This window comes from Coptis chinensis, chromosome 7 (assembly GCF_015680905.1).
Source record: "Coptis chinensis isolate HL-2020 chromosome 7, ASM1568090v1, whole genome shotgun sequence".
NCBI classification, from domain to species: Eukaryota; Viridiplantae; Streptophyta; class Magnoliopsida; order Ranunculales; family Ranunculaceae; genus Coptis; species Coptis chinensis.
Window position 1 is genome coordinate 67419152 of NC_141462.1, and position 144179 is coordinate 67563330.

Consider the following 144179-nt stretch of genomic DNA (forward strand, 5'->3'; position numbering starts at 1 on the left):
ATCATCTTGTTGGGAACAAGCCAATCTATCTTCCCTTTGCCCCCAAAAATAAGCGAACATAACGAGCCCAAGAGTGGAAATTCCGCCCATTAAGAAGAAGCGGTAGTAATTTTCTTTGAAGAAGAGAAATTATTCAACAAGGAGACATCATCCGCATCTTTAGAGTCTTTATCCGTCATGATAAGGAATATAGTGCAAAAGAATAGTACCTTGATGTGAGAAAAAAAGTTATAATCATTTGAAACCTGCTTGGGAAAAAAATGTGATTTAACAGGAAACCTACCGAAAATCCGGTGATAAACTTAAAACCTACCTGGGAAAACAATAGGAGGTAAAGACAAGTCGCGCCGATCGGAAAGCAACGGATAGCGCAGTCGGCGAACACGCGTCGCCCGCCATGAATAAGGAAGGGGTGTAATTTAGGGTGGTGGCTAGGGTTTGATCTCTTACTTCTCTCTTCCCCTCAACAAGACATTTGGAAATACAGTGCAGAAAGGATCGACATCTTCACCGGCCGGTGGGAGTGGAAATGCACAGTGTAAGGACTAGACATTTTAACCCCGATGAGAGTCAACTCGAGACCTCTCGTAAAACCAAAGGCTCGATGCTATATAGAAAGAGAAACAAGAAAAAGTTGGTCTCAAAGTGAGACCCGATCCTCTATTTATAATAACAGAGTTACAACAGTACATAGGTTGGGCCCAAGTATATAGGCCCAATAGACTAATATTACAATAATAGTAATCAAATTTCTTTTGTACCTGCAATTTATATTATACACAAGTTTTTTTCATGTCATGTTCTCTGACAGTCTCGTTCTCTATCCCACTGCATTCTTTGGTTACTTGGGGTCAGGAATCAGGATAAGCACAGCATATAAACTTAATTGGATACAAGTCACATCTGAAACGTACATGGTGGTGCTGGGCATTGTTTTAACTATAAGCATATCTTGTCAATATATATTGTCAAATCACAGTAAATGATAGGAATAACATACCATGCATGGGTGCTTTAAAATGGATACATTGCACAGATTGCTCTCTTGATCATGTGAAAGCAGTATTCGCACATGCGATACATTCTTCCAACTCTCAAAAGCGGGTTTAGAAGATCCTCCTTCTCCACTCACCATGTGATTAGCAACCTAATCAATGTTGCAGTCACATTAGCAAATTACAGACAAAAAGTGTCAATGTACAATTCGATATCAATTTAGTTTTAATCGGTAGAGAAGATATATCGTGTGCAGGGAATTAACGAAGAAAGAAACTCTTGTCATAATTTTTGCACAAAGGTTATGTAATCATGTGCAAGATTGCAAGAACTTAAGTACATACTTATATTTTACGCTAGGACAAATCACCCAATTTGGAAAGATCACTCATAAATATAAAATATGGGACAAAAAACAATTTATTTAAAGCCAGATACAGAAAGCGTCTTTGAGGTCTGGCTTTGCAGTTAAAGCTACAAAAAATAGGTCAATGTTTGCAGACTTTTGCATTGAAGTATCGGTTAATCTGAAATTCCATACTTTAGTGTCAATTGAGTTAGGAAAGGAGATATTAGAAACATCACAGTGGAGTACTCTTGGATGCCATATGCATGCAAAAAAAATGTGGAATACAAAGGCTTAAGCTACAGTGACTGAATGGGCCTTCTACTACCAACACTGAAACTGGTTTGAGAATGTGAAATGGAGGTAATGGAACAACACTTGTAGATCATAACACATGGTTCTCTGGAACAACAATCCTTTGAGTCACTCCTTTGGATTTGGATATCCCCTCGTTGGACATCAAGCTCAATCATAACAACTTCAGCTATTATGGTGTAGTCTAACACGATCCCCAACGCCCCACACCTTCTAGCTTAAACCCCTCTAGCTTAGATGAGGCGAGTTGGTTCTAGCTTGCAGATTTCTTCATCTAATGATGATGTCAGGATTCATACTCCAGTTGGCAAAAGATTATACTCAAGGTGAGCGAACCAAAGTTGTGTGAAGACTAAGATCTACTAAATACATTAAAAACTGGATAGAGCTCTCTCACGCTGAGGTTAATCCCACCATTAGTATGATCAAGCAAGCGATGGATATGTGATGTAGAACATGAAGCATGGTTTTAGAAATTAGCATTATTGGATTTTAATATTAGTAGAATTAGAAATTGGTTTACTTAGGGAGTTTTATTTGAGTTAAACTAGAATCAGAATTAGTTTCCATTTGCAATTACTTGAAGTCCAAGAAACCATATCTATAAATATGTGTTTCTTATTGTTTTAGAAGCAACAATTATGATCAATTGAATTGAAGAATCACTATTCCAAGTTTATCATTCTTATTGTCTCTTTTCTTCTCCATAGTATTCATCTTCTTCTTAATCTATTGTTCTTATTATTCTAAGTTTCTTATTTTCGCTTCTTCACATCTTCTCCAATCAAGATCTCTTTCTTCAAAAATCAAACCATGTTCTTCATTAATATATCAAAGAACAGAAAAGTGAGACACCTTTGCTGATTACACTAAGGTGTGGGGCAATGATCATGGATGGACTTCTAGATGTGGGGCTTGTTCTAGATTCTTGCTTAAAAACTTGAGAATGTGCAAAACCCAAATGGATAATGAGAATAATAATTCTGCTTTTTTTACAAAACAAATGAAAGCCGAATTTATAGATATGGTTTCTTACTCTAAGCAATTGCAAATACCGATTGATTCTATATCTAATTGGACACAAAACTAGAAATAACTTGACTCTTAATTAAAATCTCTAGAACATTACTTAGTTAAGCATAGGTATCCTGTTCTACATCATCAGCTCTATAGTTTGTGTTGCTCCGTGCCCTCCCCCGTTAACAGGTGTGTGTGGGTGTGGGTGCATAAACCCCACCCCACCTTTTCAAAATAATAACAATAATAATAGTAATAATGGCATCAGAATATCACTTGCACCAAAAAAAATTAAAAAAACTACATAACAAGCAGTGGTTTAAAAGTCTATGTTTGAGTCAGATGCATGACTATAATCAAAGAGCTGAGTTAAGATACAAGAGGAATAATGCATTTGGCAACAAGCTCAGTTTATAGCAAATATGAATATAATAGTGTAAAAGACCAGTCTGACTCTATACAGATGCTGCTGTAAAAAAGAAAAACAGAAGATGCTGTAAAATCCTGTAATTTCTTTGCTTAACTTACCAAAACACAGAGACTATGCTCGTGAGCTAACTTCTTCAGCAAAAACCCAGTAGAAACCATCAAACAGTGTCCTGCATTTTTGTTAAACATAAATTTGGCTAACTAGACTATAACAAACCTTCAAGAAGTGCCAAAGTACCAAGTAAACACACAAAACCTATTAGAGTAGTATAGGTTAGACAATAGTATACTAGTAGTTTAGCTGGTTAGAAAATGTGTATCTTTTCTTTTCTATTCCTGATATATAGAAAAGGTGTTAAGATCTTAAAAAATGAGCAACCCACTATACAGAAAGAAACAACCTTATCTTGCTTCATTGGTGGTTCAGATTCTTATGTTGAGTAGTTAGTACCCTTCATTACAGAGATAGTTACAAATACGATAAAAATGACACATCAAACAATGGAATTTAGAAACACTTTTCGCCACCAAATGAAAAAGTTCTAGATGGAGAGTTCAAGATTGCAGATTAGGAAGCATTGCAGGATCAGAAAAATAAAAATGGATTCTTCATAGAATTTTGATTTGACTTGCCAAAAACATAACAAGAACAGGACCGACTTTAAGCTTAAAAAGAAGACCAGCCTGTGCTTACACAGACAAAAATCTTGACAAAAGAAGACCAAGAAGTACCAAAAGAAACAGTCAGAATACCCAGAATCCACTAAAGATTTGTTCCAAATCGTGTGTTAACACACAACAAATCAGGGTACCTATCCCCTAGCTTTTGAACCCGTTATCCCTCACAGGCTAATGTAAGAGAAGTCGTTCAGTAGTAACAAGAATTGAGAATAACATTATGAGCAACTTAGATATATAAGGAAGCTATCATGGAGCACCACATTGTGTGTGTTTTGGTATTGAGGAGGTTGAACTGTAATATACTTATGGCAGAAAAACTGAAAGATGCTTTGCACAGTTATTTTTTCTTTTTTGATCCATAAAAATTGAATTGATATATGTCTAAAAACAGTGCATCAGCACCTAAGGAATTAGTCAGGAATTAGTAACTAGGACCAGACCCAGATGCAGACACTCTTATACCGCAGAACGACCCCCACCCACAAAACCAGAAAGCAGCAAAGGACAGCCGAGAAAAAAACAAAGAGCAAACCAAAATACAAGGGAACAAAAAGCAAAAGATAGAACAGGCCAAAGGCACACCACCAAGCTGGAGACTGGAGTGCAATACCACCAGCAGTGAATCAGCAGCATGCCCTAACATCTGACCACCTTCCCCAACTACAGCCATCCTCAAAAAATACCAACCTATCATTCCATTCGTTGTCCCCACCCTCATCTTCCTCTAGATCACCTATTTCAAGGCCAAGACTATTCAAGTCACCAAGTCAAGTGTTGCTTCTTTGTCCTCACTATCAAAACTGTCAAACTCCATGCTATCCTCTGCCCAACCTCCCTTTTCACTTTTTTCTTCCTCCCCAAGTTCATTTTCATCCATCACCTTCAGTAACTTACTTTTTGTAGATGCGTCATCCTTCGTGAAATAGTTTTTATTACTATAAAATCCCTGATATTTACCCGATCAAAGAAAACAAAAGGCAAAGTAACTTACTTTTCATTTTCCAACAGTGATATTCCCCACCTCTACCCAAATTCAAAGCGTCTCTTCTTCCTTTGTTGCTGCCTTCTTACCTCGTTAATCTCTTCTTTCTTATTGTCTTCCTAAGCAATCTTAAAACAGTTGAACTCCCTTATATCCTCTATCTAACATCCCCTTTTTCGACTTTTTTCTTGCTCCCCTAAGTTCCTTCTCATCCATCATATTTAGTAACTTATTTTTCACTTTCTCGCATTGATAAGCACCTCCTCACAAATTCCAGTGTCTCTTCTTCCTTTGTTAATGCCTTCCTTTATATTTTCTTTCTTATTCTTTCTTCCTAAGCTATCTTCTCCACTTCCTCATCTTCAAAATACCGACCCTTCATTCCAATTTGTCTCTACAGCCACCCTATTTATCCACACCTCTTGCCTCCACCATTTCCCCAACCCAATTCCTATCCAGGGCCCACCATTTCCATTTCCATAGCCTTCATTCTAATCCTTCTTCCTCTGCTTTTCAAATCTTCTTTGGTACCTCTTGAGATTCACCTGATGCAAATCACCAACATCTTCTAACCCCATCTCATCCTTTCCTCCTCTTTAGCATACTCTCACTTTGCTTCCATCCTCTCTATCATTGTTGACGTGATGTGTAATTGGGGATATAATTGCGGCGTAAAGTGGTGTTCGCTTGATGCCCTTATTTATCTTTCTAAAAAAGAATCCTAAGAATACCCCAAGACCTTATATATTGTTGGGCTTTTAGCCCGACAAGGAATTTGGTATAACATTCCATATCTAAAGTGAAAATGGATGGTATGGGAGGGCCTTCATGGAGGTAAACATATTTCTTCCAATAATAGATGATATTCTAAAATATAATATTCATCAAGTGAGTGATGTTTTCTAAGACACAAGTCTTTTTGTTTTAAAGTAGAAATAATGTAGATCTATCAGCTTTTAAGCTTGTTTAATGAATCTACACTTTAATTGAAAAACAATTTAAAAAGACCTAAAATCACTACTTTTATTGAATCTCTCAATCACAAATCACACACACATAAACCCAACTCCCTAAACCTAACTACAAGCCCGCTATATTTAAAGTGCAAACCTAGAAAGTATAAACCATAGGAACACGACATGTGTCCAACTAACTAATGGACTCGAACCATGGGCTGGGCTCAACTAAGGGGCTCACTACCATAACATGTAGAACATAGGCGATACCTACGACACTTCGGCGAGACTGACTAATGTTACGCCTTGACTCTCCCGAAAAAAAAAAAAATCGGCCATCGAATTTCTAATCAAAAAACTTCAAGTAAAGAGAACTCGTCCTGGCTTTAGGGAAATCAGCCAATACCCCGGTGAAGGAATCCGACCATGAATTTTCCTTTGTAAGCAGCCTTTCTCCGCTTAAAATCGATGTTAACCCACAACATGCTTTTACACACGATTATGAAAACAATAACCAAAAGATGCACCAAAAAATTTCGGCACTAACGGCTCGTCTTGAAAGCTTGTAACTTCACCAATATATGTGACTTTCTTTTAAGGAAATCCAAATTAAATGTCCGAATGTATTGGTGGTGTTGGAATGTATTGGTTTCACGGGAATTTCAAATTTACAGAAATTTCAGATTTCAAGCAGGAAAAATAAAAGGGAGCAGTGACGGCTTCCAAAGAACCCCGTGGTGGGCATACAATTCTTGACAGTTTTAGTGTTAATTTCTTTGACGCTTTTGTTTCGTGGTGACGCTTTAAATAAAAAGCCATAAATGAAGGTTTAGTTCTTGACACTTTTTCTAATAAACTATGACGGTTAAGTAAAACATGTCATGCAAAGGGATCCAGTTATGACGTTTATAAATAAATTTTTGTCATATTAAGTTCGAGCTTTGATGTCGACTTCTCCGGAACCGTCATCAACTTTATGACACTTTTTGTTAACTTTTTATGGACTGGCTCAATGATTCTAAGTTGTTTTTAAAAGCGAAAAAAATGTCATTAAACATGTTTCATGATGGCTAAAAGCCGCTATCACAAGTCATTTTTTATAGTGACTACTAAGAGTAAAATTGTATGAAATGCTTGCTATGGATCGATATTAAGTTATGTTACTAAGTATACCATGATTAACAATAAGAATGACTTCCGACCTTCGAACTTTATTTCACTGTCACCAACTATGGAACTTGAAATTAATGCAATTGAACTTGAACAGTAGCCATGAAATCCAATGTCATATTAAACATTAGTGACACAAATTGTTCACAATTTAATACAATAAGGAATGAAAAAAAACATCTTTAGGTTATTAAACTAATAGCACAAACAATCATGGCGACAATATTAGACATACACACCACTATAAGCACTGAAATTTTTTGATAAAATTATTAGAATGGAATATCATGGGTCATAGTAATCCACAATAAAACATATAAATACCAAAACATTCTCTATAGATTTGAGGGTTCATGCATGTTAACTCTAATCGAACATTTTCACAACATACCCCATTTAAAGTAACAACATACAACCCCATTAAACCAGAAATCAAGATTAGACCAAGCCCTCCAAAATTTAAAAATTGATTGTAAAATGAAAAAAAACTTACCATTATGATCAATACCCTTGATGATACAGTACACGTGATATTATAACACCACGATATGGTCGTTCGTGCTCTCCGCTCCCTCAATTCGTGTTTTCACTTCTTAAAGTCAGTATTCTACCACTTGCTTTCCTTTCTTCAAACTGGAAGAAAGCAAGAGAAAAGGAATAGGCAACAGAGAGTTTTTTCTTTTTCTTTTTCTTTTTCAATAGAAGAATAGGCACTAGAGATAAGGTAGGAAGAGGGAGAAGAGAAGCCAGAACGGTGCAAGTCAATAAAGGTCGGTATCAAAGGCAAAACTAATTAGAGGTACTAAAATGACAACAATTAGAATGTGAATAGTCAAGAGTTTATTAAAACCACAAACCACAAAACAATTCAAATTACTGAAACATCAAAACCACAAACCAATTCAAAACAAAAATCATTCAAAATCGATTTAAGAAAATTGAAAGTAGAAAATCGAATAAATGGCAGAAAAGCAAACAATTGCAGATTAGATGTAACAAAATGCAAATGTACTTACTTCTACATCATAATGGAATCAAATTGAAGTCGAGATGGATTGGAATCTCGAGGAACAACATCTAAGAGTCCGGACATATTAAAGGATGCAAATTTGTGCAAAAAAAGAAAGAAATGGAGAGAAGATGAAGTGAGAGAGATGGAGAGGCAGGATTTATTACAATAGGATCTCTGTCTTCTTCTTTTTGGCTTGTAGATTTTTTAGGAAAGAGCAAATGAGGGAGAGTTAAGAGAGAGGGAGTGGAAGAGACAAAGGAGGTCGGGAGAAGTGTCGCGTACTCTCTCTCTCTACAATCTTTTCATTTTTTTGCTAATTATTTAAATTTATTGTATGTACAATTCAAAATGAGAGGCGTGGATTTGAATTTTTAATTAACCACCACATGAAATAACCAATTACTCCCATTCAAAGGTGTTGAGCAATACTTCAATTTAAGGACAAAATGGGTACATTAAATTTGCAAAAGGGTGAGAAAGATCAGAAGCAACCCTTCTAAATATTATATTATTTAAGAAAAATACCCGGATGAATTTAAGGATCCAGATTAGTTATAGGAGATACTACTAGTATAGTAGAGATGCTTATATTACCAATTTAAAGATGAACCAATTAACAGATCAAACGTTCGCGACATGTAATCGAAGTTTATTAGGAAACATACCATACGAATATATGAAGCGTAAGAGTCCCCCCGCGATTACACTCAAATGAACAATATATATCTATCACCTAGCACTACTATAGATAAGTACCAAATAGGATATATGCTGATGGAGAATAATATAACTATAGTTGAAAAGGTTACTAACCGGCATTTAGAGATCAAATTATATATTAGTAAACTTTGTTATGAATATTGATGAAGCAAGATATATAAGTAGGTGGTGGGGTGGAATTAGTCTTTGGTGGGGGCGGTAGTCCCGGGAGAGATAGTTGATGATTAGTGGAGATGAGTTGAGGTAAGATTTATCGGCGGTAGTTATTTGTCTTCTGGTGTCCTCTTGGCACCTTCCATGTGGATTGTTAGGATTCCATGCCATGACAACTCAAATCCACATCACATACCCTTTTACCAACTTATAAACAACCAAATCCTTCGGTCCCATTTCAGATAAGAATTCAAACCTGACAAAAACTTTACATAAAAAATCTGAAGAAATTTGATTCAATGAGGACAAACCAAGTTGTGTTTTAACATCAAACTCATATCCAAAACTGATTTTTTTTTATCAATTGTGAGTAGAAACTGAAGCCCTGACATTGACAAGCTATAGTAACATTAGTAAGCTTGTCTCGACTCATTTTGTGAAACTAGCTTTTAATCTGTTTCAAAGCCATCTTTGAAGCTGACTGCGATACGCATTGTATGCATGAGCTTCAACTAAGACAAAAACAATATGAGCTTATGTTTGTTCATGCTTAGCAACTTCAGTAAGTTATGTGATCGAGCTCCAGCATGTTTCGAAGGAGCCAAGCCTGAGTAGATTTGCAATCATTTATCGAACCAATTGAGATATGAGACTACTAAAAATGTTGAAACAGTTCTAAAAGGCACATTTTATGGACCATTCAAGGAGTAATAGGCTAATCTTACATTAGTAACAATTTTGTTCGATGTACTACCCAAGGAAAAAGAAACGACTATGTAAGCTTTTTGCTACAAAAGAGATAAAAATGTTTATAATAAATTCGAAGTTACTCCTCTTCTACACCAATGCCAATAATATGGTTGTACGAAATGTGCAAGATAAGTCTAGCTCTTGGAATCGCACATTATGAGCTTCAGTTTATGGCAGGAATGGTATTCACTCGAAATCCACTTGATCCATGTCTGGTTTCTAAAAATCTTATAACCGGATGACAAAATAAATTTCAACCTCCCACACGAAAAGCTTTTCGATCAGAGTATGATAATTCTAGATAGAGATATGTAAGGGACATCCCACGTGACAATGTACGTGCAAAAGACTCATATATAACGACTCCTTCAGTATAATGCGACCCCAAACATATGACACTCGTAGATGACTCCAAACACTCGCTATATCTGAAGACTCGCATGCTCAACAATCCCAGCGTCTCGTGACTCGACCCCCACCTCGTGATGTCATCACCCGCTAATGTCATCATTTATTAGTAACTCTTTGCACAGGTCCAGCCATCAACCATTTCATGTTTCTGCCTGTCAATTTTCCCTTTGAGAGCAACTCACCCTTGTGCAAAAGCCAGTCACCTTTTTGATGAAAAACTTTAAAATTTTGATTTTTCATTTTTATTAAATGATAGGTTTTAACCATTAGGGCATACTTTATGGGGTTTCATTTAGAGATATAAAGATAAGTTTTTGTACTTCTTTTTAACACCCTCTTGATGCATAATGCCAAGATCTCTCAAGTTACTATTAGAAACTTAGCCCTCACTGATACCAAATAAAATTCCACATATGTTGAATTGAAAATTCTTTTATATATCAAGTAGATTTGTTATAAATTAATTCTTCAAATTAGCGGAAATTAATTAACTATTGCAATCTAAATAATTATGGCAAACTAATGGCTCCTATATATGTAGTGAATATAGAGAAAAATAACTCAATTACATCCACAAGACAAATAATTTTAGGTCTAACAACGTGAACTAAAACCTCACACATGGTTCTTCTACATGTAACCTAACAATCCGTTATCAATCAAGAGTTTACGGTTATGGTGAATTAAGCCCTAACATAGTATAAACTCGCTAACCATAGGCCAAAACTTACTAACCTATCTCAACTGTTTATGCACCTCTTAGCACCCGCTTAGGAGTTTTTCAAAAGACCCGCTTCTTAGCACCAGATTCTTCTCCCAAATTCTTTCCTTATGCTTTGACCAAACTCTATACATTCCATAGAATATGGATCCACTTACTAAAAACTTAAATTTCAAGTACCCAAAATCCAAAACACTATTTCTTGTGCAAAATTGAAGTATATTCTTTCTTAATTTGCTCTAATTGCAACATGGATATTATAATTGAGGGACAATAATCTTTAGATAACCCAAAGTTCATTTACTCATATTCTCTAATTTAATTTTAAGTTATGTTGAATGAGAAATTCCAAGTCAATAAAAAAAATCACAATAAATTTCCACTGTAGCTGATAATTTTAGTGCACCATCCTCAAGATCGATCTTTATCAATGCAATACTGAATAGAAATATATTAAAACTTTGTGGCAAAATAAAATAGTGGAAAGCTAAGGAGATATCCTTTAGTAGCATGGAGTTATTCCTCGTCATCATGATATGATGTGTTCACGGTTTTAACTACTAGCATATCAATTATATTCTCCGGCCACATTTTAGTTTTCTCTGTTGAAAAATAGTGTATCTTGTACGAGTACCTTAGTGCATCCTTTCATAGGTGTACCTTCTTACTATGTCACTATCTATGAAAGAAAAATCATCTAATCTTATTTGATCTTTCTACACTTGCTTTTCTCTTGGGAATCATTTGTAAAGACCTGCAAGTGTGCAAAAAGGAGTACCTCATTGCTCGATGGGCACCCAAGGTTAATGCATTAATGTTGACAATAGTTCCATGTCTCCTCGAAGTTTGCAACATTAATGTAATATTCTGATACAATCAGTAGAATTAAGAGTCGTGCTATGGGGGTCATCCTTTATGTATCAGAAAATTGATGCCAAGTACCTTTAAAATTGTTATTAATAGAGAATGACTATTATCTACCATCACATGCATGTTGCTTGGTTAATGAAAAATATCTTGTTGAATGTGGAGGTTTGAAACATGAAAATGTTAGCGTGTCTTCATGGCCTTCCTAAAATTAAATAAAATATAGTTGCAGGTTAGAAACTAGCTTGTCCCCTTTTTGTCATGAAATTCTTTCTTTCTGTTTAATTTTTTTCCTACTATACCTGTGGTGTTAAGGTGCAGGCTGTTTGTTATTTCCTGTGAGTTTAGCTTGCTATTGTTTTTGTCGGGGAAGTCGGTTTGTATCTAGTTACGGGTGGAAATGTTGAATGCATGTAGTAGTATTTCAAATTTGCACTAGGTGGTTTCAACTCCTAAGTGATGTTGTTCTAAGTTAAAGTGTGCATGGTCAAAATATCATCCAAAGTGCATATACAAGTGCTGATCTTTTTTTCCTTTCATTCAGCCATATGCCCACAACCGCTGACTGACTATCTATCTCTAAGTCAGCAATGTTGACCAAAGCAATTCCAGTTTTTGCTCGGTTTATCTTCAATAGACATGCCCAAGCTATTCAATCAAATTGGTTTTCTATTTTATATTGCCTTGGAATCTAATCTTTCTCGCTTCTCCAATTATGTCAATTAGTCATGCATGGTAAACTTATTGTACGTATTAACGTGTCTTGATTATCAGCGTTTTTCTTCATTGGTCATGGAATTAAAATTGATCAGGTTTTATCTCTCTAAAATTGATTTCAATGGTCACTAGTACAAAAAAGGGATTTTATGACTGTTTTAAAATGTTATTTGTGACTGTTCTGTTTGAAACGGTCACAAATGGCAGAAAAGGGTTTTTGTGACTGTTTTAAAAAGTTTTTTGTGACTTGCATTTTCGAAACGATCACAAATAGTTTTTTTCTAAAGAAGGTGTATGTGTGTTGATAACTATTTGTGACTATTTCACTAAAATAGTTACATGTTCCCAGACATTATGTGAGTTGAGTCTTAGAAGACCAAATTCAAATTTTTTAGTCCCGCCCCACAACTACACTAAATAACTACTTCGAAGCCAACGTTCAGTCTCCCGGCCTACTTTCTTCAAACACTTGCAGGTTCGTGCCTCTAAGAAATGCTTTATAAAAAATGGAAAAAAATTGAAGAAAAAAGAAACAAACAAACAAGATGAATCGCACGATCTCTCGACTTCTTGTTCTTCACTTAGATTCATCGATTCTCTCTCAATTATGTTTCCATCTCTCTCAAATCTCGTTATTCTCTTTCATTCTCTCTCTCTCGATGTTTCTTTTGCCAATCGTAAGTACCGCTCCCCTTCCTTTCAATTACCTAGGGTTTGCTAATTAATTGTTTAGTAGCACTAACTTCTCTCTCATTTGTACTCCATTATGATGCAGGGGTTTGTTCGATCTCATTCAGTCTGAGTTCGGTTCAAGTTGCTGCAAAAGGTATGATTTTTACTTTTGCTTTGTGTATGTTCTTCGAGTGAAACTACTATGTTGTCGTTTGTTTGCAAAGGGGCACTAATATTAGGGTTCTAATTATGCACACATTTTTTTAGTTTTGTCATTTTTTTACTTTTATAATTTTAAAATTTGTAGTTCGTCGATCAACTAACTACAGTCTTGCAACTGAGACTTCTGTGTATGTCGATGTATTAACTACTTATTTTGATTCAATTGCCAATAATGATTTAAACTCCTTTCCCGCCTTACAAAAGGCACCTTCCTAAGCGGCACCACTGCTGCTGGGCAGGTCATGGGTGGACTTTGTAGTAGGCGAGGCCCACCCAGGCGTTGGCGTTTGCAGTATCTTATTCATTGTAATTTCAGTTTGTATTCTCTTGAAGCCTTTCCTTCTTATGTATGTTACTGATAAAATTGACTTGACTGGGTTTTAACTGTTTTAACCAGTTATTAACCTTCATTTACTTGGGCTATCTTTGATAGCTCTATTTGCGATGGCAAATGCAAATAAATGACACTATTCATTTGTTTGCCACTGTTTGATGTGTTTTTTGACCCATTGTAAATATTTTTGGATTTGCACAAGTTGTGCTTTGCCATGATTTTGATGGAAAAATTTACTCTTTGGGGGAGCTATGTAAATTTTGCGACAACAGATTTTCACACACAAATTTGCCATGGATTTGCCACCAACCAAAAACCAAAAACGTGAGCCCAAGAAGAACATCTCACCGCTCTCCTTTTCGCTTTTTTCATATCTTGGTGAAGAACAACAATGGAGTTGCCTCCAACTTGGTTGTCGATCTCTCTCCTTCTCTAGCTTCTTCTCATTCTCCTACAACATTAGCATAAAAAGTAAGCCTTGTACTACATATATTAGCTTTTAACTAGAAATTGCACCTTCTACTCTAGAAAAGAATCTCGTGTTCTAATAGAGAAGAAAAAATGGATGTCATCCTAACCGACTTGTCCTATACTTACCTTAGATTTACCAAATTGCTTCATTCTTTTATCACTCTTGTCATTTCCTTCCATTAGAGGGAAATAGTTAATCTGAAAATGAAGGCGGGAAAAGGGGTGGCGATGATAGAGAGAAATTGGGGGGGAGAAACTCTCTATTAAAATTTTCCAGCAAGCACCTCACCCAGATCAACTAACTAGAAGCAATTATCATGTGTGGGGAAACGTCCAAGAGAGAGAGCTGGGATTTGTTGGTGTTAATTTGCACGAGATGTTTTCAAAACCGAAGTTCAATTCCCATGGGAATTCCGGATTTGCTTTCAACTAGTGAGTAATCATTTACCCAAGGTTTAATTCTATATATAGCTAACTAATATTCAATGAATTATGTTATTTGATGGAGAGTAGTCTTTCTGTTTTTAACACCAATTTCTGATGGACTTTTGATTGGAGTTTTGGAATGATATTTACAATTAGAAACTATACGTACCAGTGTACTCGTATCCCTACGAACGACCATCACTGGGCACTACTATAAGAGCAACTCACTAATGAGGCGTTTGCTTGCTTGCCCATCTTGGGCATTCCCCCGCTTGCCTACTAGTGCTGCATTCTAGCATGCCCTCTATTGAGCAATAACACTACCCACTAATATAGCACCCAAGTTATATATAAAGAGGTCCGAGATATGTCAAGGATTTTTCCATATAAAGCTTTTGGAAAGATTTCATACAAAGAGGGAAATATCTCATCAACTAAGGAAAGGGTAACATATTCATTTTCCTATAAATACCCAACAATCCTTTCAAACAAAGAACTACGCTCATTTGAGAGACTTGATTCCGAGAACGATTTGGATAATGTAGGCAGCCATTGAAGGTACAGTCTCAACAATTCTACAACAATCTCCCTAACAAGATCGTTAGTGTGTTCGGCGAAGTTCTTACCCAAACATAATTGGTGTCGTCATGGGTTCTTATTAGCGGGCCCTCTTCCACGTTTTTTCTTCAAGCTCCATTAATGGCGACAACTACAAGATCTCAAGTAAACAACCAAGCAAGAACACAATAGTCCGATGGAAACAACTTAGCAAATCTTGAAGATCCAATCAATCAAGTTCCATCATACCAAAAGGTTTTACCTTTGCAGCTTCAAGTACCACGAAAGCTCAGATATAAACTTCCACGGTCTCACTAGCTAGCTAATATCTTCTCCTCATAATGGCACAATTTTGCGAGATGCAGATCTAAAAAATATGGAGACAGATGATAAAAACCTGACCCTGGAAGTGTTGTATCAAAGGCTCATAAAAACAATGAAACTTAACGACAATTTGTAGAAGCAACTAAACAAAGGGAGGCTAGTACAACTATCAAAGAAAACGCAAGAGAATTTCCACAAATGCTCTAAGATGTTATCAGATCTCACACCCTTATAGAAAAGAACACCGAAATCAACCATGGCGGAAAGCGGAATGAAGAAGTTAAGCAAACATTCAAATTTCAGCTATCAGCCGAAATAGATCTACTACTTTCAAGTTCCATCAACGGTTGTTACTCGATATTAGACAAGCAGGCAAACAAGACCTCATCAGTCTAACACAACAACTCGCTAGATCAAGAGACTCTATAAGCCAAAAGACTCAATATTAATTTGCATCCTCTACTGCCTTCATTAATGACCAGGCCACCACAATGCAGATCCAGACTTTTATAGTTTAAAGTTTCAATTTTTGCTTTTCTCTTTTTCTTCGTTTAAATTTTTGTTACTATTTATTTTTGTCCTTAGGCTTCAAAGAATGGAAAACATAAATGCACACAAGACAATACCATCGTTACGAGGAGACGGTACAATATTATCGATAAAGCAAAAGGAAACAACCACAAGATAGACAGTGACAATAACACTGCCATTTCTACAACACAATCAGATTTAGTGTAAACTATAGCGTATGGACTGAATACAAGACAACAAATAATAAGAACATAGGAAGACGACACCCTTTCGTAGGCACCAAAAATGGGCAACAGTAGTGAGCAACACTTCTGGGTACCAAAAATGGGTAGCACTAGTGAGCAACACTTCTGGGAAGCACTAGTGAGCAACACTTCTGGGCATCACTAGTGAGCAACACTTTTGGGCACCAAAAGTGGGCAGCACTAATGAGCAACACTTCTGGGCAACACTAGCGACAAGAAGAAGAAAATAACTTACCAAATCCTGAAGTTTCGATTAATCAGGCCGCGATAGATTAACTAGCCACACTAGATCTGCAAGCTCAACCTTCACATCTCCAAGTGCCACGACAACCCAGATCTAGACGTACAGGACCTCAGGCTCCAATAACTCATCCTCAAGATCTAGATACTAAAAATGCAAATGAAATAGATCCAGAAAATATAGAGACAGGAGATAAAGACATTACGTTAGAAATGATGCTGCAAATGTTCATAAGAGAAAATGAATGCAACAACTACTTGCAGAAGCAACTGAATAAAGGGAAACGAATACATAATAATAATGGCAAATTTCATCTATTGGAACCTATCTTTAAAATCATCCAAATCACTCAAGGTCAAGGCATTATCATCCCATTTGAGGAGGCGATCTAGATCTCAAAATAACAACGATGATAGGCGAGTAGCAAGGGTCATAACACAAGGCATGAAGAATAACAAAACACGTTGTCGTAGTCATCATACCTCCCATGAGATTCCAAGATCATCGCCCGCGTTGATCGCATCATATCAAGAGAAGATAAAAAAGGTGGACACATAAGAGGCGACATGTCGATGACAAGGCCATGACGTCAGACACGAATTGCAACATGACCTAAGACATGGTTTGAATATTAATGCAGCAAACTAATACAGAAGGTTTAACGAAGATCAGCCTAGAATGTGGCCACTTTGAAGAAACTACTCCCTAATTCGATAGCTTATCCCGTATTATCGGCATAGGTCTCGCAGTACAAGAAACCAATAAAATATAGAATTAAACAACAATTGGGGGCGACCACACCGTGAGATGCAGCTTAGCGAAGTTACTCCTCAAGTTAAAAATCAAGATGTCACAGGAGCAACATTCACAGACCATCAATCAAATATTATCAAGAAAACAATGAGCATTGCGAGTGTGGTGGAAACTCAATGGAAGGATCTTGCATACAAAATGCAGAACTGGGGGCAACTGTAAGAAATCGACGTCAAGAAGTTGTATAATCTGACGTAAAACATTAAAGAACCCTACAAAGACATGGTCAATAAATCATTCTTAAAGAAAACTGGAGACATATTGAGAAGTTGGTATTATAATAAGTTCATGTTTCACCAATACTTTATGTACAACACAAAACTTGGGGGCAACAAAGTTAAACACGATGGTTTGAATACAGAATGTTTACTGAAGACTAGCCTAGAATGTGACCGCATTGAATCAACTACTCCAAACTTCAATAATATAATTCGTATTATAGACTCAGATATCGCAATCCAAAGAACCAACGAACTCTAAAAGTAAGTAACAATTGGGGCAGCTACCACCGTGAGAGGCAAACATAACGGTTACTCCTCAAGTCGAAAAGTCAAGAAGCCGTAGAGGGAGCAACATTTACAGAACAACAAATCAAAGACATTATCAAGAAAATAATGAGCAATGCAAGTATGGATGAAACTCGATGGAAAGACCTTGCCGTAAACAAAGATGTTGTTGGACGATTTTCTCTGCCAATACAAAATGCAAAACATCATGAAGGGTTCAAACAACCATATCTTCCAAAGTTTGATGACGCGAGAGGTGACCTGAACGATCATGTCATGGAGTTTAAAAGTAGACTAATTCTCTGGCGTGGAGATGACCCCCTCTTATGCAAACTTTTTATGTCTACATTAAAAGGAGAAGCTTTCCGTTGGCTCTCTGGCCTCCTACCTCGTTCTATCAAGTCATTCCAAGAATTAGCAAATCAATTCACAGATCGGTTTAAGCATAATTGGGACCCCCCACAATCAAAGTCCAATTTGTTTACATGAACACATCGGTTTATTAACGCCGAAAAAAGATGTTAGAACAAAAGCCTCAAGAGATAAAGATTTTTTGAGTAAAGATTCAAGCGATGGTAAAGGCAAAATGTATAAAGCGTTGTGGAAGGTCAATAACAAAAATCGACTACAAAAGGTGAACACAGTTTGTGAAGAAATGAAGCTCACTCCATTCAATACCAAATATGTAACGATATATGAGAAGATTAAGGGACGTATTTACTTTTCCTCCGATGCCTTTACGAAAACACCAAGTCTAGACGTGACAAAAATCTTGGGTGTCACTTCCATAATGATTTTTGTCATGAAACTGAAGATTGCAAATCCCTCAGGAGAAAGATATAGAAGCTAGTTGAAAATGGGCAATTAGACGAGTTTTTACTTTCAAAGACTGTGAATCAAAGTTTAGCAATGACGGGCTACAATGTCATACTAGCTGGTCACACAAAAATCAATGACCTTTCATGACAAGTAGTTGATATGAAGGCTAAACTATACAAATCATATGCAAATTCAAAAGTCATGGAGTTTGCGTTTGCACCACCTCTCTCCATGCACTAAAAATTCATAGAGTTTGCGTTTTAAAACACCTTTCTCCATGCACTAAAAAAGTCATGGAGTTTGCATTTTCAACACCTCTCTCCATGCACCAAAAAGTCATAGAGTTTGTGTTTGTAATATCTTACTCCGCGCAACACCAAAATGTCGTAGAGTTTGCATTTTCAACACCTCTCTCCATGCTTCAAAAAGTCATAGAGTTTGCATTTGCAACACCTTACTCTGTGCATCACCAAGTCATGGAGTTTGCGTTTTCAACACCTCTCTCCACGCACCAAAAAGTCATGGAGTTTGCGTTTTCAACACCTCTCTCCACACACCAAAAAGTCATGGAGTTTGCATTTTTCAACACCTCTATCCATGCACCAAAAAGTTGTGGAGTTTCCGTTTTCAACACCTCTCTCTATGCAAAAAAAAAAAAAAAAAAAATTGTGGAGTTTGCGTTTTCAACACCTCTCTCCGCACACAAAAAAGTCACGGAGTTTGCGTTTGCCACACCTTACTCCGTGCATCACCGAGTAATGGAGTTTGCATTTGTAGCACCTCTCTCCACGCACAAACAAAAAAAATCATCAATAATATTATGTTTTATTCTTCGCCACAAGGAACGAATTCTATCCGACGAAGAGGGGGCGGTGTATGTACCAGTGTACTCGTGCCCCTACGAACGACCATCATTGGGCACTACTATAAGAGCAACTCACTAATGAGGCATGCTTGCTTGCCCACTACTATGGCATTCCCGCTTGCCTACTAATGAGGCGTGCTTGCTTGCCCGCTACTGTGGCATTCCCGCTTGCCTACTAGTGAGGCGTGCTTGCTTGCCCGCTACTGTGGTATTCCCGCTTGCCTACTAGTGTTGCATTCTGGCATGCCCTCTATTGGAGCAATGACATTCCCCACTAATATAGCACCCAAGTTATATATAGCAAGTCCGGAGATATGTCAAGGGATTTTTTACATATAAAGCTTTTGGAAAGATTTCATACAAAGAGGGAAATATCTCATCAACTAAGGAAAGGGTAACATATTAATTTTTCTATAAATACCCAACAATCATTTCAAACAAAGAACTACGTTCATTTGAGAGACTTGATTCCAGAGAACGATTGAAGGTACAGTTTCAACAATTCTACAACAATCTCCCTAACAAGATCATTAGTGTGTTCGGGTGAGTTCTTACCCAAACAAAAACTTTGTATAACTTGTTAGTAAATCATAACAGAGGTGGAGAGGAATAGTAAAACCAATTGATATTCACAGTTAATTTAATTGTTTGGGTCCATACGTATATAGATGGGATCTGTATTTTAATTATATGTCTTTGCTAATTGTTGTTTCGAAGTCTTCGCTAGAGATGATGAGTGAACGATTATCGATTATCGCTCATCTATTGAACTTTCTTTTATGTGGTAATGATAATCTCATTATCTAGTTTGCTTAGTAATTGGGCTATACTGTTGATCTTTCACCTCATTCTATTCTTCATAGAAATTTTGGTGTGTTTGCCTTGTTGTTAAGGTGGTGTTCATTAGGTGTAACTCGTTCGATAAGTTAACCCGTCAGAAATCAGGTTCTGCCCCAGTTTTGGAACCAACTTTTAACATAGTTAGGATGTGATTCAAACCCTTGTCGAAACATGAAAAAATAAGTTCTTTGTGTCTACTTTCCAGCCCAATTGGCCTCATCGTGAGGCCTATGGAAAAAGATTTTGTGTTTAGAAGTTTGGTCGCAGAAAACAGTGCGACAAAAATCAGTTTTTGCGCATTATGTTCGAGCCTACTTTACACATATTTAGAATGGGATTGAGAATTTTTATAAAGCGTAAGAAAGTAAGTTATGTGTGTTATATTTACAATGCAAAAAGCCTCATTGCTTTTGGATAACTGTAGAAAGAGTTGTGCATTCCCGAAGATAGTCCGTCAGAATTCTTGTTTGCTGAAAATTAGGATTTTTACCAAGTTCGCGCTATAATTACTCCTCGATAGGCTGGCATTGGGACTTCAAGTTCTACATGAAAAAGTAAGTATATATATCCTAATTTTCAAATAATCAAGTGGTGTATTATTTGGATGACTGTAGGAAACGTTATTGTATTGGTAAGGAGGCTAGAAAACCTACCGTGTTCTCTTTTTATGTGCAAGAACCTATTTTGGGAAATATTTCTAGTAATGAGCAAAAAGTTTCTTAAACTTTTCTTGGGTGTTTTGTATAGTGTTTGTAGCCTACATTTCGATGGTGGTTTTGTTTAGAACTGACATGAATCTTAAGATAGTTTTGGAGACCCGAAAGTATAGTAAAAATCCGTTTTTGAGCAATTCTGACTTATAGGTTTATTATGCATTAGTAGGGCTGAAACTTTATATATGATATTTTGAATATGAACGTTATCTAAAGTGAGAATAATAATTATTTTGAGCAAGGTTATGTATGCCAATTATGTTTTTGGTTAAGAGCTACGTAAGGCTCTAATCTTGGAAGATTAGATATTTGTGTGACTATCGTGGTTGTGGCTAGGGATATTTGTGTGTTATATTATAATGATTTTAGACTATGTAATTAAGTTTGAAATAATATATATGTTAGCTAGTTTATTAGTTTAAAATATGCTTTGCATGATGGTATTATCATATAACGATGTAGGAAAACATACTAACATTCTTACAGGTGTGGATTATCATATAACGATTTTGAACAAGGTAAATTTATTTTATTTGTTGGTTAACTTTGATAAAAAGACGCCTCACACTGTATAGAGGAACTAACAATCATGATGTAAATTTTACAATGTTTTTAGTAGATTTTAGACGTGCTAGAGAAACTAATGCCTTCCAAGGGAAGGAAATTAATAAATTGTCTCGAGGAGTAAGGGTTATTTAACTGTTCTGGCATTCGTCGAGGCGGTTAAGTATTTGGGTTAAGCAATGAGATATATATTGTTATGATTTTCAAGTTATGACATGATTAAAATTTATGAAATGTTGAAAATACAGAGGGAGCTCTGCCAAAAAATTTGTAGGATTTTCCTATCTTTGTATAGTTTGGGTTTTGCTTGGTTGGTCTGTTTCACGTCCCGAGTTTTGTAATGATTGTATATGCCACGTGCTTTTGGTATTCAGTCATTATGAAATTTAGGGTGTGACAATAACATAATGATGTCTCTTCCATTTATCATTTCCCTGAAAGAGGTAAGACATTATGGTGGAACTTTTATAACTATGATTTTAAAGATCGAAATGGTTTACTTCTTATTTATATGCATTTACATATGATGCTATTTATGCCCAAAAGGATTTGCAATGTAGTTTTAGACTCAACTTGTAGTTTTGCATTGTTTTGTAGTTGATAGGCATCAATTTCATATTTTTGCAAGGCCCTAGGCAACCAGATGGTAAACAATGTAGTATTCATGCAATGCGCTTCATGCGAGACATAATGAGCGATCCTTCTCCTTTGCCTTTGAAAGTAAATAAAATACCTCTCACATTTCAACTTAATTTATGCTTGGTATCTTTAACAACTGTGTTTTTAACTTTTTTTTTTTCTCTATTTTGCAAAATATTAACCTGGTTGTTTCTTATATTCCAGCTAAAAAAATCTTAGCCATAAAAAGGCCTTCACCGACAAGGAGATAAATGAAGTTCGAATGGATTTTGTTATGTTCATCCAAGAATATATTATGAACTATCCTCAAGACGAAGATGAACTATAAGGCGGAAGACATATATGTGGGTGACGAGATCAAGTTTTTTTTTACGAGATTAGGTTATTTTTTCATATTTATCGACTTTGATGAGATTAGGTTATTTTTTCATTTGGATTTGGATTTGGATTAGGCTGATTATATTTATATGAATTAGATTGGAAATGTATTATTTATTTAATTATGTTTTATGATTAAGTACAAATATATATTGGTTATCAAAGGGGATTGGAATGTACTGTTTCAATGAAATTAGCAATATATATGAGTGTTACTTGAAATTTAATGGATCATATTCAGGTATGTAGTTTATTCAGGTGCGTAGTTTATTGTAGGTCCCCAATTTTGTGCGTGTTCATATATATTCACGTTTATTTTTTTAATAAAAAAAATATACATATCACGGTTTTATCCAAATTGTCATAACTAATGGTACTTTTTATGACCGTTCAAAAGAATGAATGCATAACAATTCATTTCAAACTGTCACAAATGATATGATTTTTGTTACCATTTTTTATGGTAGAGATAGGCTAGTCTAGAACAAATATTTGTGATGGTTTTGGGGAAAACAAAATGACCCCCACTCCGTCACGGTTTTGGAAAAAAAATAGTGACAAAAGACTTTTTGTCACTGCTTTTAACAGTGATATAATGCCTTTTTTCTTGTAGTGGTTACCCAAGACACGCTGTTTGGAGATTAAATATTTAGGTGGGACTCACAAAAGACATCACATTTGGTCTACCACAGCCATTGCTTGTCTTATACATATTTGGAAGACAAGAAACCGAGTTATTTATGATGGTGGGAAGATTGAGAAGGGGCATGTCAAAATACATATCAAAAGGGTTATTCTAAGAGCACATGAGCTCTCTGGTAGCACCATGGACAACACCCCTTTTGAATTGGAAGCACTTCATGCCTTGGGACTGAGGAACAAACTGAGACAAGCACCAAGGATTCTTGAGTGTTATTAGACTGCTCCATCACCTGAATACTTAAAAATCAATGCGGATGGCTGTGCTCGAGCAACCCTGGTCTAACAGGTTGGGGAACACTATTCAGGAAGCATATAGGCAAAGTTGTTGGAGTTTATATTGGGGGAATAGGCTCAGATACAAACTATGTGGTTGAATAAAAAGTTATTATTAAAGGTATAACTAAGGCAATTGAGATAGGGTTCACGAAAGTATGGGTGGAGTCAAACTCCACGGCAGCAATTAAAGCATTCCAAACTAACTCAGTGCACTGGAAAGTTAGAGCATATTGGGAAAGGACTAAAGGGAAGGAAGATATAGTTCTAACAAGCACATGGAGGGAGGCAAATTTTGAAGCAAACTTGTGTACAAAGAAAGGAGCGACCCTAGCAAAAGGCCAGAAGCAATGGTTGGAGAATAGACCTAATTTTGTTTATAGGGTAAAGAATCAACACTCTACTTATTTCAGATTTATTTCTTAAAAATTTCATAAATGTATGTTGGAGTGGTCTACCCAGGGCCCTCACAAAATGTATACTGTTTTTTCTTTGCTATCTAATGCAATTACCTTTTAGCAAAAAAAAAACTGCTATTTCTTTCGTTACATAATGTATTCTTACTCGGTAGTTTTTTTGTAATCTGCTTGATTTTGCCTTTATCCTATGAGAGATGATTTAAGGTGTTTTCACGACCAAAAGGCTATTCAAGTTGTGGGGAAGAATTTACTCCATTTCTCGACTAGTTGTGTGATTGAAGAACTCTTAATCATCACTATTTCTAAGAAATAGAAAGTAGGGTTTTAATTTGTGGGGTGTCGATTTGGAGCTATTTCAATGGAAATAATTGGGGGTTTTACTATATTATAGTATGGAACTTATAGGGAAATCTTTAAGAACTATAAACTTTGTTTGGAAGGATGCATCTTAGCTTTGGAGCTGATTTCTTAAGGGAGCTTATTCGGTAACTCAAAAGCAAGTAAATATTTCTTTTATTTTTCCCGAATCTAATGAGGGATTGTCCAATGACTTTGAGAAGAAGGTTATATATATTTATCATTACTGTTTCACATGTCAAGAAAGATATATGTTCGGAATGATTGTTGATTATTTTACTTTAAGTTTGTATTAGTATTGAGTGCATAATTAATTTAAGTATATCGATCCATTGTTAATGGTGATGTGTTTCGTTATTGTCCTTTCGGACAATTACTTTAATTAGGATGTTTATTTAGTTGTTTTGGTGTTTGTATTGCTGGTTTCAATGGTGTGTTTGGTCTAGATATCATCATTTTAAACAATAATATCTTAACCGAAATGATTTGGTATTCGGTCACTAAATGTTATTGTTAGTGCTGTGCAATATGAGTTGTAATTCATTTTTATGGAAAGATGGTTTATCTATTGAGTTTCGATATTCGAGTTATTATATTGAATTGTTGAGATATAATACCGAACTATTGATTTGTTCTGTAGGTTTGTTGAGTTATAACGTCGATGTGCTATATTTTGGAAGAACGACGTATGGCTTGATCCCTGAAAGGGTACGTAGGCATCCACCTGGCACAACCGCTTCCGTAGGTAGAGATACCCACCTCGTAGAGTTCTTTGTTTCCGATGTTTGATCGTTGTTTTATTTCATAACTATATATGTTAAAGTGTATGTACTTAGTGTGATATGTTTAATATTTGGTCCTCACGTATTTTGCTTGGAAGAACTGATATTAAGTGATTCAGGTTTAATATTGTACGTATATAGTATGTCATTTGGTTACGAATAGACAGATGCAGGAATGGCACTGAGAGTAAGTTTTACTATAACTTAGATATTTATCGCTATGAGTGTCATTAATTCTAGTTGTGTTTGTGTCCACCCGGTTGCTATATTAGAGATATCTTTATCTGTTTAGTTTGTTTAACCAATATTAGTTTGATACTCAAGTGATCTAGCACTTGTCAAGACGTTTTAGTATCTTTCTCTTTTGTATCTCTTTTAGAAAGTTTTATAGTAAGTACTTATTATTAAGGGCGTAAACCTTTTGATAGTTATGGGACTTAGATGTATGTATGTTAATTGCACTATATAAGTCGTGTAATATGGTTTATGGGATCTTTGTATATTTATAATTTTATTCTTATTCGAGGATTGGTTACTTGACTTAACTGGCATTAGTTAAGATGGTTAAATGGCTGGTTTTATGAATCAGTATATCTTTTAGTAGTTGAATTTATGACTGAGGTATGAGGTTTTATATTTGGTTTGGATGTATTCTTATTAAATTTTCAGGTTATGACAGGTTATCATATTTATGAAATGTTGAAAATACAAAGGAGACTACCAAAATTTTCCAAAAAAGTCATGTAGTTTAAGTATATAATTGTTTGAGATTTGAAGCGTTACAAGCATGACAGCATCTAACATCTTGATATTGCACCTTGTTAGCTTCTTCCATCTTCTGATTCTAATAACGAAACAATCCACCTTGCATATTTATCAAAAAAAAGATGCATATTTATCAAAAAAAAAAAACAATCCACCTTGCATTTAATTATATATTACATACTCCACCAACTTATCATGTATTATTTTTACTCTTGAATAAGTATTATTTGAATAGAGAGATCTTATTTGGGATATGGTACAAGGTAGAGACTAGAGATTACTATATAGTACTAGTTGCAGTCATGCATCATGGTGAATATTGGAAGAACTGTTGATGGTGTTAGTGGTGGAGTTTTCTGATAGAATTTGTAAAATCTTTTGTGTGGTCTCAGCTTCTGACATCTGATCCTCTCTGTTGATCTTCTTGTACGCTTCAAAGAACTCTTTGTTCTCTTTCTCCAACTCCTTCCACACTATTGCATGGTTTTATGTACATATATGATATATTCACAGGTGCATGTATGCTTTCGTAAGGAGGAAGATGCAAGAAGTGACTTAGATTACATACCTGTACGAGTTATGATTGGCTTTATATTAGCGTGCTTAGAAAGAGCATCCATGCACTCATCTTCATTCATATGGAACATTAAACACTTCTCTATCAAGTGTTGCACCTGTATACACATGCATCATCACCAAATGTCAAACTCAAATCGTATTGACAAATCCATGCTTTATCTCATTATGCATATGCTTAATTATATTAGCTATTTAAAGAAGAAACAATTAACAGATCAAACGTTCAGACATGTAATCGAGTTTATTAGAAACATACCATATGAATATATGAAGCAGAAGAGTCCCTCATGATTAAATATGTTACGTACACCCTGATTACACTCAAATGAACACTATATATCTATCACCTAGCACTACTATAGATAAGTACCAAATAGGATATATGTTGATGGAGAACAATATAACTATAGTTGAAAAGGTTTCTACATGAATGTTTAGAGATCAAACTATATATTAGTAAACTATGTTATGAATATTGATGAAGCAAGATATATAAGTAGGTGGTGGAGGTGGAATTAGTGTTGGTGGGGGGCCAGGAGTGCCACATGAGAGATAGATGATGATTGGTGGAGATGAGTTGAGGTAAGATTTATTGATGGTAGTTATTTGTCTTACAGGTGTCCTCTTGGCACCTTCCACGTGGATTGCTAGGATTCCATGCCATGACAACTCAGCATCCACATCACATACCCTTTTACCAACTTATAAACAACCAAATCCTTCATCCACTCCGTATAAGAATTGGAAACCTGACAAAAACTTTACATAAAAAATCTGAAGAAATTTGATTCAACGAGGACAAACCAAGTTGTGTTTTAACATCAAACTCGTATAGAAAACTGATATTTTTTTTTATCAATTGAGTAGAAACTGAAGCCCTGACATTGACAAGCTATAGTAACATTAGTAAGCTTGTCTCAGCTCATTTGTGAAACCAGCTTTTTAATCTGTTTAGGCCATGCTGAGTTGCAGCCTGCTGATACGTACTGTATGCTTGAGCTTCAGCTAAGACAAAAATAATATGAGCTTATGTTTGTTCATGCTTAACAACTTCAGTAAGTTACGTGATCAAGCTCCAACATGTTTTGAATGAGCCAAGCCTGAGTAGATTTGCAATCATTTATCGAACCAATTGAGATATGAGACTACTGAAAATGTTGAAACAGTTCTAAAAAGGCACATTTTATGGACCATTCAAGGAGTAATAGGCGACCTTACGTTAGTAACAATTTTGTTCGATGTACTACCCGAGGAAAAGAAACGTAACTATGTAACCTTTTGCTACGTAAGAGATAAAAATGTTTATAATAAATCCGAAGTTCGCCTTTTCTACACCAATGCCAATAATATGGTTGTACGAAATGTGCAAGATAAGTCTAGCTCTTGGAACCGCACATTATGAGCTTCAGTTTATGGCAGGAATGGTATTCGCTCGAAATCCACTTGATCCATGTCTGGTTTCTAAGAATCCTATATCCGGCTGAAAAAATAAATTTCAACCTCCCACACGAAAAGCTTTTTTATCAGAGTATGATAATTCTATATAGGGATATGTAAGGGACATCTCATGTCATCATGTGACGATGTACGTGCACAAGAGTCATATATAACAACTCCTTCAGTATAATGCGGCCCCAAACATATGACACTCGTAGATGACTCCAAACACTCGCTATATCTGAAGACTCGCATGCTCAATAGTCCCAGCATCTCATGACTCGACCCCCACCTCGTGATGTCATCACCTGCTAATGTCATCATTACTAACTCTTTGCACAGGTCCAGCCATCCACCATTTCATGTTTCTGCCTGTCAATTTTCTCTTTGAGAGCAATTCACCCTTGTGCAAAGGCGAGTCACCTTTTTGATGAAAAACTTTAAAATTTTAATTTTTCTTTTTTTTATCAAATGATAGGTCTTAGCCATTAGGGCATACTTTATTGGGTTTCATTTAGAGATATAAAGATAAGTTTTTGTACTTCTTTTTAGCACCCTCTTGGTGCATCAATGTCAAGATCTCTCAAGTTACTATTAGAAACTTAACCCTCACCAATACCAAATAAAATACCACATAAGTTGAATTGAAAATTCTTTTATATATCAAGTAGATTTGTTATAAATTAATTCTTCAAATTAGTGGAAATTAATTAACTATTGCAATCTAAATAATTATGGCAAACTAATGGCTCCTATATATGTAGTGAATATAGAGAAAAATAACTCAATTACATCCACAAGACAAATAATTTTAGGTCTAACAACCTAGACTAAAACCTCACACAGGGTTCTTCTACGTGTAATCGAACAATCCGTTATCAATCAAGAGTTTACGGTTATGGTGAATTAAGCCCTAACATAGTATAAACTTGCTAACCATAGGCCAAAAACTTACTAACCTATCTCAACTGTTTACGCACCTCTTAGCACCGCTTAGGAGTTTTTCAAAAGACCCGCTTCTTAGCACCAAATTCTTCTCCCAAATCCTACCTACATTAATATCCATTCTCCCCCACCTCAGCCAAAATTTTAAAATAGTCCCCACTTAAAAAATAATTAATTATATAATTACCAAACTAACCTTAATATTGGTGTAATTTGTAATTTCTTAAAACACTTTTTGGTCTTTTCAAATATTTCGAGAAAAAAAAAACAAAACTCATGCATGATTCTACTGTTCGTGTTAGTAATACAAACCTAAAAATTGAAACCCCTTGGTCAAACTATAAAAATGACCATAGCAAAAAAACCATCGTCAATCCCACCCCTCATGGAAACCCTTTCCTCAAATTTTCATCTCTTTCCTTCAAAGCCGAAACCTTACTCTCATTGTCTCATGGAAAGGTAGTACGGTTGATATGAGCTGTTTCATATAGTTTTCACCTGATTTGAAGAATTTTCCTTTTCCTCCAATCTTCCTTTCAGCAACTTTAAGGTAATGATTTTATTTTAACAAACCTTCGCCAATCATCTGCCATTTATAAGAAGACCACAAGTAACCTAATTGAAGACTATCAAGTATGAATTGGCTAACATGTTTAGTTGCAAGTTGTATATGTTAATATGTTGATGATTCCTTCAAGCGTGTTTTCTCTAATGTGCATTCAACATATCTTACTCAATGTATGTGCTTGACAAAGATTGAAGAATGCATATTCTAAAGGATCTTCTGTTCTCTTAGTTTTTACCAAATCGTTTGCCTGTTAAAGGGAAAGAACAATTTATGTTCTTACTATTGATTAGAAAGTTGAAATCTAAGTCATGGAAGGCGATATTATAGTGTTTTCAGTTTTATTTGTAGTATGTCATACATATATATATTACTTGGGTTTCTATGTTTTCCTGTCATCAAAAAGAGTAATTAACACCCCTATTTGTTCTCTAATTCCAATTAATATGCTCATCACATTTTAATTTTAACCCATCCTATCTGCTATACTGTTTTAGTACTATAGAAATTAATTTTTTCAAGTTATTCTATCTGTTTGTGTCATTCCGTTAGGTGTAGTCTATGTTAGCATGTTATTTATATATCCTTGGCTAATATTTCATTGGTCCTCTGGAACAGGTGATGACTCTAAACGAATATGAGAAGATGCGGAAACCAGTACTCTCAACGAAAACTACTGAGGAAAAAACAGTTGACTCTAAGGGATTTGAATCTATGAAGCTTCTCAAGAAAGGAAATCATGAAATTTTTGTGAAGTTGGTATGCACTTTTTGTTTGGCCAGCCTTTGTCATTTTGTCACTTTCTGAGAACTTCATTGATATATGCTTGTTTACTACTACTTAGAGGTTTGAACTCTCTAAATTGATGCAAAAGCACTCAAAGTTCCTTACTCACGATCTTCGTTTCGTAGAGTTGGAATAAGGATTCGAACTAACCTAAAGTTTAGAACAACTACAAATTGGATGTTACAATAAAGGGAACTAAGGAGTAAGGTTATAATATTAATGCTAGGTTTTCCTTCCTACACAAACATTAAGAAAGACATTAAAGTTTGAAAACATGCACTTAATACCAAAATAGAGATTTGAAAAAAAAGGTGGAGAGTTAATCCTCCTCATGTGAAACTATCATTAGTTGTTGATTTGAAAAAGGTTATTTGATCCTTCCTAGACTCATAGACAAGCCCCTAATGCTAGTTAAAAGACGAATGTGAGTCTTTTAACGTCAGATCCTCAAGACGAATCCCAACCTGTGGGAGCAACGGGACGACGACGAAGTTTATCCTACTGAGCTGGTGTTAGACAATAATATACCTTATACCGGCTCATCTCGGATAAAAGATCAAGACCTAGACAGAAAGGAGTTTGACAGTTCATACACCACCCCATCCTTTTTAAGCCCGCCTTCTGAGCAAAAAGTACTACGACCATTACCTATTCGAGATGGGTGAGATTTGGACCAAATGATGAGTTGGAGTTCATGAGGAAGAGAATAGAAAAGGGAGGAGAAAGAAGGAGTTGAAATTTTTGGTACCCATTATTTTCCGGGAGGCACGCTTTGATCGATTATCGAAGACATTTATACTTTCGGTTAAAGTAGAGTTTATGTGGACTATGGTTCCGCGCGCTTGCAACCACACCACACACTCTAGGGATTTTTAAAAAGAAAATAGAAGAGGGCCCGCTACCCTAATGGCATACTTTTCCTATTTAAATACATGGAAAGAAGTACACCAAATGAATCTTTTAGTCCGTAGACTGGATCATTGAGAAGAGTCTCTTCGACATCCGGAGAGCGCAAACTCATGATAATGTTTAAAGCCGCCATTTACTTAAAATTAGCTACCTACATCATTTACGTTTTTCACGAGAGATAGCCCCATAAGGGGTGACAGCAGACATGAAAGGACCGGACCATCGAAGTTTCTAATTTTCCCGAAAAATGTGTAATCTTGAGTTGTACATCAAAACTTTTCAAACGACTTTGAACTATTTTCTCAATATGTGCTTGTCATGCACTCTTTTCATGTTGGCTTTATAGGATTTCGAGATCATAGGCATCACCTCAATTTCCTCAAGCTCATTTAACCGCAATTTTCTCTTTTTAACCACGCTTAGTGTTATAATTGAGGCTTTTGATGGCCCATAGAGCACGGTGCTCAAGTTCAACCGGCAGATGACAAGGTTTTCCAAAAACGAGGGCGATACGGAGACATCCCTATAGTGTCTTAAAAGCTCGCTCAGATGCCCACAAGGCATCGATAATCGTAGAGACCCGATCTTTCCTAGATGGATTGACAGTTTTTCCAAAATGGATTTGATTTCTCGATTAGAGACTTCTACTTGACCACCGATTTGAGGATGATACGGAGTTGCCACCTTGTGCGTGACTCCATATTTCTTTACTAATGATTCAAAAATTTTATTGCAGAAATGTTTTCCCCATCACTAATTATAGCTTTTGAACACCAAATCGAGAAAAAATTTTTCTTTTACTTAACAAAACGATCGTTTATGATCGTTAGCACGACATGCCAATGCCTCAATCCATTTTGACACATAGTCAACTGCTACAAGTATGTATAGGAAGCCATGAGAATTTGGAAATGGACCCATGAAGTCGATGCCCCATACATCAAAGATTTCCACAATTAGAATGGGATTTAAGGGCATCATATTGCGTTGAGTAATGCGTCCTAGCTGCTGGCAGCGATTGCATGCTTTGCAATGTTCATGTGCATCTTTAAACAGTGTTGGCCAATAGAATCCACATTGTAAGACCTTGGCCGCAGTTTTCTTACCACTAAAATGACCACCACAAGATTGTTCATGACAGAAGGATAACACATCATTGTGTTCCCAATCGGGAATGCAACGGCGGATTAGTTGGTCGGAACAATATTTGAAGAGGTAGGGATCATCCCAGAAATAAAATTTCACAGTGGATAAGAACTTTTTCCGGTCATTACGAGACCAAGATAAAGGGACTTCCTCGGTAACTAAGTAATTTACTATGTCGGGCGTAAGGGGACGAAAAAATAGAGTACAAGTGTTCATCCGGAAGGAATCACAAATAGGTTCATGTCGATCAACATCAATCGACAAGTCTTGATAAATGGTCTGCAACCACATTTTCGCTACCTTTTTATCTCTAATTTCGAGAGTAAACTCTTGCAAAAGGAGAATCCATCGGATCAACCTTTGTTTTGCATCTTTTTCGCTAATAGTTAACGGTGCCACATGGTCGATGTAGACAATAGTTGGAGAACCCACTAGGTAAGGATCGAAACTTATCTAACGATATACAACGGCGAAAACTCTTTCGGTGGTATATAGTTACGTTGAGCTTCATTAAGGGTTTTACTCGCATAGTAAATGACAACTGGTTATCTTCTCGGCGTTGCCCTAGTACAGCTCCTATAGCATAGTCGCCGCGCATCACATTAATTCAAAAGGTTTAGACCAATCGGTGGTTGAATTATGGGAGCGGTAGTTAATCGCGTTTTTAATATCTCAAAGGCTTGTTTTGCAACTGAAACTGAAATAAAAAAAAAGCATCTTTAAGCAGAGATTGGTTAAAGGTCTAGCAACCTTCGAAAATCTTGAATAAATCTCCTATAGAAACCCTCAAGTGTCCTAAGAATGCGAAATGTCTCGAACTATTTTTGGTATAGGAAGTGAAGCAATTTTTTCTATCTTAGCTTTGTCGACTTCGATTCCGTCCTTTGAAACGATGTGTCCTAAAACTATTCCTTTAGTAACCATGAAATGGCATTTTTCCCAATTAAGAACAAGGTTTTTCTCTTCACAACTTGTAAAGACCTTTTCAAGATTTGATAGACAGCTATCGAAAAGAATCTCCATAAATTGAGAAGTCGCCCATGAATACTTCCATAAACCGCTCAACCATATCACTGAAAAATATGAAGCATGCAGCGTTGGAAAGTACAAGGTGCATTGCAAAGACCGAAAGGCATTCGTCTATATGCAAATGTACCAAATGGACAGGTGAACGTTGTCTTTTCTTGATCGCCAGGTCTATGACTATCTGAAAATAACCTGAATAACCATCAAGAAAGCAGTTAATAGGCATGACCAGCTAAATGTTCGAGCATCCGATCGATGAATGGAAGTGGAAAGTGATCCTTACGAGTGACGGCATTAAGTTTGCGATAGTCAATGCATATTCGCCATTTTACTGGGATACGAGCGGAAATGCATTCATCTTTATCAGTTCGCACAACTGTAATGCCAGATTTCTTTGGAACTACGCGGTACGGGACTCACCCAAACACTATCGAGATAGGGTAAAATAATACCCGCATCTAGTAATTTTAACACTTCCTCTCGGACCACATCTTTCATGGTAGGGTTTAGGCGACGCTGTGGTTCACGCAACGTCTTAGCATTTTCTTCGAGGTGTATGCGATGGGTGCACACATTAGGTTCAATGCCTTTAATGTCATCGAGGGACCATCCAATAGCAGAACGATGTTGTTGAATGACATTAATTAAACGAGCTTCCTGATCGTCACTCAATTGTGAAGAAATAATAACTGGGTGACGACCATCGCATCAAGCTGTACGTATTTTAATTCCGAAGGAAGAGGTTTCAAATCAGGGGTGGAGTGGGTATTAAAGATTCTTGAGGAAGGTCATCATCCATGCAAGAAAACAGATTGATGATCATCCAAGTTACTTGACATCACCGCTGTAGGGTCAAATAATGGTACCGACTCTAATAACTCATTTACTTCTTGTGTATAATCATCGTCCTCAAACTTAGATTCGCTAAAGGAAAGAAATTGGTACACCTCATCTTCGTGAAAGAGTTTGTGAAATACTCTTTGCGAATGTTTGTCAACCTTGTTGACTTCACCATCAATGTCGCTCGGAAGTTGTTTCATCAACTTGAACACATTCACCTCGACCGAAAAGATTTCCAAAGGACATGGTCATGGAACCATCTCTATAGTTAATAAGAGCATTAGCAAAGTGGTGAGGAAACGGACGCCCTAAGATGATAGGAATGGAATCACATGCAACTTCAGATCCAAAATAACAAAGTCTACGGGATAGAAGAAATCTTGGACTTTTACAAGGACGCTTTTCCACAATTCATTTTGGATACTTTATGGAACGATCCGCTAACCTGTAGAGTCATGGTGGTAGGTTTGAGCTCATGAAGACCTAGTTGTTTAAATAAATAATATGGAAGTAAGTTCACACTAGCTCCTAGGTCTAGTAGTGCAAGAGTCCGTGGTATTTGTCACCTAAGGTGCATGGAACCGTTGGTCTACCGTGGTCCTTGTATTTTACTATACCATTATGTTCGGTGATGGAGGGAAACCGCTCAAATGAGGAACGCTTGTTGAGGAACATTAGTTCTCCTTTTGTGGTGCACATATCTTTCGAAATTTTGCATGTTTTGGTAATAGTTTTAAAGGCATCGAGAAAAGGTAAGTTGATTGTTAAATTTTGAAAAGTCTCTCGAATTTCAGAAAATTCTCATCGAGTTTATTCTTTGCCAAGCGTGCGAAACGGTGCCTTAGGGCTGAATTTGGCAAAAGGGTCTACTTGCTTGTTTCCTACATTCGGAGGTGTTGACTTTGTTGAATCTGGGAAATCTTCCGTAGGTTCATTATTAGAAATAGATTCCTTGGAACCCTCTTTTTCCTTTGGTTGATCATCTAGCATACGTATCTGATTGTCTACAATTTTTCCGGATCGTAGAGTAGTGATTGCATGCACCTCACCTTGGTTGGGGGTGCTTGTACCGTGGGCGATGGTGAGTTCAAAGGTCGTGTTTGTTTGGTTTAGGGTTTGGAACCGCTTGTGCAGAAACACGCTTTTCGACTCTTTTCTTTCGCCAATTCTTTGAAGATTGTTGGATAGACGCTAAAATTTGAGACCGCTGGTTCATGTAAGCCAAGAAAGTCTCATTTGTCCTATCCGTAATGGTTGGCGCAGGGTGTGCAACAGGTAGTAGTTCTCGATTATTGCTTAGAAGTTGTTGATTATAGTTGGGATTTGGATTAGTTGGAATAAGGCTGCGGTTGGTTTGATAATTAGCATTGGAATTATTTGGAAATTGACCTTGTTGGTATTGTTGATTATTTCCTTGGCGGTATGGAATAAAATTGTTGGTAGGCTTAACAGTTGGATTAGCGAAACCGGAGGAGCCCCATTTGTTGGTTATTTTGGCCAAGCTTAAATTGGATGTTGTCTCCACGGTGCATTGGGAATGTTGAATGCACATGCCTCCTCCGATTGTTGAGTAGGGGAAGCATATAACAAGGGACAATATGCATCGATGGTCGTCGACTAAGATAAAGGACACAAGGGGCGATCAACGCGTTCATGACCGGTTTTGGTAGTTGATCGCTTACTTGAACCGCAAGGGCATCTACTTTTTAGTTAGGGATTCTATCAAATTTTTATTTCGATCGGGTTTTACCTCAAAAATAGATGTGGCCTTTGTAACATTTTCCTTTGATGACCTAGACGACTTCGTTGTTACCCCAAAGTGTACCCTTTTTCGCTTGTTTTTCAAGAAAAGTATAAGCTTCAAGTAGCTCCTTTGTCCATGAAGCAACCGCCGCTTCATTATATCAAGAGTTTCTTTTTGATGATCGAAAAAAGACCATTAAAGAATGAACGAACAAGGGACAAATTTTTCCAGTTGGTGATAAGGACATTCTAACGTAAGATCGAGAAAAGCGACTCCATGCTTCGTAAAAGGATTCATGAGGATTTTGACGAAAAGAATTGAATTTTCTCAAGCATTTCGTTGTTTTCTTCGAGTGTAAAATTGAAGCATAAAAGCTTGAACTAGTTTATTCCATGTGTCTATGGATCGTGGTTGTTGTCCCCGCTAGCCAGATTGACGTTTTTCCGCTAAAGTAAATGGAAACAAATCGAAGCAAGAGTTGTTCCTTAGAGACCATTGGATGGTGAAATGTTGTTGCCACTTGTTGAAGCCGACGAAGATGATTGTAAGGTTTTTCGTGCTCCAAACCATGATATATAGGTAACAAACTGAAAACGTTTGGTGGGATAATGAAAATCACCGACAATGTCCTCAAGTTTGATGCGAGGAAGAAGGTCCTTCCCACAATGTCAAAGATAGAAATCCGAGAGGGGCTTCTCTGGCTGGTGGAGGATCGTCGGCCATAATGACGAAGTTGATGGCGACGAAGGATTGTGATGAAGGTAATTAGCAGTAGAAGAACAATTTTTAGGTGAAAACTTACGCAATTGCTTATCGTATTTTTTTTTATGATAGGTATGTTCAATTTCTTTAGTGGAACCAGACCTTAATCTCATGCAAGCATAAAATTAGATCTAACTTACAGAAGGAATTTAGTAGGACTCGAATTTTATTATTATCTTAAGCATTATAGTTTAACAACATATGCCTAAGCTGCTGCTAACGTAAAGCGATGAAGCTAGGAATACGCGGTGCATAAACCAACAACCAGTCACAAGAGAGAGATATGAGGAGACTTTCCATGCAAGCACGGTTCTAATTAAGTAACCTCAATCTTTCAAGTTTCCTAGACACCATTGGAATATGATTTAAGATTTATGGAATTAAAATTTATGCAAAGGCGGTATTAATTTTAATTTTTTTTTTTTTTAGAGATTTATGCAAGGGTTAAAATACAAACATGCAAATACGATCTACTCATACAATACTAGGTGCAGTAGCATGTGAAGATACTCTACTCATACGTATAGCTATACGAATAGGCAAGCTTGTGTCATCGATAAATATTTCCATACGTACAGGCAAATATACATCAGTAATACGTATATGTACGCTAATTTGTAAATCGATATTACGTAAACGATATAACAAAGAATAAATTTGAATCACTCATACGTATCTAAATACATTAGCATACGAATATAGTATACATACGCAGAATAGACGACAAAACTAAACATGCAAAGTATTATACCTAAACTAAAATACGACTCTTGTATTGTATAATAAATCGATTTCGACAATACTCATTGAGATTGCGAATGTCCTATAGAGAGCAGCTTTACCCCGTAGGGTTTAGAAACAACTTACCCAACTCAGATTTTAACCCTCGTTGGAATGTTCTCCTCTTTCTTGACAAAAGCGACTTATTAAACAACACCATTTTCTAAAATGATGATTTTGGAGGGGAAAACAGTTGATTCCGAGCAAAGCTGGGTGGAGACAGCGTGCGCGCAGTCGAGATCTTTTCGAATTGAGCTCACACGCGTGATTCAGATAACCGTAGCCAAAGTTATGGCCAAAATACCAAAACACATCCTAATTACTATGTATAACTCCTAAGTTATAGATGCTAACATGCAAATAATCACTCATTCGGTAATATATATGCTAAACATGTGACTTAGATATAGATATATAGATAACCATGCAAAACAGTTCCATTTGTATATATATATACATTAATATGTAATTCATGACCAGTTAACCGCATCTATATATTCACAGGCATATTCACATGATTCATGCATAATTCTAGGCTAATAATGTAAATAATAATCCATAAATTTTTCCTAATACTATATACATGGCATACATGCAGAAAAACATAAAAAAAAATTACAATAATATTGAAAATTTAGAACCTCAGAAGCTTCCCGCTTTTTAAGCCCTTGAACCTGAAACAAACGTTTCAATTAAATTAAATTGATTAATCCCAAAGGATTATCGAATTTTTCAGGTCTGGGGCGGATATTTAGGCCCCACACGACTCAATCTGACGCCATGCAGCGTGTCGGTTAATTCGAATGATTTCAATTTTGTACAAAGACTCTTATAATCGCTTTGAATTGTTGTTTCCCAGTCCTAACTTTTTGTACCGGAAGTGGAAAGAAAAATTTGTGTGAGCGAAATGTCTATTAAGAGGTAAAAATACTAATTTGAACCAAAAAAAAAAAAAATAAAAAAAAAAAAAGGAAAGGAAGGAAGGAAGAGAATGGGGGTTCCCCCTTGATGCAACTTCCGATCTGTAGCACAAGTTCTATGGCTTTTTCCCGGCAGCGGCGCCATTTGATATATGCTTGTTTACTACTACTTAGAGGTTTGAACTCTCTAAATTGATGCAAAAGCACTCAAAGTTCCTTACTCACGATCTTCGTTTCGTAGAGTTGGAATAAGGATTCGAACTAACCTAAAGTTTAGAACAACTACAAATTGGATGTTACAATAAAGGGAACTAAGGAGTAAGGTTATAATATTAATGCTAGGTTTTCCTTCCTACACAAACATTAAGAAAGACATTAAAATTTGAAAACATGCACTTAATACCAAAATAGAGATTTGAAAAAAAAAGGTGGAGAGTTAATCCTCCTCATGTGAAACTATCATTAGTTGTTGATTTGAAAAAGGTTATTTGATCCTTCCTAGACTCATAGACAAGCCCCTAATGGAAGTAAAGATTTGATCCCTAGCATGTATGGCTCACTTAAGAGCTCACACATGCTAGCAAGTGGAACTAAGCAATGACTTATCTCTAAGCTCATTGCTTTGATTCCTAACTAGACACTACACCAACTATCATTTTGGGATAGGGTGTAGAGCTAGTTGTTCTTCCTAACAACCTACCAAACCAACAAAAATTGATTTACCCTCACATGAGTTGGATTAACTCCCCAAAAAGGGAAGTTAGCTCATGATCCTTGGGACAATGATTTATAAACTAAAAAAAACAAAAGAGAGATAGAGAAAGGAAGAAGATAAACAATCAAACTCACTGATATATTTATTTTCTAGAAGAAAACAAGTGTTTTCTCCATTAAAACTATTACAAGCTTCTTACAAAAACTAAAAAACTTATGATTTTTTCACTAAGGAACTAAAATAATGCCATGTGAGGAAAATAAGTCAAGGGAGTAAATGGAGTGTCCCCACCCTTTGTCTAATTTCTTCTCCATTTGAGAGAAATCTCATTTCCTCCCACGTGAATCATCAAACCACATTAATTCATTTTTATCCACCACATTAAAACAAAGTGACACCTTGCCTTTTTTCATTATTAACACCTAATCTAATTTATTACATGCAATGTGTCAACTTTGCACCAATAATTTGTTATTTTTGTCTTGACATGCTCCATGATTGATGACTCATCCAATCTTGTGGCCCCGTATAGTGGGCCCATGTGCGATCGATGGCGGTCCCGTATTTTGGGCGGTTTACAACTTCCCCGCTATCGTAGAGTTCAAATACGATTGTCCGAGTAGCTCTCTTGTCGCATTAGTCCCGGTTCGAGAGGTAGGAGCTTTGGAAGTTTGATGCTTCGTATGCGACTTGGGAGAATTCATATATACGCCGTTCCTCGTGCTTTATTGCAGGTTTAACCAATATTTCCATGTTTACTGCAAATACCTGCAAAAGTATGAAAACATATTTATTTCATGATTATTAAACACATAATTAACCAAATTTATATGTCTCAATCGGGTTTCATAATACACTTTTGGGTGCTTATCATTCATCAATCAGGGTTGGTTTCTAATGGAATAGTGGTTTACAAGGTTCTGAAAAAGATGGTGCAAAGCGGAAAGAGGATGCCAATTCTAAAGCTGATAAAGTGAAAAAGGTATCGCAGGCACAAAATGTTCTTAAGTTTATCTACCCCAGACCTAAACGAGGAAGGGGTCGTGGTGAGAATCAATTAAGAACTCATGGTGATAATCAAGGTAGAGGTCATGGTGAGAATCAAGGAAGGGATAATGGTGACAATAACGGCAGGGGAACTGCTAATAATCAAGAAAGGTTTAATGGTGAGAATCAATACAGAGGTCGTATTGGGAACCAGTGTATATTCATGTACGTGTCTAAAGTCTAAACCCGTTCATATGTTTTAGAAGTATAGAGTGTATATTGATGTATGTGTCTAAAGTCTAAACCTGTTCATACATTTTATAAGTATAGTTTGTAGGCATTATCCTTACAAGAGCTTATATGGCATGTACTTTAGTTGATCATGGAGCGTCAACAGTACCATGGAATGTTTTTTTTTTTTTAATTAGTACCTTAATATGTTTTTTATATCATTCATTTAGTGCACATATAATGCAAACGAGGCAACTACTTGAAAGAACGAAGGAAGGAGTTACAATTTCTTGAGAAGGTTTGATTTTCTCATGCCATTGTTAGAAAATTTATATTGAAGATTGGTACATTTATCCACCTCTAAGTTAAGCATTGGGTTTGTTATTAATCTACGAAGGTAATGAACTAATGATATTGGTTTGTGATTGGAATTCATTGTTGAATTGTTTAGATATTAGACAAAGCACAAAGAAGCTTTTATTTGCACATTAGGTTAGTTGGGACTTACCTTACAGAAGAGCGTGTAATTATATGGGTAAACTAAGTTGTACTAATTTGATTGATGTCAAAGAGAATGATATGAATGCAGTTCTATATTTTTTATCATTTTCTCTAGGGTATTTATTTGATTTTATGATTTTTTTTGTTGGTTTATCACTGTGAGAACTGATATTCGATATGTTAGTTGTTTGAACAAGCACAAGAATTATCATGGATCGTGAGACTATGCAAGTTCAAAGGTTTTGGTTTCATTGAATACGCATCTCATGAGAATGCACAGAGTGTTATACAGACCATGTACTAACAAGAACATCATAGCTGAAAGATAAGGGTAAATTTTGCAACAGATCGGTCAGGAGGACTACACAATTGCAGCGGAGACTATGGTGGTGGTGGTGGAAGTGGTGGCAACAGTGGAGGTGGTGTCTATGGTAGTAGAAGCAGTTTTGATGGAAGTGCTATTGCTGGTGGTTATGGTGGAAGCGGTGGAGAGTATGGTGTCACTGTTGGAGGTGGCAATGATAACTTTTTAAGTGGTGGCCGGGGTGCAAGTGGCAGCAGCTATGGTAGTAGCACTGTTTCTGGAGGACACAGTCAGAATCATCCTTTAGATGATGAGCTTGGGACTTTACTGACAAGTGGCCGGGGATGATAAATCTCTTTCTTTATAAGATTTGAATGTTGCACCAAGTAGAGTGAACATAAGTGTGTTGAGGATATTAGGTGGTCGTCATCCTTTCGATCTATCTTAGTTAATGCTCAGTCATGTTTTGATTTTTATGTCGGTTTTAATGTGAGAATGTTTTGGTTAATTGGTCATATGTCATGCGTACCAGATTTGATATATGAATATGTCAATTCATAGTTAGGGTTGGTGCGCGTTGGCTAGCCTTCAAAGGTGCTAATAAACCATGGAAGTTGACGTGTTTGATTTGCTACCGGAAACTGTATTGATCAAATTTCAGTAAAAAAAAGTTACACACCTATATGAATATGTTCACTCTTTTGCCATTCCAAGTGAATTAACCTTATTATTACGTGTTAGTATAGCAATACTTCAGTCAATTGTGTGATGTAATCTCAAAACCCAATTCCGCCCCTGATATCGAAACTTTGGAATGTAACTTATATTATATATATGGCCAAAATAGGCAAGCATAATAATTTGGTATATCGGATGTACAAATTACAATGCACATGACAATTGTGAACTTTTCTTGCTGAAATAGCATATAGGCCGGTCTGCCCTATGTGCGACCAATGTCTATTTTTTATGTCTTATATTATATTTCAGAAAATGATGTTTCACTTATAGTTTTCTTCTATATGTATGTGTGGATTCAAAACTATTGTTTTTAATGACAATATATTTCTATTACATTAATTTTAAAGTGTAATCTGCCCTATTTTCTATTATTGATTCAAGTAGATAAATGACTAAATTTTATAATGCCTTCACATGCTAGGAAAGTTGGCCGAGTTACCCATTGATTTTGCTCTTTGTGGCTTAAATAGTAGTTTCCAACGAATAGTAATAACATATATATCAAGGAATAGTAATAACATATATATCAAGGTTAGAACAACATATATCAAAGAATATATTTAAGTCAAAAATGCAGAGGTGAAACATATTACACCAAAATCATGTTGAATATAATAGATATGGTTAGATTCAGATTAATGGCCTATTTAGCTTAATCATAGAGATTGTTTTGGGCATAGGCTTAATCATAGAGATGATTGCATCGTCCTGATTGCCTTTTTATTTGACAACTATTTTATACATATTTTTTTTTCCCCATCTGCATGGGCTTAGTACGAGAAAACTTAGGATATTTTTACCAACTTAAGCTAATACATAAAAGTGAACCCATTTTCTAAGGTTGAAGTCAGTAAATTAGGTGTATAAATATCTTATGTAAGAGAGGATGTAAATAGTTCTATTGTTCTTACTTATCTAATCTTAACACCTACTTTATCTAATACATAAAAGCATGTCCTATATGGCTATATCCATCTGAAAGTCGTTGACCCAACCACATAAAAAGTTGAAATACAAATTAATAGGGTTTAAATTAACAGGTCTATCCGTACAAACTATTGCAAAAAAAAAAAAAATGCCCACAAATAATAGACCCAACATAAAGACATAAAGTAACATACCTTAAATTAACATGCCTGGCCATAGGCCAGGCTACATGGCTAGTTCTTTCCATATGCTTTGACCAAACTCTATACATTCCATAGAATATGGATCCACTTACTAAAGACTTAAATTTCAAGTACCCAAAATCCAAAACACTATTTCTTATGCAAAATTGAAGTATGTTCTTTCTTAATTTGCTCTAATTTCAACATGGATATTATAACTGAGGGACAGTAATCTTTAGATAACCTAAAGTTCATTTACTCATATTCTCTAATTTAATTTTAAGTTGTGTTGAATGAGAAATTCCAAGTCAATAAAAAAATCACAATAAATTTCCGCTGTAGCTGATAATTTTAGTGCACCATCCTCATGATCGATCTTTATCAATGCAATACTGAATAGAAATATATTAAAATTTTGTGGCAAGATAACATAGTGGAAAGCTAAGGAGATATCCTTTAGTAGCATGGAGTTATTCCTCGTCATCATGATATGATGTGTTCACGGTTTTAACTACTAGCATATCAATTATATTCTCCACATTTTAGTTTTCTCGTTGAAAACAACGATTGTATCTTGTACGACTACCTTAGTGCATCCTTTCATAGGTGTACCTTCTTACTATGTCACTATCTATGAAAGAAAAATCATCTAATCTTATTTGATCTTTCTACAATTGCTTTTCTCTTGGGAATCATATGTAAAGACCTGCAAGCGTGCAAAAAAGGAGTACCTCATTGCTCGATGGGCGCCCAAGGTTAATGCATTAATATAATGTTGACAATAGTTCCATGTCTCTGAGTTTGCAACATGAGTAGTGTAATATTATGATACAATCAGTAGAATTAAGTGCGTGCTATGGGGGTCATCCTTTGTGTATCAGAAAATTGATGCCAAGTACCTTTAATTTGTTATTACTAGAGAATGACTATTATCTACCATCACATGCATGTTGCTTGGTTACTGAAAAATATCTTGTTGAATGTGGAGGTTTGAAACATGAAGATTGTGAGGGAGTGATATTCTCATTCAGGAATATCAAGCACGTGTCCAGCATAGCGAAAATACCATACCGACCTCTGACCTCGTTCCCGAACTGCCTTCAGAGCGACCTACATCATTAGCTCACACACCCGAGCTACGAGATCGGTCCAGAACAGATCAACTCGGACATCCTCACGCAGAGCATTCTATCTCGTGACACAGCCTATCTTCTAGAAGCAATCTTTGCCAAAGCCGTACTTGCACATTCCATTACTCAAATTACGAACCACTATAACCACTCCCCATCATTACAAATTTCCTACCAACACTATTCATACACTCCTTCTCAATCTTAACCATACACTTGTGCTTGTCAGTACACGTGTTGGAAAGATTTCCACGTTCATCAGCTATAAATATCCCGACTTGAACTAGATCAGACCTGATTCTACTCTCCCCCAGAAAAGAGAGATAGATACGTAGGCAGTTCGCTCAAAACGAACTCGATCTTTCTCATCAAATATCCCCTTCTCCTCCACTTAATCACCAGTTGTAAAGCTTAGGCTAAATAACGCCTTGACAAAGGATGTGTGTCATCATGGCCTTCCTAAAATTAAATAAAGTATAGTTGTAGGTTAGAAACTAGCTTGTCGTGTTGTTGTCATGAAATTCTTGTTCTTTCTGTTTAATTTTTTCCTATTGTACCTGTGGTGTTAAGGTGCGGTGTTTGTTATTTCTGTGAGTTTAGCCTCGCTATTGTTTTTGTCGAAGTCGATTTGTATGTAGTTACGGGTGGAAATGTTGAATGCATGTAGTAGTATTTCAGATTTGCACTAGGTGGTTTCAACTCCTAAGTGATGCTATTCTAAGTTAAAGTGTGCATGGTCAAAATATCGTCCCAAAGGTGCATATCTGATCTTTGATCTTTTTCCTTTCATTCACCACATGCCCACAACCGTTGACGACTATCTATCTCTAAGTCATTAATGTTGACCAAAGCAATTCCAGTTTCTGCTCGGGTTTATCTTCGTAAACATGCCCAAGCTATTCGAATCAAATTGGTTTTCTATTTTATATTGCCTTGGAATCTAATCTTTCTCGTTCTCCACTTATGTCAATTAGTCATGCATGGTAAACTTATTGAACGGACACGTGTCTTGATTCTCGGCGTTTTCTTCATTGATCATGGAATTAAAATTGATCAGGTTTTATCTCTCTAAAATTGATTTCAAGAGTTACCCAAGACACATTTGTTTGGAAATTAAATGTTTAGGTGGGACTCACAAAAGACATATGGTCTCACTTTGACCATTGCTTGTCTTGTAGATATTTGGAAAACAAGAAACCGAATTCTTTATGATGGTGGGAAGGTTGAGAAGGGACAGTCGAGAATACATATCAAAAAGGCTATTCTAAGACCACATGAGCTCTCTGGTGGCACCATGGACAACACCCCTCTGGAATTGGAAGCACTTCATGCCTTGGGACTGAGGAACAAACTGAGCCGAGTACCAATGATTCTTAAGTGTTATTGGATTGCTCCATCACCTGAATACTTAAAAATCAATGCGGATGGCTGTGCTCGAGGCAACCCTGGTCTGACAGGTTGGGGAACACTTTTCAGAAAACATACAGGCGAAGTTGTTGGAGTTTACATTGGGGGAATAGGCTCAGATACAAACTATGTGGCTGAATCAAAAGCTATTGTTAAAGGTATAACTAAGGCAATTGAAATAGGGTTCACGAAAGTATGGGTGGAGTCGGATTCCATGGCATCAATTAAAGCATTCCAAACTAACTCAGTGCACTGAAAAGTGAGAGCGGATTGGGAAAGGACTAAAGGAAAGGTAGATATAGTTCTAACAAGCACATGGAGGGAGGCAAATTTCGAAGCAGACTTGTGTGCAAAGAAAGAAGCGACCCTAGCAAAAGGCCATAAGCAATGGTTGGAGAATAGACTTAATTTTGTTTATAGGGTAGAGAATCAACACTACTTATTTTAGATTTATTTCTTAAAAATTTCAGAAATATATGTTGGTGTGGTCTACCCAGTGCCCTCACAAAATATATAATGTTTTTTCTTTGCCATCTTAATGCAATTACCTTTTAGCAAAAAAAAAAAAAAAAATTTCTTTCGTTACATAATGTATTCTTACTCGGTAGTTTTTTTGTAATCTGCTTGATTTTGCCTTTATCCTATGAGAGATGATTTAAGGTGTTTTCACGACCAAAAGGCTATTCAAGTTGCTCCAATAGCCTATTTTTCTCTCGAACATATAGGATGACGTTACTTTGCTTTTCACTTTAAACTTCTGTAAGTAGTTTTTTCTCCTAATTAAGATGATAATTGAGTTAGTTATATTCGTTTACATAAGATGCCGAATATACATTTAAGTTCGTCCAGAACCATACAGATCATTTATTTTGAAAATGCCTACTTCGCCCAAAATAGGCAAGATACGTTTGGTGATATCGGAAAAAGACAAATGGAAATAGGGCCGAAAAGATAATAACTTGGTGATTAAGATACTTAGGCTAATGAATTCTCTTCTTTATCACCTTCGATGAGTTGCATAAGTGGGCAGAAATTCAGTCCGGTCATCAACACCAAAAGTCATTGAGCAAGATGTGGCAGGCAAGAATGCCTATCCCTCACGAGGCGTAGTTACGTTGAACAAGGTAAAGGAGAGAGGTCCAAGTTCAAGGACACGCCGTTTAGATTCATGAAGTTGATGTGCTATTATTGTTGCACATTTAGATGATTACACGGGTTTTGGATGATCGGACTTGAGAAATGTTGTATCAAGAAAGAAAGAAAGTATTTAGAGCTCTTTTGCACACAAGGTATTTTATTGATAACAAATTAAAAAATGTTACCGCAAAGAAAGAAAAGAGCATGTTAGATACAACAATGGAGTTCTGGATCGAAGACCTAATCAAATCTATAATATGTCCTATATGGGCATTCTATAGTTGTGATGTAGGGTGATATTGTAATACTCCATGTGGGTCACCAAGGGCCATAGTATGTAGATCATTTCTTTGTTGCAAATGGACACAAAAATTTGCTTCCCTCAAGGTATGAGAGATGCATCAGTATTCAAGCTTCTGAACTGCGCTATTCCACCTAGCTAACAAAAACCATGGGAGTCACTCTTGAAGGCAAAAGCAGCAGAATTGAGTCACTCTCTATCCATAATCGCTTCCAATTCTTCTCCCCGACCCACTTCACTGAAGAACAATAGTTGTGCATTCAAAGATCATAGTTGGTGGTGACTCCTAAACCATGAGCTAAAATGCGCCCAATATCTCTGCATTAGGACCTCAAAGATGGCCTTTGCTCCTCCCGATTACCAGGGTTGCCTAATGCATGCACCGTCTGCATGTGTTTGCTTTTACAAAGCCATGAAGTGGAGGATTCCATGAAACTTCTATTATGCTACCTAATCATCTAATTCTTCCCTTGATGTTAATGAAGTGCGGGGATAGTTAGGTCATGTTGGGAGTTAAGCATTGTGCTCAGAAAAGCAATCCCGCTGTTTGGATTCCCTTAATAACTTCTTTCTTCATGTGTCAAGTATTCAACTTCATATCATCAAAGAAAATTTTATTTCTTGTCTTCCAAATTTGTGTCACAAGTTGAACTGCTGCTGCATTCCAAAGTTCATTCCTTATAGGACTGAGTAATTTTGCCGCTCTCATTACATTTTGAAGGTCCAAGCTAGTAAGAGTGATCTTGAAAAGGTCAGCTAACCAAGACCATAGTAACTTAGCAGTATCACACTCCCATGGCATGTGGATGACACTCTCTTTCTCCTTGTTACACAATCTGCAATTGGAAGCAAGATGTACCCCTTTCTTTTTGACACTATCATGAATCATCACTGGTAACTGCCTTTTGAAGCATTCCCCATTTGACCTGCTACTCTCGGGTGAGTATGTTGTGTGCTTAGACCAGACCCATCTGTGCGAGCTGACCTTAGACCCTTTTTTTCTAACAACTTCAAATGTTTCTTTGACTGTAAAGACCGCGTTCTCATTTGAGAATATGGATATCTCTGAGTTCGACTGATCTATCGATGGATAGCAGTATATCTTCTTTTCCTCCTCTTCCTTCCCATCCAACTTCACTTCCTCAGCCTCCTTGTGCTGGTCCTTCCCCCTCAGCAGATGCTACACCGTCTGAGCGACTTATCTCCTCAGTGGTAGCACCTTCCTCAGCTAGAATTCCACCAGTTGTTTCAGTGCCTTTTGCATCATCATGAAGTAGCTTATTCCTTCAAAATAGAGCGTCTACTCTTAAAAAAAACACTAAGGCCTTTACAAGAAGTGAATGGTGTTACTCAGGTACCGATGGATTTGATTATGCAAGGATGTAATGAATGGAGTGACTACGTGGTGGGATTCTTTATAGAATAGCGCCTCTCATTCCCATATGTGAAAAACGTCTTTCAACAACGATGGAAAGAGAAAGGGTCATTTGAGATTATTGAGGATAAAGATATGTTCTACTTCAAATTCTCAAGCAATGAAGCTCGTCAAGCAGTTTTAAAGGAAGGTCCAATTTTTATTGGTGGTCATTGCTTTATCATAAGTCCATGGACTCGAGGTGTTGAAAAACAGCGAGCAATGGTAACAACAATCCCTATGTGGGTTAAATGTTACAACGTCCCTAAGGAGTTATGGACTGATGATGGTTTGGGGTTAAGTAGCTAGCAAGGTGGGGATTCCTTTCAGCCGATGAAGCTACAAAGCAAAAGAAGCGAAATCGATTATGCTCGACTATGTATCGAGGTAAATGTTTCGCCAAGCTTCGATTCATTTACAATTGAACTAGCACCGGGAGATGAACGAATCATCTCATTTGAGTACCCTTGAATCCCAAAAGATGTGAGAAGTGTCAAAAGTTTGGGCATGAAAGTATGAAACTGAAAATGTTTGGGTGATGCAAATTCAAGGAGGTTGAATACCACTAACAAAAAAGTGGAAGAATAAGTAGACTCAATCTTGTACAATCTTTCGGATTTGATGCTAACAATGTAACCGGTTCACGGAAAGGAAGGCGTAATGAAAGAATGACTCCTAATGCCAATGTAAGCTATGAGAATGTTATAAGGAATACTGTAACGTATGTTGGCAATGAAAGTGGAGAAGGTGTGAATAGAAAAATATTGAGAGTTAGGAGTCGTCCTAGTGCCCTCTCTGAAGGTGTAGGAACATGTTGCATAAGAAATGATAGAGGGAAAAAGATCAGGGAGCAGCCCACTGGTACAACTGCCTAACATGAACCAAATAGCCAGAGTAGTGGTGCTCAGGGGAATGGAACAGAGGTTGAAGAGCTTAATACTGGTGTACATGAGACTGGAACCGATCCTTCCATTGGACTTCAGCTGGTACTTTATGTGCCTGCTGAGATAACAACTCCTATAGTAAATATGATTGGTGAAACTATGGATATTCCTCATGTGAACACTTTTTCGCAAAGAGGAACTTCAAGTAACCAGAGAGATAAGAGTAATATGGTTACACCAATCCGAGTCGGCTTAGAGATATTTCGATTAACCAACTGCCATGTAGTAGAAAACGAAACATGTATGAAGGGCTAGTTGTTGGAAATGAGGATGAAGATGATGATCTCTCAGAAAATGAGACTGAGTTTTTTACGGATGCAATATCCCCAACACTTGTTTTGCAAAAGAGCTCATCAAGGTATGTAGCGACTTCTAAGGATCAAAATCAATGGACTACTATGAAGACAAAAAGAAGCAAGCAGATCCAAGAGCGTGATTCAGGAGAAGTAGAGCCTACGCTGGCAATGATGAAGAAAGTAAAGTCGTTACTGAAAAACAAAAAAATGAGAAATCTTGAGGACTACACCAAAAAAAAATTGGATGATACTTTGGGACTCACTTATGTGTGTTGTGTTTGCGAAGGTTTCTTTTGCAACTATGAGAAAGTGCAGACTCATCTTAGGAAAGATCATCCTAAGATTGTTAAAGAAATCATGACTAGGAAGTAAGTTCGATTGTCAAAGACTCTACTTTCTTAGGTTTGATTGTAGGACGATTAGTATGTTATTATGTATGTTAGGCTTGAAGCCTGTCGGTATAGAGTCTTTGTGTTCCTCCTTTTAATGATATGATCTAACTCTTAGGGAGGCTTGTAAGGTTTAACCTTTTGCAATAATAACAGGTGGGGGTCTGTTTTAACCCCAGCTTAATTTTTTTTTTTTAAAAACCGTGTTCTTGGCTGGTTTCCATATCCTTGTATCATGCGCTTCACCTGTCGGAGGTGGTAGTGCACTAACATCAATGCCAGCTCTACCAAAGACTGCGGAAACTTGAGCTGGTATATCCCAGTTGTTGGCAGTGATAATGTCAGAGACTCGAGATGAAAAATCTTTCCAGTTGACCCCGAAAATCTTGTCTGCTACTGTAGTGCCTGCCCAATCATCTTGCCATAGCTTTATCTACTTTCCCAACAATCCAACTCAAATGAGGGGCCATTTCATGAAGAGTCCATCTGAGACCAGGCCACACCGAGGATTTCTTGTTCTCCCATTTCAGCGTGATACCTTTCCTAATAGAAGGATCCCCAGACCATATGAAATTCCTTAATACAGCTTCACATTCTTTTAGAGTGCCATTTGTAAAGTGACATGTTATAAACTGGGAGGCTGTGTTCAGTATAGATTGTGCAAGACCACTCTACCTTGAAAATAGAGCATTCGACCTGCCCACCCACTAGCTCTTTTTTTTTTTTTTTGTTTTTTCAACTTTCTCAACTAGAACTTGGATGTGAGCTCTTCAGCTCTTTTAGCTTTGCCTTTGAAGATCGGAGCACCCAAATATTTCTCAGGCAAGTGTACTTCTTGGAAACCAAAAAAGACTTCCATGCACTCTCTGCTTCTTAGCTTCAGTCACAGCACCGAAGAAGAGCTTGCTCTTTGAAGAGTTAAAAAACTGCCCTGCTGAAAATTGATAGGAAGTAAGGCTGTAAGGGGCCTCTTTAAGAGTTTGAGACCTCTAATTAATATCTCCATTTGCGAAGATGAAGATGTTATCAGCAAATAAGAAGTTGGTAGAATTGTTTCGCATGAGCTTATGGATATTGTATAGGAAATTAGTAAGCATATTTGTCCAACTGTTGTAATCCCAATTTGATGGAGGATGTATCATCCTTTTGTTCTCTCTAGTAACTGTTGCATGTCTGTTGAATCCTGTTCCTGTTTAAGCTGCTGTTGGTTATACGTATAGTATGTGCTTAAGACCGCCACACGCTGAACTTCTGCAATTGACTCGAACTGTCCGGCTTTTAGTAAGCTGTTAATGGTTGTAAACTCGTACAGATGACTTCAGAAATTCAGTTGAACAAAGAAAAACGTAGTAAAGTAATAGCTAACTAGTAAACTGGTGCTGCATTTGGATATATAAATTGCAGTCTGAATGAGTTACCGATATGAATCGTCTTCTAGATGGTCGATCTGTTCAGTGACTTCTAGCCTGGATTCGCTTCTACAATATTGTCATACCTAGATTTTAGATACTAACTACTATATACTATATTATATGTTATAATACCAATTTGAAGTTCGAATGTGCATAACTTTTGGGATCATTACTGTATTTCACTATATATACTGCCACTGTTACCAACAACTGACTTAATTGTGTTATATGGGCCTTCCAAATCAAGTGTACAATGCGTATTTAATACCTGTAGTGTATACAAGTAGGGACGTAGCTTTCTACTATCTAATCTAATATAAATGTTGGGCTTCACCATATGCATGAGTGCATGACCGCTCTTTTCATTGGTGGCCTGACCTGGAGCAGTGGTGATGAATGTGAGAATTATTTCTCAAGTTTTATAGCAGCCTATAACAAGATACAAAGTAGGACATAACCATAAAGAGTATCTCCTTTTAAAAAAGCTGCTATCGGGGTTGGGATTGTCTAGGAGCTGCTCAGGACTCCACAATAACAATAATTAATGGAGTTGAAACAATTCATCAGGAGGACTCATTTTGTGTTTGTATTTTGTAATGGGAACTGTGTCGACCCCCACCTAAGTGGCAAATGTCTATTGGTAGGAGTCTCCACTTTATTCATTTAATTAACCGGGCTAAAGCCCAATTTGCAATATCATATATTAATGTACAGGCCCATTAACTCATGTGTCTAGGACTGAACCCTAGTTAGCCACATGGCTTGCCACTTACGTACATTAATTTATGTCTAGATTCGTTTCATATCAAAGAAATAATCATCAATTAAGAGTTAGGTTCAATTACAATTACTTGAGCTACAAGAAATCTCTACTCTACAGATATAAATATCAAACTATTTTTCATACAGAACTACGTTCTTGAGACTTGATCCCATCGATAATTTGGATACGTAGGCAACCGAAAGGTACAGTCTCATCATTCTCCGATCACCATCACTTTTCTAACTACTTTTCTAACGTTCTTCATCTCTTTCATCACCACTTAGTGTTTTGATCATATTTGGTCGAAACAGGAACAATTGCAAACACAGATAGAAAAGGCAGACACATAAGTTAGTCCTTTGGTTATTATGGGATGATGTGTATACAGTTGATGTTTTATACAAGGGTGCTTGTATAATTGTACTGTCCTCCAATATGTCTGTGAACACATCGGGTGTTAAATTTAGGCTAAATGAATAAACACGATCTAATTTAACACCCTGTAGTATATATAGCACTTGCATTTGCATTGGAATGTGTCCTAAGGTTTGAAGTGCTAGATCGAGGTGCTAATATAGCTTTTGTACCCCACAAAAACTATGGAGCACACCAACCCAATGCAACAGAAGCGAACAACCTTTATCAAACGCGATAGAAGCAACAACCCACAACTACAATGTATGAAATCAACTAAATAACTCCTAAACAATGTAGTCAACAATGTAAACTACTCACCAATTCAAGCAAACAACCAAGAGAAGAGAGACAAAGATTTACGTGGTTTAGCTTGCGCCTAATCTACAACCAAATAAAGAAATTTCCAATAGAGAGAATATTTAAAAGAGTACAATAAGCTCTCACCTTGATTCTAAAGAATCCCCAAAGTTTCCCATGAAGAAATTCACAAATCTCTCTTTTTCTCTCCTCACAACAATGTTCTCTCAACTCTACAACTTTGAATGGTGTAGACAACTACCAAATAGTTTGGGCATAAACAAATGAAGAGAAGACTAAGTCTTTCTTCTTCCAAAGCTCTATCAAGAGAGGCACCAAATCTCAAACCCTAGCAACCAATTTTGCCTCACACTTTTTCTCTTATAAACCCTAACTTTGTTTTAAAGTGTAGCTTAAATTTTGGTGGGTTAATTTCGGCAAATGGTTGCCAAAATATCAAGGCCCATTAGGCCTATCCCAACAATTATCCACCTTGGCGAGAATTTCTCAAATTCGAGCAAACCAATCCGTTACACCAAACCAAACTGACCAAAGCGCTACACCCAACCAACCAACAAACATCAAAGAGAGAACCAACCAATCCAACCATCAATGTCCTTAAGGACCCAATAATGACTGCACCACAAAGTGGTTACCTACGTACCCGGTAAATGAATCAAGCCTTCGTAGTTCTTCCATACCCCCCAAAAAAGGGGTCAATCAACAATCATGTCCATATCAATGCTCGGAAGGGCGTGAGTCCCTCAAGGGATCACCAACAAACTTCAACACAAAGGGGTCAAAAGTACCAAATATCATCTCCACTTCCATGTCAACTAGAGAAGTTCTAATACCACCTCTCGGATCATGAGATGTTTTAATTCCATCTCTAGGATTTGGAGATATTCCAATACCCCGAAATCTCGTATGGTTTCCAACAAGAACAAATGGCTTTGCAGCTACAGTATACTCATGGACTTGAGTATTTTCAACAACAATAGTGGCTTATTTTCTTTCACTAGCTGCTTACCCAACCAATTTCTCATAACAAGGAGCGACATCAATCTCCACCTCTTTCGATATCTTTTCCACATCCGAATCAAAATTCCCAAATGAAACAATCTTCTATTTATTTCCAAAGCCACAATTTTTTCTCCTAGTAGTATTTCCAACAACTGAACAACAAGGAGAATTATCTCCACCTGCCCCAACCACACTTCTATTTAGGAAGTATAAGCTCTCTCGTTATGTACCTCTTATTACCACACGTCACTGGCAACAACCTTTAGAGTTCCGTCAGATAAAATAATTTTCAACCCACAAAACTCTAAAACACCTAATAAGATGAGATTATTTTTCAAATCAGGAATATACCTGACATCAACCAAATTTCTAATTATTCCATCTTCTAACTTCAACCGAATTGTTCCAACTCCACCAATTTTGCAGACATGGCCATTTCCTAACAAAACATCACCATTATCTAACTCCTGAAAGTTAGCAAACCAATCCCTATTGGGACACATATGGTAGGAGCAACCCAAATCCAAAATCTAAAATCCACTATGACGTGGAGCAACCAATAGAAGATGTAACCGACAACAACAAATTTTCAACCACAATCTCATCTTTACAACAACGTGCATGATTCAACTTTTTCTTCAATTTGGGGCACTTATTTTTCCAATGTCTCCAACGAAAACAATATGCACATTCATTCTTCACAAGAGCTCTTCTACTTCTCGACGACTTCCGCCTAGAACCAATCAAACTACCAGTGTTCAAATAGAGTCGGTCATCTACGGTCCTTCCAATGTACTTGTCATCCAATGTCTTGAACATATCCTTCGTAAAGGTTTCTGAAATGACATAGTACTTCCATTCATTTGTGAGATAATACCGGATAACATCACAAGCTTTCATGTTCAACATCTCCCAAACGTCTACTTTCATATCTCTTGGCTTATTGTCAAGAGTATCATCCAAACTATTTACGGCCAACAAATCAACAACCTCCATTTCACATATCAAAGTCGATGTTTCCATCTAAACTCTCGATATCAACCATCACAACAAGAGTCCCAACCATAGAATTTGACATATTTGTCACATTCTCAATTTCCATAACGCCTAAAACACCAACAACCAAAGAAAAACACTCTCGAAAATTTCTTCAAACACTACCAATGCAGAAACAACCAATGAAACCAAAATATTTGATTTCAACCAAATTTCCGGCCACCACAAACAACCACCAATTATGCCAAGGTAGAACCTTTGGCTCTGATACCAATTTGTTGTACCCCAAAAACTATGGAGCACACCAACCCAATACAACGGAAGCGAACAACTTTTATCAAACGTGGTAGAAGCAACAACCCACAATTACGCGTTGTATGAAATCAACTAAATAACTCCAAAATAATGTAGTAAATAATATAAACTACTCACCAATTCAAACAAACAACCAAGAGAAGAGAGACAAAGATTTACGTGGTTTAGCTTGCGCCTAATCCACAACCAAATAAAGAAATTTTCAATAGAGAAAATATTTAAAAGAGTACAATAAGCTCTCACCTTGATTCCAAAGAATCCCCAAAATTTCCCAAAAAGAAACTCACAAATCTTTTTTTTTCTCTCCTCACAACAATGTTCTCTCAACTCTACAACTTTGAATGGTGTAGACAACTACCAAAGAGTTTGGGCATAAACAAATGAAGAGAAGACTAAGTCTTTCTTCTTCCAAAGCTCTCTCAAGAGAGGCACCAAATTCCAAGCCTTAGCAACCAATTTTGTTTCACACTTTTTCTCTTATAAACCCTAACTTTACTTTAAAGTGTATTTTAAATTTTGGTGGGTTTATTTCGGCAAATGGTTGCTAAAATATCAAGACCCATTAAGCCCATCCCAATATAATTAACATATCTTTGCAACACAAAATTCTTAATTTAATTGTTAACAATCTTATATATGAGGTCTGGAGGATAGTAGCCGACCTACAAACATTCACGTGTCTACACCAATGTTTTGAAAACCGAACCGGTGATTGAACCGATTTTTTGTTAAAATGGTTCAACCATGGTTCGACTCGGTCGGACCGATTGATGTTTATTTAGTAAATTTTTTAATAATTACAATAATAAAATAATAAAATGAATAAATATATGTTTTAATTCAATATTAATTGGTATTATATATCAAAATGAATTTCTTATACAAGAAACACATAGTAGCATGTTTGTTTGGAGTTTGGACTATTTGGTTTAAATGCTAGGTTCAACTCCCCACATTATCAATTTTTCAAAAAAAAAATAATAATAAGCCGGTTCAACCACAGTTTAAACTTAAATCGATGGTCCTACCTGACCCGAACAGAAAATTTATCGGTTCTGGTCGGACCCTGTTTCAACCACCGATCCGGTCCGGTTTTCTAAACACTGGTCTACACATGTCATATGCATGCATGGAGCCATGGACACAATGTTTAAGTCTCCGCTGTTGCAGGAAGGAACAAATCAGAAACGTCACGCTTTTCAACTTCCTGTAGTTTGATTACGACTAATCTATATAAAATAACTCACAAGTCTCCCTGTTCCATAAAAATACAATTTCAATTAATACAAACAATACAGCACTAGTACCTCTCTCACTTTATATTCTTCAAAAGTTTTTAACAACATAACGAATTAGAAAGGGGACCAGCATGGCAGCATCCAACATCTTGATATTGCACCTTGTTAGCTTCTTCCATCTTCTGATTCTAATAACGAAACAATATAATCCACCTTGCATTTCATTCTATATTACATACTCCACCAACTCATCATATATTATTTTTACTCTTGAATACGTATTATTTGAATAGAGAGATCTTATTTGGGATATGGTACCAGGTAGAGACTAGAGAGTACTATATAGTACTAGCTGCAGTCATGCATCATGGTGAATATTGGAAGAAGTGTTGATGGTGTTAGGGGTGGAGTTTTCTGATAGAATTTGTAAAATCTTTTGTGTGGTCTCAACTTCTGACATCTGATTCTCTCTGTTGATCTTCTTGTACGCTTCAAAGAACTCTTTGTTCTCTTTCTCCAACTCCTTCCACACTGTTGCATGGTTTTATGTACATATATGATATTTTCACAGATGCACGAATGCTTTCGTAAGGAGGAAGATGCAAGAAGTGACTTAGCTTACATACCTGTACGAGTTATGACTGGCTTGATATTAGCGTGCTTAGAAAGAGCATCCATGCACTCATCTTCATTCATATGGAACATTAAACACTTCTCTATCAAGTGTTGCACCTGTATACACATGTACCATCACCAAATGTCAAACTCAAATCGTATTGACAAATCCATGCTTTACCTCATTATGCATATCCTTATATTAGCAATTTAAAGACGAACCAAATGTTCACACATGTAATCGAGTTTATTAGAAGCATACCATACGAATATATGAAGCAGAAGAGTCCCCCATGATTAAATACGTTACGTACACCTTGATTACACTCAAACAAACAATATATATCTATCACCTAGCACTACTATAGATAAGTACCAAATTGGATATATGCTGATGGAGAACAATATAACTATAGTTGAAAATATTTCTAACTGAATGTTTAGCTATCAAACTATATATCAGTAAACTATATTATGAATATTGATGAAGCAAGATATATAAGTAGGTGGTGGGGGTGGAATTAGTGCTGGTGGGGGGCCAGTAGTCCCACGTGAGAGATAGATGATGATTGGTGGAGATGAGATGAGGGAAGATTCATTGACAGTAGTTATTTTGTGGTACAGGTGTCCTCTTGGCATCTTCCACGGGATTGTTAGGATTCCATGCCATGACAACTCAACATCCACATCACATACCCTTTTACCAACTCCTTATAAACAACCAAATCCTTCGTCCACTCCGTATAAGAATTTCTAGTATAAAATTGGAAACCTGACAAACTTTACATAAAAAATATGAAGAAATTTGATTCAACATGGACAAACCAAGTTGTGTTTTAACATCAAACTCGTATAGAAAACTGATTTTTTTTTTATCAATTGTCAGTAGAAACTGAAGCCCTGACATGCTATAGTAACATTAGTAAGCTTGTCTCGGGTCCTTTGTGAAAGGAGCTTTTAATCTGTTCAGGCCATGCTGAGCTGCAGCCTGCAGATACGTACTATATGCATGAGCTTCAGCTAAGACGAAAACAAAAAGAGCTTATGTTTGTTCATGTTTTGCAACTTCAGTAAGTTACGTGATCGAGCTCCAGCAAGTTTCAAAGGAGCCATGCTTGAGCTGATTTGCAATCATTTATCGAACCAGTTGAGATTTGAGACTACTGAATAACATTTTATGGACCATTCAAGGAGTAATAGGCGACCTTACCTTAATAACAATTTTGTTGTAACTACCCAAGGAAAAGAAAAAGTAACTAGGTAAGCTTTTTGCTACATAAGAGATAAAAATGTTTATAATAAATCCGAGTTCTGCCTCTTCTACACCAATGCCAATAATATGGTTGTACGAACTGTGCAAGATAAGTCTCTCACTCTTGGAACCACACATTAGGAGATTCAGTTTATGGCAGGAATGGTATTCTCTCGAAATCCACCTGATCATGTCTGGTTTCTAAGAATCCTACATCCGGATGACAAAATAAATTTCAACCTCTCACACGAAAAGCTTTTCGATCAGAGTATGATAATTCTAGATAGGGATCCTTCTAGATACTAGTATTCCAGCAGATAATTCACAATAGTGACCCACAGAAAATGCTTTGGCAGGAAGGGATCCAACTATCCAAGGCACTTTCAATTTGGATCCATCTAATATGGTCATTTAGAATCTGGGCTCACGGTTGACTTTGATTTTACGCGCAAGTCTGTTCTGTGTTCATGTTCCAAAGTTCAGTATGGTACTAGACTACTAGTAAACTACATTCAGGGCAACCCAACAATGAGCGCGACGCTTGAATGTTCTTTGCTTCGACAAATGTTCACTTGCGTTGAATGTGGCACCTCAATTCTACTTAAAAAAGTTCTTCTGGTCAGTGTTATTGTCAGTTTGTCACTAACTAATGATTTGTCACCAGTTACGATGATTTTTAGCACATTGTTCTGTGCAAGACTCGGGGACTCTTGTGAGCAACGTTTCTTTCGGATCCATAATGATGATTTCACGACTTGGATTCTGTCAATCCTGTGAACAGGACCACTTCTACTCCCAGTATCGTCTTCGTGCTTTCATATCAAACCTTGGAACCAAACAAAAGTACTAGTATACCGCGTGGCAGTGGGGAGTGAGCGGAGCTGCGGCGGAGAGAGAGAGTTGGGTGATCTGGGGGGAGAGAGAGAGAGATTGGTGAAGGAGAAAGGTACTTGGGCGAAAAAAAAATAAGAGAGAAGATGAGGACAGACAGACAGAAACCAACCAAGTTGGTTTTTGTCTCGCATAGCCCCCCTTCTCCCAAAATCGTTCGCTACGCTCACTCCACTCTATTTTCTTGTTGAATTTATATTTCAGCCGATGATCATTCACATGTATTGAAGCATTATGCCAGAAACAATTAATGAGAGGTGCTACAAAAAAAAAAAAAATTAAATGGTCCCCCGAATGTGTCGTTCTGACATTAACTTCTCTACCAGTTCAAGTTCCTAACAAATGGGAACTGAAACAAGAATGTGATAGTTCAGTTTTGATTTTGGCATCAGGTACTAGCACTACATTATTCTGTAGTTTGGACTCAATTCCAACCCTGAATTCTTTGTTCACTATTCGAATTTCAGTTTGCTCACTAACTTAAAGTCAATGACGCGCATCATCTAAACCTAAACGCAAGCACTTCCTGAGAAGGATTACCAGGGAGCAAAATATGCAGCGAGGCAAAATATGACAATGAAGATGTTGTCACGTGTCTTTTACCTAAAAACAAAAATCCAAAAAGAAGTTCCATAAATGATAAAGAAATACTTTTCTTGAGAAATATTTTTCAGTATATCCCGAAAACGATGTTAACATTCAAAATTGTTCCAAAAAATAGCTGCAACTATACATGTCCTTACATTTCCTAAGCATAACTCCATAACGCACCTATTTGTAAAAGATAAGGAAATCAAGATAACCAATCAGAACTCAAGAGTAATAGTAAACAGAGTAATCCAATAAGGATTGCCTAATGTACACTTGTAAAAGGACATGAAGTTCACTACACAGTACGGTCGACAAGAAAACCATTACTCTATGATACACAGCAGAATTTTCAGAGCGTCTTTGTCTTGAAAATAGTGATGCACAAGTCCAGTTTTGTTTTGAGCAGCACAATAAGGAAATCTCTGGTACCACTTCCCCACAAGTCTGCTAAACCACTAGCACCCAAACTAAACGCACATTGTGTCGACAAGAAAACCATTACTCTAAGATACACAGCAGAATTTTCAGTGCGTCTTTGTCTTGAAAATAGTGATGCACAAGTCTAGTTTTGTTTTGAGCAGCACAATAAGGAAATCTCTGGTACCACTTCCCCACAAGGCTGCTAAACCACTAGCACCCAAACTAAACGCACATTTCTTTCTTGGTTCAGTGTTTTCCCACTCAGACGGTATAAATTCCACCGATGCAGTCAATCCAAGATGCTGAACTTGGCAGATCTGCCAGAAGCCTGTAAAAATAAGATATGGCACATCAAATGCAAGAACACGGAACATGGAACCATATTTGAAACCTATCCTCCTCAATACAAACCATCAAATTTCATGTCCTTGCTGAAGGACTATGACCATACCTTATCAATAGGTCAAGGTCAATGGATACTGCCAAAACAAATGGAAGAAAAAGAACAGAAAGGGGGGCAACACAGTAATTCAGGACAAAACACACTTTCAACTGGAGAAGTTAAAAGGTAAAATTGGATTTTGAAAGTTTCATGTAAAACTATTCACTGAAAAATACACAACTGTATTTTGAGAAATCATATAAACTGAAAACATGAACAACACAGGATGTTACCAAGGAAAAGACATTTTGCAGTCAGGACTTTAGTAACTGAAAGCCTCCACTGAGATAACCGTCCCCTCTTACACTAAATTCCGGATTTCTTCAGTTTTCTTCTGATTATGAACCACAGCATCCATGAGTCTGGCATTTCGTGAGAGTGGTATCACTTTTTAAAACATATGCTTCATTTTATATAGCCCTATACTGTTAACTAAATGACAATGTTGCATCATTCTCAGAGATATACAGTCAAAATAGTCGTTTATTTGCCTCGGTTATACTGTTGCACACTAGGTTTAGTTGAGTCGTCTTCCAACTAATAGCAACACGTCAGCAAAAACACATGCCTCAAGCTAATGCAGTAACATAACTTGTAATTCCTTTCCTCTCTCACTTAGCTCCTAAATTACATTGACACATGCACGTCTCCAGTGATGGACACAGGAACTTTCTCGAATGTATTCGACCTATAATCCACTTATCTGAAAATCGGTACTAACAGCTCGATAAGTTAGAAAATTTTGAAAATATAAATTAAAACTTAAGAATATTTTGAAATGTTCGGTCTAGATGTAGATGTAGTATACAAATGATTTTAAAGTAGGCAAAGGCTTATGTATTTATTGATGGTCCAATGGGATAAAGTAGAGTATTGTATTGTGTTTGACATTGTACAGAAATTGAGGGTATCCAACTGAATACTCTCAGCCCTACCTGGGTCCTGTCCCTGCACGTCTCGATGTCCAACACTGGTACTAAGTGTTAGACGGCATCCTGTAAATACTTGCATTCGAGGACACTAGTGTGTTAATACTTTGTTTTCAGACTCGATTATCCCAACTCCTATCAAAATGAACACATGATTCCTATTGTTATAAGGATAAGATTAGCAAAGTTATCTTTAAATTAACCCCAAACACCACGCAAGTTCAACTATAGCTCGTGAATTAGATGGATGGATGAACACTTCTCTCTATCATCACTCTTCTCTTCAGCTCTTCTCTTCATTCAATTGTAACTAGACAAGGAATAAGTTTATTCTCTCTCTCTCTCTCCTTGTTTCTCACTTTTCTTTCTTGTTCCTCTTCCTTTTCTCGTTCTTGAATGGTTAGAAAATAAAAAGGCAAACCCAAAATGATTTGCATAGCATGTTTGTGTGATGTGAATTAAGATTGGCGGAAGCATCAATCAATTAACAATTCACTCAATAAAATGGTTTCATTAAAAAACACTCATGAAAACGGTCTTTCATAAATCAAATAACTTAACCAAAAACAACCTAGAACTAATGGAGGCACACTATTCTATTAAGGGTTAACTAGTATTACCCCCCACTAGATGAGCCAATTAGGATTTCCCCCCCACTAGATGGAAAATTAGGGTCTCCCCCCTAAATACACACAAAAAAATTTCGGTCAACCCACTTTGACTTTTTTTTTGTGTGTATTTAGGGGGGAGACCCTAATTTCCCATCTAGTGGGGGGGAAATCCTAATTGGCTCATCTAGTGGGGGGGTAATACTAGTTAACCCTTCTATTTATACTAATACCTAAACCCTCCTCAACCCTAACCTAACCTAAATGGGCTGGGCCTGGTCCAACATGGCCTGAAACATAGTAATAATGAAATCACCAAGTTACCCCAATATGCAAATTATATCACTATGTACCTAATCGAGTCTGTCAGTTTACCTGACACAGTTTTCTGAATATAAACCATGTTAATATGGCTTAGCACGTGATTCTAAAAAGTAATGAACGTATTTCCTTAACTGACAAATAATCTCTACCAAGTAGTGGCCCACCATTAAATAGTTGTAGAAAGAGAGACAGTAAAAGTTGGGTCTCAAAGTGAGACCCATCCTCTATTTATAATAACAGAGTTACAGTGTACATAGGTTGGGCCCAAGTATAGGCCCAATAGGACTAATATTACAACACTCCCCCTCAAGCTGGTGCGAAGATATCCAATAGACCCAGCTTGCCAATGGAAGAGCGAAGATCAGCAGGTCCCACTGGTTTGGTAAGAGTATCAGCAATTTGTGCCTTAGTCCTAACAAAGGACGGGGAGACAATCCCAGAACGAGCTTTCTCCGGCAGAAAATGCACATCAATCTCTATGTGCTTAGTCCGCATGTAGGACTGAATTTGAAGCTAAATGGATGGCAGCTTGATTGTCACAGTGAAGTACGGATGATCCAAACTGTGCAAAACCAAGCTCTCTCAAAATAGATTGCAACCACATAATCTCACAAGTGCCCAAAGCTAAGGGACGATATGCCGAACTCGCCAGATGATCCGAGATAACAGATCGCTTCGGCTTTTCCATGAGATAAGGTGATTCCCACGAAAAAAGCACATAAGCGGTAGTGGAACGATTCGGCCGATAGAACCTCCATAATCGAATCGATTAGTAAGATTCTAAGGGACCCCGTGGAACCGGTTGCATAGAAGAGACCTAAGCCGTGGCAAGACTCTAGGTATTTTCGAATATGCCCAATCGCATCCATATGAGATTGACGTGGAGCATGCATGAACTGACTAACTCTGCTCATAGCATAGGCAATGTCTGGTATAGTATTAACTAGATAAATAAAACGCCCAACAAGGCGTTGATAAGCTGATGGATCTGACAATAATGGTCCCTCGTCTGCAACTAACTGGCACCATAGGAGTAGAAATGGTCGACAACCCAGCATCCCTATATCAGTCAGAAGATCTAGAACATACTTTCATTGAGATAAGGAGATTCCCTCGGGACTACGTGCAATCTCAATGCCAAGAAAGTAACGTAGAGGACCCAAGTTTTTAACCTCAAAAGACTTCCCAACGGATTCCTTAATTTGTACAATGCTTGATGCATCGTCTCCTGTAATAATAATGTCGTCCACATATACAAGCAAATAAGTGCGGCCCCCAGAGTTCCGCCGAACAAACAATGTATGGTCTAAGTGGCACCTAGTAAATCCATACTGTAGCACAATCTCGCTGAATCTACTGAACTAGGCTCATGGTGACTGCTTAAGCCCATATAAAGACTTACGGAGTCGACAAACTTTCCCAGCATACTCCCCCTCACCACGAAAGCCTGGTGGGGTCTCGGCCAGATCTCCGTGAAGGAAAGCATTCTTCACATCCAACTAATGAAGAGGCCAATCATAAGAGGCAGCCAGGGAAATAAGAAGTCGAACACATTTTAACTTGCCTACCGGAGCAAAGGTCGCACCAAAGTCACGTCTAGGTACCTGTGTAAAATCCCTTTAGCAACCAAAACGGGCCTTATATCGCTTCAACCGTACCATCCGCCAAGTACTTCATCAGTAAAACCCATTTGTATCCAACGGAAGAAGTCTTGGGAAGTAAAGCAACCATTTTCCAAGTCCGATTACGCTTTCGAGGTCATCATCTCGACTACATACGGCTACCCACCAATGTGGATCTGACAGAGCCTCAGAAACTGATCGCGGTATCCGAATGGAGGAAACCGAAGTCATATATGTCTGATAGGAAGCAGATACACCCTGATAAGAGACAAACTGCGCAATAGGATGGTTAGTGGGAAAACCGTATTTGTTTGGGGGATGCCTGGTCCTGGAAGGAAATCGAGGGGGCTCAACAATAGGAGAATCAACAGGAGCAATCATAGGGGAGTCAACAGTAGGAGCAATCACAGTAGGTAGATCACTAGAAGGTGAAGGAATGTTACCTGAGGCAGTGGGCAGAGCATGAGCATGAGTAGAAGTGCAACGAGTATACACCTGTAATGGTTTAGTAGGAGGGACCACCAGAGGAGTATCAAAGACAAGAACAGGATAAACAGTGGAAGACGCCTCCTCTAGGGAAGACAAAGGTTCCTGCACAAATGTATAAGGACCAAAATATGCACTATGCTCAACAAATGTGACATCCAAGGTATGACAGAGGCGATGATTAGGTTGATGATAACAACGATACCCCTTGGACATAGGAGAATACCCTAGAAAGACACCAAATGGATTTATCATCCAATTTGGTCCCCGTAGGACTCTTATCATGAACATAGCAAACACAGCCAAACACCCGGAGAATAATGGGAAACAGAACACAACTGGGGTATACAACTTGAAGAGGGCTTTACCATTAAGAACTCTATTGGGTGTGCGGTTTCGAAGGTAGGCAACGGTAAGAACCGCATAATGCCAGTAGGATTGAGGAACATGCATACCTTGCAACAAACACCGAACTACATCCATAAGACTCCGATTTTTTCGTTCAGCAACACCATTTTGCTCAGGTGTATAAGGACAGGTCAGTTGCTGAAGGATACCCTGTTGGTTAAGACGGGCGATAAATTCGTTGGAAACATACTCCTTCGCATTATCAGACTGAAGTTCGCGAACCACGATATTGAACTGAGTTTTAATGAGCTGGAGAAACTGAGTGAAAACAGGGAGAACCTCAGATTTCTTGCTAAGTAAATAGATCCAAGTACACCGAGTAAGGTCATCTATAAAAGTCACGTAGTACCTATGGCCAGAGAGGGTAGTCACAAGAGAAGGGCCTCAAACATCCATATGAATCACATCAAACATACAAGGAGATCTAGAAATGCGAGGAATATAAGAATTACGCACATGTTTAGACAAAGAACAAGTATCACAATGAAAAAGAGTATTTTTGCATGCTTTTATTAATTCAGGAAATAAAGTACATAGATACTTGAAGTTGACATGACCCAATCGAGCATGCCAACTTTTCAAAGACTCGGCATAAAACAAATAACGGCCTAACACAGGCAACACACTAGCATGCAAACTCGATACTGGTGGAACAGGTACTGGGACAAGGGGGGGATCTCCAAAGTAGTATAGTCCCGCATGCTCATAGCCCCTACCAAAAATCTGCCTCGTACTCAGGTTCTAAAGATAACAAGAATGGGGTAAGAAAACAATGAACGATTGATAATCTTTAGCAAGGCGACTAACATATAATTTAAAGTGTTAAGTGAGGAACATGTAAGACTGACTCTAAAGAGATAGCAGGGGATAACTGAACAGTATCCTTACGGGTAATAGTGGTGTATGAGCCATCCGCAAGGCGGACGTGATGTGAAAAAGATGTGCTATCAGACAATAATCTAGACTCACCAGTCATATGATTATTTGCCCCAGAATCAAGGACCCAACCAGATGGAGGTGGGGAACGAACATGGAACGTAGTAGGTGTACTTGTGGCAGCAGTCATGGCAGAAGTACTAGATATCCCCTCACATAGAGACATAGCATGCATAAACTGATCAATCTGTCTTTGGGTAAAAGTCCCAGAATCCTCAGAAACTCCCCCTGAATGATGACTACCAGAAATATCGGCCAATAGGCTGCAATCACGAGGAGCTTCTTTGCCTCCTATTGGGACGAAGCTCGGATCAACCGATAGCAACTATCAATAAGGTGGCCACCCGCTTGCGAATGATCACAAAAGCGCCCACGAAAGTGTTCCCTTACGGAACAATGAACGAAAGCAATGAAGACCCACGGGGTCGAAAGTAAGAGCAACAAAACGCCATCCCGATCGGATAAAACGGTGCATCGAAACCACCGGAGAAGAAGTAATCCGAACACGACGCCATGTTTCTCCCGATAACGGCATACCTTCACCAAGAGATGGAAGAGGAGCAATATTGAGAACTTGAGTCGCGAATGGCTTCAAAATCGAAAGTGTAGACCAATAAGAACCGATGAACTCTCTATTTCTCCTCACGCTCAAGAGCGCCATAACGATCGGTGTCATACCAATAATATCGGATAGGGAAGTGTAAAGCGTAAAGCTCCTCCCGCCACTTCTTCAGTACCAAAGTAAGCTAAGGCGACGAAGAGCCCCCGTGGTAAAATTTACCCAAATCACGGTAGAGCTCATAAATTCGAACCTCATTGCTCATAGTAGCATACATTTCGGAGAGAGCAACCCACAAACCATCAATAGTCTCATAAAAGGTAAACATCTTATAGACATCAGGCTCCATAGAGTTGAACAACCAACTTAGAATCATACAATTGGTCATGGACCAACTATTGTAGGTAAGGTCTCTATTAATTAGACAAATCATCTTGTTGGGAACAAGCCAATCTATCTTCCCTTTGGCCCCCAAAAATAAGCGAACATAACGAGCCCAAGAGTGGAAATTCCGCCCATTAAGAAGAGCGGTAGTAATTTTCTTTGAAGAAGAGAAATTATTCAACAAGGAGACATCATCCGTACCTTTAGAGTCTTTATCCGTCATGATAAGGAATATAGTGCAAAGAATAGTACCTTGATGTGAGAAAAAAGTTATAATCGTCGGAAACCTGCCGGAAAAATGTGATGAACGCCGGAAACCTACCGGAAAACGGTGATAAACGCCGAAAACCTACCGGAAAACAATAGGAGGTAAAGATGAGTCAGTCGGTATTTCGGATGAAGAAATTTCGATGGCACAGTCGTATGACAACACGTCACGCCGCCATGAATAAGGAAGGGGGTGGCGGCTAGGGTGGTGGCTAGGGTTTGATCTCCTTACTTCTCTCTTCCCCCTCAACAAGACATGCTGGAAATACACAGGTAGAAGGACTGGACATCTTCACCTGGTCGGCAGGAGTGGAAATGCACAGGTAGAAGGACTAGACATTTTAACCTGACAGGAGTTGAACTCGAGACCTCTCAGAAACCAAAGGCTCTGATGCTATATAGAAAGAGAAACAGTAAAAGTTGGGTCTCAAAGTGAGACCCAGTCTCTATTTATAATAACAGAGTTACAGTGTACATAGGTTGGGCCCAAGTATAGGCCCAATAGGACTAATATTACAATAATAGTAATCAAATTTCTTTTGTACCTGCAATTTATATTATACACAAGTCTGACAGTCTCGTTCTCTATCCCACTGCATTCTTTGGTTACTTGGGTCGAAATCGGGATAAGCCGAAATATAAACTTAATTGGATACAAGTCACATCTGAAACGTACATGGTGGTGCTGGGCATTGTTTTAACTATAAGCATATCTTGTCAATATATATTGTCAAATCACAGTAAATGATAGGAATAACATACCATGCATGGGTGCTTTAAAATGGATACATTGCACAGATTGCTCTCTTGATCATGTGAAAGCAGTATTCGCACATGCGATACATTCTTCCAACTCTCTCCAAGCGCAGGTTTAGAAGATCCTCCTTCTCCACTCACCATGTGATTAGCAACCTAATCAATGTTGCAGTCACATTAGCAAATTACAGACAAAAAGTGTCAATGTACAATTCGATATCAATTTAGTTTTAATCGGTAGAGAAGATATATATGTCGCGTGGAATTAACGAAGAAAGAAACTCTTGTCATAATTTTTGCACAAAGGTTATGTAATCATGTGCAAGATTGCAAGAACTTAAGTACATACTTATATTTTACGCTAGGACAAATCACCCAATTTGGAAAGATCACTCATAAATATAAAATATGGGACAAAAAACAATTTATTTAAAGCCAGATACAGAAAGCGTCTTTGAGGTCTGGCTTTGCAGTTAAAGCTACAAAAAATAGGTCAATGTTTGCAGACTTTTGCATTGAAGTATCGGTTAATCTGAAATTCCATACTTTAGTGTCAATTGAGTTAGGAAAGGAGATATTAGAAACATCACAGTGGAGTACTCTTGGATGCCATATGCATGCAAAAAAAATGTGGAATACAAAGGCTTAAGCTACAGTGACTGAATGGGCCTTCTACTACCAACACTGAAACTGGTTTGAGAATGTGAAATGGAGGTAATGGAACAACACTTGTAGATCATAACACATGGTTCTCTGGAACAACAATCCTTTGACAGTCACTCCTTTGGATTTGGATATCCCTGTTGGACATCAAGCTCAATCATAACAACTTCAGCTATTATGGTGTAGTCTAACACAGATCCCCAACGTCCCACACCTTCTAGCTTAAACCCCTCTAGCTTAGATGAGGCGAGTTGGTTCTAGCTTGCAGATTTCTTCATCTAATGATGATGTCAGGATTCATACTCCAGTTGGCAAAGATTATACTCAAGGTGAGCGAACCAAAGTTGTGAAGACTAAGATCTACTAAATACATTAAAAACTGGATAGAGCTCTCTCACGCTGAGGTTAATCCCACCATTAGTATGATCAAGCAAGCGATGGATATGTGATGTAGAACATGAAGCATGGTTTTAGAAATTAGCATTATTGGATTTTAATATTAGTAGAATTAGAAATTGGTTTACTTAGGAGTTTTTATTTGAGTTAAACTAGAATCAGAATTAGTTTCCATTTGCAATTGCTTGAAGTCCAAGAAACCATATCTATAAATATGTGTTTCTTATTGTTTTTAGAAGCAACAATTATGATCAATTGAATTGAAGAATCACTATTCCAAGTTTATCATTCTTATTGTCTCTTTTCTTCTCCATAGTATTCATCTTCTTCTTAATCTATTGTTCTTATTATTCTAAGTTTCTTATTTCGCTTCTTCACATCTTCTCCAATCAAGATCTCTTTCTTCAAAATCAAACCATGTTCTTCATTAATATATCAAAGAACAGAAAAGTGAGACACCTTGCTGATTACACTAAGGTGTGGGGCAATGATCATGGATGGACTTCTAGATGTGGGGCTTGTTCTAGATTCTTGCGAAAAACTTGAGAATGTGCAAAACCCAAATGGATAATGAGAATAATAATTCTGCTTTTTTTACAAAACAAATGAAAGCCGAATTTATAGATATGGTTTCTTACTCTAAGCAATTGCAAATACCGATTGATTCTATATCTAATTGGACACAAAACTAGAAATAACTTGACTCTTAATTAAAATCTCTAGAACATTACTTAGTTAAGCATAGGTATCCTGTTCTACATCATCAGCTCTATAGTTTGTGTTGCTCCGTGCCCTCCCCCGTTAACAGGTGTGTGTGGGTGTGGGTGTGGGTGTGGTGGTGGTGGTGGTGGTGGTGGTGGTGGTGGGGGGGGGTCTGCATAAACCCCACCCCACCTTTCCAAAATAATAACAATAATAATAGTAATAATGGCATCAGAATATCACTTGCACCAAAAAAAATTAAAAAAACTACATAACAAGCAGTGGTTTAAAAGTCTATGTTTGAGTCAGATGCATGACTATAATCAAAGAGCTGAGTTAAGATACAAGAGGAATAATGCATTTGGCAACAAGCTCAGTTTATAGCAAATATGAATATAATAGTGTAAAAGACCAGTCTGACTCTATACAGATGCTGCTGTAAAAGAAAAACAGAAGATGCTGTAAAATCCTGTAATTTCTTTGCTTAACTTACCAAAACACAGAGACTATGCTCGTGAGCTAACTTCTTCAGCAAAAACCCAGTAGAAACCATCAAACAGTGTCCTGCATTTTTGTTAAACATAAATTTGGCTAACTAGACTATAACAAACCTTCAAGAAGTGCCAAAGTACCAAGTAAACACACAAAACCTATTAGAGTAGTATAGGTTAGACAATAGTATACTAGTAGTTTAGCTGGTTAGAAAATGTGTATCTTTCTTTTCTATTCCTGATATATAGAAAAGGTGTTAAGATCTTAAAATAGAGCAACCCACTATACAGAAAGAAACAACCTTATCTTGCTTCATTGGTGGTTCAGATTCTTATGTTGAGTAGTTAGTACCCTTCATTACAGAGATAGTTACAAATACGATAAAAATGACACATCAAACAATGGAATTTAGAAACACTTTTCGCCACCAAATGAAAAAGTTCTAGATGGAGAGTTCAAGATTGCAGATTAGGAAGCATTGCAGGATCAGAAAAATAAAAATGGATTCTTCATAGAATTTTGATTTGACTTGCCAAAAACATAACAAGAACAGGACCGACTTTAAGCTTAAAAAGAAGACCAGCCTGTGCTTACACAGACAAAAATCTTGACAAAAGAAAACCAGGAAGTAGCAAAAGAAACAGTCAGAATACCCAGAATCCACTAAAGATTTGTTCCAAATCGTGTGTTAACACACAACAAATCAGGGCACCTATCCCCTAGCTTTCGAACCCTTTATCCCTCACAGGCTAACGTGAGAGAAGTCGTTCAGTAGTAACAAGAATTGAGAATAACATTATGAGCAACTTAGATATATAAGGAAGCTATCATGGAGCACCACATTGTGTGTGTTTTGGTATTGAGGAGGTTGAACTGTAATATACTTATGGCAGAAAAACTGAAAGATGCTTTGCACAGTTATTTTTTCTTTTCTTTTTTTGATCCATAAAAAGTATTGAATTGATATATGTCTAAAAACAGTGCATCAGCACCTAAGGAATTAGTCAGGAATTAGTAACTAGGACCAGACCCAGATGCAGACACTCTTATACCGCAGAACGACCCCCCACCCACAAACCAGAAAGCAGCAAAGGACAGCCCGAGAAAAAAAACAAAAGAGCAACCAAAATACAAGGGAACAAAAAGCAAAAAGATAGAACAGGCCAAAGGCACACCACCAAGCTGGAGACTGGAGTGCCATACCACCAGCAGTGAATCAGCAGCATGCCACGAACATCTGACCACCTTCCCCAACTACAGCCATCCTCAAAATACCAACCTATCATTCCATTCCGTTGTCCCCACCCTCATCTTCCTCTAGATCACCTATTTCAAGGCCAAGACTATTCAAGTCACCAAGTCAAGTGTTGCTTCTTTGTCCTCACTATCAAAACTGTCAAACTCCATGCTATCCTCTGCCCAACCTCCCCTTTTCACTTTTTCTTCCTCCCCAAGTTCATTTTCATCCATCACCTTCAGTAACTTACTTTTGTAGGTACGTCATCCTTCGTGAAATAGTTTTTTATTACTATAAAATCCTGATATTTACCGATCAAAGAAAACAAAAGGCAAAGTAACTTACTTTTCATTTTCCAACAGTGATACCCCACCTCTACCCAAATTCAAGCGTCTCTTCTTCCTTTGTTGCTGCCTTCTTACCTACGTTAATCTCTTCTTTCTTATTGTCTTCCTAAGCAATCTTAAAACAGTCGAACTCCCTTATATCCTCTATCTAACATCCCCTTTTCGACTTTTTCTTGCTCCCTAAGTTCCTTCTCATCCATCATATTTAGTAACTTATTTTTCACTTTCTGACATTGATACGCACCTCCTCACAAATTCCAGTGTCTCTTCTTCCTTTGTTAATGCCTTCCTTTATATTTTCTTTCTTATTCTCTTCCTAAGCTATCTTCTCCACTTCCTCATCTTCAAAATACCGACCCTTCATTCCAATTTGTCTCTACAGCCACCCTATTTATCCACACCTCTTGCCTCCACCATTTCCCTCAACCCAATTCCTATCCAGGCCCACCATTTCCATTTCCATAGCCTTCATTCTAATCCTTCTTCCTCTGCTGCTTTTTCAAATCTTCTTTGGTACCTCTTGAGATTCACCTGATGCAAATCACCAACATCTTCTAACTCCCATCTCATCCTTTCCTCCTCTTTAGCATACTCTCACTTTGCTTCCATCCTCTCTATCATTGTTGACGTGATGTGTAATTGGGATATAATTGCAGCATAAGGGTGTTCGTTTGATGCCCTTATCGCATCTTTCTAAAAGAATCCTAAGAATACCCCAAGACCTTATATATTGTTGGGCTTTTAGCTCCCGATGCGGAATTTGGGATAACATTCCATATCTCTAAAGTGAAATGGATGGTATGCAGACTCATGGAGGTAAAACATATTTCTTCCAATAATAGATGATATTCTAAAATATAATATTCATCAAGTGAGTGATGTTTTCGGTACACACAAGTTTTTGTTTTAAAGTAGAAATAATGTAGATCTTACTAGGCGGAAGCTTCAGTTTAATTGAATCTACACTTTAATTGAAACACAATTTAAAAAAGACCTAAAATCACTCTTTTATTGAATCTCTCAATCACAAATCACACACATAAACCCAACTCCCGAAACCCTAACTACAAGCCCGTTATTTAAAGTAAACCTAGAAAGTATAAACCAATAGGAACACGACATGTGTCCAACTAACTAATGGACTCGAACCATGGGCTTGGACTCAACTAAGGGGCTCACGCCCATAACATGTAGGGGAACATAGGCGATACCTATGATCATCATTGCACTTCGACTAATGTTCTACTTGACTCTCCCCAACCGAAAAAAATTCGTCATCGAATTTCTAATCAACAAAAACTTCAACTAAAGAGAACTACATCCACAAGTTTTAGGAAATCAGCCAATACCCCAGCTGAAAGGAATCCGACCATGAATTTTTCCTTTGTAGCAGCTTCTTTGGCTTAAAATCAGTAACCCACAACATGCTCTTACACACAGATTATGAAAACAATAACCAAAAGATGCACCAAAAAATTTCGGTACCAATGGCTCGTCTTGAAAGCTTGTAACTTCACCAACATATGTGACTTTCTTTAAGGAAATCCAAATTTGCAATCGTGCTTTTTTGAAAAACAAATCACTTCATTTGTCAAAGTGAGTCACAAAATTTTCCCAAATCAGATCTTCATACTTATCAAAAAGAGACTCATCTTCATACTTATCAAAGATTGGTGGAACGCCTAATAGGGGGGCTTCAACACCTGCCGGCAGCCGAGCGGCGCCATTATTGAGGGGTACACCCTCACGTTCTCCATTAAGAGGAGGTTCCCTGTTGGTGTTATCTGTCATGTCAACTCTGTCCTCTCCGTTGTTTTCTGGATCTGTAGGCACAAAAGGGTTCAGAAGAGGGATTGAACCATCAACCTGAGATGCATCATCAGTACTAGCCACTGAACCATTATTCTGTGGTGGTGGAGGTGGTTGTTACACCTCTCTTTGGCCTGGAAACTTTGCTTCCATCAGGTTCTAGAACATCTGTGTCATGTTCTTCATGTTTTCTTCTAAACGAGACATGCGAGTATCCATGGATGGAGGACGACCTCGAGTTGCTTTGTAATTCATTATAACAACACAAAAAAAATTGACTTTTCGAGGAAAAAAAAAAAAAATCGTTGTGAACAGTAACCTGGGTGAACAGTGACGTGATGAATAGTGCCCGATGAACAGTGTTTTGCTAATAATATTTTCGGTGAATAGTAACCCCTGGAATTAATATGCTCCGATACCAAATAATGTAAATCTTACTGGCGGAAGCTTCAGTTTAATTGAATCTACACTTTAATTGAAACACAATTTAAAGAAGACCTAAAATCACTCTTTTATTGAATCTCTCAATCACAAATCACACACATAAACCCAACTCCCGAAACCCTAACTACAAGCCCGTTATTTAAAGTAAACCTAGAAAATATAAAGCAATAGAAACACAACATGTGTCCAACTAACTAATGGACTCGAACCATGGGTTTGGACTCAACTAAGGGGCTCACGCCCATAACATGAAGAGAGAACATAGGCGCACACCTATGACACTAACAGACTCGACTAATGTTCTACATGACTCTCCCCAACCGAAAAAAATTCGTCTTCGAATTTCTAATCAACAAAAACTTCAGGTAAAGAGAACCACGCCCACAAGTTTTAGGAAATCGGCCAATACCCTAGCTGAAAGGAATCCGACCATGAAGTTTTCCTTTGCAACAGCTTCCCTGGCTTAAAATCAGTAACCCACAACATGCTTACACACAGATTATGAAAACAATAACCAGAAGATGCACCAAAAAATTTCGGTACCAATGGCTCGTCCTGAAAGCTTGTAACTTCACCAACATATGTGACTTTCTTTAAGGAAATCTAAGTCTGCAATCGTGCTTTTTTGAAAAACAAATCACTTCGTTTGTCAAAGTGAGTCACAAAATTTTCCCAAATCGGATATTCGTACTTATCAAAAAGAGACTCATCTTCATAGTTATCAAAGATTGGTGGAGCCTGATAAGGGGACTTGAACACACCGCAACCGAACCGAAGCCCATCATCGGGGGTACACCCTCACGTTCCTCATTGAGAGGAGGTTCCTTGTTGGTGTTATCTTTCATGCCAACTCTGTCTTCTCCGTTGTTTTCTGGATCTGTAGGCACAAAAGGGTTCAGAAGAGGGATTGAACCATCAACCTGAGATGCATCATCAATACTAGCCACTAAACCATTATTCTGTGGTGGTGGAGGTGGTTGTTGCACCTCTCTTTGGCCTGGAAACTTTGCTTCCATCAGGTTTTGGAACATTTATGTCATGTTCTTCATACTTTCTTCTAAAGGAGACATGCGAGTATCCATGGATGGAGGACGACCTCGAGTTGCTTTGTGATTCATTATAACACAAAAAAAATTGACTTTTCGAGGGAAAAAAAAATCGTTGTGAATAGTAACCTGGGTGAACAGTAATGCGATGAATAATGCCCGATGAACAGTGTTTCACGAACAATGTTTTCGATAAACAGTACCGTGAATAGTAACCCCTGGAATTAATATACTCCAATACCAAATAATGTAGATCTTACTGGCAGAAGCTTCAGTTTAATTGAATTTACACTTTAATTGAAACACAATTTAAAAAAGACCTAAAATCACTCTTTTATTGAATCTCTCAATCACAAATCACACACATAAACCCAACTCCTGAAACCCTAACTACAAGCCCGTTATTTAAAGTAAACCTAGTAAGTATAAACCAATAGGAACACGACATGTGTCCAACTAACTAATGGACTCGAACCATAGACTTGGACTCAACTAAGGGGCTCACGCCCATAATATGTAGAGGGAATATAGGCGCACACCTATGACACTGACAGACTCGACTAATGTTCTACATCAAGAAATCACACGTAGAAGAATATGTTAGCAGGATACTCACTTGTGAGTTGTATACTCACTGGACACATAAAACTTTTCTTTTCTTTTTTATCAGTAAAGTATACTATATAGTATATGTAGAAAACTAGAATAATATTGATTATAGAAAAAGTTAAGCGATTACATGGGATCACTCTGCTTAAATAATGAGAGAACACATACTTAGACTACTACCTACTCAATGTGGGACTAAACCACATATTAGAACTTATATATATCTCAACACTCCCCCTCAAGCCGAAATATACGGACTCTGTATATTTCAGGCTTGCAATTACAATACCAATCCCAAAAAAATACTCCCCCTTAAGCAAATACAAAGATAAGAGTTAGATAGATTCTCCATCTCCAAGCTCCAACCGCAAGCGAAATCTATGAACGAGCACCTGGTAAAAACAACAACAAAGGCTCCGCGCACTTTATGCCTCGGTAGCTCTACAAATAAATGCCCTCAACTAGAGGTAGCTCCACAAACAAATGCACCTCAACTAGAGGTAGCTCGAGAACCCAGGCAACGCACGGTGGAAAAGCTTGACCAATACGACGAAAAATTGCTGAGTTGGATCCAAGAATCAATAACAAAGACCAATCATAACATTAGGGGAGATGTATCCAAACACTTAGAAAGACCTTCATCCAAAAGCCAAAAATAACAATCACATCTATAAGCACCTTATACCAAAACTTCCAACATCACTTGATAGATAATGCAGAACCAAATACTTCCGATACTCCCCCTCAAATCCAAAGACACATATCGCAACTAATTCCCTATAAGCATCTTGTCACAACAAATAATGGCAGTATAAAAAAACAACAAATTACCTCAACAAGAGAGAGTAAAAATCTGTGAAACACCTGAGTACTCGGCACCACTACGGCATAAAAAAGGGAATCAAACCCAAAAAAGCTGAACTATCAATGACAGCAGCATACAATAAGCTCCTCAATAAGAGGGCTAAAACAAAAAAACCTATGAAATACCAGAGAACTCGGCACCACGACATAAAAGGGAGTCAAACCCTTTTTTTTTTTTTTTTAAGTTTAATTTTATTAATGGGGTCAAGTGCAAAGCACAATTACAAAAGGTGAGTGAGTTCCTCACACTATAGGAAGAGTACTACACATTTGTACCCCTACTGGAACCTCAAAACAAGTTACCTCCCTACTAGAACTACCTCCCCAGTATAACTCGAGGCCAGCCCGGCACCATGTCTTTGAAAACATAATTACTTCTCTGCCCAGATGTAGACATTCAATACCACAAGGTACCTTTCACTTCCAAGATAGTTCCCCGCATAGAAAGTTCCGGTTCTTGAAGACATGGCTATTTCTCCTTTTCCAGATGACCCAGATCACCGCATAAGGGAGTAACTGCCACACTTTGTTACCAAAGTTGCTCCTATTTCTTCTCGGCCATCGTTGCAGCAACTCTTGTATTGAGTCAGCTTGTGCTAGCACAGGGAATGCCCTCATTACCGGTTCCATCAGTTTTGCCCAAAGCTCAAGTGCAAAAGAGCAATGCAAAAACCAGTGTGTTATGGTTTCATCATGCAAATTACACATCGAACATGTGGGAAATATCATAGTTCCTCTATGAATAAGTGCGTCGGCTGTTAACGTGCGGCCATGAATTGCCCCCCAGAAGAAGAATCACCTTTAAAGTTATTGGAATTTTCCACACCAACTTAACTGGGAAGGGGTCAGTGACTTGCTCCTCATTACTACCATGTTCGCTCAAAGTGGTATAGAAAGACTTCACTGTAAATATACCATTCTTTGACCCAATCCATACACACTTATCTATCTGTTCATCGAGGCTCACCTGTTCAAATGCTAGAGTCAAGTTTGCATACTGTTGCGCCTCCCAATCATTAGCTTGTCTTCTAAGAAACAGGTTCCATGCCAATTGATTGTTGTCCATGCAAGCAAACTCGTTAATAAAACCTCTCTTCCTTGTAGATGCTTGAAATACTAGTGGGAATTTTTCAGCCAATGGTTTATCTCCAACCCAAGTATCCAACCAAAAACGACATCTCTGACCATTACACTTTGAAGACAACATTACTCGTAAAGTCGGGAAGGGCATTTACCTCTCCAGAGACTACATCTATATGATTGTGATGTGGGATTTGACCACCACCTATGTTCTCCAGTACCATATTTGGCAATAATCACCTCTCGCCACAAAGAGTTGTTCTCGGTAATATATCTCCATAACCACCTGCCTAGTAATGCTCGATTCATTATTGACAATATCCGGATATCCAAACCTCCATTCTCCTTTGTTGAGCACACCTTCTCTCATCCTACTAAGTGATATTTTCTTTTTTTCCTCCGTCGATCCCCAGATGAAATCTCGTATTTTGTGTTCTAAAATTGCGGCCACACCTGCAGGTAAGGTGAGAAGAGACATCAAATATATAGGCATGCTAGACAACACAATTCGTGCTAGGATTAGTCTTGCCCCTTTGGATAGGAGTTTTTGCCTCCAACCACCCAAACAGTTTTGCTTTTATACCTTGCTCCTAATGGCAATCCGAGGTACCTACACGGCAGTTTTGCAACCTCACAACCCATTACCCTTCCTAAATCTTTGAAATTATCGATCTCGCCAACTGCAAACAGTGAGGTTTTAGCCATATTCGTCTTTAACCCAGTGACCGCCTCAAAAATCAGGAGAATAGCCTTTACTACAAGCACTTGTGAGATAGACGCTTCAATGAAGAATAGCGTGTCATCCGCAAACTGAAGCATGACAATTTCTGGCCCATAAACAGCTGGTCTAAATCCCCTAATGTATCCCAGATTCTTAGCTTTGATCACCATACGAGTTAGTGCTTCCATTACGACATTGAAAAGAAAGGGAGAGATGGGATCGCCTTGTCGTATTCCCCTTTCACTGTTAAAATAGCCTGCTGGCGAGCCATCAATCAACACGGAGAAAGAAGTCATAGTGATACAGGTCCAAATCCACTTCCTGTATTTTTCCCCAAAACCCATCCTCTTAAGCAAATAATCAAGAAACACCCAGTTAACATGGTCATAAGCTTTCGAGATATCGACCTTGCATAGGACACCATTCTCCTTGTTCTTCAAGCAAGTGTCGATGCATTCATTCGCTATTAAAGGTCTATCAAGAATCTGTCTCCCGCCAACAAACGCACTTTCTTGTAGCGAGATAATAGAGGGCAGAACATCTCGAATTCTGGATGCAAGGGCTTTTGATATCACCTTATATATACCACCCACTAGACTGATTGGCCTATAGTCCTTAATAGAAATAGAGCCCTTCTTTTTCGGGATCAGTGTGATGAAGGTCGAATTGTTTCGTCTGTCCAAAGTAGCGTGGTCTTGGAACTCTCTCATTACAGCCATAATGTCTCCTTTCAAAAAATGCCAGCACTTTCTGAACACAATCATCTGAAATCCGTCGGGTCCGGGGGCCCTATCACCACCCAATGCATTTAAGGCTTTCAAGATCTCTTCTTCAGTGAAGTCAATTTCCAAATCCACTGCTTGTTCCTCGGAAATCCAATCAAAATCCAGTCCATCGAGTTCAAGTCTTACTAAGGGATCCTCTGAATATAGGTTTTCATAGAACTCCACTATATGATCTCTAATACGAGTTCTATCACTCACCACTGCCTCGCCAATAAGCAAACTATCAATGGAGTTGGTTTTGGCTCTGGCATTTGCAGTCTTGTGGAAAAAACTGGTGTTGTTCTCGCGCTCTTTGAAGAATCTAGTTCGTGATTTCTCACGCCACAATATCTCCTCTCTTCTCATTAGCTCATTAAGTTCACATTTGAGGTTTGCGCGATGCACCTCCTCATCCGGGTTAAAATGCAGCTTTCCTCTTTGCAATCAATGTCATCAATCCCCTGGGACTTGCTCTTGATAAGTAAATCCACTCTACCGAAACATTCTTTGTTCCATACCCTTAGTTTCTTTTTCAACTCCTTCAGTTTTGACCACCATACCATGCTCGGAGCCCCATCAAAAGAAAACGACAATCACCATTCCTCCATAAGATTCATTAGGTCACTATCCTCAAACCACATCAACTCAAATCTAAAGGGGGAGGGTCCCTTTTAGAGCAAGAGCAGTCCAAACTGATTGCTCTATGATCTGACGTATACTTTGGGAGGGCAAACTCTTTTGCGTGTGTGAAATGGTCATCCCAATCTAAAGAAGTTAAAAATCTATCAATACGACTAAGGCTTCTACAATCTGATCATGTATAAAGCGCTCCGTTCAAAAGGCCATTTCTGGAAACGAACTCATCAAACAACTGCATTGGTTTAGAGATTCTACAGCCTCCAGCCCTTTCATGCCCGAATCTGCACAGGTTAAAATCCCCGCCCAAACACCATGGTAGTAGTGACCACAACCTTACGTCCTCCAGTTCCTCAAGAAAATGAATTCTCGAAACATCATCATTGGGACCGTAAACACTTGTTAAAAGCCAAGAGAAACTATCCGCTTTCAAAGTGCATTTCACTGACAGGGTGTAAGCTCCACATAGTGAGTTAGTTACCTCTATAACCTTTGAATCCCATGCTATCACGATCCCCCCGGAGAATCTGATTGCTGGTAAGCAAGTGAAATTCCACGGATGCCGCCACAAATCTTGGAGCAACAAATTTGGTTCCTCCCCTATTTTTGTCTCCTGTAAAAGAATAATTGAAGGCTTGTGCTCATTCATTATCAACCGTATATTATTGCATGTTTCTAGATTACCAAGACCCCTTACATTCCAAGAAACCAGTTTAATCGACATCAACATCGTCAACCTCCCTTAGTTCGACCCCCTGATGACCCCTGCATGTGTTTCTGCTTCCCTGTTTGTTTCCTTTCGACAGATCCCCAAACAATTTTTCCAAACCCATGCTCCCTAATTGAGAAGACAAACCCAAATTCCTAGCAATCGGTACCACCATATACTTTATCCAATCATTAAGGTCTTCAGTTGTTTGGCAACTGTATAGTCTGCTTGCCACCGCTCCTACATTAATCGGCAACGTACTGTGACTATAATTTCCACTCATGTTGTAAATACCACCCCCAAATTCGTTGCTCTCTGTCTCAGCTACTCCTTGATGTTGCACAGAGTCCCTACTTTCAGGTCCTTCACAGACTGGTGTTGAGCACGAAAAGAAAGTATTACCCTACGTTGGTGTTGAGGGGGCAGAACCTGACATTAAACCCCTCGTTTGGTTGTCATTTTCATGTTGGCTACAGTAGCCATTTGAGGTGCGGGGGAATTTCAATTCTTCACAACTGGATGGGCCTGGCCGTATATGGTTCTCTTTGTTCCTTCCCCTCCTCTTGGGCCTGGTAATACTTCTCCATCTCATAACCCCAGTGGACCAAGGGAAATGTCCCACTTCAACATCTCTACAAGAATTTCTACCCCTTGTATTCTTATTATGAGCTCTCCTCCTTTGCATATGGGCTGGATTCTGTTGGGTAGGTCTCTCCTCTTGAAACCCAATAGGATCCATTTCAGTTTCACACAGCTCTTCCACTATGGCAGGTGTTGATTCCTCATTCCCTCCTACCAAAGTGTGTATACTAGGTACCTCCACTAAGTGAGCCTCATTGGGTACCACTAGAGTACTCCTTTCTTGTGGTCCATCAATGCTCTCATCCCTTTGTATGTCCATTTCAAAATTTGAATCTAAAGGACTACCTTCTAGTTCAATTTGAAATCCGGGGGGCCTACTAGGGTCTGACGAAATATGTCCATTAGTGGGTTCGTTGTTGGACTGCGTTGTCCTCTAAGACGAATGAAAATGCGCCACATGGGCTCTTGAGCCAGCCACCTCAACCGGTCCAGTCAGACTATCTCCTCCCTGTTCAGCCGGAAGCATACCACCACCACCACCGTGAAGCTCTACCTCCACCCAAACGGGGAAAACATACCCCCTTTCTTCTATGTTAATGATGCGTGGGATTTTGCCCAAGTCCATCACGCTCGCCTTGGCTCCGATTTTCGACTTGCGACAATCAAGCGATAATTCATCAATATGCACCAGTGTGCCACATTCCTTGACCAACAGTTCTACAATGGCTGGTGTCTTCAAGTGTACCGGCACCCCTGTGAAGTTAAGACAAATTTCTTTTGACCCGAACAAAGCACTAGAAAGTGCCCCCACCTCTGGGTTCCACCTTTTGAAAAGAATTTCTCCTTCCCAGAATTTTAGAGGCGGCATACTAACAAGTTTGTTAGCATTATGTTCCGTATTGAAGAACACCAGTGCTCCGCCTCCGTCCATAGGCCTGAGATCAGTTTGTCCGAAGGCCACACATATATTCTGCTTAACCCACCTCCAATCAGGTACACCAGTAGATGCTGTGCAAATCACCGTTGAAGACCACCTGAATTGTGGGTGAAGTAGTAGATCGCACTGTGCTTTCTGTGCTACCTCCAGCAACATTTCTTTGGCTGTTTGCTGGTACATTTTGAAATTGCGAAATTCCGCCCGCTGTGTTTGCTCTAGTAAGAATCGTTTGAGAGGAGTCCAGCAGCTTTAGAAGTTTTGATCCTACCTCCGCCCACCCTTCCGTGTCACTCCCGGCTGGAAAACAAAGGGTTTTTGGTCTACTGTCTCTACCTCTAGAGATAAGCAACATGTTTATGTAATCTCCTCTTACGTTTGATCAAATCGAGCCGATCATCTTTGTATATCCATCCCAGAAATTAAGTGGAGGACCACTTTTGATAGATCCAAGAGAACTTTGGCATAAAAAACTTCCCAGCCACTTAGCTGCCCCGAGAGAAACTGAGCATTTAAAGACCCTGTTTCTCCCTCTCTATTAAACTCACCTCCTCAGCTCCAGATGAGTTATTCCACCACTCAAATTCAAAAGACTTCCCTTCCACTACTGAAAAACTCCTCCTGCCGTTTCTAAAAGATGAACTGAACATCCTGCCGTTTCCACTCAAGTATCGTACATAATTGTTTCAGGATGGATGTTATTATAGCATTATAAAATGGGTCTTGTACTTGAAATTTGTTGGTTTCAATGTCGAATGTTTATCAGAATCTAGAATTCTAAAGATCTAACTCAATACGACAAAGTCACAACCAATACAATAAATTAAAAAGATAAACTCAGAAAATCCAAGACAAACGAGACTCCCACAAGACTTTTGAGCCTTGCCTATCTCTTCCATTGAGGGAGTCAAACCCTTACAAGCTGAACCATAAAAGGGAGTCAAACCTTTGCAACGAAAGTGTTTATTAACCAACCAATAATCATCAGGGAGTCTCACAACATTGTACAATTTGAGAGGAGAGGAAGATCGCATAACAAACACACTTCCTTATGCAACTTTGTGGGATGCAACTAATTCATTTATGAATTCAGAACAGCGGAAATTAGAATTGGAATTGGATAAGCAGATCATGAACAAGATAACCAGTTCATAAACTTAACCATGATAAACGCGAACAGAATAACCCAACATGTGAAGTCGCAAACTGGATAACCCCAAACATGTACTGGATAACCCAAAATTGGAGGATACGCAAATCAGTAACAAGATAAGCGAAAACACGAACAAGATAACCCACATAGGAACTGGGTTGAATCTGGCCCATATAACCTTCTTCTCTACCCATTTCCTCACCATACCAGATCACAACACTAACAAATTTGCACCCAACAAACCTATAATCAAACACCATATAGAAACGAGCTGAACATTAGAATGAACGTACAAACCATATCTGATTCATATTCCAAGGTTCAATCTCCTTCAAGAGCTGATAACATGTAACTGTCGGCGAGGACGAACCTCAATTTTTTTCACCAATAAAATCTTGAATTCCATTAGTCTGTAACGAATCGCCATTACTGAATTAAATACCATATAGGCGTGGCTGGACCTTTATTATCCACCACTAGATTACCATACAAAATCTCTAAGAAAGTAAACATACTTACCTCCTGGAATGGCAATAGCTCAACGTGTTCTTCATAAAAAATAAGGCTATATATCTTCCTTGTTTTTATGCTAACACGTACAGAGAATAAAAGAGAATGCTTTTGTTAGCGTCCATCAAAACCAATCTAACTATCCATCAAAAACAATCTAACTGTGACCTTGACAGTCTTAAAACTCGCGTCACATTAGAAAACCACAACAATGAAAGTTCCTCAACGAGTACTACAACGAGTCAAAGCATCCATGACGAAAAAGTAATAAGAGCAAGAAAAGGTGGCTCCTTGTTGACTGCTTTGAAAACGCATCACCCAACAGTACCGATATAAGCTTGACCTTGGCTGTCTATGTATCGTCTTTTAGGAACCAAGTCTTCCGTAGTCCATTATGGGGTTGAATAGCATAATGAGTGGGGAAGAAGAGATGACCAGAAGTTGGCCTCCAAAGAGCCGCCTCCATAGATTGGCCATCAGTAGAAGATTACGACAAGAACGTAGATTTGAGCACAGCTGATCACCAAAACAATAAGAGAAAAGAAAACTAATAATGGACCAAAAAACTAGATTGCGGCCACTGGTGACCAAAAAACGTGAAACTCCGATACCATGTAGAAAACTCTCTCTCTCTCTCTCTCTCTCTCTCTCTCTCTCTCTCTCTCTCTCTCTCTCTCTCTCTCTCTCTCTCTCTCTCTCTCTCTCATTAATTATTTTTTTAATAATTATAAATTTATTAAATTATAAGTTTTTTCAAGGTCTATAAATAGAAATGGACCGCCTGTACAAGTATGGGTCGTGTTTAAATTTTAAAGACGGGTTATTTAGACTTTGGTCCTACTATTAATAGCAAAATTAGGTTTTGGTCCCACTTTTCAAATTTATTAGGCTTTGGCCCTACATCTGTTTGTTGACTGTGAGTCAATATAGTTGACCCTGGTCAATCTGTTTGTATTTTCAAAATGACAACATTACCCTTCAGAGTAGGACCAAAGCCTAATTTCGCTATTAATAGTAGGACCATAGCCTAAATAACCCTATAATAGAATAAATCACATGATAAGATTTGCCACATGTCTTATTATGTTTGTTATGATATTTTGGCAACTAAAACCGTTAGAAGCACTGCGAGCAATGGGTTAGGTATTTGATTTGGTGCGTGTTGAATATGATATTTGGGATTGGGTCTCGTATGGTGGGTTAGATAATGAGAATAGTGCAAGGGTCGTGTTTCCAGCAATATGATTGGCGGGTTGAATACACGCTTTATCCACCAATCTCCGCACTCGCTGCATCTTTTAATTCGTTCGACTTGGTTGGACCCATTAGACAATGGCTCAAAATCCTCAAAACAGGTTGTAAAACTTTCTATGGAAGAGGAATTCTTCTATCTTTCTTGTCCCCACCTTTCTTCCCCTTAGTTATCTTCCCCACGCCACCTTCACTGGTAGAAGCGTTCTGTTTGTTACCATCATGAATATCCTCACCGTTGTGTTTTCTACCATATTCTTCATCCTCGTACATGTCGCCGTCCTGACCAGCCCAAATCACACAAAGCTCGTAGAAGTCAATCTCAGAACATAAGGGAATAAGAGCTATCTTACTATAATACAATTCAAAACAAACACCGACTATCCGAGCCCTCTTAGTAGATCTGATTGTACCATGGGGGTCCAATGTTTGTGACAAAATAGCTAAGTTCAATTCGGTTGTGCTATTCATTACAACTACCTCGTGATAGATGCTTGGATGTGATAAATCCGAAACATTTACTGTTATTGCTTGCCCTCTCCTAGATGTTGTTTCATAAGCATATATAGCCAAGAGTATGGCTTCGAAACCAGCAAGCGACTTCCTTAAACTTGCCCGAGAAAGGTATACTCCACCGATAATAGGCAATAATTTTAAAACTACTAATTGAAGGGTTAGGTCTGAGGATTGAAATGTGTTTTGAAGCCAACGACAGAGTTCATTTTCTCCAGCGCCAGAATTGGGTAGCTTAAGGTGGTTTGAAATTTGCTTGGTAATCTCAGGGTGATGTAACAGTAAAGATTCAGGGGTTTCAGAAGAAGAAACAGAAAAAAGGATGGAGCCAAGAATGAATGAGAGTGCTTCGAATGCATAATGAGCTTCTGAATTGCTATATGACATGATGTGATGATGGTGTGGAGATTGGTGTATTCAACCCGCCAATCATATTGCTAGAAACACGACCCTTGCACTATTCTCATTATCTAACCCACCATACGAGACCCAATCCCAAATATCATATTTAACACGCACCAAATCAAACACCTGACCCATTGCTCACAGTGCTTCTAACGGTTTTAGTTGCCAAAATATCATATACAAACATGATAAGACACGTGGCAAATCTTATCATGTGATTTATTCAATTATAGGGTTATTTAGGCTTTGGTCCTACTCTGAAGGGTAATGTTGTCATTTTGAAAATACAAACAAATTGACCAGGGTCAACTATATTGACTCACAGTCAACAAACAGATGTAGGACCAAAGCCTAATAAATTTGAAAAGTAGGACCAAAGCCTAATTTCGCTATTAATAGTAGGACCAAAATCTAAATAACCCTTTAAAGACCTTATATGAGATTCTTAGTTAAAATTTTAAAGCAAGGCCCCTCTAAAAGAAGCCCAATCAACTTCAATTCCTTCTAAGTTTGTCCCAGTCATGACTCATGTGAATACAAACCCTACGTCCCTACCTCTTAAAAAATAGATCCGGTTTGCAAAGAAGCGGATGTAGTTCAACCACCAACCACACCAACCAGAAGAAGGAAGAGAAGGGAAACCAAATTGAAGAAAAAAGAAAAGCTTGCACCATTCTTCTTCTTATTCTTCTTTTACTTACCTTTTCTAGTCGTTTGTCCTCTCTCGGCCAGTAACCAGTTTTCTTTACTCTTGGTCTGTCGTACTTTGCCGATTTTAGCCGTGTCGACACGGTGTCGACACATTTTTTTCAAATATTGCCATGTCCATGTAACCTAGCCCAATATCACTCTTTCACACTTTATTCTTTTAAGAATAATTTCTCTTTATATAAATTATTCTAAGCAACTAATTTTGGTAGTGTCCTTCTCATGGCTTACGAAAAAGATGATTGTAAAATGAAATTGCAACAAGAGTTTCAATCTTTAGATGAAGTTTATAATAGCTATACAAAGGAAAAGGAGGTTGGGTTTGGTATACGGAGTAATTCAACTAAAACGAATAAAGAAAGCAATGAAACCATTTGAAAAGAGTATTGTTGTTTCAAAGAAGGAAAGCCTAACCAAAAAAAATGAGGAAGAAAAGAAAAGGCGTCGTGGAATAAGTACTGAGGGTTGCAAAGCAAAAATGTCTGTCGGGCATCCATATTAGATAAGTATTGATGATCAAGTTAATGGAGAGGTGAGGGGCTGCGGGGGCAAATAGGTATAATCCATGAAATCACATAAACTATCAAAATGAAAAAATTGACAATAATAAACATAAGTATACAAAAGACCCTATTTTTGTTGTAAAGAGTAAATTGGGATTACATATTACATAGCCAGACATCCAAATTATCAAAGGTCACAACCATTACCTTTCAACCCCTCATAAAGTACATTTGTTGAGATCTTACCGTTGTGTATCCGAAACAAAAAAATTCTTTATAACTTTCGGCTAATATACCTATAAAATTGAGCAAAGTAGTACTCTTTCAGTGAAAGCAGATGGAATACAAAATATTTGATGTACAATGACAGATATTGGAAAATTTGTAAAGGATTCAAAGAAATCGGTAGATGGGCATGGAGTATTTTTTATCGAAGCAAGAAAAAAAATTATTTAGTAGATTTCATAACCGAGGCAAATGATAAAAACAGATTGACCTTTTGTTTTTGGGTTGATGCAAAGTCAAGAAAGGCCTGCAAACTTTATGTTGATGTGTTTGTACTTGATACTACCTACAACACCAATAAATATAGTAAGATCTTTGCACCATTCAAGGGGTAAACAACCTCGGCCAAATTGTAATTTTAGGGTGTGCATTTATAAGGGACAAGACGACAAATTCATTTGTTTAGCTATTCGAAAAGTAAATAGGAAGTTATGTTAGTTGGTCCAACAATAAAGATAATCGCCGATCAAGACCCTCAAATTATGTTATTGCTCCTTTTCTTTCTAATACATTTCATAGATACTGCATTTGGCACAAATTTTATGAAAAGTGGGAAGCAAACAATTTTGGTGGACCAACTGATATAACTTTCATCCACTTTTAGAATAACCAAACAAATGAATTTGTCGTCTCATTACTCAAGAATGCATAACAAAAAATTACATTTTGGCCATAGTTATTTATTTCATTGTGCAAAGATCATGCCATATTATCGGTATTGTATATAGTATCAAATACAACCACATCGACATAAAACTTGTACGCTTTTCTTGACTTTACATCAGCCCATAAACAAAGGGTAAACTTGTTTTCATCATCATCTGCTTCAATTCAGAAATCCAATAAACGAGTTTTTTCTTGCTCCAATAGAAAGTACTCCATTAATAACTCTGCTCCTCTACGACATGCCCATCTACCAATTTCTTTAAATCTGTTACAAATTTATAATATCTTTCTCTATCCAATATTTTGTATTCCACGGTTCCACCTGCTCTCACTGAAAGAATACTAACTTATTGATTTATAAGTATATGGGCGATGAAAGATTTTTCAATAATTTGTTTTGGTCAAATATGCAACAGTTAGATCTCAACAAATGTACTTTATGGGGAGTTGAAAAAGAATGGTTGTGACCTTCAAATTGGCCGACTCCCTAAACAAACACACCTTTTCCCATCTAACCAAAAGAAACATATGTCTATGCTATCATCTCGAAGGAAATCCCCAATGATTGATTTCAATCTATTAGAAACATTGATGGGCATGTAGAAGGAGACATGGTAGACACAAAATACAAGAAAAAATGGTTTTGATATGGATAAAACGATCCTCGTGGAGAAGAAACGACCTTTCCACACTGCCACTCTACGACTAAAACGCTTAATAACAGTATCCAAATGCATATAGATCTATAAGATGGCCCCAAAGGCGGACAAAAGTATCTAGCCAGGAGATTGCCAGCTATACAACTGACAAAAGAAGCCAAACTATCAATATTCTCTTCACATCATAATAAGCTTTTGCCAAATCGATCTTACACGCACACCCGGGTTAGCACTCCTCCTTATCATCAATGGCCTCATTTGCTATACACCCCATCCAAAATTTGTCGTCCAAATACGAAAGTCCATTTTTCCCGAGGAATCACACTTGATAACACTTTTTTTTTACCAAATTGAGATTTTGTAAAAATTGCCAATAAGACTAATAGGATGCAAATCGCTATTATCCTTCATGAAGGCAAAGATGTACATTTTACATATAATATCAATTTAGATTTTATAAATACACTTATTGATGTAAATGATGTGGTGGACCTGTCCAAGTTCAAGTCCAAGTCTTATTTTACTGTTATTATCATTTTTACTTATTTTAATTATGGTGGTACACGTGTCATTAGTCTATTGGTTTCCTTTGTTGTCAAGCAAACCCTAGGTTATAAAGGGCTCATAATAGATTAAAAGGTTAGTTGATTTTGGATTAACGAAAAAGTATTTATAGAGTATAGTATAGGGGGAGAAGTACAAAGTATGGAAACATAGCCAGATGCATTCCTTAGGAGCTAAGCAAGCAGTAGTAGGATAGAGTACAACTATCTAGTCTTTATCCTTGATCTTTATCTTCAGTCTTGAGTTATAATAGGTCTGTCAGAAATATCTCATTATGAATTTCTGAAAATGCCAAATTTCTCACAATCCAACGCAAATCCAAAATTATGAACTTTTAACCTTCATACTCAATCAGGGACAAAAGTACCCAGATAAGTCAAAATATAGCGGAGGGATATGCAAGAAAATCATAGGTCCGATATCGGTTTTCGGATCTATATCCACCTCTTTTCCTACTTTTGTCTACTTTTTATTTTTTGGGTCTCAGTATATCAGTCTGATATTCTCCAATATATCAGGGGTACTATTCTCAAACATTTCATAGCAACTGGCATATATATTTATATCAAGCTTGGAACGCACATGTATGTTTTCCCAAGAATACTGGATTTTCTAGGCCCTTATGATTGCTTCCATATGATACAATCCGTAACACAGATAACAGTAGAGATTCATAAATTCGTTAAGTTATTGATTTGTCCTTTATATCCTTACAGGTTAAATAAATATAGGGAAGTTCCCTACTATTGTTGTAAGTTTTGTGTGTTGGGGCGAAGGGAGGGAGGTGTTATTAATCTTTTGAATTAAATCAATTAATACATTTTACCTATCATAAAAAAGAAAAGAGAAGGTTAAATAGACATAACCATATTGTGTTGTGAATCAAAGTGCAACTAAAGGCAGTTTGAGAAACAAAGAAATTCACATGGTCAGATCTGTGTAGGTATGAATCTATGATACTTTTCTTACTACACAAAGACCATAATTTCTTGAATGAATTGCTAAATAAATAATACTGCAAGATGTACATAAAGGGAATTGAAGTATACATACAAGGACATATACCATGTGCACCACCCCCTCCTAGGACTGGAGTTATGAGAGATGAGATAGAATCAATTACAAGAAGCCGTAGCTTACCACCTCCTGTCTTTCCCTGAACAAGATCTCTAATCAATAGCAAGGATTGGTGAAACTGACTAATGGAACAACATAGAGAGAGTTATCAAATTATGCAAAACCTGGGATCTGAGTGTGAATTCAAGATGATTTAGAACATCCAACAGCCCAAAGATGTCAAAGACCGAGTGACAAACTATATTGTTCATTGCTCTTTCAACGCCATTCTTTGTGGCCTGCAACAAACGATTATCAATGGAAATGCAATTTTTATTAAGTACAAAGACTAATATGACAAGTAATTAAGAGAATTAAGATTTTACAACAGTTTAGAGATAAACTAAACTCTATACAGGTGTTTTGTCAATCTGGCATTTTCCCAAGGCCTGAACTACAATCAACAGTATAATATATATCACAAATCACAATAAGTAATTTAATTAGATACCCTCAGCCTCTTCATATCGAAGGGAGAGCTGGGAACACAATACGGAACGCTTTGGGAGTGAGATAAAAATCTAAACTTCATGCAAACCCATGCTTAACTATTTGGTGGAGCCAAAATTTCTTACAGTTCCCCTTGAACTGGAACACACAGACTATGCATGTACTTGGAAGTTGGAACACTATATATCTCAATAGATAGTATCCAAGTTGAAAGTCTGAAAATCTAACTGCACTAGCCCTAGTAATCCCACAATATATATCAACAGAAAATATCCAACTTTACTCTTCGAAACTACGACCTTTAAAATCCTTGAAGTTTTAAAGAAGCAACAACCGTGAACACAATTCATCAAAAAACTTTCTCTTCAGAATACACACAGGGACAGCTTCTCTAGCAAAACAAACCACTACGGCATATATCTTATAGGCCTCTAGTCTTGCATGCCATAATTTTATTTTATTTTTTATTGGTAAGCCTGTTTTAAATAAGATCAGTAACTCTTAGATGCTGGCAGGGTTCGAGCCCCAGACCTCTGGTATCATACCCAAAGGTTTTACCAACATTGCTAGTTGGCATAATTTCAAGAAACAACAGAGCATTTATGTCAATGGAATCATATCAAGAAAACAGAAACACCAAAAAGGTATTTTATCTCAACAGCGTAACTACGTAATGAGTAACAACCAAACTGTAGACGATAAATTACTTAAGCTCCTTTTTAGACTTTTTTTTTTAATCTTGTAGGCATGTTTAGTCTTTGACTCTTCTAGGGCTTCTGTCAACTTCATTTCAGGCACAAAATAAGGTAGAGAGACATTTCAACTATCAGATGTCTTGATTTACGTCTTGCCTGTGTGAAGGCATGCATGTCTCCAATCTCAGCATAAAAGAAGTATTTCCAATTCTGGGATTTGAAAACAGAGTTTTTGAGGCGGGTAAAGCAATCAATAGCGTGGAAGCGATGAAGGTGGAGAATCATGAGAGAACATGCAGGGAAAATAAGAATTTCTTCATCCCATTTAACCATGGTTGATCCATATTCACCTGATTAAATGACGAGTTCAAGAGTCGATCCACAAAGCAAGCAACACGTCTAGATGTAAAGGAGTTGCACGTATCCAAAAACACAACAGAATCCACATACTTGCATGCAACACTTGAAGCAGTTTGTAAGCAAACCTAAGTATGCAATGACAAGCATGTTATGTAGCATTTATCCATAAATCACAAACACCACCTATACACACATGATTAAATTGCATGTACTGCGCTGCATCTTACTTGTGTTTTGCCAGAAGACGATCGACCAACTAGTTCAGTCACATACCCTTGGCGTAATCCACCTCCAAGTAATATATCAATCCTAGTCCATTAGTCCATTAAACCAAAAGCAACAATAAGCATTAGAAAAAACAACTAAAAAGAGTATCAAACTTTACACGTTTTGACAATATGGGGACCAAACTTATTTTCTTGACAGTTTGGGGACCAAACTGTTTGATTTTTGCAATGTAGGAACTTCCGTCAAATTTCTCTAACACCGTTTATAATTTTTATTTTTTTATTTTATAAATTAATACAAATGAAAATTAATTTGGAATGTTGAAAAAAAATTAATATAAATTAATTTGTAATGTTGAAAAAAATTAATATAAATTTTCTAATTTGCAATGTTGAAAAAAAAATTAATAAAACTTAGAAACGGTGTTAGATAAATTTAACAGAAGTTCCTACATTGCAAAAATCAAACAGTTTGGTCCCCAAACTGTCAGGAAAAAAAATTTGGTCCCCATATTGTCAAAAGGTGTAAAGTTTGATACCCTTTTTAGTCGTTTTTCGTAAGCATTATACTCAAAACTATCAAACTTAGGATAAAAGTTTTATGTTTCTAATTAATATACCCTTGGCATCCAGTAGACAAGAAATGCTTGTTTTGTTGAACATCTATTAACATATCCATCCCATTTAACCATGGTTGATGCTGACTGTTTATGATTGATAGAATTTGCATAATTCCCTATATACATTTTAAATATAAATTCAAATAAACGAAAGTGTGACAAAGTACAGTTAATAATAACTAAAAAATGCCATAAACATTTTTACCAGCTTCAATTGGTTTGATGTGGAATGCTTTTCTGCAAACGCTGTTAATAATTCCATGTCGGTAATGAGAAAATCTTCCACTGCATTATAAAGAAAATGTAACTAAAAATGGTAAAAATAAATAATTAAAATAATATAAAATAAATGTAGGACCTGTGAAGATGGAATGAGAAGCACAGAATTGTTGGAAATTAGGATTAATAATTGGGTGTTCAGTTTCAAGAGACTTTAATGATGGCATTTTTCATTTGATTTATTTTTCAGCGTTTTCTCTTTTTAAGTTTTAAGTAATGTGTAAAATTATCGTGGAATTTTGATAGACGAATTTACGTGAATGTTGTTATTATAGAGTCCATTTATTTTCGCTGTGAGACATGTTACCGATGTGGGACTAAAGCGTGCAAGTGGCTATTGAGAGCTTTGCAGTGACTGGATAATTGGGGGTGCTGAGTTGCTGACGACCATGTGGATTTTTAGTTAGTTACTCCTTGGAAAGAAGATTATTGGACATTAGACCTAGCAATTTTTTTCGTTTACGTGCACTGCAGTAATTTTGGTGAAATGAGACTACTCTACAGTCTACACTATAGTCTATATGTTCATGCACTTGTATGTAATTCAATGAAGTGGCATTTTCAATCTAGGAAAGGGTATACTTCTTCCACAACTTTATGGCACAAAATAGTGCTAGGTTAATCACGCACGCACCTACGAACTTCGCGTTTTTTTGGGTACCAAATTTACTTGTGGTGGTATACAATTAACTCTGTTAGAGCATTCCCAATGCAAGTCACACTGAGGGGAATTAGCAACTTGTGATTGAGATGGAGGTAAAAACATTTGCCCAATACAAAAGTGACAAAGCTAGTAGTTTATAATTCAGTTACCCTGAGGGTAGCACTTGCTACGGCTGAGTTATGAACTTCGGACGGGACTTTTTATTTCGTCTCGCGTCTATTTTCCGTCTCCTACAAGTTTTTTTTCAACTTTTTCATTTTTTTTTTTGGGGATGCTTCATTCCGTCCGACTGTTTTTTTTCAATATTTTTTTCACAGAATGTTCCGAAGTTTTCCGAAGTTTTAAAGTCACCATTGGACAACCCCTCCTAAATTTTCACCAGAAAGATAGCAAAGAGAGTCACCTACCTCTACACATTGGGCAATCCCTTGTAAATTTTCACCATAAAATTAGCGTGAATTGGCCCGTGGAAGTGAAAGTTTTAAAGTCACACCATACATTGGGCAACCCCTCTAAATTTTCACCATAAAGATAGCAGGGAATTGGCCGTGGAGGTGGAAACTTGATGCTTGCACCTAGGAGTGCTCTTACAATTAAGAAATACAGTACTAACGTAAGTATTATTATGGTCAAAATTTTGAAAACGAAACAATTTTAGGTGTCCAATGCTTTGTTCTCTTGATTGATTTGGTGGTTAGGGAGGCCCGCACAAGAGAGTTCTGCAAAGTAAGCAGCGTCAACAATTGGCCAGCCTATAACCCCTCCAAAAATAATTGCGCAGAATTGCGTTTAGCGCGGCGAATGGCTCTCACCACTCGCGTTGTTTTCCTTACTCATTAGTTTAAGGCAACTTGCAATCTAGCTCTAGTACAACTTAAGTATAAGGTGAAGGCAAGCGACATTTGGTTTCATGACTGATGTGGGATTAATATATCTTAGAATGAGTAACATTTTGTGCAATGTTTGGTACTTGGAGGAGTAGTTGGAGGATATATTTTCAGTATCGTTGTGCTTGGTAATGCTTTGTAGAATGTCCCACCACCAAGTTCACTCCCACATCACTCAAAGATAATAGTCGGAACGTTTGTATCATTACCAAAATGGAATGGTATGATCACATTAATTGGCGTTTATATGATGCCATGGATTTTGATACAAGGACACTGGCCACCCCTTAAAGAGGCAGATATAGCCTCATATAGGGATAGAAATAGATATTAAAGGAAAATTCGAGCACCCAATACCTTATGAGTGTGAGTTATTTTTCGATTGAGTCGACAAGCATCACAGTTTGGCAGGTTTCGTTACATATTTTTAACTTTTAGCAACAAATAAAACTACTTTCGATTGAGCTGAGAGCTCTTATCTTTATTTGATTTTTAATTTTCTTTTTTGCCTTTATTTGCCATTGGGTGTCAACAATTGCATATACTGTGCTGACTACTTTCTACACTATTAATATTAGCATTGCTCTGATGAACATGATAATATAAACTTGGTAAAGTGGTATTATAAACTACTTTGAAGGAGGCTTGCTTGAGTACTTAAGCATAGATGGATCCAGGGGTGGTGAGTGGTTCTTAATTATATAGATCATTAGGACATCGCTAGCACTGACACCAGAAGGATAACCCATAGATATCATCTCAAGTAAAACCTTGGCAGAGACATCAAGTTTCTTATTAGTCAAGACCTGCATTTCTTAGACCTGGACTTAAACCTGTATTTTCCATTGAATTATACAGCCTTCGTATCAAAATCAAACCTGCATTTCTTAGAGATGGTGTTGGTAGAAATCCAGCCTTCTCCATATCTGTGATGTCTATGAACTTTAACTAAAATAATGCACATGGCATTATATGCATAGTATTAATAATAAATATTCTCTCTATCTTTCACTTAAGTCCACTCAACAGTTGCCCTGTTGAGTTTAATTACTTGGGAAAATCAGGGCAGCAGTTCAATCAGTTGACAAAAAAACACAACGGTTTTGGTTTCAAAAAGTACAATATACTTTTTTTTAGGGTTAACTAGTATTACCCCCCACTAGATGAGCCAATTAGGATTTCCCCCCCCACTAGATGGGAAATTATGGTCTCCCCCCTAAATACACACAAAAAAAAAGTCAAAGTGGGTTGACCAAATTTTTTTATGTGTATTTAGGGGGGAGACCCTAATTTCCCATCTAGTTGGGGGGGAATCCTAATTTGCTCATCTAGTGGGGGGGTAATACTAGTTCACCCTTTTTTTTATTCAAAAAATGTAACGTAGTTTGATTTGGTTTCAATTGATACGTGTTGTCCAATTTCTTTTACGGCATGTTTACGTGGACTGTTAGTTTCATCCCCAAATTTGAAATGTCTACGTGGAAACCTACAAAACCATGACGATCAACCAAAAAATCATGACATGGACTATAAAATCGAAAAATTAGAAAACCAAAACGAATGTGACAAAATGTCAATATTGCAAATTTCAAATGTGATGACACGTCAACATTTCAAATTTGGGGATGAAACTAACAGTCTGCGTAAACATGCTCTTAAGTTAGGATGAGGAAATAGGATGGTTTTGGTTGTTGTTAATGGTTGTTCTTCATGAGAATGAAGATGCCTACGTATCCAGTCTGTATATTGGAAGTGCCAGTGAAGTTTGAGTTAATAACTCGGATTGGGCTCAACAACCAGACTTGAATCAAGCCACACGTAGTTCTTGAGGGTGGCTTTTATAGTCATTGAAAATGTACATCGGATGCGACACGTGTACTGATGAGTACAGATGTGTGGTCGAGATGAGTGAAATGTTTCCACAAGAGCCACGTGGGTAGTAGCGGTAGGGGTTCAGGCTTGTCTGAGCTGGCATAGGGTGTAATGATGGTGAGTACTCCGTAATGATGATGAATGACCATAATGGTTCATGTATTACGGACGGGAATGAGGCTTAAGGATAATGGTAGTAATGATGACAGTGGCAGGTGATGATGTCACGAGGTGGAGCTGAGTGACAAGTCGCTAGTGTTGATATGTATGCGAGTCCTTTGAGTGAGGTAAGTGTCCGGAGTCGGCTTCGCATGTAATGAGTATCTGTATGTCTGAGGTCGAGCTATGTTAAAGGAGTCGTTGTATGTGGACTTTGTGCACATCTGTTGGCTTCGAGTGTAATGAGTATCTGTATGTATGAGGTCGAGCTATGCTAAAGGAGTTGTTGCATGTGGACTTTGTGTGCATCACGTGTCTAGTGTGGGATATCCCTTACAGAACATAAGTCATAACCTTTGATCAGTGCCCTTTGACAAATCTAATTAAGCAGTTTGCTTTTAACCCATACTACACAATCTCAATGCATTTGCGCAATGTGAGCTTTTTCGTCTAGTAAATGAAAATAATTTGCACTAGTTTTGAGATGGTTGAGAGCGCGTGTAAATAAAATCAGGAAGTACACAATATCAACCTCATTGTAAAGCCCAAGTGCTTTTTTGCATAATAGTATCTGGTAGCTGTGCCTATATGGGCCACTAGCGACTGTGAATGCCTTGTTGCAACAAAAACGCTCTCTAAACTCAGTTCAAATGTCCCACATAGTAAATGGTTATGACAAGATACTCGGTTTAACTCTTCTTTAATGTCTGAAGAAGCATGGATCACAAATCGTCTTGTCAAGTTAAGAGACCAGTACCACTAAGTGGAGTAAATTGAATTGCATTATTCATGCATTTCAGATGGCTTAGTAGTTGGGACTGCAGGTGGAGTACTAGTAATACAAAAAGGGTTAACTAGTATTACCCCCACTAGATGAGTCAATTAGGACCCCCCAAATTGGATTGACTATTTTTTTTTAGGGGGTATCCAAATTTCCCATCTGGTGGGGGGAAACCCTAGGATAATAATAGTTAACCCTATGTTGCACCCCTCTATGTGGCTATTAAACTTACTCCTCCCGCTTTCTAGGAAAGTGTCTAACTTGATTTATGGGGAAGAAATAGTCTTCTTTAGATCGGTTGTACCATAAGGTTGCCTACGTATCCCTCCTAGGGAATCAAGATGCCATAGTTCACACCCACTCTTTCTCTTTTCACCTCTCTCTCTTTTTTCTCATGAATTCCTCCTTTCTCTCCTTGGTCTCCTCTCCTTTAATCCTAGCCTTCCATCCTTTTTTAGGTTTACTTCATGGGCCATAGTATCTCTTGGGCCTATCTTCTAGGCCAATACATACTATGGCCTTGGGCCTATCTCTTGGCCCAATACATACATAATCTATCAAAGAATATGGCTACTACAGTGCCCCCTCTTGGGTGCACGGACTCCGAAGAATCCGCGGATCCAAGAAAGCCTTGACTTTCCTTACCTGCCAAATCCTCAGTCTATCAAATGTCTGTATCTCAAATTCCACAGCCTCTGATTTTATTCAACTTGTCCTCGGCGCTTTGCATCTCATATCCAAATTCTACGGACCCAATGCTCCTTCTACATAATTAATTTGCCACCATATTATTCTTGAGTGTGCTCATCTCCTTCGTGATTTGGAATATGCTTTCCATGGCTGCCCTTTGTACTTTTGTGGACAAATCTCGATTGGCGTATCCTTATTCGTCTCAATCCTTTTGCTCCCATATCCGCAAATGGTTTCTTCCCTTCCATTCTCATTTGTAATACCCAACATCATATCTGCGAAGGGTCTTCGCTCTCACTATTCAAACTTAATCATCATGCCTGCGAAGTGACTCAACCCAGCCTTCACTAGCTCTCCTTCATAGAACTCACTACCCTCTCCGTGAAAGGTCTCTTCCCCTTCGCTCTCACTCTTCACACTCAATTATCATGCACGCGATATGTCTCCACCCATCAGCTAGCTCTCCTTCATAGAACTCACTACCATCTCAACGAAGGGTCTCTTCCCCTTGGCCATCACTTTTCACAATCAACCATCATGTCCGCAAAGTATCTCAACCCACCGGCTCTCGTTCAGCGAACTCATTAGCGTATCCGCAAAGGATCTCATCCCCTTTGCTCTCACTCTTTCAACTCAATATCTTGTCTGCGAAGGGTATTAACCCACTCTCTCTTATTCATAAAACTCAACATCATATCTGCAAAGGATCTCATTTCCTCCGTTTCTCTTTCGTAGAACTCATTATTGTATCCATCCGCGAAGGGTCTCAACCCACTCGCTCTTATTCGAAAAGCGCAAAGCATATGACAGCTCAGCTTGCTCCATGTCTGCGGAGTGTCTCACCCTAGCCACCATCTCGTCCCCTTCGTTTCTCTTTCGTAGAACTCAACATTGTATCCGCGAAAGGTCTCATCCCCTCCGTTCTCATTCGTAGAACTTAACAGTATATCCGTGAAGGGTCTCAACCCTCTTCTCTTTGGCGCTCTATAAAACTCCACATCATGTCCGCGATGGGTCTCATCCCCCCCACTCCATCATTATGCCCGCAAAGTGTCTCAACCCCCTCGCTGTTACTTGTAAAACTCACCATCATGTCCACCAAGGATCTCATTTCATCTGTTCCTCTTTTGCAGACCTCATCATTGTATCCGCGAACCCCCGTTCTCATTTGTAGAACTCAACAGTATATCTACAAAGGGTCTCAATCCACTCGCTCTTATTTGTAAAACTCAACATCATGTCCGCAAAGGATCTCATTTCCTCCGTTTCTCTTTCATAGAACTCATTATTGTATCCATCCGCGAAGGGTCTCAACCTACTCGCTCTTATTCGGAAAGCGCAAAGCATATCAAGGGACAGCTCAACTTGCCCCATGTCCGTGGAGTGTCTCTCCCCAGCCACCATTTCGTCCCCTTCATTTCTCTTTAGTATAACTCATCATTGTATCCGCAAAGGGTCTCATCCCTTCCGCTCTCATTCGTAGAACTCAACAGTATATCTGCGAAAGGTCTCAACCCCTTCTCTTTGGTGCTCTATAAAACTCCACATCATGTCCGCGATGGGTCTCATCCCTCTCGCTCCATCGTCATGCCCGCGAAGTGTCTCAACCCCCTCACTATTACTCATAAAACTCACCATCATGTCCGCCAAGGATCTCATCTCATCTGTTCCTCTTTCGCAGACCTCATCATTGTATTCATGAAGGGTCTCATCCCCTCCGTTCTCATTTGTATAACTCAATAGTATATCCGCGAAGGGTCTCAACCCCTTCTCTTTGGCGCTCTGTAAAACTTCACATCATGTCAGCGATGGGTCTCATCCCCCCCGATCTTTGGCTTAGAGGCAACTCATTTTTCCCTAAGCTTGATTCGGACACTGCGGTCCACGAAGAGCTCATCCCCCCCGCTTTCTAGCTTAGAGGCAACTCATTTTGCCCCAAGCTTGATTCGGACACTATGGTCCACGAAGGGCTCACCCCCCCTTCCCCCCGCTTTCTGGCTTAGAGGCATCTTATTTTGCCCCAAGCTTGATTCGAACACGAAGGGCTCATCCCCCCCCCCCGCTCTCTGGCTTAGGAGTAACTTAACTCTATCTCTACCCACACCAGAGTAGATCAAGTATCCTCTACTAAATATGCGCAGACAAATTCTCAAGGCATTAAGAGATAACAGTGTATAAGTATATAACTCAGTGCAAATATATCATGCCATTAATGTGAACTGTAAGTCACAACTACATAGAGATACCAGTAGATTCCGAGGTTCCCCGTATAGCTAGTACGGGGCTCGACCCCAGTCTTACTCAATGTTACATCATACAATAAACATTTAATTTAGAAAGTAAGCTCTTTGATAGTAGTATAATGTATGTAAACAAAGTAGTAAATGAGATGAGATGGATCCATCTCTCAATACCAGCTCAATCTCAACTCTGTTCCGCAGTATCTCATGTCTTTCTCTTTCTCTGTAACCTGAAACTTTCATGTTTGAGTGTTGTACAAATAACGTGTGAGATTCAATGAAGAACATTCAGCATAAATATTGGCATACAAGAATAATGGCAATCATATGCTTAAAACAAGGTACACTTCGTCTTACCCTGAAGTGTATGACCACGTTTTCCCATTCTTGGTCTGCGGCCTCCTAAAGCGAATAACTCCATAGAATATCACGATGTTTGGGGACAACCTGGTCTATCCCTGCATACATCTCTGCCACAGATGGGGAGAAGGCTTGCTTGCTCCCAGTGTAACTCTGGTTGACTGCTGAGTCACTACTCGTCCATCTATTATGCACATAATGACATAATAAACCAGTTACTTGACGCGATGTGTCTCTGCACAATTCTTCTGTAATTATCTTACCATTCCCGCATTGTTTAGACACGAGGGTCCACTGATCCTATCCCACTCAAGACTTTAGACACTAGGGTCCGGAACATGTAGGTGTATCTTACCATTTGATCCCATTGTAGGTGCCCATGTGTTTGAGTAGTGTTTCTCTATGAAGTGAGTTTCATTTTAATGTCTTCATCGTAATTTTGTTTTTCAAAAATAAAACCTATAAAAATTAAAAATAATTTAAAATATAAACATGTATTAGTAAGTTTAGGGAATCTGACTTTAAAAGACCCAAGTTTTTGTAACATACCACCTTAATAGAGTATTTATTAGCTCCCAAATGTGCGTTTTATTATCCTTATATTGTTGCATTACAGCCCTTCTTACGCTGAATGAAAAGACAATTCATAACTTTTATTGCATTTTTAGGTTACAGAGAATTTCAGACCACTTATCATAAAAGTTGCGTCTTAGCCCTTAAAAGAGCCTTAATCACGCTTATTATGAAGACCAGAAGCTGCTATAAAAAAATACTGAAAAAGTTAAAGCCAACGGTTAAAGTCAAAAGTCAAAGCCCTGATAAAGATAAAAATAATAGTTTACCTACAAAATGAACGATGAAACTCAAAACGTAAGTAAACTAAAACTTTAATACGAGCTTATAATTATCAAAGTTGTCTACTCTCAATTCTATCGAAATAGAGTGGAGTAACAAATTCGTTCCACTCCTAGTTCTCTAGCATGGAATGTTTTCTAGTCAAATTAATCGGTCTTAAGTCTAATGAGAGGTTTACGAGGGGAATTCTATACTACGAGGTGAATTCAATTAACAAGTTACGAATAATGTAATGAGAGAATGCTAAGGGTTTGAATCTAGATAAAGAATTAAAGGGAATTAAATCTACCTTAACTCGACTTAATCTTACTAACAAAGACTTGTCGTGATCCAAATTGAATGCTTCACATATCAAAATAGTAATTATAATCCCTAATTATACATGGCATTTCTACCAATTCATAACTAGCATGTGAGCGATTAAACCCATTCTCATGGTGAATTAATCGTTTCTAGAGTGGAATAATTATCACGACGATTTCTAAGTTTAACAAAGATTAAGCGTCATCAATGCTTCTTCAACCCCTCTAATGGAGGTTTAGCCTTGATTCATACTACTATCATTTCCCAATGATTTAAAACTAGACATCATATAAAAATTCTATTCTTATGCAATTTATCTAAACAATGATTGAAATCTCAGGTAATAACTAGGAAATGAATAACAAGTAATAAAGGAATTTAGATCTAAACAATTGTAAATGACAAAAATCGAAATTGACAAACTAACTATTTTATTTATCAAACTAATGAAGAACAATGATTCTAAGAGTTTAATTTAAAACAAGAATTGAATTTAAACTAAACTTAATTTTATTTAATGAAAACTAGATCTAGAATTATCTATAGTTTTAGGTCTAACTAGCTACCATTAACAAAGAGCTAAGCTTTGGTTTTTATATGTTCAGATCCAAAAATCGTGCATGGGCTTGGAGCCATGTTTTGGGCCAGAGAATCAGGCCCAAAACCCAATACTTTCAGTCCAAAAAGGCCTCTTCAGCTGCAGTTGACTTCGACAGACTTTTCGTCCACTTCTGCTCCTCTGATTGGGCCAAGGCTTGGACCATTGGAAATCTCTTTCAGAGCCGGTCGTTTTGACATAAGGTAGACCCAATTCCAAGGTCTGAGTCCAAAGATACGGCCTTCGGAAGTTCTGCTGACTTTGTGTGCTGTTTATGCCCGCGTTGACTTTGACTTTTCAGCTTTGACCGGGCTTTAGAAAGGCTTTGTCTTCTTGAATCTTGGCCTTTAATCACAGAACTCCTTAGCAACCAACCATTGCTCCTTTATCTCATCAAAGTGGCACATTTCTGCACATAATTGACTTTGAAACCTGAAACGCATAAAAACACGTAATCAATATTAACTCTTACTTATTATTCACATAATTGGTCTAAAAGTACAATTGTTAAGGGGTTAAAACTACAGTTTTGGGCTCTTATCAAACCACCCCTAAACAGCATTTTGCTTGTCCTCAAGCAAATATGAAAAATTAGAATAAGTGACCAAAAATGGAGTTCTAACTATTCTCGTTTCGCTGAGTGCGATTGCATTGACCATATGCAACAAAGCCTTAAACCACTAGGAATTCCCTAGTGGACGAGTTATAGTCTCGTGAGAGTTTTCCAATGAAAGTACTCACAAACTTCATCTATACTACAACGACTAAGAAATAAAACTATTGTTTCCTCATTCATGTCTCAACTATCTATACATCTCACTAGCAAATGAATAAGAATAACCAAGTCAAAAACCTAAACTAATATATGCATAATAATCAATCATCTATGATACAAATATATATACTATGAGTAATACTATGAAATGCCTAGCGGGTTCATTTATGAAAACTTCGAATAAGCGTCCTTAAGTAGGTCCTCACATAAATGTCAAGATCGAAAACCACTCGATTTTTTTTAAATCGAGTTTAAGCTACTCCGATTAATGCAGGTGGGCACACTTTACCTTACAATCTCAATGACAACAAGGACGTCGGAGTCGATCAAACACATCTGCCACTTACTATTACACTAACCTATTCCTAATTGAGCTAGAGGTCTTTATTAGGTGTTGCGGGGATTAAGAGATGGTTTAAGAAGGAAGGAAATAGATATTCAAAAGGACAAGTCTGAGATAATAGAGTCTTCATATTATGTAACTTAGAGACAACCTTGTTATTTTCTTTTGCTTTTATACTTTGTTCCCATCCTTAGCCATATTTTTCTTTTTCTTTTCTTTGGCTTTTGACTCCATTTTATTCTATTTTTGGAGTTTTTATTTTTTTTTATTTTTTTTTCTTTTCCTTGGATGGAAACTTTTTTTTTTCTGAAGCAACTAACTAATTTTTGTTTACACAGGTTTTTCTCTTCTTCTTTCTTCACTCATTCTATTCTCAGACTTATTCTAGATTGGGTAAGTTGAATTTTTTATTTTGTTTTGTTTTGTAATAGGGTAAAAGGAATTGTGGTTTATGGAAGGCTAAATAAAAGGCTCGGGGCGATTAAGCGGAAAATAATTCATAGGTTTGAATTTACGGCTATATCGATCCAAAGAGGGCCTAAATTCTCGCTTAGGATATGGCATAGTGATCAAGCAAGTGGATGTGATTTCTCTATCCGGATTTTACTTTTCCCCTTGTGTCATTTCTCAAATGTTTCACTCATATAAGGCTTTAGGCTATATTCTCACAAGATTTGTAGAATAAGTACTCTAGCCTAGATTTCGAAACTTCATCGCTAACAATCATAAATACTTATGTAATATATTTATAGATAGATGCAAATATTATTACCTACATATTAACCTAAGTTTCTAACAATTATTTTGATGCAAAAGCTCACGGAGACTTCTAAATTGTTAAAAGCATAGAAAGAAAACAATACCAATATTACTAAGTGTATAAAGATAAACTTATTTATTTATATTTTGAAATTTTTAACTTGAAAACAAATGCATATTATACATATCTATATCCTAACAGATGTCTTAATTACACGTGTTTCTATGCCCCCAAACAAGAAGCATGCTTTGTCCTCAAAGCATTTAAATAAAGAGGGTAGAAAAATACCATGGAACGCGGCGTGAAATTCGGAACATCTGCAAAACAAGGTTAGAACATACTAATATAGGAAATAAAAAAAGCAACTCTATAAGAGTTCCACCCATTATGGGGTTAATGTAATTAAATTGCTTGGGACATAAGCGCATACAATAACAAAACTAAAACTTACCTTATCTCCCGCTTTAAGCATCCTCCTCCTCAAAGAAAGAGATGAGGTTCCTTCGCATCTGCTGCCGGCCATTATAACTTGCCCAAATTGCCGCCATTTATCATCTACTAATGCTAACCTGTTAAATGTTATTATATATGCGATGGGATGTACGGGCGACCAAATGAGGTCGCACCGCCATCCCGCCAAGTCATAATTCCGAATGATCAAACCACCCCATTGGGGGTCTCATGACTTCAACCCTTTTCCATCTGTGAATTGTGTATAGAATACAAGTAAACAACTACGCGTGATGCGGCTTACCAAAACAGGCATAAGAAGATACTTACGCCTCATGCTTTGGGCTCTCTTAAGACTAGCGACTAAAACTTCGGGGAATGTCATATCGGCGACGTCCCTCACCTAAAAGCGAGGAAAATGTCATCGCTAGCATCGCTTTGCGTAAGAAACGCCATTCCCCAAAATATTCATCGGGATGAATAACATGGTGGTGCCCTACGTTTAGGGGCCAGCTACTATGGGCAATGCTATATCGCCCACGGTCCATTACTCGAAATACCCCTCCCCATAATACTCATGGAAATATGTATAATCATAAAGGTATGCATTATCGGTCATATATCCCCATGTGTGAACAGGGATCGGTATTGGTAATCCACGAAACTAAAGCGACCACATTTTTATTGAATTCTAGTGTCGTGTCATCGACTCACGGAGGAGAATTCTTGTTCTCCGATCCGATTACAATAGAACCTAACGTGGTCGTAGAAATAAGCGATGGTCGTGGTCTTCTTATGAATCGTCATCACTTACCGTAGATGGCGCCATCCTAATCGCGCGATCCGGGCGCGGAACGATGCTCCATAGGTATCGGTTCCCAACACGCCTTGAAAGACTGTTTAGGTATGACTATAGGAGATGTCATCTCAACTACTCTTTTGAACGGCTCCAAAATCCCGAACAACCCTCGAAAATTGGAAATTTCCGTGTTCACGAGGGGGAGCGGGTCGCGCTCCACTTGAAGCGCGGGTGTGCTCGGGTGTTTTGGAGTTACAAGATGTTTGAATGCGTGTCGCGCTCAACTTGGGCGTGGTCGTCTCTATGAGTAAAATTTCGACGAGTTGTCTAGGGCGCAGTGTGCGCTCTCTCGAGGCGCTGGTGCTTCGTAAATCTTGAAACGAAGTTTACAAGGAAAAAGAAGGAAAAGCTTGGGGTGAGAGGTGAGAGATGATGGTGGGGTGTAGTGTGGGTTGTGAGTGTAGAATGAAAGAAGTTTAAATATGTTTTGAGCTTCCAAAACGAATCGGCAAGTTGCCAAATTATTTAAGGCAATTTCCGGAAATAGAAAATTTTCAAACCCGAAAACGGAAACAAACCATATTTTTGGTTTTATAACAACCCTGGTATCTTTTATACTTGATTTAGAATAGTAACTTCTAAACTCTCCTAGATTTCATGCTACCACCACACATAATCATAGATATGCCGATATCGGCCAAATTTTCAACCTTTACTCCAAGACAACCTTACAGAAGATGATCATATAACGAATTATACTCGGTATAAATATTACCACCCCCAAAACAATTCGGGAAGGTGGGATTTATGATAAAAACACGCACAATTCGAAAATAACCAATTATATTAAAACTAAAATTTAAATCCAAACAACATCAAACAAACACATTAATATTTAAATTTAACAACTGAATTAAAATCCAACTAATAAAACAATAAAAACAATGAAATAACAGCGAACGCAAACTGATGGTGAACACCTAGCCATGTGATGAAGATGGACCCTGAGATGGAGATTGGTCCTGGGATGAAGAATGGCTTGAGCCATCTGTCCTTCGGTCGACGACGCTCATGCCTCTCAGACGCGGCTGAAACAGAATCCTCCACGGGTGGCATGCGTCGTAGCATCTCTATTCGGAACAAGCGATGTGCTTCCATCTCAGTCCTGAGTACTGCATACTGGGCTTGGTGATGCTGGTGGATAGTCTCCATGTTAGACAAGATATCTTCCTGGCCCCTTTCGAGCATTTCAACTCTCGTCTGAAGGTTCGTTTGTTTATTTCGAACTACAATCTGTCTATCTCGGATATCTTCACAAATACCATAAACGCAACGCAAGCCATTTTGCAACACTTAAATGCGTTCTAAATTAGAACTACAACTATCTAATGCATCGTCATCCAGACATGTCATATCCTCCCTTTCATCCTCCGACTCAACCACATTTTCTTCAGACAACGACCAAGTTTCTTGGATGCAATCCGTATAGATACTTGCATTAGAATGCAATTTGATCTTAATAGGAGCATATTTTGCGATAGCTCTAAATGAGAGCATGATCTTAGTGATCAATACGGGAAGAGGCGCCATTCTCTTTCCCACTTCTCTAATCACATTAAAAATTAAATCGAGGATGCAGAAATTATACTTATTTGTTTGCAAAATCGAGAAACGTCGCGGAACATTCTGACCGATGTCGCCGACTTTGTCTTTCCCGAGGGCGTTCCTACCAATCCACCTCTGACCCGGTTGATTGGTTCTCGAGGTACTGGCTAACGCAATGAGAACTTCGTATTGTATTCACCCTCCACGGCAAGTATCTTTCATCAAAGCGGAACTCCAAGATATCGATTCCTGAATGGTCATTTCTAGGTTACTTTCGGTAATTCCTAACAAATTCGACCAACAACCGCCGTTACTTCTTTCCTCCTCGTTCTCGCTACCTTAATGAAAATCCTAGCCCCTCAATTCTCGCTTCTTATAAAACTGTTCTACCAAATCGTAGTGATAGAATTCCTCGGTCGAAAGTACCACAGTCCATTCCATTTTCTCCTAATCATCTCCGCGTAAATGAAATGGCGAAAGCGATGGCGTCGCGAAACGCGGTGCTCGACCTGATTCTTCGTCGTAGCACCATTGAAGTTTTTGAAACAACCAATGGTTTTGTCGACGGTGGAGGAGGCGAGTTTGATGTAAAACAACGGTGGTGGCGATGGTGGGTACGGTGGCAGGTTGAAGCTTGAATTGGTGGCTGTTTTCGTTGTTTTAAAATTGTTGGGATTGGTGGTAGTAATGGTTTGGAGAAGATTTCAGTTTGGTTTAACTGCTTGGCGTGGGTGTAGTTAGGTTTTCTTTCCTCTTTTTCTTTATTTTTTAATTATTTTTTAAGGTTGAAAACTTTGTTAATGGCGGTGGTGGGATTAGAACGCGATCTTTGTTCATTTGGGGAAGGAAGGGGACGCAGTCTTGTTTACCGGTCTTGTGAGAGTTTGGGCCCAAGCCCAATTTGAATTCCGAACTTTTTTCGGTATTTCGCGCAATTTCAAATTTAATTTGCCGCTTCGTTACTGGTTCGATTTTGGCGAATGAGTTATGGAAATGATCAGTAGAGAATTTCCAATCCAATGATCCATAAAACACTCAATTCCAACCATGGGTGACGTATAAGAAGGTGGAAAAACGCCTCAAAGTGCGTGTGTGACGTAAGTTATGCGAACGAAGGAAATCTAAGTTTAGATAACTGATATCCGTAAAAACAAGTAGAATCCTAAATATTAATGTTAACAACACTAATACGTAATCCTACCGTTCTTACGTTTAAATCAATTCTTCTTACTCTCAAAACATAATCATGCAATATAATGAGTAAGGATTCGTCCACTCTTAACTCTCTAGACTTAAATCGAATTCAACTAATCAAACCCAAAAGGAACAATGGTGAGAGTAATGATTTGATGTGAAATTTCTATACTACCATTTCCAACACAAGAACAATAATAAGAACATGTCATTATGGAATAAGTAATTAACTTTATAAATCTAATAGAACAATAAGAACAAGATATGATTGAATGAATAACAACTATTTTATTTATCTAATGAATGATATTCAATGATTTAAATAACTAATCTAAAACAAAGAATGAAACTAATTAATGGAATGAAAACTAAGTAATTAACTAATCTAGATCTTTCTTTTTCTAACCCTAAACTCCATTAACATTAGCTTCCTAACCTAACTGCCATTAACAAAGAGTCAAGCTTTTGTTTTTATATTTTCAGATCCAAAAATCGTGCATGGGCTTGGAACCATATTTTGGGCTGGAAAATTGGGCCCAAAACCCAATTTCTTTAGTCCAAAATGGGCTCTTCAGCTGCGGTTGGCTTCGACAGATGTTTCGTCTACTTCTGCTCCTCTGATTGGGTCAAGACTTGGCCCATTGGAAAGCTCTTTCCGAGCCGGTCGTTTTGACATAAGATACTTCCAATTCTGAGGTCTGAATCCAAAGATCTGACGCCTTCTGGAGTTCTCGCGGACTTTGTGTCTTTGTTTTACTGCTGTGTTGACTTTTCGACTTTTGATCGGGCTTTACAAAGGCTTTGTCTTCTTGAAAATTGGCTTTAATCACGTAACTCCCTTAGCAACCGACCTTTGCTCCTTTATCTTGCTAAAGTGGCACATTTCTGCATATAATGGACTTTGAAGCCTGAAATGCATAAAAACACGTAATCAATATTAACTCTTAATTATTACTCACATAATTAGTCTAAAAGTATGATTGTTAAGGGGTTAAAACTACAGTTTTGGGCTCTTATCAATAACGTCAACCCAAATGAACTATAAGTAATGGGCCTAAGCAACACAAATGGAAAGTTCGGAAAATCCGGATGGAAAGACCGACTGCCCACCCCCAAACAAATTTTTAAACACAAAATTTGTTTTAAACGTGGGTCATTTAAAGTCAGATTCCCAAGACTTGTTGGATTGCTATTTCCATGATTTTAGATTTTTTTTTATTTAAATATATATATATTTATTAGTTTATTATAAGAAAAACGAAAAACAATAAATACATAATTCACCCCATAGAGGAACATGACTCAAAAACCGAGAAAACATGCAAAAGTAGAAAACGTGAATTATGTTAACGTTTCATGTTAGCTTTATAATCCTTCGAGATCGTAAGAATCGCTACGGATTTCTTCAAGCTCATTCAATTCTGACTTCGCGTTTGACACCCACTTCATCAATATTGAAGTTAAGGCTTTTATAGCCCACGAGCCGCGGTGCTCTAATTCAATCCGAAATGACATGGTTTCCCAAATACAAGTCTAAAGGAGACATACCCATAGGAGTTTTGAAAGCCGGCCCTATACCCATAAGGCATCCGATGACGCTTCACCGACCCTCTTTCCTATCAGGATTTACAGTTGTTTCTAAAATCTTTTGATTTCCCTATTAGAAACTTCTACTTGTCCGCTAGTTTGTGGATGATAAGGAGTTTTTTGTGTAACTCCATACTTTTTCACTAGGGATGCAACAACTCATAAAATGTGTTCCACCATCACTAATGATGGCTTTAGGAATGCCAAACCGACATAAAATATACTCCTTAATAAAAAATACAACTGTCTTATGGTCATTGCTATGACAAGCCATGGCCTCTATCCATTTAGACACGTAGTCCATGACAACTAGAATATAAATATAACCGTGGGAAACAGGGAAGGGACCCATGAAATCAATACCCCAAACGTCAAAAATTTCTACTATCAAGATTGGATTTAATGGCATCATATTACGCTTCGTGATTCGCCCAAGTTGTTGGCAACGAATACATGTCTTGCAATACACTTGAGCATCCTTCAAAAGGGTAGGCCAATAAAATCCACATTGAAGAACTTTAGCAGCTGTTTTCATTCCACTAAAATGGCCACCACACTCTTTGTCATGGCAGAACGATAGAACTTCATTATATTCCCACCGGGGCAATCTAATTAATAATCCGATCCGCACAATACTTAAAAAGGTAGGGCTCATCCCCAAAGAAGTATAACTTAACTCGGCCAAGAACTTCTTTACGTTCATTTCTTGACCAATTATAAGGCATAACATCAGCCGCTAAATAATTTACAATGTCAAAGATACCATGGTGTTGAAAAATAGCATCTGACGATGTTCATCGGGAGGAGTCCGGTATGGACTCGGAATCACTATTATCGCCGTTTGTAAGTTTAGATAAGTGGCCGACAAGCACGTTTTCGACCCCTCTTTGTCCTTTATTTCTAATGTGAACTCTTGCGGGGAGAAGGATCCATCGGATTAATCTCGCTTAGCATCCTTCTTTGCAAGAAGATACTTAAAGCTGCATGGTCCGTGTAAACTAAAGTTTTAGAACCAACCAAATAAGGATCTAAACTTATCTAAAGCATAAATGACAGCTAAGAATTCCTTTCGGGTAGTTGAATAATTTAAGTTGAGCATCGTTTAATGTTTTACTAGCATAATAAATAACGATGGACTTATTATCTAGTTTCTATCCCAAGACAAAGACTAACCGCATAATCACTAGCATCACACACATGAGTTCGAAAGGTTTAGACCAATCGGGAGGTCTGTATAATTGGTGCGAGAGGTTAGAGGCATGCTTTTAAAGTTTCAAAAGCTTGCTTACAGTTAAAATTAAAATCAAAGATTGCATCCTTCAAAAGCAGATTAGTTAAAGGCCTAGCTATGTTCAAGAAATCTTTAATAAAACCCCTATAAAAACCTGCATGGCCTAGAAAGGCTCTAATATCACGGATAGTCCGTGGTTTAGGTAGAGTCGCTATCTTATCTAGTTTGGCCTTATCTACTTCGATGCCATCACTAGATACAATGTGACCTAGTACTATGCCCTTTTTCACCATGAAATGACACTTTTCCCAGTTTAAAACGAGGCTCTTTTCTTCACACTGTGTCAAAACATTAGATAGGTTAGACAAGCAGTCTGTGAAGTAGTCTCCATAGATAGAAAAATCATCCATAAAAACTTCCATAAAAGCTTCTACCATGTCACTAAAATATATGAAGCATACACCTCTCGAAGGTACGGGGAGCATTACAAAGGCCAAAAGGCATTCGTTTATAGGCATACATTCCAAAGGGACATGTGAAGGTAGTCTTTTCTTGGTTATCAATATCAATAATAATCTGAAAATAGCCCGAGTAGCCATCCGAAAACAATAAAAGCATGACCCTAGGGCGTTTGAGCATCCGATCTATAAAAGGTAAAGGAAAGTGATCCTTTCGTGTCATCATAGCATTTAAACGTCTCAGAATCAATACAGATTCTCCATTTCATAGGACCTTGTGTGACAACATAGTCACCTTTTCCGCTCACGCACCATGCTAACTCCCCGATTTCTTAGAAACTACATGAATGGGGCTTACCCATTCGCTATCGAAGATTGGGTATATGATACCCGCGATCGAAAGTAATCGTGAAGACTTCTTCCCTAACCACTTCTTTCATGGCGGGGTTCACGACGGCCGAGGTTCGCGAGAAGTCTTCACGTTATCCTCCAAATGGATCACGATGAGTGCAAACATAAGGGTCAATTCCCTTAATGTCGGCTAGGGACCAACCAATCGTGAACCCGATGTTCCTAATCACCCGGATTAAACGTGTCTCTTCACCCTTAGTTAATCGAGAAGATATAATTACCGGATGACTACCATCCGGATCAAGTTGAATATATTTTAACTCAGGGAAGAGGTTTAAGCACCGGGTGGAAGGAAAATCAATAGATGTTTTATCAGGGTCCCCATTTTGCATAATGAATACTTGCTTAGGTAGCAAGTCTTCATACTCAGTATATGGAGCAACCGAAGGGTCTACAATTGGTGTGGACTCAAGGATGGTGTTGACTTCCTCTAAGTAGGAGTCATTTACAAGATCTGAAGTTCCAAAAGAAAGGAATTTATACATATTGTTTTCGGAAAAAGTGTTGTTAAAATAATCTTGAGCTAAGCTCTCAATCATGCTAACCTCCCCATCTATAGACGATTCTGGTAACTGTTTCATCATTTTAAAAACATTTACTTCAATAGAAAGATGGCCAAAAGATAAGGACATCTTACCATCATGACAATTTATAAGCGCGTTTGCAGTTGCCAAGAAAGGGCGCCCTAAGATGATTGGTACAGAGTCGTTAGCGACTTCTGTATCGAGGATAACAAAATAAGCAGGATAGTAGAAATCCTGAACCTTAACAAGCACGTTTTCCACTACACCCTTAGGATACTTAATTGACCTGTCCGCTAACTGCAACGTTATTCTTGTAGGTTGCATTTCCTTTAGACCTATTTGTTTATACAAATAATACGGAAGTAAGTTAACACTCGCCCCCAGGTCTAATAAAGCGGTCGTCGTGTGGGAATCTCCTAAGGTGCATTTTACGATGGGGCGACCGAGGTCCTTGTACTTAACAATTCCATTATTTTTGGGATAAAGTTGGGGGAATTCGGTTAGAAAGGCGTCTTTAGGTATGTTGGTCTTCGCCTAGTAGTGCACAACTCTTTAAGAAACTTAAGCGTGGTTAGGTAGCTTTTTAATAGCCGAGAAAAGGAAGGTTTATCGTTAGATTCTTGAAAACGTTCCTAATCTCCTCAAAGTTTGTATCCCCGGTTAGCATGGCTAATTTCGAGAGGAACGGTGGTTTAAATTCTATATTTTATGGCTCGACTTGATGTGTAACCTTGGCTTTCTGTTTCTTAGTTTGTTGTTTAACCGGGTACCTTCTACGGTGGTAGGCTCTTGGTTTCTATTTCGGGTATCTAGTTCGATATCCGGTGTAGGAGTCTTGATGGGGTAACTATAGGCATAGTTACTTTGTTATCAACCACTCTTCGAATCCAGAGTGGTGATGGCATTTAGGTCACCTACGATTGTAGTTTCGTACTAGTATTACCGTTTACTTCAAAGGTGTGTTTGCTATTTTAGGGTTTTGTATCGCTTTGTCCCGGAAACACGCCTTTTGGTTGGGTTTTCTCTTGGGCTGTCATTGTATGCCCCCGATTTATGGATTGTAAGATCCGGTTGGTTTGATTGAGTCATTGTTTGGAAAAGTTGTTGGGTAACTTTGTATAAAGGTGTCGATCGATCCGGTTGTGTAGGTGTAGTAGTCACGGTGTGGTGCGACTGGAACTATCTCACGTTGATTATTTATGGGTGAGTTATGATAGTTACTATTGTTAACCGGAACGATACCTCTATTGGTATTATAGCTATTATAATTACCCTGACCTTGTGCTAGACCTTGTCGTGGTTACGCTTGGTTGTTATAATTATTATAATTCCCCTGACCTTGTCCTTGTCTAGGTGGAGCTTGGTTATAATTGTTTGCTTGCCTAACATTTTGGTTATTAAACCTTGGAGGTGTAACTTGTTGATTGTTTCGCCAACTAAAGTTGGGATGTTGTCTCCATGGGGCATTAGGAATATGATAGCTATTAATGGAGCAAACATTATCTTGCTCTAATTGTTGTTGTTCATAGGCTTAGAGGACAATAGAGTCGAGTGCTTTCGGGACTCAAACAGAAATTACCTGGGTTGGAGTTTACATTCATGACGGGGATATGCTTTTGTTGAACGAAAATAGCCTCAACCTTTTAGTTAGAGATTCGATTAAATTTTTAAGTTCGGATCGGGTTTCATCTCAAACATACCGGGCGGCCTTAACTGTTGAAGAAGAACTAGCGAGGCGGGGGATATCATCACTACCCCTAAATTATTATTAAGGTTTAGTTTGATCTTCTAAAAATTTGTAAGCCTCCGGGCTCCTTTACTTAGGAAACTACCCCCATTCATTATGTCAAGGACTTCTTTATGGTGGTGTAGAAGTCCTTTGAAAAATGCACGAACTAACGTGTCTTTTGCTAGGTTATGGTGTGGACACTCTATAAGCAGATCGGTGAAACGATTCCAAGAGCCTCGAGAAAATGATTCATGAGGATTACGCCGAAAAAATGAATCTTGGAAAGCATCTCATCTGTCTTTAGGGGTGGGTAAAAATGTTCCATAAACAGCTGAACAAGTTTAGCCTACGAGTCCACAGAGTTAGGCGTTTGGGCTGTTAACCAAGACGCTGCCTTATTGGCTAAGGTGAAGGGAAATACCTTCAGTTTAATTTGTTCCGCACCAACCATAGGATGATGGAATGTTGTAAGGACTTGTTCAATCCTACGCATGTGTTGATAAGGTTTTTCATGGTCTAAACCATGGAAAACGGGTAACAAATTAAATATGTTTGGGGGAATTCAAAATCCCCACCGGTCCGCTAAACGATGCAAGATTTAGGGCTATCGCTCGAAGGCTTTGTAAAAGTCGGAGAGAGAGTCTCTCTTTTCTTCACCATTATGTCGGGTGTGGTGGGTGGGATAATAGCTAGAGGTGTAGTGATTGGTATACTTTCGATAGACTTGTTTGTTGGCGTTGGCGGTTAATTACGTTCGGTTTTTCTCCGGCCGGACCTTAATCTCATGCAAGTCTAAGTCTAAACACGACAACACTCCAAACAATCTTGATATATTAGTATAAACCTCTAACCGGAGATCGAGGTATGGAAGAAAGGAATACCTGATTAAGGTCCTTGCATCGCTTATGAATAAGCGTCTTGTTTGACGTGTGTTCGGTGTATATAACAAGTTAAAACACTGAAAAACTTAAAAAATCGGGTTCAAACAAACACGTGGAAATCCGGCAAAATTCAGCTTAGAGCTGCGGGTCGCTCACTTTGGCGGGGTCGCTACCGTGTAACTTCAAGTTACAGTGTTTTAGGCTGGTCGCTCGAATTGGGGTCGCTCAAGGTTCGAGCGTTTGAGCGAGTGCGCTCCGCTTGAAGCAGTCGTCGGCGCTCATTGTCATTTTTCGCAGAACTTTTCAATGCTGAAATGGACAACCACAGTATGAATCAAACAAGGGTGGGTGGGTCTAATGGGACTTAAAAATGACTAATTATACTATGAAAACAATGCTAAAGGTAACTAAGATGGCAGCGGCGCCATTTGATAAAGATAAAAATGATAGTTTACCTACGAAATGAACGATAAAACTCAAAACGTAAGTAAACTAAAACTTTAATACGAGCTTACACTACACCATAATAGGATATTTGCAACACGCACTTTTTTTAATTTGCAACGGTTATTTAGCGTTAGTAAGTTTCCAACGTTAAATAAGCGTTGGCAATGTTGTAAAGCGTTGCTTTATTTGTGTGAATTTCCGAAATTAATTGCTAACGCTTAAAAAGCGTTGGAGAAGTGTTACAAACTTAAAAATTTCGCGAAAAACGAAAAAAATTGAAATATAAAACATAACTTTTTTTTTCTCTCCTCTCTCTCTCTCACCGCCGCATTATTTCAAGATCCCTAATTTTTGCACTCCTCAAAATCAAATTCTATATTGATCGAGTAAACAGTCAATCAAAGAAAGAAGAAGAAACCCATTCTTCATTCCCAAGCCCACCATTCTCAACTCGTCATCATCTTTTCTTTTGACACAAAAGAGAAATGTTTCTTTGACTATCTGTTCGTTCTTTGATGGAACAAGGAAGCAGTTGATTACCCAAATAGAAGAAGAGAATGTGGAGGAAAACTTGAATTCTACTTCATTACGTGTTCTTTGAAAGATTAGCTAAGAAGAAATCCAAAAGGTCTACTTATCTTATTGCAAAGACTTATGTCTAGTTTTGGAATTACTTCCCTCTGGCTATTCTCTCTGTTTATTATAGATTTTCATGGCAAATGGAGGTACTTATCTTCTCTTTGGAAACTTGGGGTTGTCTCTTTTTTTCTTTAGATTTTGTTTCTTATCCAAGTTTTTCGTGGTGGAGATATTCTTGTTCAAGGAAATGTTGGGTACATTTGCTCTCTCTGTTGAGTCTTCTTTGTAAGTTGTTATTCTCTATATGTTCAATAATTGAGTATAGAAACATGGTTGTTTGAATTATTTTATGTTTATGGTTCATTTTTCAAGGGGATGGAGTTTTGGGCAAGATGGGCTCATAAAGCACTCGGCATGCTTCTTTGTGGCATATGCACGAGGTTTGAATCTAACAAATTTGAAGCATTGATTGTTTGTGTAAAAATGAATTGTGCAAAGGGTTGATTGGAATTTGATTTATGAATTGCAGTCTCACCATAAACCGAGAAGGTGCGTTCGAACCGAACGACGTTTTAAAGCATTATTAACATTTGTTCCTGCCATTGGTCTTATCAATTCACGGTTTCTTCCATAAAGGCATCTTTCCCCGGACTATGTTTTGGTCTTTGTAAGTCTTCCCCGTCTTTGAGTCGAAGTTGTATGTTTAATTCTGATTACCGTTTTAAAGTAATCATCACGCTTAACTGTCAATTGATGAAATTAACAATACCCTTTTCAATATACTTAGTGAGATTGGTGTATTTAAAATATGATGTCCATATTGTTTAAGTTTTATATACCTCTCTTTATATAAGTCAAGTTGGTTGGTTGGAATGTTGGATCATATATTAGGAAAAGAGACAAATCTAATGGTTTGAAAGTCTCACATTATATTTGACTTGATAATTGTTAATTGCTAACTAATTTAAATTTTTCTAAGAAAGAGGATAAGCCATTCTTTCGGTTATATAAATAATCTTAAAGTATGTTTAGTGGCATATTAGATGAATACGTCAATGGAACTAGGGAAGTACTTTTGGAAGCAATACACTTTGTCAAACTGTCAAAGTATACAAAACCAAATACAACACTACCAAATTGTTGGGAACTTTCGAGCTCACACCCTAAGGGGTGTGGTTGTTTGATATTTTATAAAAAAATAAAATTTTCACGCTAAGTATATATGTCAATTAAGGTTTCTTCCATTTCCACTTAATCGTTTTTTATGATTATGATGTGATGTTTGCAACAAGTAAGAGTGGCGTTCGGGCTACAAGAAGGCTCACTATGGACGCGAACAAATACTTCCACGGTAGTTTACCAAAGTCACTTTATGAGTAGCCATGAGGTAGTGCTAGTGATCAAAATATGGGTTGATTTAGGAATTACTGTAACTGATAATGGTGTACATTGTGTTATTACTATCTTCTACTTTTATAAAAAATTATGTACCTGCTATGTTAAAGAGTTGTGTCTTTTCACATCAACCCTATTTTTGATAAAGATTAAAGTTGGTTCAAATATTTGCATATCCTTTATCATGGTATCTGCATGTTTATGGTTTTGATTCTTTCTTTTTAATGTATATGGGGATTAGCCAGGCCATCATATGACCTCGTGTGGATTAAAATCAACCCGATAAAGATAGAGAGTAGTATATATATTTTCTTACTCGGGTGAAAATGGTGGTGAACTAATAATCTTTAACTTGACCTCTTTAACGCCCTGCTACTTCTTTGGGCTTTTAAAAATTCCTTGAAGGTGCATTGTATAAAGTATATGCATGCAATGTTGACCAATTTCAGCTTTTCTCTGATGTTATTATGTCGGTGGGAAAAATTGTTGGTTTTTATGAACATTTGGGATGCTCCCATAGCTCTTATCCAATTGTATATCCCTGAACTATATCTTATGGTTAGGTGTCTCTGCTTTTAATTGTTGATTTCTTGATGCAGCCCATGGGAATGCACCAATCTGGAAAGGAATTTTCATGGAATCTTCTCTCTTTGTTTACAACTTCTGGAATGCTTTTCTTGGAAATAAGCTTGTTGGCCTTTCTACTCCAAGGAAGCTATGCTAGTGGGTTGGACGATTAACACCTAACTTTTGTTATTTCGGGCATAATCCTATCTGTCGATATACTTCTCAAGGTCTTGTTTTGTCTTGCCCATGAGCAAACTCAAACTTTCTGTTTTCAGTAGTTAGATGTCACTTATCATCCCTCATGTTAATTAGGTTGTGATCCTTCCGGCCCGTCATTCTTAGTTCATTTTTCTTAAATGCGGGTATTGGTTGGACACCGACATAACAAGTTAGAGTGGGATTAGTGTATTCAGGAAGGTGTAATCACTTGGTCCAGTTTGCATAATAACAACTTGTTTTGGTGCATTTGTAATACTAGGACACGATTATCACGCTATATGTCGGAAGTTGATCACGAATCTGACGTGTCGTTTATTTAGTGGAGGTGTAGAGTGATCTAGCCTTTGCATAGTTAGAAGGCGATCTTAGAATGTATTAAGAAATGATGAGAAAGTGACCATTGATTTTTCACGCGTGAGAGTATGGGGATGACAAAAATCCCACGCGTGTGAACTTTGCCTACCAAACTTTTAATATCTCTTGTCCTCATTGAGCTCTTCTTCTATGTCGAAATTCGGAGAACATACCCGCCATTTTCGGGATAGCTTGTAGCAAGTTCACCTGTAACCAAGGCTTACGGAACACTCCAAAGTAGAGGAAAAATTAAAAACCAAGCAAAGATAAAAGGGGACCCCCTCACGCCTTGATGAATCTTCAACCCCAAAAGGTCCTCCGGAGACTTTGAGTTTTGTATTTTCTAGTTATGCATAACGCAATCCCGTGAGTGTGTAGTGAACACTTTCGGATGATTATTTGAGTGTGAGTTTTGTTATCTGTACAAATTATTATTTTTTTTAGCAAAATTGCGGTGAAGCTTCAAAGGAAGAAACAAATTACCAGCTATGCACTTCTTGACAAATGTCTGCTACGATTGTTGGAGGTAAAACTAAATGGTCCCATCACATTTTGCATCTTTTTTAGTTTAAATTCAGTTAAGGGCATACGTTATGGAAAAAGTAGTATGGCTTAGTACTTAAAAATCAGCACTATTATCTAGAAATTAGAAACCGGTTTAACTGTTTAAGTAATCCTAGCTTGGATCGGTTTACGCTTGATCCCTCTTGCCCATACCCTACCCCCTAAGGCTAAAATGAACCTAGTTGGTTGGTTCAAAGCCACTTCAAACCATCATATGTATGCTAGTTTACATCATCGATTAACTTGTCACATGAACTAGAAGGTTAGTCCGTGATAATAGCGTAGTCAGTCTGCATCTCTTGGCATATGCATATAGATAGTTCAAGGATGGAAAGCAAGAATAAATATAGGGAAAAGTAAATTGGAAAATGCATAACTGACAAGTCTCACCTTTCTCATATTTCAGGGACTTCTAGGTGTTTTCACGATTTTTGACCATCACTTTTTTATTCTGTAAACGTTCCCGCAAGCACTTCTTATTGTTAATGACCATGGAACGCCCCTTAATTTGACAAACATGCTTTCCATTTTAATGTAGGCAGTTGTAAGAGCTGGAACCTTTATATTTGCTTCACATATCGGCTATATGCAAATTATCGACTTTTTTGGTTCATGCCAACATTACTCGGTTTGTTCCTTGTCTTGTAATAGGTTTGAATTGGACAAAGAGCATCCTGATAGGAATAAACTACACAAAGAACAGATTGGTGTTTCTCTGTCCAAAAGCTCGATAGTTCCTCGTCATGAAAGCACGGATCAAGAATTACGAGAACTCAAGGTCTCAATCTCAAGCATGTACTCTGGCGACTGAAATCTACTGCTGATTTTGGTAATTTAACACCACTTCTTGTATATGAAGAAATTGTATTATATCTTCACATAATATGGGAATCTATTTAGAGTAATGGTCTATGTGGGATCGGCTTTTGTTCCTTGAAGATTACTGAAAATTCTTGATCGGTTTAGTAATTTCTTTAGTTTGATATGATTTGAAATCAGGTTGATATAGTTTCATCCTCAAAATTCAAAGTTATGATAAAACTTTCTTGCAATATAGTATCGGGGAAGGTTTTCATTATTGCTGTGTGATTGGATTACTCGGTTATTGAATGCTCTTATATATTTTTACAGGTATAAGCGGAAGTTCACATTATTTTATGATGGCGGAAGAATGAAGAAAGAACTTTTGCCCAAGAGTTGTATACTTGTTCGGTTGATGAATTTTTCTAGTTTATATTATTTTTCTTTCATTTCATGAAGACAAAGTCGAACAAAAAATCTGGTTCACCTATAAATATTTTTAGAATTAGTTAGGTTTTGATTATATGAGTTATCATTTGTCGTAAGATCAATTGAATATATTGTTACTCATTTCCTAATTAGAGAAAAGATGTAATTTTTTATTCTTTTATAATAAGAAGTGTTTCAAGTTCAATTTGTTTAATTGCTTATTATTATTATTATTTTTTAATATATTTTTGCTTGGAAAATGATTTGTTTCAGTTCATGAAAAGGAAAAATGGATAAGTTCATATATTTGTTTCTATATGCAACCCGTTATTTGTCTTTATTCGGTGTATGGGGCAGGAAAAAAATATATTTTTTTACCCTATCAACACATTAGTAACGGTTGTAAACCGTTGCAAAAGCAAAAATAAATATTAAAGTATCTATTAATAATCGTTACAAATCAAACTACGCAACGCTTTTTAACCGTTAGTAATTGTTACTTTGCAACGGTTAATAACCGTTGGAAAATTTGGTTTGCAACACTTTGTAAACGTTAGTAATTGTCACTCTGCAACGGTTATTAACCGTTGGAAAATTTGATTTGCAACGCTTTTTAACCGTTGCAAATATTTCCAACGCTTTACCCACGCCCAATTTGCAACGCTTAAAAAGCGTTGCGAAAATTATTCGCAACGCTTTTTTGCCGTTGCAAATAGCCTGTTATGGTGTAGTGTTATAATTATCAAAGTTGTCTACTCTCAATTCTATCGAAATAGAGTGGAGTAACAAATTCGTTCTACTCCTAGTTCTCTAGCATGGAATGTTTTCTAGTCAAATTAATCGGTCTTAAGTCTAATGAGAGGTTTACGAGGGGAATTCTATACTACGAAGTGAATTCAATTAACAAGTTACGAATAACGTAATGAGAGAATGTTAAAGGTTTGAATCCAGATAAAGAATTAAAAAGAATTGAATCTACCTTAACTCGACTTAATCCTACTAACAAAGACTCGTCGTGATCCAAATTGAATGCTTCGCATATCAAAATAGTAATTATAATCCCTAATTATACATGGCATTTCTACCAATTCATAACTAGCATGTGAGCGATTAAACCCATTCTCATGGTGAATTAATCGTTTCTAGAGTGGAATAATTATCACGACGATTTCTAAGTTTAACAAAGATCAAGCGTCATCAAGGCTTCTTCAACCCCTCTAATGGAGGTTTAGCCTTGATTCATACTACTATCATTTCCCATTGATTTAAAACTAGACATCATATAAAAATACTATTCTTATGCAATTTATCTAAACAATTTTTGAAATCTCAGGTAATAACTAGGAAATGAATAACAAGTAATAAAGGAATTTAGATCTAAACAATTGTAAATGACAAAAATCGAAATTGACAAACTAACTATTTTATTTATCAAACTAATGAAGAACAATGATTCTAAGAGTTTAATTTAAAACAAGAATTGAATTTAAACTAAACTTAATTTTATTTAATGAAAACTAGATCTAGAATTATCTATAGTTTTAGGTCTAACTAGCTACCATTAACAAAGAGCTAAGCATTGGTTTTTATATGTTCAGATCTAAAAATCGTGCATGGGCTTGGAGCCATGTTTTGGGCCAGAGAATCAGGCCCAAAACCCAATACTTTCAGTCTAAAAAGGCCTCTTCAGCTGCAGTTGACTTCGACAGACTTTTCGTCCACTTCTGCTCCTCTGATTGGGCCAAGCCTTGGACCATTGGAAAGCTCTTTCAGAGCCGGTCGTTTTGACATAAGGTAGACCCAATTCCGAGGTCTGAGTCCAAAGATACAGCCTTCTAGTTCTCTGCACTTTGTGTCTTTGTTTTACGCCCGCGTTGACTTTGACTTTTCAGCTTTGACCGGGCTTTAGAAAGGCTTTGTTTTCTTGAATCTTGGCCTTTAATCATAGAACTCCTTAGCAACCAACCATTGCTCCTTTATCTCATCAAAGTGGCACATTTCTGCACATAATTGACTTTGAAACCTGAAACGCATAAAAACACGTAATCAATATTAACTCTTACTTATTATTCACATAATTGGTCTAAAAGTACAATTGTTAAGGGGTTAAAACTACAGTTTTGGGCTCTTATCAAGCCCTCAACTCAGAAGACCAAAGATGGAAGCCCTTCTCTCAAAATATGGCATTCTCAAAAACCTACCTTGGTCAAGAAGAAAGCATAAAACAAAAGGAAAAGCAAAAGCAAAAGCAAAAGTGAAGTGTGAGGTGTCTCAAAAGTAATAGAGGAGGGCAAATCAGTAAAAAGTAAAAGTAGGGGTATATAATCTAAAAGTTAGGGAGAGAGAAGACATCCATTGCATTAGGGTCCAAACCATTTGGTTTGTAGGAGTATATAATGCACCTAGACTTAATCTAGTGTCATTAGGATTTATTTTTCTTATTTTTTTCAATTCAAGTCTTTTACTTTTTTGTTTTTCATTTCTTTCATTTCAATCTTGTTCTTGTTTTTGCATTTTCAATCAATCAATCAATCTTATTTCTTTGTTTTTATATTTTCAATCAATCAATCTCCTTATTTGTTTCCAAGTTATGTTTCTTTCAATCATTCAACAATTTTAACTTTGCTTTCAATGTTCTTTATAACTTAGATAAAAACACAAGTCCTAAAGATAAGAACTCTACCTTCCTTTCTTCAAATTCCCATCATTCAAACCCAAACAATCTAGGATGAACCTCACTTCTTACACTCTTTTGAAGACTCATCAATATACACAAACTTCAAATGGCGCCGCTGCCGGGGATTGAAGGAGCAAGAATACCTAGTTGAGTATCTAAGAAGGGAAGCATCTTTCTCATCCTTTTCACTTCTTGTTTTTTATTTTCATTGATTTATTTCATTATTTTTATCTACTGACTTACTTTTTGCAAATACCATGTTCAGAAATCAAAATATGGAGAGAAGGCGAAGTTGCCGGGTCTTTGCCTTGAGACAATAGCAACTTGGCTTTGGGAGGCGGCGAATCGCGCTAAGGCATTGTGTCGCCACCACGGTCCACCAAAGCACACCGTGGTCCAGTTTTTTCCAAATTCAGATGTTTTTCGTTGTTGATTTGAACTCCGAGCCTGGATTTTGTAATAAAGTAGGATAAACTAGTGGAACTTGTTTGTAATAGTTAGAGATAAAAAAAACGAAAATTTCTTAGGAAAAATGGTTTTTGATTGATTTTTGTAGATAAACATGAGTTAAACTTGGTTGAAGTTGTATACTTACCAAGGGATTAGAGTTTTCATTGCCTTGGGAAGTTCAAGTGTCTGAGGCAAGTTGTGAATCATAGCTCACACACTTTGAATCAACTTGGTAATCAACATTCTAAGTCCATTTCACTCTAGTTAATATAGATTATCAATCTTAAGCTAGTTAATATATTAGATTAGTATAGTATTAGTTTAGTTTTAAGTTTTGGTCCCTTGAAGGCAAAATTGTTTAATTATCAAAAACCCAACTTGTGGGCTTTTTAAGTGGGCATTTATTGTAACTTAAAACAGGGTAAAGCTCGAAAGGTTGGGCCTGATTCTCAGGTCACGCGCCAACCGACGTCGCCTTCTTCTCATGCAGCGTGTAAGCACGGCTTGAGAGGTAAATTCTAAACCTCCTCGAAGCCCAAGTAAGAGAATCCCTTGTGTGTTCAAGCATGTTTACGTGATTGTTTGAAATTTAATTTTCGCACTGCAATTTACATTCGTGCATAAGGATGAACCCACAAAACAACCATTAGGAAGTCATTCCCCAATGTAGGTAAATTGAACGTTGCTTGATTCTTGAAGCCCTAGACAAAAAAAATGAATTAAAATCAATAAACTAGAGCCCAAAGTAGTCACGCTCCTCCAGAAAAGGACAAAAATATAGCCACGAGGATTTAGAGTAATCAGTTACGAGATTCCGGTGGACCAACTACCTTCCTTACTCCCCTCCCCCAGATTCATCGCGAGTGAGATTCTTGGTAGCACACCACTTGGTGAAGCGACTGCCTACTCTTCTGAGACATGTAGTAGATCCATCCTAGTCTCGCGCCCAATTGTTCCCTTAAACAGGGCATAATAAAATATAGACCAAAGGAAAGTTTTCAAAACGCCATACTTGCAAAAACGAATTTTGATTTCTTGAGCATACATTGCACCGTTTGTGCATGTTAGGATAGTTTTGGGGTCTTGCTAAAAGTGCATGATATTGCGTTCAGGCACTACTAGTATTAGCAAGAATAAAACTTACTAATGTATGAGAGCACGTCGTCCCAGACAATCTCCTGTTTCTAGTCCTCCATCTACTAAGATGGCCAATGAGGTAGTGCAAGCTGAAAAGCCTCTCTCCAACTTCTACACACCATTGCAAAATGGGCCTCCATCTTGTATACGACTCACACCGCTCACGAGCGCATTTCGCATTCCACTAAACGTGTTCAATCTTCTACCCATCATCCATGAGTTAGAACATGAGTTACCGTATAAGCATCTACGCCGGATACATGAAGTATGTAATATTTTTCATCATCCGGGCGTCACCGACGATCAGGTTAAGCTACGAGTGTTTCCTTTCACTCTAGCTAGTAAGAGTCATACTTGGCTTCTTTCATAGAAGGCCGACTCTTTCGATACATGGGAAAAGGTTGTGTTCTCCTTCATGAAGAAGTACTTTTCGCCGAAGAAAACAGAAGAGATAAGAAGCAATATACAGTTCCTCAGACAGAGTCTGAGTGAGACATTTTTCGAAGCATGGGATAGATTCTCTGACCTACTCCATTCATGTCCTTACCATAAACTAGAAAAATTCACTCTTGTCCAATGTTTCTTCAAATGTCTTCTCCCTGAACACAAAGTAACCCTCGACATCATGAGTAATGGTAATTTTTTGGATAGAGGTGCAACTGAAGCCTTAACCTTTCTTGAAAACCAAGCTGAAAAAAGTACCCATTGGGGCGACATAAACAATTCCAGAACAGCCCAACGCAGTACATCTAAGGCTAGTGGTATATTTAAGGTGAAATTAGATCCATAAATTAAAACCTTGATCGAAACTCACAAGAAAGATAGATGCTCTCACAACAAAACAAAAAGACTAAACCCTTCATCCTGTCATAAACATAAATACCTCACCATACAATTTATATCTAAGCTTAGATGCCACATGTCCCTTGATCACAAACCTATCATCACTTCAGCCAGAAGAAGTATGTGCTTTCAATGTACCAAATACACCATTGAGACAACACCCAAACTTCGCATGGACCAACATTCCACAAAGCCAACCACCTTCAGGTTTCAACAAACCACCAAATACATTTAGACAAGGAAAAAATACCTATAACAATCAGAACAGAGCATTGGTTCCATCCCAGTTTAACCAGAACTACCACCAAAGAGACCTAGTTCCCATTACACCATCAACTAGTGTCTAAACAGATAAGCCCACCGAATTAATGATATCTATCATGCAACAACAAACCCAAATCCTAGCATCCATGCAACAATCTCTGAATTTGTTAGCACAAGATAAAACCCATAAAAGTTGATCGCCAAGACAAAAGGTTCAAAACCTTAAAACCCAAAAGATTAACGAAGTCACAACCTTGCGATTTGACAAAACTGCTGACAACAAAGTAGTTTTACCAGCCTGTAGAAGTAACTGTTCCAGTACCGGAACCGAAAATTGAAAACCAAATACCTATGCATATCCCTATCAATGTTCCAGTCCCTAAATCATCAATTCCTTCACCTAACCCCAATAGACAATACAAACCAAAGGCACCTTTTCCAGCTCACCTAATGACACCCAATGAGGATAAAATTTTTGATGAAATTAGAGAAACATTCAAGAGTTTAACCATAAACATGCCCTTTCTCGATGCCATCAAACATTTACTAAAATATGCCAAGTTTCTTAAGGATATATGCACCAACAAAATGAAGACTAACATTCCAAAAGATGCCTTCCTTACAGAACAATTTCTATCCCTCACAGAGACAAACGGAATAGTCAAATATAAAGATCATAGTCATCCTATCATCCCTTGCACTATAGGAGACAAGTACACTGCACCGCTTTGCTCAATCTTAGAGCAAGTGTTAACCTCCTTCCATACTACCTATTTAAACAACTCGGTTTCCACGAGCTTACACCTACCACCATGACATTGCAATTAGCTGACCGATCCATCAAATACCCAAAGGGTGTGGTAAAAAATGTGCTTGTTAAGGATAAAGATTTTTACTACCCTGTTGATTTCGTCATCCTCGGCACTGAAGTAGCTCATGATGCCATACCTATCATTCTAGGGCACCCCTTGGCAACTGCCAACGCCCTCATAAATTGCCGTAATGGATCTATGACCATGTCTTTCGGGAATCTCTCAGTAGAAGTAAATTTTTTTAAGATGATGCAACAACAGATGGAAGAAGAGTTGGATGAAGAAGTTAGTGTGATAGACAGTGTAGTGCAAGAGTACTGTGACCGGACTTTCCCAGAAAATGAGGTGCATCAGTTTTTATCCTTTAAAGATTCAGAGTTCGATATGGATTAGTGTAAAGAAAAAACCTCGGTAACTTTGGAATCAATTCCTTTATGCACTTCAGATGATGAGTTACTTGCACATGAAGAGACATCATCAGCCCAAGTGTTTTCAATGGAAGAACAAAATCCTGTAGAGACGTTGTTACCCACAACACCTACTCCTGCCCTCAAGCCTCTCCCTCCTGACCTAAAATATATCTATCTTGATACCGATGGTACATATCCTATCATCATTTCATCCCAGTTGTCAAAAGAGGAAGAAGAGCACTTAATTAGAGTGATTTAAGAACACTGTTCTGCCACAGGTTGGTCTCTTGATGATATAAAAGGAATTGATCCAAAGATTTGCACCCACCGGTTTCACCTAGAAGAGAATGCCAAGACCTCTAGAGAGCCACAACGTCGGTTAAACACATCTATGAAAGAGGTAGTAAGGGAGGAGATCCTATGATTACTGGTTGCTAGAATCATTTACCCAATATTTGACAGTGAATGGGTCAGCCCTATTCATGTGGTGCCAAAGAAATCTGGGATTACAATGGTCCGTAATGAGAAACGAGAGTTAATTCCAGCATGCATGTTCCCATCATGTGGAGGATTTGTATTGATTATCGAAAGCTGATTGCCGTCACAAGGAAAAATCATTTCCCCCTGCCATTTGTAGATCAGATGCTTGAACATTTAGCAGGACATGCTTATTACTGTTTCTAGCTTGGATGGGTATTCAGGGTACTTTCATATTTTAATTGATGAAGCTGATCAAGAAAAGACTACCTTCACTTGCCCTTTTGGAACATATGATTATGCACGTATGCCCTTCGGTCTCTGCACTGCACCTGCCACCTTTTAACGTTGCATGTTACACATTTTCAGTGATATGGTGGAGAGATTCATGGAAGTTTTTATGGATGATTTTTCCCTCTATGGAGATTATTTCGACGATTGCTTATCCAACCTGTCCAAAGTTTTGGCGCATTGTCAGGAAAAGAATCTGGTCCTTAATTGGAAAAAGTATCACTTCATGGTAAAAAAAGGGAATAGTGTTAGGTTACATCGTGTCTAAAAATGGTATAGAAGTAGATAAAGCTAAAATAGACAAAATTTATACTCTACCTATTCTATGGAACATCCGTCACATATGAGCCTTTCTAGGCCATGCTGGATTTTATCAGATATTCATCCAAGATTTCTCAAAAATTGCTAAGTCTTTAACTAATCTTCTTATAAAAGATGTACTCTTTGAGTTTAACTCGGAATGCATGTAGGCTTTGAAAAGTTGAAAGCCTCCTTAATAACTGCACCTATAATTCAACCTCCTAATTGGTCAAAACCATTTGAGCTCATGTGTGACGCCAACGACTACACTGTTGGCACTGTTCTAGGTCAAAAACATGATAAGGGACCTACCATTGTTTACTATGCAAGTAAAACACTAAATGAGGCTCAATAGAATTATACGACCATTGAAAAAGAATTCTTAGCCATTGTCTATACCTAAGACAAATTTCGCCTTTATTTGATAGGTTCAAAAACCTTAATCTACACTGATCATGCAGCACTTAGGTACCTTCTCACGAAGAAGGATGCTAAGCAGAGGTTGATCCAATGGATTCTCCTCCTGCAAGAATTCACTTTGGAGATAAAAGATAAAAAAGAAGTTGACAACGTATTGGCTGACCACCTGTCTAGGTTAACCGACGATAGTGACAGTGATTCCGATCCCATTTTGAATTCTTTTCCTGATAAGCACCTTTACGTGATCCTTTTTGTGATAGGGTTATATACTAAAAGCATTAGTTTTGTAATAACTCTAATTCTTTATATTTTGAATGAGAATCATATGGGCAAATGTTATGCATATTATATATGTTATTAGTTATATGCATGTGTCTAATACTTTATGTTGTAGATGATATGGTGTGTGGTGACACACAGAAGATCATATTATCAGTACTTTATAAAGTATAAGTAAACGTTCACAACCTAGATGGATTTGGACAAACCATTGGTACGGTTGTAGTATAATCTGGTATTAATCTATCTTGACTATAGGATTACACTAGTGCACTTTGTGTGTATTGAACAGGACCAAATGAGGTTATTTTCTCTTTATACTGACTATATAAGAGAACAAACACCTCTATTATTATGGATGCTTGTCCTCTTAATCCGGATATAATAACGGGCACTTACGTGCATTGTACATTGCTTTAAATCATCAATGAGTGAGATTCATTTGTGAATCAACAAACTCGATGGATTGGGTAATGACATTGTATGTAAGGTGTGATGTTGATTATAGAAGGAATCCGTGACCCGCAAGAAGTCGGGTTGATGATGTCCCCTTGATAAGCTCATAAGGATTGTCATGTAAACCCTGCAGGTGGATTTAATCCGACATGACAATGAGGTTGAGTGGTACTACTCAAGAACAAAAGAAGTTGATTAATGTAGTTGTCAGTAACTTGACTTAATCAACGGGCATTCGATATCTTAAACATGGGGAGATCAACAAGCATATAATATGGAGCCCATAAACGTAACACGTAATTTAGGATTAGAGCGGTAGTGCAACAATGGCCTTTAGTGGAATAAGCCATTTGTTGACGGACTTGGGCCGTGTGTTCTGGGTGAACATGGGAAGCCCAAGCCCATCAGGAGGCCCAACCCTAATTTCTCCTCATGGTCCCTGTTGTAGCCTATAAATAGAAACCCTTCTCTCCTGGCCGAATTCACTATTCTTAATTTTTGATTGGAAGAGAGAAAGAAAAGGTTGGTAGATCGTTGCCCACACAACGTCTAATCTAAGAATAGGAATACAACAGAAGATCAAGAGGTTGCTGATTCATATATCTTATATTCTCAGAGTTATCTTAGCCAATTTACAGGTATGTTTTCCAATCAAAATCATGAACCCTATTAATTCCGCTGTGCATGATTTTCACGGTTTGTAGAAATTTACATTATGAAATAACGATTCCTATATTTTGCACCCTGGTATGCTGATATTGTGAACTATCTAGTGACTGAAGAGACTCCCCCATTATGGAATATAAATTAGAGGAAGAAGTTCCTGTCTTAAGTAAAGTACTATCATTGGGATGACCCATATCTTTTCAAATAACGCCCAGATCAAATCATCCGACGTTGCATTCCAGAATGGGAACAATCTGCGGTTCTTTCCTTTTGCCACGAGCAGGCTTGTGGAGGGCATTTTAGTGCCAATAAAACTGCTACTATGGTCTTATAATGTGGATTCTGCTGGTCAACACTCTTTCACGATGCATTTCTTCATTGCAAAACATGTAATCGTTGCCAACATCTCGGTCGTATTTCTGTGCGTAACATGATGCCCTTAAATCCCATTCTCATAGTAGAGATTTTTGACGTTTGGGGCATCGATTTCATGGGACCTTTCCCAACTTCTAATGGTTTCATCTACATCCTAGTAGCCGTAGACTATGTCTCCAAATGGATTGAGGTCATACCATGTCGTAACAATGATAACAAAACAGTTATCAGGTTCATAAAAGAAAACATTTTTTCAAGATTTGGTGTTCCAAAAGCCATCATCAGTGATGGTGGATCACATTTTTGCAATCGAGTTTTGTGAACATATCATGAAAAAATATGGAATAACCCACAAGGTTGCAACTCCATACCATCCTCAAACAAGTGATCAAGTAGAAGTCTCTAATCGAGAGATTAAACGTATCTTGGAGAAAACAGTTAATCCAAATAGGAAAGACTGGTCTTTCCATCTGAATGATGCACTATAGGTATACATAACCGCTTTTAAAACACCTATAGGGATGTCCCCTACAGGCTGGTCTTTGGAAAACCTTGTTATCTGCCAGTTGAACTAAAGCATCATGCCATGTGGGTAATAAAAACCCTTAATTATAATCTCGATGCGGCAGGTGAAAAGCATAAACTACAAATAAACAAGCTTGAAAAGATTCAAAATGATGCTTATGACCTTTCAAAAGACTACAAACCCAACATGAAAAGGATTCATGACAAGCATATCTTATGAAAACATTTCGAAATTAGTCAAAAAGTTTTGCTTTATAATTCTAGATTACATATTTTCCCAGGAAAACTAAATACTCGATGGACTGGTCCTTTTAAAATAACTGAAGTCACCCCTTATAGGACTATTACTTTAAAGAACCATAAGAACAAACAATACCTTTAAGGTTAATGGTCAGCGCCTCAAACATTTTCATGAGTTACGGTCTACGGATGTTGAAGAAATTCTTTTCCAAGATCCCATCTACGAGGATTAATTTCTCCTTTCCGATGTATTCCTTTCCTATTCCATTTCATCTTTTGCTTTAAAGGAATACATCAATAAGGTAACCAGACCTTTTCCACTTGGAGGGTGTGGTTGTAAGTGCCGGAGCCTTAGTCGACAATATATCTCGCATATTCTTTGTAAAACACTTTTTACTCGTAGTTTGAGTAGTGTAACTCTGTGGAGTGAGTATACAATTTTTCTTTTCTTTATTTTACATTTCTTTTTAAAAAATGTTTGTTTTTTTGTTCTATTAATGATAGATTCTCGATACATCAATAGTTAAGTGATTTTTCCAAAACAAAACGGGCAATGGATTTTACACAGACCAACCCCTAGAACAGTGCAATCTAGGGGTGGTTTGAGATCATCTTTGCTTACTAAGGGTCACCTATATTACCGAGCTATTCTTCCGGGTCAAGACATTCCATATCTTGCGCAGTAAATCTCCCAACTCGTGTAGCTGAAGCTCTGTCTGTCTAGATTGGGTTCGCCACAGAGCCGACACGAAAGTTGCCTAAGATTATCTATTATGGTTTGTTTTCAAATAGTAGCATCTAGAATCACAACTTTTGAGTACGAGTTTCTTAAAACATCTCTCCATAGTTTTCAAAACTATAAAATATAAAAATAAAAGTTATACGCCCGGAGTAACCAAAATGATACCGGATTCCCGTATAACTTTATCTTCTTGTCAAAACCTCTATATGGTTAGAGATATATTTTGATTAAGAAAACCAACTAAAAAAAACAAGGCGCCTCCAAATGAGAATTAAACAAATAGAGTAATCCAAAGTGATACTATTATCTGTTTAATTCTATCTTTTGCCTCGACCTCTCTATTTTATCTCAAGAATCTAACGTTAAAAGACTCAAAATTGTACAAATTTTCAAAATTTTCAAAAATTTCCTTTCTTAAAAATCTTTCCCCTCTCTTAAAAATCTTTTCCCTTCTCAATCTCTCTCTTTTCTGAAAAACTTTTCAAAAATGTCTTTTGTAACAAACAAAAACCCTCCACTTAGCAAGACTAGATGGATAAGTGTTAATGATCATGTGCAAGCATTTTCTAGAGAACTGCAGCTTAAGATATGGACACATATATCAAAACTTATTCCCGGTTTAGGTGAGAGTTCATATGCACGTAAGAGAAGAGCTATGAGAGAAGGCTAGTGCTCGAATTGTCAAACATCAACTTGCCCCGATCTTCAACCTCATAGTGAGAATTCAGTTTTTAAGGTTTTCATGTGCCAGCCACCTGCTCATCGAGCACAGCAGAGCAGAGTATTCCAACTATAAGGTTGGGATTGACTCAAGTTTTCAAAAACTTCCAAGTCTTGGGGATCTGGCTTAAAATGATCCACTGATAAGCACGCAAAATTGTGTTACAAAACCCCGTAGAGACATAATATTTCGGTTAATTATGTGCTTAATAATCATGAAATAATCATATTTTCGTGCTTTTGCAGGTTTGCGCAACCGATGTAAAAATGAGGATAAAGCCAGTATTTAAGCACGAAATAGTGTGTCTGCGTAAAGCTTTCCAATTTAGCTCATGCAAAGCTAATCAAAACCCACCTAAAGCCTAGGAACTCTAACAGGACGATTTCAAGTCAGAAAGGGATTATGTGCATAGAAACATCAAACTTCCGAAGCTCATATCTCTTGAATCGGGACTTTAATTTTAGCGAGTAAGCTGCTCAGACGATCAGTGCGACGAACTTTATACAAAGGTGGGAAGTTGTAAAAATACCAAAAGCCCAGCCTGCCACTAGATGCAGCACATGGACCCACTCTGCGGGCCCACAAGATTGAATGAGTCATCAATCATGGAGCAAATCAATACAAAATGTGCAAATTATTGGCACAAATTGACACCTTGTATGACATTAATTAAGTTGACTAGACTTTAGGTGTTAATAGTGTCAATTTGTGCAAGGTGCCAATTTGTTTTAATTTGGAGATAAGATAAAATTTAATGTGAGTAATGGTACGGTGGGAGTTAATTCACGTGGGAAAATGAGAGAAAATTCTTGAAATGGGCTATTTTTGTAACCACTCTCATTCATTCTCATTTTCCATACATGCATGTTTCATTTTCTCGGCTAAAAGTTAAGTTCTTGTAATTTCTATAATGGTGGAAAACTTGTGTTCCAAATAAAAATCAGCCTTTACCTTAGGTAAAATCAACACTTGTTATTATTCTTCTTCTTATTTTCTTAATTTATCATAACATAATTAACATATCATATGAATCCAAGGATCATGAGCTAAAACCCTCCCAAGGGGACGGTTAATGATGCTCATGTGAGGATCAAGTTACGAATTTAGGATTCCAGTATCACTAACTAGAGGCTTAGGTTTGGTTTTTCATCCTGCCCCAAAATGGCAGAGATTAACCGAGTTTGGATTCTGGAACTCAGGAAAATGTCGCTTGCATGAACCATCGACATTGGCTACACTCGTGTGCGTGAGTTTTGGGAAAAACAGGTTGTGAAACTTGCTCGACCGGTGTAGAACGAAACCAGGAGTCGAAGGGATATTTCAGAGATGAAATATCTTGACAACTCCTCTTGCTAGTAAGATGGACTCAGTACATCTTGCTAAGGATCAATACGAATCAGTTTCAGGTTTGTCTTTGAACCCACAGCTGATTAGAGAAGTAGTGATCTTGTTTCCTAAAAACTATGTAGCTAATCTTTGCATGAGTAGGTTAATCCTCTCCTTATCTTTCTCTCTTTTTATTTAAGAAACAAACTTGCAAAATTTAGATAATTTGTGTACTAAGTAATCATTAGGAAAAAGAAATTTTCAACAAAACACAAATCCTTCTCACTAGTTCCCTTGAACATATTCTAGTTGTGACGTTAGCCTAATATTTAGGTTGAAATGAAACCCTTACTCTAAACATACAAAGAAAAACACGTGAGTAAGGTAAATCATTGAGTTTAGTACGTAAAAGTTTGTGAAATGGAATATTCATAAAATCATAAAAGTGCTAACATCAAATGGCGCCGCTGCCGGGGATGATCCCATTTTGGCAGTTCATTTGTCAAATTTGGAGTACAAACGACTCAGGATTCTCCGTTTTACGCGTTCCAAGGATTCCATGACCTTTTGGTCATTTCTGGATTTTATTTGGGCTTGGGTCAAAATATTTGACCAGACACAACTCACGTGCGCGAGGTTTTTAACCAACGCGATCCCTTCACACGCATCAGTCCCTTTCACTTTCTTCCTCCACAAAAACAAGATTTGGTTTCCATCCCCTCCACTCGCGCACACGATACCCATTGCCTACACACCTTTCGCGTCTGCGATATTATCACCACCAAATTAGTTTCTGTTCTGTCAACCTTCCCCAATTTTCCAACTCATCTCAAAGCCACCCCACGCGAGTCAAAACCAACTCTCCATGACTGCGAACAGGCGAATCATAGTTGAGCAAAAAATTTCCAATCTCTACAATAAGGGAATGTTACACCCATTTTTTGATGAGGAAATTGAGGATAGATGATGGGAGTATCTCCTACATCTAAATAAGGAGTGTTACTCCCAAGATTTGGTTTTGAAGTTTTACAACAATGGAGGTTTTCGGGGGAATGAGTTTTAGATAGTGGTCGACGGAGAAGAACGTGAACTGATAAGAGCCCAAAATTATAGTTTAAACCCTTTAATAGTATTTCTATTTAGCCAATTATGTTATTAATAATATAAATTTATCACTAATTACGTACTTTTAAGTATTTCAGGCTTCGGAGTTAAATAAATGTCAATTCGTTACTAATTAGGCGCTAAAAGAAACTAAAGTGATTGCTAGAGAAGTTCCATAAAGAAAGCCCAATTTTAATTGAGAAAAAGCCCTTAAAAAGCCCAAGTCAACACTGTTAAGTGAAAATCAAATCAGATTAGAGAGTTGAAGAAAAGTCAACAGAACTTCAAAATGCCATATCTTTGGACTCAGGCCTCGGAATTAGGTCCATTTTATATCAAAATGACTGGCTCAGAAAGCTCTTTCCAATGGTCTAAGCCTTGACTCGATTAGAGCAGTATAAGTTAGTGAAAATGCATGCTAGAGTAATATGACCAGAATTGGAAGTCTTGGATTTAACCAATTGGGTTATGGACTTAATTTATGGGTCTATAACCTAGCGTAAAAGCCCATGCACAAAATTGTAACCTAACCTTCTCCTATATAAAGAGCGTTAAGGCTAAAACAAAGTTGGTTATTCCCCCATTAGTTTAATTAGTGTAATTAGGGCTTTCTCTCTATAATTTAGGTTAGAATTAGTTTATGTTTGTAGCCTCCATTAAACCTTCAATAAAAATACCTTCAAGTTCTTTTATTATGTTTTCCCTTTATTATTTAAGTAATTTCAGTCCAATGAATCAAAGCTAAACTCCCATTAGAGGGAGGTTAATGAAGCTTTGAGAGGACTTGATTTGTTTAGCATAGATTTGTTGATTAAGATTTAAAGTTTGGATTTTTCTTAACTTAGAGATAAGAAGAGAAAAATCTAAACTAAAGGATTGTGAGTTTTGCCATGAGAATGGAAAACAAACCTTCCTCTCATGCTAATTTGATTATGACTAGAGATGGTATAATTGAATTAGGGATCATAAAAGTCTAAGATTTATATTTAACCTTTTAGTGATAATATAAAGATTAGGGTTTCTTAACAATCTATTCTAACACTTCTAGGAATTGAAAAGTAGATTTAATTCACTCTCTAACATTCTCTATCTTTGATTCACATCATTATATTGTTAGTTAGTTTAGTATAACTTTGTAGTATCATCATAATAGTTAATTTCTTATTCAAATCATTACTTTCATCATTGTTCCTTTTGTTTGATTAGTTGAATTCTATTTATGTCTTGATGGTTTATGAGTGGAACGAATCTGTACTCTTTATATAATGCATAATGAATTGAGAGTAGGAATATTGATCTAAGAACTTATTTACTTAATTGATTATTTGTGTTTACGCATAGATAATTAGTTTACGTAAAATTTGTCTTTATCAAATGGCACCGCTGCCATCTTAGACTCTTTCAGGACAAGAATTCAATTGCTTGAATCCAAGGGGCAATCCCCCATTCTCAACCCACCCACCCTTTTAAATTTTCATTCTTATTTCTTGTATTTTCTGTACTGTTCACTATTTTAGGCATAGGGGCTGCGGATTCACAGAGGCGAACACTACAGTAAAGGTATTTGTAAATTTCAAAAAATTCTGAACATTTACAGGCGTAATACTTAAGGTGTTATTAATTTACTGTAATATTTTCAGATTTTTCCTAGTTGTTTTACCTAGTTAACTAATATAATGTTTACAGTGCTGCATTTCAGTTTTCAAACCATAAGTTCTTGAAAAACAGACGAGTAGAGTTACTTAGGCAGTTCCAAAAAATTTAAATTTTTTACAGGAGTATCTATCATAGGTCAAGAGTTTTTAGTAAAAATTTGATGAGTTTTTTATTTGTTTTGACCACCTAACTGTTGGATTATTTTCAGTGTATTACTGCAGTTTTGCAAACACTTAATTTCTGGAACACCAGCTGATAAGGAGGATTTGTAGAACTCCAATTGCTCTAAAAATTTTACAAGAACATGTAGAATCTGTCAGGAGTCTCCAGTAACATTTGGCAATTTTTGGCTCTGTTTTGATTGGTTAACCATTCGGTTGTTTGTATTGTGTCCGAAAACTGTTTCACAAACTTTGAAGGGCTATAGAAAAACTTTCATCGCTCTGATTGATCTAAAATTTTAAAGGCTACTTGATAGACGTCTTAGCAAAATACTGTAAAAATTTCAAATTTTTTGGAGTACGTTCAACTTACTGGACATTGCCAAAGGCAAGAGCGCGACTTGCGCCCATGTCAGGCAAATTCTGAGTGCCCCCCGCACTCAACTCACTGGAAATTGCCTCAGGAACGAGCGAGACATGCGCCCTTCACAGGCATATTGTGAGTGCCCCCCGTGCTCAACTCACTAGAAATTGCCTCAGGCACAAGCGCGACCTGCGCCCTTCACAGCAATTCGAAGGCTTTTGCTCCAAGCCGCTTGAACTCGAGTTAGGCGGGGAAGCGACCCCTCACCTACCTAGGAATTTTCTGAGTGCACCCCTCACCCTCTTCTGAACAGCCCAATCTTCATAAGTTAGTACAAACTTCTATTTCTTCAAGTTATTCAGTGTTTCTAACTTGTTAAATACACTGAGCTCGCGTATACAAGACGCTATCCATAAGCGTAGCAAAGAGGCATTCAGGTACTCCTTCTTACACTCCTCGCCTCTTCTGTCAGAGGAGTTTCAATTCTAGTATAATCAGGCTTGTTTTTTTTTTGTAGAAGTAATATCATACGCCTATCTAGAATTTCACACACTACACATGCATCAATGGCTAAAGAAGCAGAGACACCTCTCTCTGATTTTTATAAAGCACTAAACGATGGCCCTAAGTCGTGCATCATTCTTACAGACCTAGTGGGGGATTTTCAAATTCCCCCGAATATATTTAACTTGTTACCAATTTTCCATGCTTTAGCCCACAAGAAGCCTTAGCAACACATGCGTAGGATAGAATAAGTTCTCACTACATTCTATCATCCTAGCGTAAGTCCGGATCAAGTTAAACTTAGGGTGTTTCCATTCACCCTAGCCGACAAGGCGGTGTCTTGGTTAACTGCCCAAACGCCAAACTCTGTGGACTCATGGGCTAATCTTGTTCAATTGTTCATGGAACAGTTTTACCCACCTCTGAAGACCGATAAAATGCTTCAAAAGATTCATTTCTTCCACCATAACCCTCATGAATCCTTTTCAAAGGCCTGGAACCGTTTCACTAATCTTCCTATAGAATGTCCGCATCATAACCTTGCAAAAGACACGCTTGTTCGTGCTTTCTTCAAGGGGCTTTCACATTATCATAAAGAGGTTCTAGATATCATGACTGGGGGTAGTTTTCTTAGTAAAGGAGCCTTGGAGGCTTATAAATTCTTAGAAGATTACTCTAAGAGGAACAACAATTGGGGAGGTAACGACTCTTCCCGCTCCACTTCTTCTTTTGAGGATAAACCTAATTCTGGGCTTAAAATTGTTATCGATGACCTCACTAAAAAGGTAGTTCAACAACAGCCCACTCCAGTCATGAACATTAAATCTACTCGTTATAATGTTTGTTTTAGTCTTGAGCATTCCGACTTCAATTGTCCTCTTGTCTATACACAACCACCACCACAACCATCACACTTCAACCAGTTAACTCAACATCAAAGATAAGGGAACTTAGGTAACCAGAATAGAGGTTTAGTGCCCATGACCCAGAACTATCAACATCAAGACATGAACGCTCAACAAGCCTTAATTCCAGTTCAACCATCTACAGACAAAGTAGTAGTCACCTTGTTGGAAAAACAAAATCAAATTATGCAACATAACTCCAACTTGATGAAAGATCAGCATGATCAAAACTCTAATATAATGAAACAAACGATGCAAATGATGCAGTCTTTATGCCAAAAGGTTATTGACATGTCTCCTAACCAAAATAATAACCAAACGGGCATGTTTCTAGTCCAAGCAGTGCCTAATCCTAAGTCAACAAACACCGCCTTCATAATAAAAAGTATTCAGTGTAATGGTAATATAACCCCAGGGGACCTACAGGCAGTCACTACCCTTCGTTTAGGGCGAGTAGTTGATAACCAAGTGACTATGCCTAAAGATCACCCGCAAACTAAAAATGATACCATACCAAATACTATAATAGAAACTGAAGACCCTACAACTATAAAAGTACCAGTTAAACCACAACCAAAAGGGAAAACATTATAAGACCCAATAATAGAAATTGAAGACCCTACACCTGTAGAGGTTCCAATACGGACACCTAGATGGGAAACGGCTAAAGATAAAGCAAAGACTAATAATACTGTTGGCCTTTATGCTAAATATAGAGATAAACCACCGTATCCTCAGAGACTAATTGTGTCTAAAAAAGATGAGAATTTTGATGAGATTAGGGAAGTATTTAAAAATTTGACTATAAACCTTCATTTTCTAGATGCTATAAAAAGTCTACCTGGGCACGCTAAGTTTCTAAAAAAGTTGTTCACCAAGAAGAGAAAAACCAACATTCCCCACGAAGCCTTCTTAACTGAACAATATCCATCTTTATCTGAATATAACGGAATTGTTAAGTACAAAGACCTTGGTCGTCCTTCTATACAATGCACCTTAGGTGATACCTTCATAACAACTGCTTTATTAGACCTAGGGGCGAGTGTTAACTTACTCTCTTTTTATTTATATAAACAACTAGGTCTAACAAAACTTCAACCAACCAAAATGACTTTGCAGTTAGCTGATCGTTCTATTAAGTATCCCAAAGGCGTAGTTGAAAACATTCTCGTTAAAGTTTAAGATTTTTACTACCCAGTTGACTTCGTTATTCTCGACACAAAAATTGCTCATGATTCTATTCCCATCATCTTAAGGCATCCTTTCATGGCAACCGCCAATGCCCAAATGAATTGCCGGGATGGCTCAATGACTCTTTCTTTTGGAAATCTTTCTATGGAGGTTAACATGTTTAGACTCAAGCAGGGACAACTAGGTTTGCATGTAGAAGGAGAAGTGAAGTCCATTGAGAGTTTTGTATCTCACATTAGTGTGGCCGACGCTTTTGTCCCCACACTAGTAGATACCCCGTCTTCTTATGGAAGAAGACAAAGATCATAATTTCGACTCCTTGGACAAGATTGATGACTTTTTCAAAGATGCAGATGAATACCATAATTATGTAGATGCAACCAAGCTAGATGAGGAATTCTATGAGTTTCTAAGAGCCTGTGATGATCCACCCTCTCAAAAACTACCTAAAGCACCACCCGACCACCATCCACCTGAGCTAATCCCTCATAGAATTCAATCATTCTTTCCACCCTTTTCTTTTAACACTTATCCACATTCCAAGTATTTTCCATAACCATTCTTTTTTTCATGATCATTCACTTGGACACCCTTTCGTTCAAAAAAGAAGAGAGTAAACACTCGATTAGGTTCTAGGTCCATCAGATCTCGCTCTCATTCCACTAAGTTGCATCGTAGAAAGTCTTGGTGCTTGATTCTGTTTGGTGGTGCATTCCGTGCTAACTATTTATGGAAAGATCCACAATTATTTAGATTATTGATATATGGTAAACTGCATGCTAATACATATATATCACATTAAGTCTAAGGAATATGACTTAAAAAGACTCATATAATTTTTTGTAACATACCACCTTTCTGGAATATAGGCCAAACAAATATTTTCAAACTTAAAAAGAGTTTTCCAATTTTGTTTGGGGGTGGCGCATTTTGGTATTTCATTTCAAATCTTTTTGCCACCCTTTGCCTGTCATGTTTACTCCAGTAGAGTTTGTGTTAGTTAGTACATAACAATTTAATTGTGCTTCATGTTATCATATCATCTTTACAATATTGCTGTTACAGGTACTGCCAATTATTGCCACGTTTCTATGGTAAATTCTTTTCTTATCTCTTTACATTTGAGGACAAAACGTTCAATTGTTTAGGGGTGGGATAGAAACATTTGCAAATATTAGGCACTTTTAGGATGTAAATTACGCACTTTTCTTTATAAAAAATTAAAAATCATAAATATTGTTTATACTAGGCACTTAGTGATAATAGTATTGTTTCCTTCTCAATTATGATATTAGTCTAGAAATCTCACGTAGTACTTGAATTAGGATTTAATTTTTGAAACATAGATTAATACGTAGGTAATAGTCATTACATTTTTTTCACAAACATCTTGCACGAGCATCTTTGATTGTACTTGGCAGTATTTTTCTGAGACCTAGGTTAGAGTACTTAATACATATCCTGTGAGCATCTAGCCTAAAAACCTCATAAGAGTGAAATATCTGAGTGATGACACAAGGGAGAAGTAAAATCCAAGTAGAGAAATCACACATCCACTTGCTTGATCACCACACCATATCCTAAGCGAGAATTTAGGCCATCTTTGGATCGATATAGCCAGAAATTCACAACTATATGAAATTTATTATCCGCTAGTCGCCCCACTGAGCCTTTCATTAGCCTTTTCACAAACCACAAATCCTTTACCCAATAATACAAAAAAAAAAAAAAAAAAAAATAATAATAAAATCAGCCTACCTATCTGGATAAGTATAAGAAATAGGATAAGTGAAGAAAAGAGAAGAGAAAAATCTGTGTAAACAAAAATTAGTTAGTTGCTTTAGAAAAGAAAAAGAAAAGAAGTTTCCATCCAAAAAAAAGAAAAGAAAAGAAAAATAAAAACTCCAAAAATAGAATAAAAGGAGTCAAAAAGCCAAAATAAAAAGGCTAAGGATGGAAACAAAGTGTAGAAGAAAAAGAACAAGGTTTTCTCTAGTTACATAATATGAAGACCCTATTTTCTCAGACTTGTCTTTTTGAATATCTATTTCCTTCCTTCTTTAACCAATACCTACGCACCGTATCACATAATAAAGACATCTAGCTCAATTATGAATAGGTTGGTGTGATAGTAAGTGGTAGATGTGTTTGATCGACCTCGGCTTCCTTGGATTGTCATTGAGATTATGAGGAAACGTGTGCCCACTGCACACTGGAGTTAGCAAACTTGAGTAGAAAAATCAGAGTGTTATATGTTTTGACATATTCCTTGTGAGAACCTACTTAGGCACGCTACCCAAAAGTTTCAGAAACGGACCTGCCATTGCATTTCATATTATAGTTTATTGTATAGTTGTTTATCTTAAGATGATTTGATTATTATGCATATATTAGTTTAAGTTTTAGAATGATCATCCTAGTTTAAATACTAGTGAGATGTATAGATTCCGAGATAAAATTAGGGAACAATTATTTTTATTTCTTAGTCATTGTAGTATAAATGAAGTTTGTGAGTACCTTCTCTAGAAAACTCTCAAGAAGCTATAACTCGTCCACTAGAGAATTTTTAGTGGTTTAAGGCCTTATTGCATATGGTAAATGCAGTCGCATTCAGCGAAACGAGACTAGTTAAAAATAAATTTTTGGTCACTTATTTTAATTTCACATATTTGCTTGAAGACAAGCAAAATGCTATTTGGGGGTGGTTTGATAAAGCCCAAAATTATAGTTTAAACCCTTTAATAGTATTTCTATTTAACCAATTATATTATTAATAATATAGGTTTATTACTAATTACGTGTTTTTTAGTATTACAGGCTTCAGAGTTGAATAAATGTCAATTCGTTACTAATTAGGCGCTAAAATGAGCTAAAGTGATTGCTAGAGAAGTTCCATAAAGAAAGCCCAAGTTTAATTGAGAAAAATCCCTTAAAAAGCCCAAGTTAACACTGTTAAGTGAAAGTCAAACCGGATTAGAGAGTTGAAGAAAAGTCCACAAAACTTCAAAAGGCCATATATTTGGACTCATGCTTTGGAATTAGGCCTATATATCAAAATGACCGGCTCAGAAATCTCTTTCCAGTGGTTTAGGCCTTGACTCAATCAGAGTAGTATAAGTTAGTGAAAACATATGCTACAGTAACACAATTAGAATTGGAAGTCTTGGATTTAACCAATTGGGTTATGGACTTGATTTATGGGTCCATAACCTAGCCTAAAAGCCCATGCACGAAATTGTAACCTAACCCTCTCCTATATAAAGAGGATTAAGGCTAAAACAAAGTTGGTTATTCCCCCATTACTTTAATTAGTGTAATTAGGGCTCTCTCTCTCTCTCTCCCTCTATAGTTTAGGTTATAATTAGTTTATGTTTGTAGCCCCCATTAAACCTTCAATAAAAATATCTTCAAGTTTTTTTATTATATTTTCCCTTTATTGTTTAAGTAATTTCAGTTCAATGAATCAAAGCTAAACTCCCATTAGAGGGAGGTTAATGAAGCTTTGAGAAGACTTGATTTGTTTAGCATAGATTTGTTGATTAAGGTTTAAAGTTTGGATTTTTCTTGACTTAGAGATAAGAAGAGAAAAATCTAAACTAGAGGATTGTGAGTTTTGTCATGAGAATGGAAAACAAACCTTCCTCTCATGCTAATTTGATTATGACTAGAGATGGTATAATTGAATTAGGGATCATAAAAGTCTAAGATTTATATTTAACATTTTAGTGAGAATATAAAGATTAGGGTTTCTTAACAATCTATTTTAACACTTCTAGGAATTGAAAAGTAGATTTAATTCTCTCTGTAACATTCTCTATCTTTGATTCACATCATTATATTGTTAGTTAACGTAGTATAAATTCGTTGTATCATCATAATGGTTAATTTCTTATTCAAATCATTACTCTCATCATTGTTCCTTTTGTTTAATTAGTTGAATTCTATTTATGTCTTGATGGTTTATGAGTGGAACGAATATGTACTCTTTATATATTGCATAATGAATTGAGAGTAGGAATATTGATCTAAGCACTTGTTTATGTGATTGATTATTTGTGTTTACGCATAGATAGTTAGTACACGTAAATTTGCTTTTATCATGAACTCACGGTGGAATTAGTCTTGGAAATCACTGGAATTTTAATCTCGTTCAATGAACCAATGCTACAGCAATTCGAGTACCCGAGGTTTTATGACCTAATGGTACAATGAGACCTCAAGATGCGCGTTCCAACACTCTCTGCGTCGTAACTAGCTAGCAGTGACTTAGTGGTTGGCCTACAATGTCATTGGCACTTCCAAGATGTCTGACATCAACAAGACATTTCTTCACCTGCTGTGGATTCTACATGAATGCAAGGTAAATTTATGTATGGTGGAATTCCTCTGCACTATCATTACGCATGCCAAACCCAGGTCAGCACCTCTTGCCGTACTTGTCACTCAAATTATGCTGCATTGGGGTTTTCAATCTGCTACTCCTTTTCTTGACACAAAGTCGTTTGAAAATTTCGGCATTTTTGAAACTTGTGTCCTGAATCATTAGGACCCGACAGAGCGTATAGCGGCAAAACACCCTAACATGCCTACTTCTCTTCAATCACTATCACATTGCTTTAATGAGGATGACATGCAAGAAACACGTCACCCCATGGAAGCCTTACGCTTGATGAAC

General features: G+C 37.5%; 6 protein-coding genes, 1 long non-coding RNA gene and 1 other non-coding gene across 11 annotated transcripts in view; 2 read left to right on the forward strand and 6 right to left on the reverse strand.

The window, feature by feature from the left end:
* The window catches only part of LOC147488486 (DNA repair protein RAD51 homolog 4-like), a 10612-nt gene extending 7207 nt beyond the window's left edge, over positions 1 to 3405 (reverse strand). Inside the window, exons 1-2 of the mRNA XM_086571944.1 lie at positions 3203 to 3405; positions 1001 to 1147 (exon numbers count right to left, since the gene is read on the reverse strand). Coding sequence (XP_086428070.1) covers positions 1001 to 1147; positions 3203 to 3292 — 237 coding nt within the window. The 5' untranslated portion in view covers positions 3293 to 3405. The remainder of the gene's footprint in view (positions 1 to 1000; positions 1148 to 3202) is intronic.
* Positions 3406 to 25880: 22475 nt separating this feature from the next.
* LOC147488487 (uncharacterized) lies at positions 25881 to 26388 on the reverse strand. The gene is made up of 2 exons (XM_086572314.1): positions 26271 to 26388; positions 25881 to 26175 (listed from the first exon to the last, which is right to left on the reverse strand). The coding sequence occupies exons 1-2, from the start codon at positions 26386 to 26388 to the stop codon at positions 26003 to 26005; spliced, it is 291 nt and encodes a 96-aa protein (XP_086428440.1). The 3' UTR covers positions 25881 to 26002.
* An 18588-nt stretch (positions 26389 to 44976) lies between these two features.
* Positions 44977 to 45522, forward strand: LOC147488488 (uncharacterized). The gene has a single exon (XM_086574395.1). The coding sequence runs from the start codon at positions 44977 to 44979 to the stop codon at positions 45520 to 45522; it is 546 nt and encodes a 181-aa protein (XP_086430521.1).
* Positions 45523 to 56228: 10706 nt separating this feature from the next.
* Positions 56229 to 57297, reverse strand: LOC147488489 (uncharacterized). Its single transcript, XM_086574436.1, has 3 exons — positions 57086 to 57297; positions 56835 to 56940; positions 56229 to 56739 (listed from the first exon to the last, which is right to left on the reverse strand). The coding sequence occupies exons 1-3, from the start codon at positions 57116 to 57118 to the stop codon at positions 56567 to 56569; spliced, it is 312 nt and encodes a 103-aa protein (XP_086430562.1). The 5' UTR covers positions 57119 to 57297; the 3' UTR covers positions 56229 to 56566.
* Positions 57298 to 59603: 2306 nt separating this feature from the next.
* Positions 59604 to 93087, reverse strand: RAD51D (DNA repair RAD51-like protein). Of its 4 annotated transcripts, XR_015201239.1 has the most exons (11): positions 92777 to 93087; positions 92624 to 92703; positions 92419 to 92534; positions 91799 to 91880; positions 91562 to 91696; positions 90192 to 90305; positions 90004 to 90106; positions 87023 to 87072; positions 69953 to 70023; positions 67705 to 67854; positions 59604 to 60305 (listed from the first exon to the last, which is right to left on the reverse strand). XR_015201239.1 is itself a non-coding variant. In XM_086571101.1 (10 exons), the coding sequence occupies exons 1-10, from the start codon at positions 92862 to 92864 to the stop codon at positions 60267 to 60269; spliced, it is 966 nt and encodes a 321-aa protein (XP_086427227.1). In that variant the 5' UTR covers positions 92865 to 93074; the 3' UTR covers positions 59604 to 60266. The 4 variants fall into 4 exon arrangements, 3 of the variants coding, with proteins under 3 accessions (XP_086427227.1, XP_086427228.1, XP_086427229.1); XM_086571101.1 differs by lacking the exon at positions 87023 to 87072 and having other exon boundaries at positions 90016 to 90106; positions 92777 to 93074; XM_086571102.1 differs by lacking the exons at positions 87023 to 87072; positions 91562 to 91696 and having other exon boundaries at positions 90016 to 90106; positions 92777 to 93076.
* On the forward strand, positions 60313 to 91554 carry LOC147488491 (uncharacterized). The gene is made up of 3 exons (XR_015201240.1): positions 60313 to 60545; positions 91032 to 91160; positions 91311 to 91554. It is a non-coding gene; the product is annotated as an uncharacterized LOC147488491 (long non-coding RNA).
* On the reverse strand, positions 84494 to 85759 carry LOC147488492 (uncharacterized). Its single transcript, XM_086571104.1, has one exon. The coding sequence runs from the start codon at positions 85545 to 85547 to the stop codon at positions 84765 to 84767; it is 783 nt and encodes a 260-aa protein (XP_086427230.1). The 5' UTR covers positions 85548 to 85759; the 3' UTR covers positions 84494 to 84764.
* Positions 93088 to 94058: 971 nt separating the features above from the next.
* On the reverse strand, positions 94059 to 94211 carry LOC147488493 (U12 minor spliceosomal RNA). Its single transcript, XR_015203350.1, has one exon. It is a non-coding gene; the product is annotated as a U12 minor spliceosomal RNA (small nuclear RNA).
* Between the last annotated feature and the right edge of the window lie 49968 nt (positions 94212 to 144179).

Excerpts from the sequence above, each read along its gene's own strand:
- LOC147488489 (XM_086574436.1), bottom strand. The coding sequence starts at position 57,118 with ATGGGGGACTCTTCTGCTTCATATATTCGTATG. Across the intron at positions 56,941-57,085 it reads CTGCTTCATATATTCGTATG|GTGCAACACTTGATAGAGAA; the intron begins GTATGCTTCTAA and ends ATGTGTATACAG. Across the intron at positions 56,740-56,834 it reads GCCAGTCATAACTCGTACAG|TGTGGAAGGAGTTGGAGAAA; the intron begins GTATGTAAGCTA and ends ACCATGCAACAG.
- RAD51D (XM_086571101.1), bottom strand. The coding sequence starts at position 92,864 with ATGCCATCATTAAAGTCTCTTGAAACTGAACACCCAATTATTAATCCT. Across the intron at positions 90,107-90,191 it reads AATTCACACTCAGATCCCAG|GGAAAGACAGGAGGTGGTAA; the intron begins GTTTTGCATAAT and ends GATCTTGTTCAG. Across the intron at positions 70,024-90,015 it reads AGGAGGGGGTGGTGCACATG|GACACTGTTTGATGGTTTCT; the intron begins GTATATGTCCTT and ends ACAAAAATGCAG.
- LOC147488488 (XM_086574395.1), top strand. The coding sequence starts at position 44,977 with ATGTTTAGGTGGGACTCACAAAAGACATATGGTCTCACTTTGACCATT.
- LOC147488487 (XM_086572314.1), bottom strand. The coding sequence starts at position 26,388 with ATGTGTATACAGGTGCAACACTTGATAGAGAAGTGTTTAATGTTCCAT. Across the intron at positions 26,176-26,270 it reads GCCAATCATAACTCGTACAG|TGTGGAAGGAGTTGGAGAAA; the intron begins GTATGTAATCTA and ends ACCATGCAATAG.
- LOC147488492 (XM_086571104.1), bottom strand. The coding sequence starts at position 85,547 with ATGTCATATAGCAATTCAGAAGCTCATTATGCATTCGAAGCACTCTCA.